Genomic DNA, 131168 nt, shown 5'->3' on the forward strand with positions numbered 1-131168 from the left:
GCATGACGCTGGTGCGGCACAGGAAGCTGCTCTTTCAGCGGTTGTTGCCGATTGGTGAGAGCTTCAGGGCACATGTAAATGTCGCCAGTGAATCCTTGGGAGTTCCTTACGCATTTCCCAATTGCACTGTAAAATAATTTAAACCCCAAAAAGTGAAAAAGGGTGTAAATGTGTCTATAACCCACACCCTTAGGGTGTTATCTTTATAACGGACACCCTAAGGGTGTGAGTTACACATTTACACCCTTTTTCACTTTTCAGGGTGTAAATTATTTTACAGTGTGGTGCAAGTACCGGCAATCATGCGCGTACTAGAAGGCAGGGTTAGAAGGCAGAGTAGTGTATCTTAAAGCGAAGCTTTCTTTTACACACTGAGACAGGGCCGAAATAATGTACTTTTCTAAGCAAATCCCTTTCTTTAACGCGGAAGGTCGCCTTATTAAGGAAATATTCGCTGCTTATACGCGGTACGGCTCAGTACCGTTTTACACGTTTTCAGTAAGCACAATGCATCAAAGCGCACGGCAGTGCTTCTTTAAATTGATACCGACAAAATGTTAAAGAAATACTTCATCTGGTAAAGTTCCGTCTCTGCAAACTATAAAATCGTTTCTTTAGCAACTAAAATTATTAATAAGGCATCATTGTGTTTACTTAAGTTGTGTGCTCTTGAAAAGCTGCGCATGAAGTTATTATCCCTTTAGGTCCATAAAGGATATCTATAGGCACGTACCCTTCCGCAATTGAGGGACCTTCAAAGAAAAAGAGATACCACTATGTCGTGTGCCAACCCACGTGAATGCCTTTCCGGTGGATTCCAAAGGCCTCGAGAGCGGCCGTGTTTCAGGGTGTCCCTTTCTAACCGCTGTCAACAGAGCGCACCGACGACAAAACGCCGCGCTCCCCCATCTCGTGAAAATTGTGCCACAAGATATATAGCCTTGTGTCGACCTGACATCCTGCGCTATTTCAGCATGCTCGACTCTCATGAACATCTCGTCAGCCCAGGTCGACTGTCGGGTATGTCTAATGATTGCGCGCTATATTTATTCTTTTACTCGCGCGATTTATGACGCATGAGCATAGTAGCAAGCAGTTTAGACGCGACGAAATTATCAACACGGTGCTGTAGCAAGTGCAGTTGCGTCTCGATGACAAGTTGAACAAGGCACGCTGAACTTGGAACCAATCAGAAAGAGGCATCAGACTTATATAAAGGAGACTGCAAGAGGCCCTTGCTGTGAATGGCGTCCCCTCAGAAGATCCAAACAGCTGCAGAACAAGAAATAAAGGAATGATGCCATGCCGAAGCAGCTCAGCTCGTCGTCAGGGATTGACGGCTACAACAGGTGCGTGTGACGTTGGCATATCGGCGCTGTTGTAACGCGGGTACTAGGCGACACGATAGCTACGTCGATAATAATTTGGTGGACACATCGATGTGTCCACCGAAAAGTCAGAATGAAAAGACGTACTATAACAAGAACCGCATACAGAAAAGATATTGTTAAGGGGCGACGGGGGCGAAATTTCTCTCCTGACGTTCATTGACTGGTGTTTCTATAAAGCTGACCCTTCCTTCCCGAGGGAAAGACAAAAAGCACAGCAAAACATTTAGGTGACAAAAAGGGCTGTAAGAATATCTTTGGATTTTGAGGGATTTCGTTCCCTGACAATAGACTCGGGAAGTTTGTTCCAGTCTTCAATAGTGTATGGTACACCACAGAAATTGTCAACATGGAAGCCGTTAAGTCTTAATTTACCATTCGCGCACAAATAAGTGCAATCGCGCAAGGATCCGAAAATATGGGCATGTCGCAATCTGCAATTAAGGAGACCTGCACGTAGTACATGCAATCTGTTTCGTTTCAACGAACCGTTGTTCAAAACTAAAGGAAGCTGCGCTTACATGGATAGACATCGGGGGCATGCTCGTGGCACTACGTCTTCCTCAACTGGGGCCGGCGATCCTTTCGCTCTATGCGCTTTTTGATCACCCAGCAGAAGGGAGGAAGTGAGCGATGCCGCCCCGGTCTGCTCTTGGGCATCTGGCGCGCCTAGGCACCGAGAGGAGCTCGCGCAATACACGCGGTCGACACCCTCGTTTGTCTTTGTGTGTGTTTGTTTGCTTCGCAACGCTGTCCTCGGGAGCTCGCGCGCTGTGCCGTATGTACGATGCGCTTCGTGCCGTGTGTAACCCCCCTCTCCCGCGCGGGGTTCTACCAAGTTGGAAAAGCTCTTTTCTGTAGCCAGGAGCAGGCAACGGCTGGTCCTTGTGAGTGTGCAGCCAAGCGAGCGCCGGATGAAAATTAGGAGCGGAATGAAGGCAAGAGCGTCTTTTCTGCAACGACCCAAAGGAGACGTACACATTGATAGACTCGGCGATACAAATTGTGGAAGCAACTGAGCCTCTATAGGCTTTCATGACTGCGTCACTTCCTTAATTATAACGTAATGTGGAGTTTTCATAGCGTACTTAAAGGGATGTCTATAGATTTCTCAGGAAATTAGATTTTGCAGCTATTCAGCTATATATTATTTGTATACAACTCCCCAAAAAAGTGCGTTCACCTTCTGATTCATTGGTACCAGCGGGCAGAATTGGTGGCGAAATTTGCATTTAGGTATAGGTCATGAGCCAGTTGGTAACGCGTAATATACAGGGTGTTTCAGCGAACTTTTTCAAAAATTTTTAGAGGTTGCCTGTGGCAGATAGCTCAATTCTAGTTTATGAGCTGGTCTACTCGAAGCGGCGCGGGCACTACTTGAAAAAAAAATTGAAATGCAAAATTGTCTAATTAACAATAATTCACTAATTAACATTTTAGCTAATTATCTTATGGCCCACATTGTAATTCACAAATTCTAACAGTGGACTTCACAAGGCGGATCCACTTGAAACGAATTCTCAGGACGACACCAGTTTCGAGATATAAGTTCCCGAACTTTGAGGAAAAATGTATTGGCGTTCCAGTTATGTGCTTCAGGGAATGAAACGACGTTTTGTTCACAAATTAACTGGAACACCAATGCAATTCTCCGCAAAGTTCGGAAATGTATATCCCGAAACTGGTGTCATATTAAAAATTCGTTCTAAGTGGATCCGCCTTTTGAACTCCACGGCTATAATGTGTAAATTGCAACATGGGTCACAATGTAATTAGTTAAATACTTAATTGGTGATTTTTTATTAAATAGTCGATTTTGCATCTCATTTCTTGTGCAAGTATTGTCCGTCGCCTCGAGTAGACCAGCTCATGAACTAGAATTGTGATATCTGTCACAGGCAACTTTTAAAGGTTTTTGAAAGGGTTTGCTGAAACGCCCTGTATATGCAGCATACAAGGACCAGGACGAAATGAGCAGACACGACACCAACGCTGGCGTCGTGTCTGCTTTTTTCGTCTAGTTTCTTGCGCACCTTGCATTTAACATTATATTTATGTGTGAGATTGTCCCGGTGAAATTTGTCGCAATTTCACCGGGAAAAATTTGTTCAGAAGCGAGCTAAACACCTGAAAGCGAGCCTTTTACAAGCCACCAGTCAAGGAAGCATAAAGTTACGCGTGAGAAAAATACTAAGCGCGTTGCAGTTATTCCCCTTGCACACGCACACACAGTCACTTTTCGCCACAGCACGGCCTTCGGTGGCGTCTACGGGTTGTGTGACCCATGCCCACGAATTCCCCGTTTCCCATATGCATTCTATCCAAACCATGGTATGTCGTATGGATGGCGCCAGTTTACAGACAATCGCGCACATCTTCACTTTCCGACGGACACGGTCATCCGGCCACATCGGCTGCCTCGTCCGCAACGACTGCCACTTCCCACGGCGACCCCATGTGACCTGCTCAATAGAGCGTTTCGACACCGCGTTTCCTATCAATACTCGCAACTGTATACCAGCCTGTCAGGAGTTTCGAAAGATACACGGCGACGTCGCAGCTACCGCGCGCCTGGCTGCACGCCTGGCCGCGCTGCATGTGGCCGCAAGTCACGCGTCCAATCTCGAGAAAATCGGGCGCGCCGCGTCGTTTTACAGCTCGACGACCAAACCAAAGGAAGGCTCGCAACGCACACGCTTTATAGCTCCCAGTTTGTGTCTTGCAACGTTGGCTTTACGACCTTGTATATCGCGGTGACCCGTCCTCGACACGGATGCCGCCCTCCTGAACTCTTCTTCCGCTTAGCCTCACGTTATACAACCCGAAATAAACCTCAGCGAAAGGCAAGACATGCAGGAGCGCGTACACCTGTACTTATGAAGAAATGTGCTCGCAACGTGTTTTGTTCATCATCTTGCATCAGCGTCGTGTGCATTGCGATACATATTTATCTGTGCAAACAGGCCCCAAAGAACTGTTCTCGTATCTTCCGCGTCGCTGCAAATGAACTGTATAGTGCACCTTGTCGCGATCATGTGCCGCTTATAGCAGCCTTTGCTGAAAGAGAACCGCCCGTTAGGATTATCATCGTCGTTAGGCCATCTCTATGGTCCGGCACTATCACCGCATCGCGTGCGCGGTTCCATTTTCAGGAGCAGTCACGAACAGATTGTTTTTGTTGAGTTTTATCGGGTCGATGCTGGTGGCGAATGGCTTGTGCTAGTGTTCCTGTTTCATATACAGGAACACTAGCTTGTGCCACTCAAGAACAATTACTAGCTAACTCGGAGCGTTGCGTTGGCACAAGACCTTGTAAAACAGGCCAGCGCGCTCTGAGTTGTGACGTCACGAAACACCCCAACCACTGCATCGTACCCCACCCCAGTCCCTCGTCCACTTCTTTTCTTGGTCATGAATTTCAATGGGATCGACGGCACTAGTTGATGACTTCACCGGAATAGCGGGCAGCGTTGTGCTATGCATAGGAAAGTTGGCCAGGTGCGCGTGCGAGCCCTTTCCGTTAATTGTTTCAACGTTGTGCGCTGTTTCGCTAACAAAAGAAAGCAAAAAAAAAACCTAAGCAGTATTAGGCGAGGAGGTCATCAATAGAAATTGAATAGGGTGTAGGTTCGGGAGAGTTTCTACTACGTAATCACTCGTAAAATAAACTGCCACTCGAATGTTTCTCACAAGCTTTTTATTCTGTAGCTTCTGGTGTTGTCGTTGCCCCATTAGCGGCGAGAAGTTGGAGTGACGCCCTCTCGCGAGTGACGTCACGGCCAGGGCGCCGCTCGCTCCGGCTCGCTCAGCCGCCAGGCGCGCTCGTTCCCTTCTTGCATGCGTGGGGTATTGGTGGCCGGAGCCGTGCTTATTGAATGATATTATCGGCTTCTCTCTGCCGTTATGCCTGAACCGCAGTTTCTTCTTCAAAACCGCGTCAGTCGAGAAAATTCGCGGCCTGGATATCGCACGCTATGTAGCATCGAAAAGGGTCTATACTGATTTTTTTCAATGCATATATGCGCCGTGTCTTTCCATAAATTTTGCTTAAAAAGAACGTCTGCAAATTCAACACGCGAAGTTGTGTATGGTGCTCCGTTAAACATTTAAAATTTCCTTAGTACTTAGCTATGAGAAACATTGCATTTTACAAGGAAGAAACATCTTGCTGTATGGTGTCAACGTTATAAATCCGTGTTAGGACACTGCCCAGCGAAGCTTTCATCATGATTCTTAATTATTCTGGTGAGTTGTTAAAGTCAAATATGGCCACTTTATTAATGCGTAAAAGGAAGAGTTAGGCGAGTTTTGTATGATAAAGTGTACGACTATACTTTCACTGTTCTCTGAAACAGGCACACAGAAAACCCACTGCTCATGGCTGTTAACACGATTGCGCGTCATGTATAGTATGTATATACTTAACGAGTGCGATAACAGCAATCACCTGAAAAAAAAAGTTTCGTAATTAAGATCGAGAACCAATCAATTGGCGCTACATATATCCTATCAATGTGACCTTCATAGTGGCCCTCACTAGCCTTTATCGACAATATGGCATACCCCCCTCTCCAAGGTCCCGTTCCACCCTGCTTCTGCAATCGCGAAATGTATTTCTCATTGAGTTTGTGGTCCACCCTCCACTGAGTAACGTGTTTCAACTTTCAGCTGCCTTGTTTCCTTGGTTTGAAGTTGCTTTTTCATGACGAACGTCCTTAAAGACTACAGCGTAATTGCATCAGGGCCAGTTGCTTTGTAGTTACGATAACTCTTGCCTGGTCTAACATCCAGGCAGGAAAGCGTTCATTGCTATCGGTGGCCAGTCAATGCCTTTTAAACATTCTGTGTGCCATTATTTGAAGTATGCACTTATTACGAGGCGGCTGATCGGGAAGTGCGCTTATACTATTTATGTTCTGCCATGGTTCACCGACCGCTCTTTCTGCGTTTTCTTTCCCCTGCACACTATATACCGAAATCGCAAACCTCTCCAGTTTCTACAGGCTTCGCGGGCTATCGGCTTTAGCCTTTCAAGCCACTATACTAAGACGATAAGCCGTTCCAGCTGCTGCAACAAGAATAGGTACTTCCAGGCAGTCAGAAACGGAAAATACCTGCAGTGAAGCGACATCCGAATAAGCTACTATCATGAAAAAAGTCAGAACAAACAGTGATTACAGCTTGAACAGTCGCCATCATACTTGTCAGGGCTGACAGTGTGCTCAGTGACAGTGTGCTCAAGCATCTGCTTCGAATCCCAACCTATAGCCTGTGCCGGCTAGGCATGGGCTATAGGTTGCCTATAGGTTATTAGAGTTGTACTCGGGGTTGTAGGGAGGACTTGGCTCTTCGTCAGGAACTATGAGTACAGGATTTATTTACAGTATTTACATTGAAACATGAGACACATTTCAACAGTCTAGCATCACTCCCAAATGGAGCACGAAGCTCACACCACGAAGCGCATAGTACACAGTACACGAGCACCAAGCTCCAAGCACGAAGCACACAGCTCTATAAACACTCTGTCCTCCCTAGATCCCTAGGGGAGGGAAAACTTCTGTCCAACCTTCGTCCAATCGGACCGTCCACAGTCGTTGGGGCGTAGTTGACCCGCTTTTGACGGGGACGGCTCACATACGCACTTTGGATTCCTAGAACCCACCGTGTTGAGCGGATCCTCGTAGCCAGGTTGTCAGGATTGACCCCAGCCGGCGTCTCTTAATTCCAGGGCTGACTTCTCCGGTAGTCGCCACGAGTGTCGGCAGACTGTGACGAATCCTGGGGCCCGAGAAACGCGCCGCAAAACACCCTTTACTAATGTGGAAAGTTGGGATAGTTGGTGATTGATCATCATACCTTGCTAGTGAAGCAGCGCACTGACACAGACACAGAGAAGACACACAAGACGACACTCGCTGCTACATATAAAAGGGCCCGTTGTAATGGAAATGATGCGAGTGTCGTCTTGTGTCTTCTCTGTGTCCGTGTCAGTGCGCTGCTTCACCAGCAAGGTACGATGAAAAACACCTTTTGTTAGAAAAGCTCTCTTGCTGCAAATGGACCATAAAGGCCAAGGCAAATCAACAACCAACAATACACGGTCCACCAAACATGGCCAGCCCTGCTGCCGTCGCCGACTCTCCGAAGGAGACGCATGGTGGATTAACGCTGCTGTGGTCTCCAGTTCTCCGAAGGAAGTGCATGGTCGGTTAGCGTTGTCGTCGTCGCCGGTTTTCTGAAGGATGTCACCCCCGCGGGTCGATCGAAACAACTGCAGCGGGCTGAGATAGGTTTGCAGAGCAGTACCACTGCAGGCCGATGGTAACAAGGTGCGCCGTTTTGGCACACTAATTGGTGTCGTCGGACAGGGACATCCAGAGTTGAACGGAGGTCAGTGAAATAAAATGAATAATGTAATGGAGTACCCAAGAACAAAAGAGGCCGAAATTCCAAATATAAAGATCATCATAATTTATTTTCCCTCAAAGACTCCGATGTGACTTTACATAAAGGGGGGGGGGGGTGGCAGCAGGAAACATTACAGTGCGTGATATGACATAAATGACAACAGTGACCAAGAAAAAAAAAAAGTCAGAATGAAAGGACTTACTATAACAAGAACCGCATACAGAAAATATATTGTTAAGAGCCGACGGGGGCGAGATTTCTCTCCTGACATTCATTGACTGGTGTTTCAATAAAGCTGTCCCTTCCTTCCCGAGGGAAAGACAAAAAGCACAGCAAAACATTTAGGTGATAAAAAGGGCTGTAAGAATGTCTTTGGATTTTGAGGGATTTCGTTCAGTGACAATAGACTCGGGAAGTTTGTTCCAGTCTTCAATAGTGCATGGTAGAAAAGAATGATTAAAGGATTTGGTAGATCCGTGGCGTTGTAACCCACAAGAATTAAAAAGGCGGCGGGAAGTACGATTAGTAGGCAGCAAGATAACACCATGAATATCCGGAAAATTAAAGTATATTTTGTGGAAAAGAGAGACTAGTGATCCTGTGGCGTACTGCTAAAGATGGAAGACTAAGGGATGATTTGATATTGGTAATATTAATATTCCTGTCATATTTAGAAGTGATAAACCGTGAGGCTCGACTCTGAATTACTTCTAACGCGTTCATTAACTAAGCTTGATGGGGGCTCCAGATAGAGGATACGCTCAAGTCTGGTGTGGATAAAAGTTTCGTAGGCTAGCTGTCGAATGAAAGGGACAGGAAGAGTGAAGGATCGTCTGATGAAGCCGAGGGACTTGGAGGTACCAGGAGCAAGCTTGAATATGTGCTCTGACCAGGATAAGTTGTTAGGTTCATCCAGGATCAGGATCATCTGTTAACCACTGCGCCTGTACGACTTTGTAGTCACGTCAGCCCAGGTCATGACGTCCCGGGTGAACGAGACTCTCGGAAGCGTTCACCACTGAGCTTTCGAGTGCAGGCCAGCGCAAGCTTCCGACGGTTCAGCGTGTGCTAGACGCCGCATCGGACGCGGAGCGCCTTCCAGAGGCGGTCAGTTTCGTCTCGAGCATCCAAATACACCTGACAAAGACTCGAGTCGGGAAATTAAAGCTCCCGATAAAAAAAGAAGTGGAAGAATCCCGCCAAATGCCGGATGATAAAGAAATCAAGATTTTTTTTTTATGTGAGAAAGGCAGAGGGGTAGGACGGAGAAGCTTGGTCATCAGCCGCCACGTTACCTTGAACACCAAGTAGCTGTCTGGCTACTCACAAGGGCGAGAGCAGTGGTAATGGTCACAATAAAAATGAGCACACGGCATAAGTATACACAGTCGATCAACTAAAAGTGATGCGCGGCAAAGGTGCCGGGAGATCTCTCGCAGCGTACACGTTGACGCCTGATCAGATCATGGAAGTTATGTAAGGGTCAGTGCTTGAGGCGGAGACCACATGTGAACGCCAAGTGCTCATATCTATTCTTTTGTCGTGGTCTAGAGTCCAGAGGAGGTACTCCCACTTTTAAAATCCTCCGCCCGCTCGCCATCTGAGAGGCTTTGTTGCTTGGCCCAGAGTTAGAGGACATATTTACTGCTAGAAAGGTGAAAACAGAAGCAAGAGACAGAAACGTCAGTGCTATTGATCAGATCATCTTGTGACGCAGATTGAACCGCGCCATATGACCGGTCTTCTGCGGTTTATATCGCATTTCCTGCTAGGCCGATCGTGCACTGACGGTGACTGCATGCGTACGGGACAACGTAATTAGTTTTGAATGTTTACCGTCATCGACCTCCAAGGCCTCTGTCGAGCATGTTGTGTTGTGTTCAGTACGATACGCACGATCGACACAAGCAGCGTGTAGCGTGTGGTGGCGGGTGACTACTACTCGCGTGTGCACACCCTGTTAATGCACAGCGCAGCGTGAAGGAAAAGAGTCGACGCGTGCGCAGTTGCTTGGTCGGGGGCAAGGTTACGATTTAGTTACGTGCCCTGCCTGGCCTGCTTTCGACGCGTGTGACCAAGGCCCCTCGTAGGTCGTGCGTTTTGATTGCATGGGCATGGCCTTACCATCCCGGATCTCGGTAGGTTCAGTGAGCCATGAAACTACACATCCATGACGCTGGCGAGACGACGCTAATGAATTTTCACATCAATACCTGTTATGGACTCTTGAATGGCTGAATGTAACGTACGACGTTGAGTGTGACCGATACCAGAAGCATGGCGAAAAAAGAACCACCACGCCCAAGGATTCGATCCTGGAATAGGGATATTCACAAGGACGTCAATACTGGCGGCTCTCCGTGAAACGCACACACGCTGCTTACATATTGGGGGCGAGCTTTAACACTGGAAAAGCTGGCGCCACCGTCGGTGTGACGTGGCATGAGTGATCACGTGGACACAGAGGCCGCGCCGGCTACTTAGGAAGAAGCGCCGAAGCGAGATGAAAACGAAAGTTTAAAGTTTCACCTGCGCCGCGGTTCTGATTAAGTGGTGAGGCTTTACCACCTTGGGTGTCTGCTTGACAACATTTGAAAGTACTATAATAGGTAGTGGCTGCCTTTGGAGGCGTGCAGCATGGTAGGCTAATGCTCGGTGCCGCAGCGCCGGACGCACGCAACGGAGCACGGTGTCAGCCTTATTCACACGTAACCGCAGGGCAAGGAGCTGCGTGAAGCTTGGCTGGCGAAACCGGCAGACAGCCATCGGCTACAACTCTGGTATGCAGCAAGCATAGACGTGAGGAAGATTTCTGCTACGGCGCCGGGACTGCGCGATGTTCGGTGAGTAGCAGGAAACGCGCACTGAGACGCTCGCCCACGCCCGCTGCCCCGTTAATGTCATGACGCTTTCTTAGGTCTATGAACTTGTTGCTACTAGATTCTGGCAAGTTCACTGGAATGGAAAGGGAGCGGTAAGAAGCGCATAAAAAAAAAAAGCATTGCATATGGTCATGTTAGTGTTATGAATCAATGCACTGTATCACGAAAAAGCAGAGGGAAATCGCGCGCGGAGGAGGCCGATAAACATACAGTGCGACGCAGCTTGAGAAATAGTACTGAAATGTCCACGAATTTAGAAGACAAAAAAAAAAAAGTGAGTCGTCGCGACGGCACATCACAGTCCGCGTCGAAATCTCCATAACGAAATTATTTTTGAACAGTTCTGATAGCGTGCACGCAACAATGGTTGCTAGTGTACTGTCAAATGATCATATGCTGCGGCCTAAAGCTCACGGCACGGTACGAAAACGTGCTCACAGCGAAAGCAAACCATTGTGCGCGGACATGCGTGCAGGCGCGCAGTCGGTCGCTGCGAACCCGTGCGATCGCTGCATTGAGGCTTCACTCTGTTATGCCCCATTTGGTTATACAGACACCCCACTATAACAACTTCCAGCGTTTGCCTACCTTTCACGTAAGAAACCGGTTAGGGAGACTCCATGGCGGCGACCGCGCGCAGTGGCGTTCACTGTACGTATTCGGCAAAGAGATAGCGTCTGTAAACGATTCTGTGCTTTCAGTTTGCCCAAGATTATTATATCGACAGTCAAAAACTTCCTTCGTGTTGAGATTACCTACATAAATGTCCAGGAGAGCTGCCGCTTGGTGTTTTTATTGAGCGCCGTAAGCGAAACCTGTGAGCAGCGCGCCGCGTGATCCCTCATACTACGCAAGGGAGGCGCTTCCGACAGATGGCGACTCCGTAACTCCTCGCCCCCAATAGGCGGTAGATTATCGAGACATCGACCAACTGTTTCGAGGTGTTTAGGCATGTGCGTCACCCATTCTGCTCGGCCAGAGAACTTGCAGAAGTAACGTGAACAAGTCGATCGGAGGGTCGCAGAGGTCGCTGAAGGATAAAGATCAAATTTAACTGTGCACAGCCAGCAGCCGTTCCTGTTAAGGCACATGGTTGATAGATAAGGATCAGTGTTTCCTGTGTTGGTAAATAAATTGTTGCTTGTGTTAGCGTGCCGAGACATAGATCATTGTAACGCATACAGCAGAGACTTCGGGTTCTTTTGGTAGTCCCTCCAGAGAACGCAAGAGAAAGACCTAGAGAACGCTGCCGAGAAGGCCACTGTGCGATATATATGTGAGATTTTTTTGTGCTTCACATGACGAACGTGCGGGCAGTGCCTTCATGTTCTCCAAATAATCAAATCTAGCAAATGCTACAGTAAGGCAGACGTGCACGATAAATAAATAAATAAATAAATAAATAAATAGTGAGCGTGGGAGTCATTTGTCTTCTCATCGAGCTATGTCGACAATCGCTTCTAAATCGCACCCACCAGGTGGGACATTTAGTTATAGCGTTATACTGCCGAGCATGAGGACGGGAGTTCGTTTCCAGACTGTCGGCGACCACATTCCGATGCACGCGTGCGCGTATCTTCAGTAAAACATCAGGTCGACATGTCCCTATGAACCGGAGAGATCGAGTGAAGAGCGCTTCTCCTCATGAGGTCTCCTATTGCAGAGAAGCCAGCTTTGGCGGGAACGTGTTAAAGGGCTGCGCACACACGCAGGCCCGACAAATCTACCACAAAGGCTACAGCCTTTACATAGATGTATATGCAGGCTCACCCCAGGCTGCTCAACATGCCTCAAAGGGCTACTAAAGAAAAATATTAAGTCCCGCCAGATTTTAAAGTAAGGCTTCTGTAGTAACGGATTCGCCATTCGGAGCAGGGCTTTCGCAAGCGCGAGAAGACGACGAAAATGGAAAATTGGCGTGGCGCCACTTATTTCGTGGAATGGTATCTCTCGTGTGATGTCTGCTCTGGCTGATTCACAGACAGCAGCATAGACGGAGGTCACGTGAAAATTACGGAAGTAAGTTTCGTCATTTTCACACACACACACACACACACACACACACACACACACACACACACACAAAATGGCATTATGATCTTATACACTTTGCACTATTTTCCCACATAGTCGCCGCCACCGATATTGAGACATTTGTCGTAGCGTGCAATCAGTTTGAAGAAACCACTCTGGTAAAATAAAACTCGGTGCCCTGATATGCAAGGAATTGTCGCTCAGCCTTCTACACATCAGCATAGTTTTAGAAGTGACGTCCCGATAGTGCGGCGTTCAATCCAGGGAACAGGTGCCCATTCATGGCGGGTAACAGCACGTACTTCCATTGGCGACCACGTTCTCGGCACACGTCTGCCTGCCATTGTGATTTGTACTCGGAATAACCTCGGGCACGCCGGCCTGCTGTTGCTCTCTCTTCTTCGGCGCTCTGCGCATGCGTCATTCCTCCTCCGCTGACGCTCCTTCCGTCGTTGAACCAGCAACGTGGCGTAGATTCTTATTTCGATTATTTGTTTCGCTTGTCGCGCGCAATATCTCTTGCATGGGGTTTATACATTATAATGCACTTTTGCGCGAAAGTCTAGTTACAACGAACTTCTGATGTAGCGAACATATTTTGTTCAACGAAGGTGTTTGTTGTAACCAGGGTGGACTGTGTAGCATACGTGGGAGCCGAGTTCCGTGGTAAACTATACATGCGCAAAGCTTAGCGTTGGATTTCTGCGCCGATATTCAGCAATAACACATAACAAAGAGCAATTGCCTTGTGAACTAAGAAAAAAAAAATTTACTGCGAGTGCGGAATGAGGCAACTAAGCGCTCCTTCGGCAGAATCCGCAGATCGAGACTTGGCGGCGAGTTTCGCCCCACATCGACGGTTGATGCGGTTTGGCTTCGTTCGAAACAAAACGAAGCAACAAAAGAAATCTGTGCACTCGTCAGTTCCTACAAACTCATACACAGCGAACAGATGGCCAAGAAGCGCCACAGCAATTTTATTAGAACAAAACTCGTAAGCTCACAACCATTAACCGTACTTTGATGCTGGAGTGACTAAGTAGCGACATGTTTGCACAGCGCAAAAGACGAGGACTGAAGGAAAAACACAACACAGACGCTGTGTTGCGTTATTCCTTCAGTCCTCGTCTTTTGCGCTGTGCAAACATGTCAATCTTGAATCACCAACTCGCCCAAGCTTCCACCTTTTCTCATTAAGTAGGTTGTGCGAGGTGTACTATCGCATTTATCGACTCTTTGTGATTATTTACATGTGTAGAGAGTCAAGTGCACCGTCTAAAAGGTCACATGTGGCAAGCAATACTGAAACATGCGATCTAACTTACTCTATGATGATGACAGGTTAATCACGCGTTCTCAGTGTGCAGTATACACTTGGCGTTTCTGCGAAGTCTATGCAGTTAGCACTATTCTGGTACTTGAGCTGGGTTACTCAGAGGCAGACATTATTTGCACGAGAAATCGAAATGCATAGTTGACTAGTTTCTAAAATTCATCAAGTTTTAACAAATTACCTTACGGCACACATAGGTCGAAAATTGTCGCCGGTGAGACTGACTGGCATGACTGTCTTCGACGTCCTGTTTTTGTGCGCGCTTAAGTCTCTAAAGAATCATGTACAAGCAACTCGCCCAAAACGTAACGCTTCTGAGCACTTGGAAATTATTCCGTGGATGACACCATTTCGTAGATATGCGCCATCAAACTTGCGGTAAGAATGTACTGTCGTTCCACTTTCTTTTTTTTTTTTTATCCGAGCGCCGGTTTATGCAGTGAAGCACAAAAGTAACGACTGCCAATGCATTTTTTCACCAAATTCGGGAATGAATATATCGAAACTGGTGTAATCTTCAGAATTCTTTCCAAGCAGATCACCCGGCGAACTCCCCGGCTAGAGTATCTAAATTGCTATATATGCCGTGCAGTAATTAGATAAACAAAGTTAGTGAATTTGAGTTATTAGTTACTTACGCATTTAGAGTTCTACGTGCAAATAATATCCGTCTCTGAGTAATCCAGCTGAAGAACACTAGAATTGTGCTATCTGCCAAAGGTGATCTTAAAAAAAAAAAAGAATGTTCGGTGGCCTTCACAGAAACACCGATCCCGGTGCGAATGTTCAACGATGCGTCCGTGCCTTGGTGACCCACTCCCGACACTGGCTACAATTAAGAGACGTATCAACCACAAAAACACCGACGTGGATGCAGACGATCGAGCGAGCGGCGTGCAACTACTACCCGCTGCGAGACACCGTGTGAACGTCCACAAGGCCAAACCAAAGGCCAGGCTTCTCTCCTCGCGGCTCATGTTGCGGCGGCCTCACACGACCGAAGATAGAGCACTATCGCGTTCGGGCGTCCTGCCCGTGGTGTGCGTTTCGTACAACGCAAAGAACGGTTCACGTGTGTGTCAGCATATTCGAAAATTGGCACGGCAGCCATTAGCTTGGCGAACAACTGTCTAACGTGAACGTTAAAGGTTGCAAAGTTTTCTGCCGGTACAAATTTTGTACTGGCTTCCATCCTGCACTTGTTCAGCCCGCAACACTATGACGTGACGCGAGCAAGCAGCAAGGCGAAAATGCAAATAAACTTCACATCTACGCGTTCTCGTCCATAAAGTTCACAATGCAACTTTCTTTCATTGGTATTGGTAGCATTGCGCAATGTTGAGTTCTCCAGTTTTACCAACTGCCACTTCAACAACAGATCGCCCGCGCCTCCTGTCAGTCGGTCGCTGGATGGCGGGGCTGTCCAAGAAGAACATTATAAAATTCGGTTTAGGGCCTCTCGTTGGTAGCGAAACAATTGTCCAACTTCACAACAAATGTCTTGGTAAAAGACTTAAAGGCAGATGGGGCTTAGGTGGTTTAATACTGCAACGCGTCGCGATTACGGCGGTCTCTGTTGACCTTGCGCGCAACAAAGCACAGACGTTTCGTGTGCGGCAGTACTTGTGACATTCAAAACGAAAACAGGTGGACAGTGGTAACAGAGCCTGTCTCGGCTATCGCCAGCACGCATCGTATACGTATTGGCATAAAGGCCAGCTCGCATATCCCCCCTCTCCCACACGCACACACACACAACACACAATGCTAGCTGTAAATTATTCACTAATTTTATTCAAGAATAATCGCTACTCAAGAGTACAAACAAGCTGTGATAGACATTCTCTGCCACCCTGAAAAAAAAAAAAGATTGGGCAGCAATTCGATGGACACTGGCTTCACCAGCAGTGTGGCTAGGATAAATGTCGTTGCCATATTGTTTCTCTCTCATCTGCAGTTACAAAACACAGAATCACCTCACACAAAGAGAAACAGTTCCATCCACCATCATAAAAGTCAAATGCCATGTCCCCATTTGGAAAGCACTTGAGCAAAGCCTCTCCGACTCTGTGCTGCCACATGCACCAAAAGGGGTGCTCAGGACAGCTGTCTGGACATCTTGGCTTGTGTCTGGGCCCTACACTGTTAAAAATTTTACACCCTTCCCGGCATGCTGTGCTACGATCGTCATCTTCAGCATCCACTCCTTGACAATACCACAGGCCTTCAGGTGCTAATTAAGGTTTCTGGAAAATATTTAGCACATTTCTTTGCACTTCAGTGCCATAAGCACACATTCATCAATACAAGAAGATGAAATTTTGAATTTCTCAATATTCATTGCCAAAAAGAGACACTCTGCCTCAATCCAGAGAAATATTTCTGACATAACAAATATAATATTTTGAATGCTATTTATTCGGAAGACTAGTAATTTAGTCAGCTTGCCTGACAACACATATTGAAGGCAATGGCACTTCAACAGGATCCTACTACTTGAGCCATAAGCTAGCAAGACATCCTCATGCACTCTCTTAACACTCTGTGCATATTAACAAAACTTTTAGAACAGCCATCTTCAAATTTGCCCAATATACCTTAAACCAGACGAATTTCTTTGGTGCTTTTGAATCTGAGGTGTAAGCTTGGCATGCAGAATTGAAGATGTGTTGCCAAAAGGTCACAGCATCCTCATGCATGTACAAGTCTTACCAATAGGTGGAAACCACAGAGGGAGCACTACATGCATGAGCAATGACAATGCTGCTTGGAATATGTAAAACTTCCAATAGTGTAGAGTATTAACTTTGCAATATCCCAAACGTGCTTACAAATGGAGGCAGGGCATAAAGCACTACTTGAGACTTGTCAAGGAGTCACAGCCTTGAATCTGCTCGCTAGGCTGACTCTGACAACACTGATACTATATCGCTGACCTACAGCTATGATAAACCTTCATGAAGTCCAATACAAAAATGGCGGTGGGCTATGATCTGCACTGGATGGTTATGGTTTCACAGGTTATTAATATCTCTGGATGACTCCCACAAGAAGAAAAAAGAAAGATGAAGATAACTGACAGTCAATTTGAGCAGCTTAAGAGATAAGGCATCTATTATGAAACTAGGAGCACTGATGCAACAACTATCACTGACAGCTAGCAGATCATGGAAGGTTTACAACAGGGGCGGTATTCTCGGCGATCATTTTCAGAGATAGTTTCACTTTGGTGAGACTCGAACTTTTTTTTTTAATTATGGGATTTTACTTGCCAAAACCACTTTCTGATTATGAGGCACGCCGCAGTGGAGGACTCCGGAAATTTCGACCACCTGGGGATCTTTAACGTGCACCTAAATCTAAGTACACAGGTGTTTTCGCATTTCGCCCCCATCGAAATGCGGCCGCCGTGGCCAGGATTCAATCCCGCGACCTGAGACTCTGAACTGGATGCATATATGGCTGACAGCGCTCTTGGGCACTGTGCGAAGATGGCGAGTTTGGCACAGTGCCAGAAACACTCAACCGTATACGAGGACATGCCTAGTGCTGGGCCTTGCCAAAGTGAAACTATCTTGCCTGAGAATACTGCTTCAGGATGCTTTGCTTCATGAAGCAACTGGCATGCATTCTACCACAGAAAGATGAACTGTGGTATGTGCTTCCTTTGCTCTATGTGAGTCTACACAATTGACAACATTTGCGATTCAGTTATTTCAGGTTTCACGATTCAGCAGCACACATTACATCACGCACAAGGAAACCATAGACAATCCACATGGTGAGCATTTAAGGGCTGCTGAATTGCTTGACACTTGTTCCACAGTTTGAAACAGTGATACCTGAAAGCAGATTTGCACTGCTAACATGGTTCCTCCAATGTAATACAGCCTTTGTAAAAAATTTAGAAGCCACAGCGCAGGTGGCCACATTAGAGCTGTTGTTTGGCTACGTGACTGGAATGTAAAGAGCTCCTTGGACTCTTGAAATTGTGGGGAACGAGGGCAGAATTTGTTTTCAGTCTATGCAAATTTGCTCTCCATTGTGGACCCTGTCATAATCCCGGTGTTCTGGTTTACAACTGCTGTGATTATTCATTTTCACAACTGATCCCATATCTCAAGATAAGTAAGAATAAACTATTTCTGTGGACAGTAATGGTACAAGTGAATCTCTGCAGCGACTGTTTCTCGCCACAAGAAATTCCTACAAAAATGGCTTGTTGACATGGAACACCATCCTGTGCAGATCAGGCATAATGCACAATGGCCAAAGGGAGTGACGAGCATGTGTCAGCCTACAGAAGCGCTACTTGCCAAACTAGTTCACCTGGCTGTGAGCATTGGGTCCTTAGGACAAATCTGTGAGCAATAAGAGTGGCGCATGCGTGTGCACAGTTCGAAAGCTTGTTATCCTATGGCTGACCTGGGGTTGAATTTTGATTCCAATCCCTGAGGACACAATTCCGAAGGAGTGCAGCATTGTGGGCTGAAGCAATGGAAGTGGATAAGCCCACTCATTTCAGACTAGAAGCGTGGATGCATGGGCTGTCAGAAAGTGACGGCAGCCACACATTCTAGGGCCTCCATGATTGTTAAACCAAGCAGTGCCTTGCAACCCCACTTAGGCAACTTCTGCCTAAACCTGGGCGTTGGAACAAGGCATCAGCGGGTTTGCAACATTTGCACAGCAGTTGCTGTGCAAGCCGGCTGTGTGCACACACTAGGTGGGGATGGCTGATGGTGAAGAGAATGACATGACAAGTGTCCAGCTTCAGTGGGAAAAAATTTTGCCGGGGCACGAGAGCACATGCCGTCGTCAAAAGTTGTGGGGTACAGGACCACAAATAGGACAATGCACTGTAGACAGTGCACTGACGCCACCACCAACACCGCACTATGGGCCCTGCACTATTCGTTTCCCTTCTGCCATGCATCAAGTCGATGCCTCTTCGAAGAAACTTTGGACTTATTTTTTCTCGCATACTTGTTCTGCGCAGCCAAGGTGCGACTGCTGTACGTTAGTCCTTGTCCTGCGTAGCGCAGCATTTGATGATAAAGGGCAAAACACTAATTATTTGTCCCTTGCCACTTTCATCACACACACAACGCAAACTGCCCACAATGAACAAAGAGAAAGGGTGCAAACACACAAACAAAAAGTACTGAATGCATGCATATAGAGTAAGAGTTCATTCTAGACGACCAGATTTCTATACATAGAAAATGATACTATAATAATAATCTGCTCAATACTTTTATAAAAGATATAGGCAAGTACAAAAGAAAACAAAGCAAATTAACAAGGTGTATCAGACATGCGCCAGCGCATCCTGTATAGGCTATAACAATTCTCCCAGACTATAGGGCTGAAGTGCCCGGGTGTGCCTTACAGAGACGGCGTAAAGCCTAATCAGTCACAGTGCACAGATCAAGCTCTTGGACAGGACCCTGAAATTAATTGCTATATAACATTTCCAAATCAATGATATACCTTTCATTTTCATCTCTCTTTTGACGCTCTCACTGGCTCCAAAAGTAAAAAAGCCACAGCAGAACATCTTGTAAAAGCTCGACGTAACTCCTTTCTCTCTTGTCAGCGACCATCTCTTTTCTATCTTGACTAATGTAGTGCAGTCATAAGCTAGAGTACCAAGCAACAAAAAGGCCCCTGACAAAGACTAAAGCCTCAAGCACGTGGAACAATCTTTGTGCCATCAAGCCATGTTGCATATACTAGTATTGTGTGGCCCAGAGTTGACACAATTTTTGATAATGCATAAACTGATTCTTTTTAACAGTGGCTGCGATATACTAAGTTAAATCCGGTTAACTGGCACTGACAAATGTTGGACAGCACGATGCTGACTTGATGCACAAAAATTCTACACATGCTTGCAGCTTTATACATAAAATGATCAATACGTGCACATAAATAAAGCACTTGAGAAAAAAAAAAAAACTCTGAGAAAGTGCCACAAGTGGACATAGCTATGCCATGGCTAAAAGCCATTCTTGGCTATAAAGAAGATTTCAGTGTCCTCATAAAACTACATGTTAAACACCTGAAGAGTGCGTGACATAGACAAGAAAGAATTCGAGAAATACACTGAGACCCCAAAAAATGCTATCTTTGTTTACTAGCACCGGTGTACGTAGTGTAGGAAAAGCTGCCCACATACCTACGGAGGAGACACTGAGAGCAGCCATTGCATATGGGCCCGGGCGCCTGACTAGACAGCGTTTACAAAACGAACTCTCACAGTGACCTTTCCTGCAGTGTGGCTATGAAAGATGGTCTGTCCCAAACATTCCTTTGGTGCACATAGGAAACATAACACGGGGCTGCCACTATCGAAGGTGCACAATCCCAACATGAAAGCAAACATGGTGACCAATTTTTTATGCCATGTCGTGTTGATGCACAGCCTATAGTTACAAAGGCACACCAAAGGCAAATATGAAGTTGTATAGCGAGAGCAACGGATCACACTTCTGAAGACTTCTCAGCGTTGGTCATGTGCCCAAGAGGTGACATAGTTGCTGAAAAAAGAATATCGCATTTGAAGGCAATATGTCTCTTTCTCAATTTAATTATGGTTTTTCAATGTCCTAAGGCAACATAGTGGCTAATACAGGAGGCACAATGGAGGGCTCTGAATTAATCTGAGCCAACTGGGAACATCTATTTGTAAAACCTTAGCACCAAGCTGGAATCAATGCACTACTTTCAGGAAACATTTCCGAATGCATTTTTTGAAAAGGACCTAATATGAAAGGAGATATGATAATGAGTGAAATGTTTACTTTCCCCACTCCCCGCTCAACTCATCAGTTTCAACTGAAATGGTGCTAATAGCAATGCCCTGCACGTTGCTCCTCCCCCCTCCCTTTTTTTTTTTCCGCTCCCACAATGTAATATATTAACTCTGCAATTTGGCATCTAACAAAGATGTCGCAGTAATAAAGGGGCGGCGACAGGATGGGTCAGACAGATGCACAGGTGTGCAGCGATGAGCAGTGGTTGAACAAGGGATGTCACTGAAGCCAGCATTTCAACAAAGGGACTTGTCTTTGTCAGGGCAGCAACAGTCGCTGTCCCAACAAACACAGTCCCTTAGTCGGTTGGCTCCAGCGACACACCTCGTTCAACTACTGCTCATCACTTCAAGCCTCCATCTTCCTGTAAGTTTAGTCTTGTTAGGAGAGAGCAGGTGACATTATCGGAGACTGTAGGTTCTCTGCGGCATGCAGTGGAAGAAATTTGGCTCGCATATCTGCGGTGGGACTGTCTACAGACTGGAAACTTTTTCTTATTGCGTTCTAAAAGCATTTCAGTGCCTCTTTCAGATGCACACAAACCTTGGTACACGAGTTTCTGCACTGCACCCTCACGGGAATATGAACATTGCCGAGAGGAGTTTGCAACCTCGCGGTGGATCTTCCTTCAATTTGGACTGCTCTAAAAAGCAGGGGGAAGCACTACACCATTAATTTGCCAATGTAGGGCACTGTCCTTGTGCTGCACTGGCAATTTTGGAGGTCATGCTCTGCTGGGTGTTGCCGTCCTTGGCGAATCAACCACAGGGTGCCACACTGATTAACAGGACCTACCAATTGGTCTCAAAAGGCTCCAATAGAGCTCTGCAGTAAAACTAAATTCGGCAAACTGATGTCCAAATACAATGAAATTTGCTTTTTTGCTAGCTCTTAACAAAGTGCATCCAGGATAGTTAGTGTTGCTTGAAACTTGGCTGCTTAAATGGACATAGCTGTCTTTAAAGTGGTGACATTTAGCCTCACCTGTATTTACATCACCTTCTGATTTACCGAAGCTCCATTAAAGGCAACAATAATGCGTTTGTCATTTTAGACCACCAATTACCCTTTTATCTTGACAAAACTTTTCCCTTTCATCATTATCAGCCTATTTTAATTCCACTACAGGCCGAACCTCTCTTCTAGTGATCTGCCATTACTCTTGTTCTACTTCAGCCGTCCTTGCCTAAACATTCTGGCTTTTCGTGTCCCTTGAAAGCAATGAATATAAGTACTGTACAGTGAACTGTTAAAAAACATAAGCGCACAGCTCACAGGTTTAAGGTGTGCTTGCTGTGGGTGCCAACGGAAGCAATGTCGATGCACAGAGTTCATGGGAAGAAAGCAATGTTGCTAACTGCACGCTGTCTGCTGTAAAAGCGGGAACTTCTAGACTTGACAAAGGAAAATTCAGACACATGCTTTGTGTTCGTGAGCTCACTGCACAATTGACTGCATTATATACTGTTGCTGCTTCCTTGATAACACCCTGAGGAACTGATAAGCGCTAGCTCTCCAGTTCACTATTTCTGCCTGAGTGAACAATGGTCAGTGCTGCAATTCACTGGGGCAAAATAGCGAAGTAGGCAAGCAAACCTGGCTGTTTGATTGCACTACCATATTTCCTCACATAATGAATTCCCGCTTACTATAAGTAATAAAAAAAACTCTTCCCTCCCTCACATAAAGATCACTATCCACGTGTTTGCCATTGCAAGCAATCATCTGTCCCAATAAGTAGTTGTGTGGTATTTCGTGATGTGTTAGCTGTAACAGGCCATATAAATTATACTGCACTGAGCACTGTGGTAACCTGACAAACAGGACCTAGGTGGTAGCACTATGACATCATTTGCAGGGTATAATTTTTTTTTTTTTGCTGCTTGTCTCAATGATGCACGTTTACAATATTGCCATCACGTTGGTAGCATAATGGCTTAGCATGCAAGTAATACCAATGCCTTTATTCTGAAAGAATGGTGACCATTACACATGGTGTTTGGTCACTGACGCTGTCTATGCGCCTGCTGTAGGATACCGACAACTACCACTCCTTCCCCTCCTCTCTCTCTCTTGTGTGTGTGTGTGTGTGTGCACATACATGCATGCATACATGCATACATACATACATATATGGAAGAATGCAAACATTATACTCATCCACAAAAAGGGCGATGTTAAAGAACTGAAAAATTAGGCCCATTAGCTTACTCCCAGTATTATATAAAATATTTACCGAAATAATCTCCAATAGAATAAGGGCAACATTGGACTTCAGTCAACTAAGGGAGTACGCTGGCTTCAGGAAAGGATACTCTACGATGGATCACATCCATGTCATTAATCCTGCTTAGAAGCCTTTGTGAAACTTATTGCATCCGTTGTTCACAGTAAAACGAAGGCCAGCAGCTCTGAGAGATTTCAAAGTGTTGTGCCTCCTGACATCCATTTATTCTGAAAACTGCAGAGACTTTTAGTTAGGATGGGCTCTCCTCGGCAAGCAACACTTGTTAAGACAGGGTAGATGAGCCACAGCAAGGTGTCTGGCCATGGCTGTCTGATGTTGGGCGATCGGAGGCAATGGAACGCTACTGCTATAGACACAGGAAACCAGATAAACTTAAGTTCTAGGTATGGCGACATGAGAGAGAGAGAGAGAAGTGGTTCGCTGTGAAAAGGAAAGATTGGCGCTTACTTCTGCAGCCCTTGAGGAAGCACGGCTCAGTGCCACACAAAAGCCACCTCCTCCCCCTTCGGACTTTCAAAAAAGCGCGGGAGCAGCAGCGATCAAATTGACCTTCGTGCTGTCTCATTTCAATGTGAACTAAATGTCGAAAGCACGGCACATACAGAGCTACCGGCACCGGGCGCACACTTTGTTCACATCGCAGATGGCTTAGAAGATACGGTGACCCCGTGGCCGCGCCGTTAACAGCAGCCACCGGAGTAGAACCCCCCCTCTTTCCCTCGCACCCCCCTGTGCCTCACATGCAAAAGATGGCGCCTTTCTCCCTACCTCGCGTGCGTGCAAGATATTGAGCTGCAATCGTTGACTCTCGCAGGTCAGTTGTCAGCCCGTGTCGACATGGTAAAAGTCTGTTTTATACGCCCGATTTTGACAAAAATAGCTGCTAATTTCGTCCGCTGTAGCCGATAGTTCATTGTAGTGCGGTCCATTAAAATCGAACTTCATTGCATTAACAAAATAGGCAGACCAAACTAAGGTTGAATTATTGTCAGTTATAGCCGAAAGTCTGTTATATGCGGGTCCATTGTAACAAGCACAGACTATTTTCAATTCTTGCGTACAGCTAATGTGTAATGTATATTCATTCATTCATAAAAATGTGAGTATAATTGGTTTGAGTTCTTCAACACCAATTATTTTGTAAACTGGTTCGAGAAACCCTGTTCACAGATCTCTGTTGTCGCATATTAGCGTGCTCATATGCTTGCGAAAAACATAGCCTTTTGTAATAAATGCACTTCCCAAATTCACATATTTGTGGTAAAAAAAAAGCATTATGAGAGTAAAAATACGGTGTGTGTGAACTAAAGGCATCAGGAGCTCTACAATGTAAAATATGAAGAGTAGGCTGTTGAGAACAAAGCGGAACAGGCAACAAAACGATGAAAGATTGGACGAGTTAGCACACTTGCATATTGAAGGGGAGTTTGAACAAGTGAAAGAGAAAAGCTTAAGACAAGCTAATCTTGTGTGGTTTTTCAGTATTTTTTGTTTCATCTGTTCACAGTCTCTTCTTCCGAGAGACAATGTGCACAACAGAAGACAATTTGGGAAAACATAGGAGAGTGTGACAAGAGCCCAGAACTACCTATACTGCAAAACCAAATAAAATTGGCTTCCATTTCAAAGAACAAAGCAGGCAGTCGGAGCCAATGGAAGTAACATTAGGCATCAACCCTAAGAACTCAAGTTAAAAAATTATAATAAATTATAATAAAAAAAAGAACATGGTGTTCGAGAGTGGTGCTGTCCAGCAACAAGGAACCTGTTATATTAAGAACAGTCCTCAAAACTTGCCATCAAAAACTTTAACTTCTTTTACTTATTTAAGGGACAGAAAAATGTACAGCATAGAGAATATGATCGGACAGTAGATAGGTGGGTGGAGGGCGATTGTGTCGCTGAGGTTTCAGCCTGGCTTGTGCGCTGATGTTTTTTTGATACGAGTGTTCTCCCAAATGAAGCAAACTGAATTGGTGTTACAAAGTACATGTTTGAAACTGTACAATTTCGGTGGGTTGATTTCGGCATGACGTAGCGAGATCAGAATCAGTAGTGTATTGATGACTAATATACAAATGCCTAACTTCACTCTATGTGACTGGAATTTCTATTGATATCATGACTAAAGCTATAAACGTGCATGGTTATCATTAAAATACGAAAATACATTGTTTTGTGCTTCGTGTAAGCAATAAAAAAGTTTCTTGCGTTAATAGGGAAAGAAGATATATTCATGTTCTAGATCCACAAGATTCTTAGGCGGTGAAGGGGGTTCTGAAAGTGTTCACCTAGAGTACTGTCCATTTCGCCTGCTGCTGAAGCACTCATTGGCTGGGCTAGGATACGAGCAACAAGGCAGGCGCCCCCTCCTTGCTTGTACTGCTCCGTTAATCAGCAGTGACCAAAACAAACAGTCCTATAGGTGGACAATTACAGCATACCCCATCTTGTCTAACAGTGTTACACTAGAAGCACTTTCTATCTATTGGACAAGCCAGTGGAGACTTGCTGTGCAAATCATCCACATTATACATAACCTCATCTTAAAACGTGAAGGCAAAAACTGTTTGTGCAATACCACAATAAAAGCTAGACCAGACAATTGAAAACAGTAGAAAAGCAACCCATAAAATCTGGGGCAACCTCTCCCTTTGCAACTGCTCATGACCACTTCCTTACAACCACACTGCAGGAAAACTATACGACACTGCTTGCATGACCCTCGGACAAACGCTAGCTTGAATCTTTGGCGACTGTGGTCAGGAGCCAATGGTCGCCCTACGACAATTGAAAAGCCACTTGATCACCCTGGCATTCTTCTCCACGATGGACGTCTCGGCCGGACCGTGGTCAATGAGGTCTCGGTTGCGCAGGCCCGCACAGCCTTCGACCCCACCGCAGCCACCGCCCACTGAAGACGAGTCACTGCCGGCCAGACTACAGGACCGGCCCAATGAGTCTGCAGAACTGATGCTGTCAAAGTAGCGCGATGAGCCTGACCCTGATGATGGTGAGAGGACGCTGTGCCACGTGCTTGCGTCCAAGCCCAGGGTGTCGAAGAAGCGATCGGGGAGTGACCGCTGCGTATCCCGGGCTCCCGTCCCCAAATCCGGTTGGCTGCGGTGTGCCACATCGGACTTGGAACGTAGCACAGGTCGCCTGGAAGAGGCAGCTGCCTCTGCTCTGAGACCGCAGTTTCGGCTCGGCAGGTCGAGGGGCCGGAATGAAAGGCTCCGGCCCACGACAGTTTCCGATGAAGGTCGGGGCTTGCGATAGTAGCGGTCTCTGCTGTAAACCGGAGACTGCTCACCGTACAGATCACCGGCTGTTCGAAGCTCTGTGCTAGCACGCCGTGTTCGGGATGGTGAGAGATCTGGCAGGCTCTTGTGAACCACAGCCAGGCCGGATGACTGAGTAAGGGATGGCGGAGTATCACCAGCAATGAGTCGCCTTAGCTGGTGCTGTACATCTTGGTCGGTCCTGAAACAAATATTTTTCCCTCAATGTTTGTCTCGTCACCATAGCGATCACACAAATAGTTCAAAGCTGGGCATACAATTCTTCCACTGCACTCTCCCATAATATTATCCTGTGCCGACCACACCAATGCTACACAGCTGTGGATCTAGCACTCGCACGATCAATTGTTGTCCCTGAACATGTTTACCTCCTTTTGTTATTGGTTCTGCTACTTTATTAGACATCCAGTGGTTTTATCCACTATAAATGCCACAAATCTCGCCCAGTTCCTAGTTAGTTTATCTAAAATATCCTCTCACTTATAGAGATGTCTCAAGCAAATGAGACATCTCTGCTGCTTGACCACTCGGACCAATAAGAACCCTCAGAAAGCGACTTGATATTTTAGTCGAATGAATGAGGAACTGGGGAAGACTAGCGATGTGCAGAGCATGTAACACCACCAGAGGTTTAATAAGGTAACAATGAATAACTAACTATATACACCATGTCACTTTAAGATGGCTGGCCAATTCGAGTGGTCCAGCCGGTACATCTGCTGGACTTACTTTACTTGACTATTCAGTGACTGTTCTCACCTTTCAAGTTGTCAGTTTGCTAGGCTGATGTGCATGAAGAAAACAATACTATTTTACATGTATTGAGGTAATCAATCTGCAAGGAGCCTGAGGAAGAAATACCCTAGTCTCGTTGATTGTAAGATACTGTGCAATGATCTACTGGTTCACACAAGGCTAAAAACCGGTCTGTTTCTACACAGCAACAATGACTCCTGAAGCATAGGTAATTCCCCAGACCAGTGGTTGTGAGAATGAGTATTTCTCATTTAAGTGGATAAACGATGAATATTTTAAGTTGCTCTGCAAAGCTCTTTTAGGCTCTAATACTCCTTCCTCATTGAAGGTGTGGAAGAGTGAGCTATATAAACGCTGTAGAGAAAGACGTGCTATAATAAAGAATGGGAGCTTGTAGAGAAAAGAGGAGGCCGAGGTTCAGCCTCATCGAGTCAGCCTCTCGCGTTTTTAATAAACGCGAGAGCAGTAGCAGTAGTTGCCCCTAAGAAGACAAGTCCACTTGTTGAAATGTTGGCTTTAGCAGCATCCCTTGCTGGTCAGTAGTGATCATTCCCATCTCGTATGCCTGGCCATCAAAAAGAGTATAGGGTTGCTGCATTGTGTCAGTACTAACTTATGGGGGCTGATACTTGGGAAGACAAAAAGGGAACATCAGAGGAAGCTCAGCACTATGCAATAAGTAATGGAATGCATATGATAGGAGTAATGTCGAGAGGTTGAGAAGATGACAGCGGCATGGATAAGGAGTGTGGATAAGCTGATATTCCATAGTAGGCCATATAACGCACAGGACAGGTAGCCTGACACAGGACAAGTATGCCAGAATGAGTTCTGGAGGAAAAATGCAGCTGGGGGCAGCAGTGGATTGGAAGGAGCAATGAGTTATGACAGGCATAAACAGATCCAGCTGATGAAGAAAGAGGGGGAACTGAATATGCATTAGGAGAGTTCTCTTTAATGCAACCAACCTAAATATGCTGATGACATTCGGCCATAAATGTACCAAAAACATCAAATTCTCAAAGTGAATATGAGTCAAATAACATGGGCCATTTGATTCACATTTGGAATTTCGGATATACGCAAACCATCACTACTCAAATTGCCACTGAACTCAGTAGCATCTTGATGTGCAATGCAGTGTAGCAGCAGTGCAGGGTGCTGCACCAGAGGCAGCAGCTGTCGACTTTGGCTGCTTAATATCTGTGTCACAGAAGAAAACAGTACTGGTGCCATATTGCCACCGCAGAACAGAATGCTCAGTCTCCATCAGATAATAGTGCCTTGCTCTGTACTAGCCAGTGCCGGCACTATCGTTCCCCTAGCTGAAAGGACGGAAGAGTTTCACTGAATCGGTTTACACTGCTAAAGCACTCTGAAAACAACTTGCATTTCCTTGTTGGGAGAAAAAAAATTCATTTGCAGAAAGAATGAAGGCCATAGTTGCCATTTTCAACTTCATGTCTATCACTTATGCATTTCATGGTACTATTTTTGGATATCTTGCCTGCTTGTCCCAAAAGCTCATAGAGAGCGCCTTTGTATACTTTTAGGTGCAATGCGATCATTCTTCATTCATAAACAATAATTTAGCCTCGAACACATGCTATTGAAATCCACGACATAACCACAGGGAGCAATCCCCAGCCCCTATGAATTGACAAGCTCTACACTGTGCATCCTCTTACAGAATGCCTACAGCGCTCTAAAAAGAGAAAAAAAAAAACGATAAACAACACTAACTTTCTTCTTTGCCATTTAAAGTGATTTAATAAATTACGCAGGACTTCCATCAATGCAATTCATGTGTATAGAGTTTATCGAATATGAGTTAACATTAACACTGTGTGCAAGGGTTCTCTCAAGTTGCAGGGGACAAGGCGAGCAGTATATTTCGTACGGCCCACTATAGGCTGAACTTAGCCTTGACTTTGTTTCCAACATATTTCGATGATGGCCAGCTTGGTAACCTGCCGACATGGAAAGAACCTAAGAGCAAAATTTAGCCAGGATAATTGGCAGATTAGGGTTATAAACTTAGAAAGGCACCACTGCTGCCAAGAAGCCAGCTTCTGTAAATGCGAACAGCACTAGAACACAAGAGTGGTCTCCTTTTCTTGTGTGGCCGTGGTGGCGCACGAGCGCCAGTGCGGCTGAGAGCATACATCACTTGCATGCCCCATTTTAGAGGTAACATGCCAGATGTGCAAAGAGTTGGCATGTCATCATGTGTGCTGTCTTCCCCCCTCATTTAGTACTGGAGGTTGTGTAAGCAGAGTTTTAGAGAGGCATTGAAGCCAGAGGCAGACTAAGCATTTGCTCCTCACTGCTTTTCACCAGAGCATCGTCCAAGTGTGGGCTACACTATCAGCCACAGGGGCGGAAGTGGACATGAAAGCGTGGCTGGCTTTTCTTTGTAGTGCTGATGCGAAGATATCGTTGACACAGAATGAAACCATATCTTTCGTCGCCGACTCTTAAATTCAACAAAATGAATGTTTTTCTCATTCAAGTTTACCTTTTCCAGCTGCCTGATAATTCGGAAAATTTTGCAGCCCCTTCTGTGTACTAACAAGAATGTATCACAACTGTGCTCGTTTGCATAAAAAGTCTAATTTCAATACAGCAAAATTTTGTTGTAACAAAGCAAATTCCGATTTTATCAACTTCATCATATTGAGGAAGGACTGGGAATTCAGCATACACACGGTTTAATTTACGGCTAGATTTCTCTTGCCACAAACCAAAAATAGGGCATCACATGTGAGAAGGATGATATACTGATTCATGCAATTTGATGTAACATTGGGTGCTATAATGTAAAACTATTCCAAACTTTTCTATTCCAATTCTGTAATAAGCCCTCCGTGATTGGTCAAACTTTTTTTGACCGCCTCCACTTCACCTGTTGGTCATGCGACATCACGAAAACCGCGATAGGTCCCCATCTGATGGGACGTGTGTACACAGATTCTGCATGATTGGACCGAACAAAAGAAAAATAGTTATTTCTGATTCGACACCTTTTCGCAATTAGCCCTTGGCTATTGGTCAAAAGTTTGCGGGATGCACCCACTTCACCTGCCTGTCACACGATGTCAGAAAACTGCAAAAACTCACCGCGTCAAAGTGACATGTGCGCGTTAAAGATGCATTAATATGACACACAAAACTGAATTTTCTTCTGAATAACCACAGGCTGCCCCCATTCCGAAAGGAATAAAAGATGGCTGCCGCCGATCGCTTAGGCACTGGCTAGTCGCACCTGCCGGAGAGGATGGGTTAATTTGCATATAAATTTTTTTGCATGGCTTTGTAACCTTTTCCAGCACTTTTGGCATGTTTACTATCTTGTTCTGCCAACTATTCTTTACTGAGGATCCTTTTTAGCGCCATTCTTAAGCTTCCATTGCATGCCGCGGCGATTTTTGACCAGCCACTGCAAGCTAAGTAAGGGAAAGTGGACCAATTGCAAATACCTCTGGTTCATCTGGTTATCGATTTTCAGTGAAGTGGCTCGGCCTCATCGAATCCCTCTCCACTTGAGTGTGCTCCTCACCTCTTGTCAACCAATTAGATAAGACAAGCCGCTCAGTGTAGGCAACATTAGTAATTTTTCAAGCAAACAAAAGTGATCTCCTATGAACGAGAAGAGTGTTTGATTGGTCTGTTCAGATAACCCTGTGGGTGACTGCCCGATGCTTGCGTTGTTGGTTACGCGAATTTGACATCAGGAAATTGGTATAAAAGCATATTGGAATAGTTTTACGTTATAAGGCCCATTGCCTCATACCTTTCAGTCATAAAACATGATGTAATTAGTACATGGAAGGCATTGCAGATCTGAATGTAATTACCACTCAAGGAGCAGAGTGGAATGTTTCGGCGAACACAGAAGCCACGGTGCACCACTGTCTCTTGTGATGAAAACATAATATGTTGTATGCTGAAGGCACAAATGTGCACAAAGAATTTGTCGTTTGAGGCAAACTTACATAGACAAGTTGTAGTTGTACTAATACATATATGAAATAGTTATATAGAAAGTATTGCATATCACAAACTGGACTGTGTAACGCATGGAGCGAGACTTCTATGGCTGCATTACTTCTATAGCTTCCGCAGCGCTGCCTGCTAAGTATGAAAAAAAGTATAGTTTCACAGAAGCTTCAAACTGCGTTAGTACAGCACGTTAGGAAAGTCTGTTTCCATTTGTGATGAATGTTCAAAGTGTGAAAAAAGATGTTCTTAATACTTTCAGTTCAGAATCAGTCCTCGTATCGTCTTCTATATCATGTTTTCGTCTTTTTTTCATGCTTTGAATATTTGCCATCACAGAGGTTTGTTTGCCAGGTCTTGACTCTCTCACCTAGTTGGACGAAGCAGCCGCCTCGCCTGCGTCTCGGACAAGGCACGCGCACGCATGGGCGGAGACGGGGCTCGCCGGAGCTTCAGGGAGGGTGCTCGTGCAAGCAGAGCCGCTGGCGGAGAGGCCCTGAGCCGCTCAACAAGTTCGTAGGCTGAGGGCGACCGCGCCAGCAAGGGTGGCTCGAATGTGGCGCCCTCGGAACGACGGCTGCGCAGCCCCTGACGACTGTCCAGCACTCGTTCCGACTTGACGTACTGTGCCTTAGTCTCCTCCAGGCGTTCCACTGCACTACGTCGCTGCTCGCCTGTGGCGACCATGGCAAACATCAAGCTCTTTGCATTGAGTGACATTAAGCTCAAGGCTAGCAGTGGCTGATCAGAGCAAGAACAGCAACCACAATGCAAGAACACAATGAAAAAAGAGAAAGCCATTTAGCCCCTCAGTATATTGAGAAATACTGTGCTGAATCTGTATGTAGTGCAGACACATGGCAGCAAGAATTTTAATATTTAAATTTTAAATTTAATATTTGAAAAGACATTTCTTTTTTCAGTGAAGTTGCTTTTATTTTTCTGTGGTGTGGTACTTTAACCCTCCTCCATGCCATGCTACTCTCCCAAGTTCTTATCAAGAATGGCCAGGTTATTTTGAGAGACTTCAGTTGCCAAGATATTTTACCTCCTCAGAAAGAAATTCGCATCTGCTTGCACTGTCCCATGGACTGTGTGCTGCCATCTGTCAAAAGCACGACTAAGCACCGAGACAAAACTAGACTCATCCAGTTGCAAGAAAATGCAAAGCACTGCTCACAAGCTGAGCTCATCCCTGGCCGTTTTTACAGAAACTGTTCACGCAAACAGCTCTCAAGGGTTTAAATAGCCAAGGCACAGAAGGACCTAAATAGCTCTGTATATAGCACAACAGCCATAGGCTGCATTCTTGAGCCAAGGAATGCAGAAGCAAATGCACCACTGTCTAGCTCAAAGAGAATTTGTGTAGATGTGCAGATCACTCATTTCTGCGACATCCCAGTGGAGGGGAAGGAGCCTCTCAGGCTATGTTCTGGGGCATGCAGGCACAGACAGTCGTGCACAGAGCTTGCACTAAACTGCTAGCTTTCCACTGAGTATAGAAATGATGGTGTGCATTTGGCCGCTTAGGTAGATATGTTTCTGAGCCTATGAATTGCTTTGAAATCGCGCATAACAGATGTATGCTCTATGAAACAAAATAATAAGCACTACATTTCTGATGCTTCTTACGCAAGGCAGTGTGCACAACGTCTCGCACTATCCTATGCCACATCTGCATTTGCTATTATAGTGTACTACTACAGTGGAAGCGGCGCTGGTGCTGGACAGTGCGGCGAATGCAAGACGAAATGAGGACTACATAATTGTAGCACACCAAGTTCGGTGGCATCTGGAGGCCCTATGCACGGAGCTTTCGTGAAAAGCAGAGTGAATGAAGGCTGCCTCGCCTACGGTCACGGTGGTCGAGGCTTTCACGCCTACCTCGCGTGCCGCGCCTCGTAACGCCGGAGCTCGGGTAGGGACGCTTCGCGGCGTCCTCCCGACGTTAAGATCTGTGTGCGTTCGCAGCCCCCGGCAGCACGAATGCTTTTCTGGTCCGTTCTGTGCGGCGCAAAAGCGCACAGGACGGCCTAAGGCACGCCTCGTTAGCTTCGTTCCTAAAGGACGCCGCGCGGCCTAGTTCGCAATGTACGACGGCAGACGATCGACATATATGTGCGCCTAGCCGGCGCGCTCGACGCACGCAAAAAGACGCGGTACTATCGCGCCGGAGCTCCATTAGACAGGTGTAAAAGGTTACGCGTTCCGTGCTCAGACGCTTTTTTTTTTCCCCCGGCCCATTCCGATACTACAAGGGCTTATTTGCCGTGACTGGTGAGTGTAGTACGCCTATATAATCGGCATTTCCCTCCCCCCTTCAAAAAAGGGAAAGAAAAGCAAGCCGTTACCGAACTCGTTGATCTCTATTGCACGATTGCTCGCAGGACAGAAAGCGAAGAACTTTTCTTTTGCAGCGCACAATGCACACACTCATCTTTCGCTGTTTTACGACTCCCCCCTTTTGTTTCTCTGTAGCTTCCCCTCTTTCCCCATTATTCTTTTCTCGCCTCAACATGTGCCGTTCTAGCAGATAGAAGGCGTACGAGATGAAGCGAGCGACGCAGCCGTCGCTTCGCTCCGGTCCAGCGCTCCCGCCAGCCCCGAAGAGAGAGAGGAAACAGTGCGTTGCCGGACGCTTGTCGGCACTCCGGGAAACGTCAAGCGAGGCAGAGATACGGGTTAAAAAAATAATAATAATAATAAAAAAAATAAAAACCATGGCACCGCCACTACGCCATTTGCACAATGAGGAGCGAGAGCCAGCGTGTCTACTGCCGGCGCGCCAATCGCGTGCCGTGAAGCGAGCAAACGCGAGCGCAGCGCAGAAGCGCCACAACGCGCGCGCCGGAGCCTCCTCACTCGCTTATAACAACAATGGAACAAAAAGAAGAGACAGACAGAGAGATAAAAAAAAAAAAAAAAAAAAAAAAAAAAACTCCCTACCGCGGCGCGCGGATCCAGCTGCCCGCGCCGAATTCGCGACTCTTTTGAGTCCAGCAACTCAAAAGAACGGAGGCCGTGACTAGCCGTGACGATTGTATTTTTTTGCAGAACTCGCAGGGACTCCCCTCTGCGGCGACAGCTGCGACCGGCTAATCGTATTCACGCTGGAACACTGCGGATGACACTGGCTATGCATCTCCGACGCCTGGATTCTACGCGTGAAAAACGGTGGGATTAAGTACAATTACATGCGATACTCATTTTTTTTTTTACCCTGAAACTACCTTCACGGATTGGTGCAAAGAAAAACTGCGTTCTGGTCGTGGTACCAATCGCTTATCACCAATTCGCCTGCTCAAGACTTATAAGTTAAGGCCAGAAAATTCTCTTCTAAGTGTAGACAAGAATAATGATGGTAGAGCTATGCTGTGTTATTTCGTTTAACATTACTAGGGAGTGCAAACGAAAAGAAAAAAAATTAATTCTGGAATTTCGCATGTCCAAACCACGTTCCGATTACCAGGCACGCTATAGTGGTGGACTCCAGATTGATTTTGACCACGTGGGTTTTTTTAATGTGCACTCAATGCATGGTACACGAGTGCTTGTGCGTTTTGCCCCGGTCAAAATGCAGCCGTGACTTGAGCCCGTGAACTTGTGTTTAACAGCGCAAGGCCATAGCCATTATGAAACCATGGCGAGTTACTAAGCAGTACAAATGCATTGGTGCATTTACGACTAAATACCTCACTGTCAAAAACAATGCACAAGGCTCATGCGTGCTTCTCAAAGAGAAATTTGCATTCTGACTGTCCACTTGCAATTGAGTAGCAACACCTTTGAAAATGCCATGGCTTGAGCACACTCAGCTCTAGTGACAACTGCGCCGCGATGTAAAATAATGTCATTGCAGTCAACTCGACAAATGTTTCATATACTCTGAAGATTGAAGTGCCGTTCCCTCACATTGCCAGTGTCCTCCTCACTTTTTCAATCACTCGACATTTCTTTCACAGACCAACTGGCAGTCAGTACTTCAATGCACTGACTGGCCCAATCTTGAGCTCTTAACCAACAAAGGTGAGCCTCTACACCCATAAAAAAGCATAGCGCGAACAGGGCAGGGACATAAGGCAGGATGACGACACATGGTTGTTGCCCTTTCTGTATGTCTCCATATCATTTGTACTTTTCTTTGCTGCGACAGCTCACAAGCTTGCCCTGTTGATGATTCTTTCTGAGGGACACTGGTCTCAATCGGATACTTTAAATAGCTTGCATGTTACATGCCGCAGTATGTTTCGTGTATGGTGTCTAAAGTGCTTTGTGTATACCAGTATACTTCTTATCATTCCCATTTGGAGTGGCAGACTAGGCATGCTGTCAGGCAAACATCTCCAAGCTTCATCACTTTCTCTGTTTTTTTTTGTTCTACATCCATCGATTTTGGAACCCACTTTGTGGTACCAGCTAACGACAGCTACAACAGATGGTGAGACTACTGAAGAAAGAGAGGGTGAATGTTGCTACTTCCAAAAAACAGAGCCTGCAATTAACATTCACTCTTCTTTCCATATTTTCCTAATGTGAACTGGCATCCCTACAAGTATCAGCAAACACTGACCGACAGCACATCACTATTCAACAGCTCCGCGGTATCAAGAATTTTCCTCTGCACGTACAAAGAACTGCACCGGATCACAGTCATCACAAGAAAGGTGGTCGAAATGATGAATGGAATTAGTATTCGCACTCAATTATGCTGCTCTGGGCTACTCCTTCAGATATCAAATTTCAGCAGCTACTTACAAAGCACTACAATGCAATCGCAACATTTTCTTGTTTACTTCCAAAGCTTACTACAGATCATTCAGCATGTTCATTCACATATGAGCGACGCTGAGGGGTTGAAGGGCCTAGATTAACTTTGACCATCTGAGGTCCTTTAATATGCACCTATATCTAATGCCACAAGTAGTTTTGCTTTCTGCCCTCACTGAATGTGGTCGTCGTGGTAGAAAATTAAGCCTGTAACACTTTGTTTGGCTGCAGGAAAAATATGCCACAGAGCCTTTGGTATCAATTTTACTTGCTTATTACTTCTCAAGCCCTAGTGCACAATACTAGTACGTTCCTATGATTAGTAGTATATTGATAAAGCATTCCTATGAAGATACCACTAGCAAATGTTCACCTGTAAAGCACAATTAGTTTACTGCCACAGCCCTTGCATGCCTATTTTTTTTAAAGCCCTAGTATGCAAGCAGTATTCTTAATGTTTACATCAAAGGAGTATTTTGCAGCTAGACATACAAATGAACTTCCTGAAAGGGAGTGCTAAGCTAGCCTAGGCAGCTGGATTATTCTTTTCAAACTTTCTCAGCATTGACTCGTTTGAGAAATTGAGTTACGAAGTGCCAAAAATAGCAACTGAAGGCCACACCGCACTCTTTTGACCTCTTTACTTCATTCACAAACTAATTGGTACATTGCTATTGAAAAATGAGCAACGTGGCATTAGTGGCACACGCTATCAGACACCACAAATTTCACTGTTAAGCCTTTTTTCTCAGTTAAGGCTAGAGGAGTTCGAAGGTCCAAACTTTATTTTCATTTAATCATTTTTTCTTGTGTTGATATTGCAGCCTGAGAATGAGCCATTACAAGCTTATTACTGCACAGTGTTTTGTCTGATAGTCAGTGATTAACTACCATGAGCCAAAAGTTGGCCCAATATGTAATTAACAAGCACATGCTTTGATCACATGAACGTGTCTCTGCCTAATCCCCTTTTCCTGTCATTAAAATTTCCTGTCTTCACACACAGTGTGAAATAGATGAGGACAGTGAAAAGAACACAACAGTAATTTACAAGATGAATGGAGGATCGGACGAGTTTGCAACTGTGTCTCTTCATGTGCACTGTGAAACAGACAAGCGGGAAGACCTCTCTCTTTGGAGTTTGGAGTTAAATAGAAGGTATGCGACATGCTTTGGCTCTTGAGATGGAGCCGATAAGTTACACTCGGGTAAATACAAGGTAAGAACATGTGCACTGGCATGCTCATGATTGGCTGATACCACAGCTTCAGCTGCAGAACCACATTACAGAGCTATGGCATATACATCCTGTCTCATAAGAGCAACATCGTTATCCATATACTAGATAATGAAACTATCTTGTCATAAAAAAAAAAAATTTCTCAATTTCCTTCATGCTCCGGCCATATATCTACTTGATCTCCCTTCTCCATCAATCCTTCAGCCTCCTCTTGCCTATCTACACCTTTTGTAGATTAATCTCCCCCTGGCAGCTCTGAAATCCCAATGCTCCTTGAGCCTTCACACTTGTTTTGTTCAGTTCAGGCTGAAAGGAATCCAACCTTATGAAAATATGTCTCGTATCTTGACCTTAAAGGGCCCCTCACCAAGTCTGGCCCCTTTGAGCTGACAAGCGCAGAGCATACAATGCGCGATAACGATCGTGTCTGCGAAGTATTACATCGCTACATGCTGTGGAAAGACCTGAAAGTTCAAACTGAACGCCGTTTTCTCTTGTCCTTGCAGCCGCCAGGCTCCAAGCTGGAGAATGACGTACACGTGCTAGTGCGCCTACGTAGATGTGTTCACGTTGCGACGTTGCTCGTGGTGACACGTGACTTCAAGAATTATTCGGGGCAACATCTGTTATTTGTGTAATATGTTACTAGAATAGACGAATTAAAGCTTAGAGAAATAATAAAACACACAAACCGAATGTCTGCATGTTTTTGTTTTACTTCTCACAGCAGCAAGAGAGATGTACTTCCGTATCGTCTGCTTGTTCCCACGTCGTGCAGTTGCGCGCGCAGACACTGAAACTGTCATTTTCTATTGCGTTCCAGCACGGGATCATGCTCTGTAATCGGCTTGTGTCTGCCTCAGTATTCATGTAGCACAGACTTGTACCACTAGTCAGGTGTCCTCATCCACCACGAGCAAAATCATGCGCTCTGTGAAATGAGATAATCGCAACTGCTCGTGTGCACTGCCGTCTACGGAAGGGCGCCGCGCCGCAAGAGAGAGGCGGGGCCCGTGAGGTATGCGTCATGCGATCCTCAATGTCCGGTATGGGAGAACGTAAAGGAGGGAATTTCGCTTGCGGAGGCTAGACAGGGAAAGTGGAGACAGTGTCTTGCTTGGCAGTGGAGCTCGCCTTCTGATATCATGGGTTCGCGGCACTGAAATATTTCTATCTCGGCTATTAATGAGCCGATTTGAAAAAATTTTGCGGCAGAACGCTCCCTATAGGACATGCAACAACTTCCAGTGTATAACCGAAGTTTGCTGTGTGGCCTGGTGAGGGCCCTTTAAGTGCCACCTAGTGTAGCAAGCCAGATTTTGACGGGGGAGCAGGCACATATAGGCTGGTCTGACTTTGCACCAATGCAGAGACTAACAGCTTCAAATAAGAGTTGGCTGTCTAAGTATGCAACATTACGAGGTTTTAGCATGTCTGTAAATGTCTTGCCCTTTGCAACATATTGGGTTACCAAAGATGTGGACAGAAGTAGCAACATTGGTAGAGACATCTTGCAACGCCTCATCCACCCACAACATGTCAAATGTTTTTGTCCGCATGAGTGTTCATGCCTAGAGAACAGTTAGAAAACAATGCATGTTAATGATTATGCCACTGCCAACACTTTACACCAGGAGCTTAGTAGGATATGGTTGTCACTACAAAAATAGCTCTGTGTCCCTGGTTAAACAATGCGCCACAATACGGTGCAACCAGTGTTGCTATTGCTGTTCGTGTCTCCGGTTACTAGGTATTCCGCAAGGTGCACTATCTTTATGGACAAGCTAAAGCTCAATAACTTGCTGCAGGCCCTGCAGCGCTCCCAAGAAAGCTTGTTGGGTGGAACCAATAGCATCACCATGATGTAGCAATATCGTGTACTTTGTGCGATGAACGTGACACCGATGTGTGGCACTACGATCATTGGTAAGAATGGTAATGTGTGATTTATGTTTGCACAATATTGCGAGTACTGCGAAAAAAAAAAAAAGAAACATGTTTTACGATCATAGTAATAATTGCCTAATTATTACACAATCACGAGCAAGATGTTGTAGCTATGGGAACACTGCATCAACATGCTGAGCACATGATGTGGCAACATCCACCTCGCCGAAGCTGGACTGTGCACCACCCTATCGTGGAGGGGGTAGCTATGCCATCAACAAGCTGAGCAACCATGGACCGCTGGCTTCTGCTGCGCAACATCAACACCCTGCTGCTATTGTACGCTGCAGTTTCACATCATGGGAGAGTGAAATGTGGCATCCGGAGCTACAAATATTCTAGTCAAGGTAACTAATTTTGCTTGTATTTTGAATTTCCTGTGACAAATAACTTGGGTTTGTGTGCCTTAGTTATCATACAGAAATTTCAGTTTTGGCTCCCAGAAGGTGCATGCGTATGTGAAAGGTGGTCGTTACGTGGGGGCAGAATATTGCACTGTTTTCACACTCTCTTCAGCTCGCATGCCATCGGGCTGTGCAAGCAGTGGCAGCATAGCAGACGACCAAGATAGTTGGAGCAAGTGCCAAAATGTCAATATTCTGCTGCCACCTTCCTCATCACAACACATACATCTTCTGGGAAATGAAACAAACTGGTTTGTAGAGAAAGTCTAGTAAATTGTTTAGGGCACCTGAGGATTACCGGTATTCTTGGAAAGGCTTTGAGTAGAGGATCTACACTTAACACAAATAATGAAAAATCTGAAATTTCATGTCAGTGCTCCATTAAAAGCACAAGTGTGTGGCCAGTCTCGATTGCTCACCAGGAGTCTGCTGCTCGGCTGCTACATGGCTGCGTGGCCTGGGAGGCCGTGGGTGTGCCCCAGTACCAAGTTCAGCTTGCGCAGAGAGTCGCCGCTCGCGTGGCTGCAGCGGTGTTGGGCAGCAGGCATGCACCGAAGCTGCCATCACTGACCACGACGCACACGTGCCCGCTGCCGCCCTGCTAGCCAAGGGAGGTTCCTGGGTCCTGTGTTGGTAGATGAACAGAAGGTACAGAAAGTGCTAAACGAGATTAAGTCTAGTTATTTGTAACCACTTTCAATAAAAAGCATGCTAAAATTGATGAAGCAGTTCCAAGTTTCAAGGTTGCTGCTCATTTCTTTTGCACGGCCTATTGCAGTCTAAAGAATGCCGAGGCTTCAAGGCACGACCTAGTAGCCATGTGCGACAGTGGTTCTAAAGGCCATCACAGTGCCCTTGATCCCATGTACACATTATATGAAGCATCAGTAAACACAGGCAATTTGATGCGGCTGATACCAGCCAGGTTTAACTACACAGGGTGTGTCACATTACCCCAGGCTACCTGGTAATGTGATTCAATGACATGTGAAACCAACATTTTCAGGTCTTCACACCATGCTGAACCCCATCAATTGAGTCCTGCGAAACTTGGTGTTGGTGAACAGCAAATAGGTGTTCACAGATGCCATGCCAGACAGTTCAACTGCTTTCCTTATATATAGTAGCAATGCCTGCCAATGATGCTACAACAACACACCTTGCTTTAAAAGGATGCAAACATGGTGAGATTGGAAAGTAATAATTCGCTTTGCTTAAATCAAGCCAACACATTTGTAGCAGTCTAATGTGATGAATTCGTACTGAATGATTGGAATTCATCCAGCAGACGTTATCTGCCTCATTTGTTGGCTCTGATACTGGTGCCTCCGAGAAACAACTGCACTCCTGCAGCATCATTTGAAATAGTCACCACTTGCACTGGTCTTCCTACCCCAAGGATCGAATAAGTTTAATTATTGAACCAAATAGCAGTAACTATTCAATTCATATTTGAAATATCAAATATTCACAGACACTCCTAAAGCTCTTGGGCAATGAAATGTTATGTCTTTGAATGCATAAGCAGTCTTCCATAGAACACAGTCACAAACTGCAGCCCACCTGACTTGGAGGCTATTTACACTTCATGCAAGAGCAGAAAAAGAAAATCTGTGGTTTTACATGCCAAAAATATGATCTGGTAATGAGACAATCTGACTAACCACCTGGGCTTCTTTTAATGCACACCCAATTCAATGTGAAAGCACAGCCCATGCCATGTGAATAACTAGAAGCTCTATGCATATTTGGCATTGCAACTACATGTACTTTAGCTTTTATCACATCATGCAATTTAATTGTTGAGTTTTCCTTTTAAATGACCATGTAAACAAAGAATGATGCCCATGAACAAGACACACTGCCTATGTCCCCTAAACGTTACTTTGGCTAAATTACACTCATCCAACTTAACTGCAATGAAATAATGAATCGGTGAATTTCGATCAACCAATCTAGTTGACAGTGCAGAGCCAACATGCAATTATCAATAAAATTACTTACAGCAATGCAAGAAATATTCATGTGTGATTATAGAGAAAATAACCTACAAAGGAAACACACACAAGGTTTGAGAAAATTAACTGTCTTGCAGATTTTATCATTAATTCCCAATTTTTGTAATTGTAAATATAAAAAAGGGGAACACAAATTACCTTGGCATGTCAAACATTATTAAACCAAATTTCCATCGCGTTTACTACCACTATATACCAGAGTTAATGGCTACACACTATAAGTCTGTAAGGGATATTTTTATCTTTCTTTCAGCCTTCTCTCTTCAATTTTGTCGTGGCATTTGAATTCGGGCTATTTAGTAGAGCATTTCTGCTGCTGAAAACCTATAAATGCTGGAAATACAAGACGCCACAATGCAACAAGTGTAGTGAAAGGGTCACCTCGATGCATCGTTTGACTGCAAATAGGTTGTACGCAAATACTCGTGCACGATGCGAGCAGTGGACAACTGGAAGCCGCAAGAATTTATAGCAGCAGCTCAGCAATTGTGAATGCAAAGTAACAATTGTTTCTAACGGCAGCGGGGGCTGCACACAATACCTGAAGAATCGACCTTTCACAGACTTGAAGGCAGACAGGAGCCTAAGAAGAGAAGCTACCACTACAAGCGATAGGACGCATGCACAGTAGCGCGCAGCGCACACATAATCCCTGGAAGTCGCTATCTTCGAGAATCTCCGCGCCACTATCTGCGACAGCTTACATTTGAGAAGAGGCGCAGTCGTGAACTCCGTTATCGCGCCTGTTTCCTTTGTAGAAAGTGAATGCCATGATTAGAGAGTCGGGGACTTCTGTTTACGTGCAGGGATTGGGGCAAAAGCCGACGTCGAAGCCAGCGTCGAGGCATCGTGCAACCGCTGTTTGGACAGATGCGGGCGTTGGGGAACCGATGGCGAGTACACATTCTGGCCGTACGCCAAGCTAGCATCGCGCAGTCATCAGCTGAGCCAACAATTCTCTAAAGGAAATACGAGGCGCGAATGCTACGGGAGGAGGCGGCAGCTGAGCATGGCGAAGGATGGACGGCGACACGACGAGCTACAGCTGTCCGAAATCGATTTAGCGGACGGCCACCACGGCTCGTTCCTGCACTGGCCGTACGTGGTCGATGAGACTGCAACGTCGGCAAAGCCAAACTACTGCTCCGCAACCAACCTGCACTCAGCGAGCGAGCGCGAGTATACACAGCTTGCCAGCGAACGGATGTAACGTGGAAGGGCGGCTGTTGCATCTTACCCTGACGTGACCGGTGATGTCCCGAGCACGGAGGCATCAAATCCATCACTCAAGGCGGCGACACCCGGCTTGTTCCACTGTAGAATTTCGCATCTGAAGAGTTCGCTGCTTCCACACAGGTGGAGAAATACACAGCTGAAGCCCTAGCGAGCAACAAGCTCTAGGTACTGCCAAGCTATAAAAGCTCACTGCTGTTGCAGTCTGCAACAACTCATCGCGACTGCCTCTGACAGATCGCTCACTCCTCGCCCTCCGCCCGCTCCGCCATGGGACGGAAGTGAGACGTGACCCAGCCGTTTCCGGCGCGAAGCAATTGACATCTAGCGGATGTTAAAACAACTTCTAGAGCTGCTGTATGGCTGTTGCGTGACCTCCGAGAAGAAACGGGCGGCCGCCGCAATCTTAGAGGCCACAATTGTTTTTCGATATCTGAGATGACCGATGGCACGACTACAATCTCGGAAGACTTAAAGTGTTCCATTGAGTGCACTCGTAGACCATTTTGCTGCACCGTTGCTACACTGTGTGCGACCTCATGTCGGATTCGAGTTTGCTTTCGATGTATCACCTTAATGACAATAAACTCACGACTTCCTATCCTCCAACCTTTCTAAGAGCGCAGCACGCTACTCGATTATTTATATTGTGACCTTTCAACGCCAGCTGTTGCGCGGACCAAAGAAAATTTGCCGGGCTCCGCCGCGCACTCGTCGCGCGTGGTGGTGCTGAGGTACGGGAGAGTTGGCGTATGGCCAAGATATTTGCCAGTCGACAAACAAGTCGACTACGGTGGGTGATCGTCAGTCGAGCTGTGAGGAATACAATGGCAATCAGAGCGGTGCTTCTGCTATTCTGCGTCGCATTGGTTCGGCTGGCCTCTACAGTGTACGTCACAAGCCCTCACGACGATATTGGTGCGTACATGTCTCCGAAAGACGTCTCGTTTGGTGTCCGTCATCAACCCGGACCGGTACCAACTAAACGATTGCTGCTTTTCATCGCCCAAAGTAGCAGTACGCAAAGCCTTGGAAGGTCAAAGGGTGATTTAGCAGCTTTAGCGCACTTGTAATAATCCCTTGTACCGTTCTAACTGAACGTTGACGAGTATCGCGTAATGTATGTAGCCTTCCCCTATGCCAGGTAGAAAGAAATCGGACAGGAGATGCGTAAACGGAAACTTAATACGTGCGCGCCATGCGCAGTGTCGTTCATCATTGCCACTAGTGTTTCAGGCGCTCACTCGCTCGCTTGGAAAAGTCCGAGGTCAAATAGCGTGCCTGTAATAAAATGTACCCAAGATCGCGCTTGGCATGAGTAATCGCGTGGTGATTGTAACTGCACGTATAAAAATTCCATGCTGTCTAAAGTAGCGTGCGACAGAGTTCTTAAAAAGCAGACACCTGAGCTTAGTGAGGCTACTTGCGAAACACGAGACCACGGATAGATACAAGTCTGTTTTTCCGCCTTTGTACTCGTTTAGTGCCCTTGTGGCGTTTAGTACGCCAAAAGAGGACGTCAAAGTCGTCGGTGCCAGTAGGCACTAATAATCGAGGGCTTGCAAAGGATAAAGCTCGGATGAATAAGAGAACACCTGCTGCACTTCTTTTTTCGCAGCTGAAGTAGAGCTGGTAGTAGAGCTCTGATTAAACTGCTAATGACTTCGAGCCAGTGACGTGCAGAGCTAGCCAGATTTTGTGTGAAGCTTTTGGCTCCTTCATTCTTACAGAGTGAAATAGCAACCTAAAATTGCGTGCAACCATTTGAATTTCATGTACTCGTCTAGGTGCCACACCCTTTCACAGAATGAATTTTATTTATTTATACAAAATACCTCTAAAGGCCCTCACGGCTGAGGGTATTACATGGGGTGGGGGGAGGTATAGGCAATTCATAAGAAATAGAATATACTGCAAATTCGTTGAAAAAAAGACTTCAGCATGCATCATGTGACATTAGAATACAAGTATCAAATACTGTTAATTCCGACAAGCACAAAGGAAAACAAAAGAAGCAATAACATGAACAGGGCAGTAGAAAAATACCTTCTTCCAGACAGCAGCATAAAATGAAATGAAACAAGATCTACATTATTAGAAATACAAACTAAATAGAAACAGTTCAAACATGACATCATAATATATATGCATCATGTTAAGCAGTACTTAAGGCTGACAACAGATTGCAAAACTTATTGGGATCAGTGGCAGTAGCAACACATGGAGGCAGAGCATACCAGTCAGTTATGGTGTGTAGTTAATGTACATGACAAGCACTGATCTTTAAAATGGATGGTTGCGTCAGTTAAAGATAGAAGAAAGCAAACGAAAAAAAGTCATTATGAAGTGTTGAGCGATGGTACAGCTTATGAAAAAGTGATAAATGTGCAGCTTTTCGGTGGTGACATAGTTCTTGCAGGCCTGTACGTTTCTTTAATGCTGTGATGCTGGTATGACATGAGTAATCAGAGTAAATAAAATGAACTGCATGGTTCTGCAATGATTCAATGTTATTTATTAAATATGCTTGATAAGGGTCCCAAATAGCTGAAGCATATTCAATGTTGTAGCAATGTTGTACGAATGCAGTGATTTGGTGACCAGTTGGTCTAGCATATATAAACATATTACATGTAGGGTACGTTGCGGTTGGAGTATCTGAACACTATACATGGCATCCTCCACCACGCAGTTGGTGATACGTTTATTTTTGCTTGTTTCAAGTGTATTTGTAGCAGCAAAAGAAAAACAAGCATAGATTTTCAGCAATACATTTGGAGGTTCCTGTGTAGAAATGTCTGGGGAACCTCCTGTTTCACAATGCATACAAGACACTTGAGGTGAGTGAGTGAAACAACTTTATTTGGTCCACAATAGACGCGAGCAAACTCGACGTCACCTGGCTAGGGCCCACTCGGGGACCATCAGGTGAAACCTGACGGCCCTCTCGCGAGCCCTCTGGACTGAGTAGGATATGTGTTTCCCCATTTAGACAAACAGGATGTTAAATGACTACTTATATAAGCATTGTATAACCAAGAAAGATGTGGCGCAAGGTATGCACATGTTCCGATGAGAATGTGAATACCAAATGACACTTTGTGCAGTATTGAATTGACATGACAGTGGTTTATTAAGTGTTTGTTAAGGGTAACACAAAGAAATTTCATTTTTCAGATATTGGTCGTCTATAATTATTCAGAGAAACTATTATGGTATTTTTTATTTGTTTTGGTGGATTATGGAACATTACAAACATTGTTTTAACAGGATTTATGCATAGTTTGTTTAGGGTACACCACATGCGGACGTTGTAGAGGTCAGTATATTTTTTTTCCAGTTCAGTTCGGTTTATGTCTATTTATGATTACAAATGTTGCTGTAAATCACCTGGGCCCTTAGCAATTGAGCGTAGCTTGCAGTGTGGTTAGTGTATTCTGAGGTGAGCATGATGTGGTATCGTCGGCATATAATAGGCATGATTAGAAAGATAAGTTGTTCACACGAGGGCCCTACTTATCAAGTGCCATTGCAAGCCATCCAAAAGACAAAGGCTTTTTCTATATTCTTGTCTTTCATTAGCCAGTGGTGGTGATAAGGGATTAGACAAGTTTTCTACTTTTCATAGTGCTGCCGCAAGCCATCTGTGGGATGTTTCTTTATATCCTGGTATTTCAGTATTTTCAGCTGGTGATAAAAGTCGGTTAGATTAGGTTAGGGTTCTGCATGCCACAGTGCCAAGGCAGGGACAGGGGTTTTCCTCAGCAATCTTGTGGGCAGTGGCATTCCCTGTGATGAGAATTTGCTGCTTATACTGGGCATTTGTTTTAGCAGTATTGTGGTGGGCCATACTTTCAACTATGATTGGAGTTTCTGTGCTATATATGAAGCTAAGAAAACTTGTGCACAAAAGATAAGATGGCTAAAGGTAGTTGCAAATCATGTTACACCTGTTAGCTGCAAAGAACATTAAGTATATGTTTATTTAATTATTTGAAGTGGTACTGTGGTCTTATTCAAATATCATCCAGGTGGGCAGCTATGCAACAGATAAGCAACACTCACAAGGAAATGTCTTGGTTATAGTAAAGCACAGCTAACCATGTTAGAAGAAAGAAAAAAACAACAAATGTTGAATGATTGGGAGAAGGCAATAACCACGTCTTACCTTCATATGAAATGCATTAGAAAATTTCAAATATTTGGGAAACAGAACTCGAGTTACATAGCAAAATTAGAAAAACCTGCGGTTAAGCAAATTGACATAGGTTGTAAATTTGGGCTGAGATTCACACACAGAATAATACTTTTTATTTATATCCTAAAACCTGAATACAGTTCATGACAGTACAAAAAATAAACAAAAAGGCAACAAAATGTGATAAGTCAGAGGCTGAATTACTCTAACTGAACTTTGTATCGTTACATCATAGCCAGGCATGTAGGCAGGGAAGGGGCGGAGCGCCCCGTGCATGAGCCCTGGATAGATGGATGGATGTTATAGGTGTTCCCTTTGGAACTGGACGGTGGGTTGCACCACCAACCTCTTGCTATTATGCTGCCTAATGTCCTACCTAGGCTGAAAAAAAAGAAAAAAAAAGAAAACACGATGAACTCCCTCAACCAAATTTTTTGACCCCCTATTGTGAACTTTGCTTTTGTGTGTGTCCATTTTTTTTCATTTCCCTACTTTTCTTCCACCAATCTTCCAATCGCCTCTTACTAATCTCTATTGCGGACATGTTTACTTTTCCCCTGCTTTTGCTGAACCCAAGGGCTTCAAAGAGGCCAGTGATGCCTAAATCGACCACTGGGCAGATGTCTTCACATTATAATAAAGCATGCTCCATTGTTTCCCTGGCTTTACTGCAGCAAGCACATGCTTCTTCTTCCTTCTTATATCTCGCTTTGTAGGTGCGTGTTCTAAGGCGTCCTGATCTTGCTTCGAAAAGTAATGAGCTTCCCTTTGAGTTATCATAAATTGTTTCTTTCCTGATTTCGTTCTTTCCTCTTAAAGGGACACTAAAGTGAAAAATGATTTCTTCTGCATCAGTAAATTACCTTTCTACAACACCAAAAACACCACTCTTACAATGATAAGACGTTTGGTAAGCCAGAAAAAGCGCAAGAACGAAATACGGGTGGCGGTGCCTACTTAAGTTCCCGCACCTGGTGGCTGTGATGTCATGGATATTTATGGCATCTTCTAGGGCCTACTAATTATATATAGCGGTACAGATTCGCTACATTGTTTCTAAAGGACCCAAATATTAAATATGGCAAGTTTCGGGAACCTTTACTCAGCCAACGCTGCCCAAATGCGAAAACATACTTTGGGATCCCTGACGTCACGCTGACGTACCGGCACTGGGGTTTCGGCGCGAAATTCAAATACTGATACTTGGACCTTCATTTTCTCATCTAATAATCAAACTATCTTTTTGAAATGACTGCTTGCAGGGTTCTGAAACAATGCTTCATTAGTCTAAACTGGTTTATTGTTTCGCTTTAGTGTCCCTTTGAGTAGTTACTCATGGGAGGTTTCTTTTCCATTGCCGCAACCCATAACATTATTTCAGCCTCTCTGACTTTCCGCTTGACGTACTTCGTTGCTGTGTTGCTCACCCTGCAGGCCGCATACTTGCTGGTAAGCTTCATAGTTCTTTTTCTCCACTTTGAGTCAATGTTTTTTCTGTACAGATACCTCAACATTCTCCCAGCCCATTTACTTTCTTCTATATTCCTCAGTCGTTCTTCACAATAAATTTTAGTGTGAGCTTCCCTCACTTCAAAACTAGTCCAGCCCATATCACCCTGCACCGGGTGATATGGTGCAGGGTGATGTAGGTGCCCTCTACAATCATGGCACTGCCACACTGTATGCTGTTTACTTTGGCTGTTCTGGACAATGGAGACATTGCCCCAGCTACTCTGGAGTAAATACAAAGTGAAACATTGCAGTGAAACATTCCATCGCAAGCTTTTTAAAGGGAAACTTTATTTGCGAACCTCCCGGTGTGGCCTCTTGCTGACCGTGGCTGCCACCTGCTGCTGCTGTCTCGCCGAATAGCTCACATTTGGCTGTGGAACGGTGGCACCATCTAGGAGCGATGACTCGCACTACTTTTCCTGCAGCAGTGGAAGGTAGAGAGGGGAAGCTGGCCTGTGCATGCGGTCATTGGCCGCTGGTGGAGATGGTGAGGAGGCCACAATGCAGAGAACCACAATGAGACGAGAGAGGACACGGGAGGAAATGGCCTCATGTTGCGCATGCATTGCGCTGCCTGGCTTGCCTCTTTCAACCCGTATAATGCCGGTTGTGTTCAAAGGTGAATTGCACTGCAGAGCTCCTCTCTAGGGGCATCCTTGAGCCAAACGTGAAGGTGCATGTGAACACTGCCTCATAAGCTTCGCTGTTTGTAGATTCCAGGGCCTGTTGGATCTGCCGCATTTTCTTCATATTCCTCTTGTGGGGTGGTCAATGATTGCCACTTCATGATCTCTCCTACAAGCAAACTGCACTAATGGAGAAGTTTTGACACCTTTATCTTATTGTAGGCTATTTCTGGCACGTAACCGACTTCCATGTGGATAAGGACTACTCCACACGAGGAAGTCGTGACCTGTCATGCCACCGCGATGTCAACCAGACTACCTTGGATGACATTGGGGCATATGGCGACTTCCTGTGCGATGCTCCAAAATTACTGGCTCAGTCAGCGGTTGAGGCTATGGAACGGATACATCCTACAACAGACTTTGTTCTGTGGACAGGGTAAGTATCCTAATGTGGCTTCTTCTTGACATTCCAACTCTCCATCCAGGATTATCACCTGTTGAAAGTAAGTCTAAGGAGAAGGACATTTTGCGTCATGTGCTGAGTGCAACTCATTTGTTAAAGAGATCAATCTTGTGCATCTTTTACTTCTGCACATCTCTTATTGTGATGAGCCATTTCGTCTTGCTAGCTCACCGACGCTTCACTTTCAGTGATTGTTGTGTTGGCCCATGAGATCTACATGATTGTTTATTTGCTTTGAATCTAAGCATCCTCTAACACTATGGCCATCATGTGCATGAAAAACAATAAAGAGGGTAGGGGAGAATGCATTTGTTCTAGTAAATGCATAGTCGTTTCTGCCCCTGATGTCACTTACATTATTCATTTTTACAGAGACAACCTGCCTCACGTGAGTGGCATCACTTGGGCTGACATGTTCAATGAGACACGCTGGATTGGAGACCTCCTTTGGCGCTGGGCACGGCGGCACCGTTCGTTTGTCGTGCCCACCTTGGGGAACCATGACTGGGTTCCAGCAAATGCTATGGAATCTAAGAATGCTACCCTCTATAGAGGCTTTCTCAACCATGCTGGTTTCAACCAGTTGCTCCCAGAGGATGCCTGGGCCACATTTGAACAGGGTAAGGCTTTTTGCTTCATTACTTATTTCCGCTTTACTTAAGTGGTGCGCTGTTTGTATTGACCAAAGCTGACTGATTTGTCTAGCTTGGTGGTTTGTTTTCATGATAGTACCACATGTATTTGTGTGTCATGATCCTTCTGCTTTTGGTGCATTGTTTTACTCGTCTTGCTGCCACTTCTGTGCAAGGTGGATTTTTTCGTTGTGAGGTTAGCTCTGTTTGTGGTTCATGGGTGGTGCAGGTCCCCAGAACATATGTACATATTTGTGCATTGGAGAACTCCTCTAGAAGAATGTACTTATGAGTTACTTTTCCAGGTGTTCTGGCTTCATTTTCTTGCTAGTCTTTATATCTTTAGCTATGCATGAACAAAAATTTGCTTCCTTTATACAATACCGTGTCTGGCCCTACATCTTTAGTAGTATAGCAGTTTTTATTTCTCATTTAGCAGTTGAACACTGAGTGAACCAATGCACAATGAAATTTTAGATTTACTTTATGATAGTACAGCAGAACCTCGTTCATACATTTTGGAAGAAAACCTCGAGAAAAACGTACTAACCGGGAAGACGTACGATCTGAAGTTACGAAAGAATTGACATACTAAACTATTGTTGACATCTAGGTAATGCGAAGCGTCGCGCGTATTGTTGCGGCACGAGACGAGACGCCGGCGCGCGTCGAGCTCTGTTGCTCCGGCGGCCCGAGACGCGTTTTGTTGTTAACCGAAACGAAATCGAGCTGGTGGGCGACGCCGAATGTCGCCGAAGCGAAACGTGATGCCCATATCGCACCGCCTGCATCAGGGAATGGCGGCGCGTTTGAATTAATTATTGTCTACTAAAAGCGTGCAGTACGCTACCAATGGCACTAGGCACCACCATGTGCTGCAAAACAGATAGGTTAAAATTCTTATGGCAATATGTTTGGTGGCGATAGCTGTGAATGCGGCGTGCGACGACCCGGGTGGAGATTTGCTTGTACTTACCAGAATAAGAAACTGTGCGCACCGTCGTTTTCGCATGAAAGGGACGGCTATATTGGCGGCTGGATGGATGGATGGATGTATGTTATGAGCGTCCCCTTTGGAACGGGGCGGTGGCTTGCGCCACCAAGCTCTTACTACTATGCTGCCTAATATCCTACCTATGTTCACCAATGAAAAAAAAAAAAAAAAAAAAAAAAAAAAAAAAAAAAACCACTATGAACTACCACGTCCAAATTTTCTGATACCCTATTGCGAACTGTGCTTTTGTACGTCTCCGTCTTTTGTCGTTTCCCTACTTTTCTTCCACCAATCCTCCAATCGCCTCTTACTGATGTCTATTGCGGACCTGTTTGCTTTACCACTGCTCCCGCTGAACCCAAGGGCTTCAAGGAGGCCAGTGGTGCCTAAATCGACCGCTGGGTAGACGTCCTCACATTCTAATAAAATATGTTCCGTCGTTTCCCTAGCTTTACCGCAGCAAGCACATGTTTCTTCTTCATTCTTATATCTCGCTTTATAGGTGCGTGTTCTAAGGCATCCCGATCTCGCTTCGAAAAGTAATGAGCTTCCCTTTGAGTTATCATAAATGGTTTCTTTCCTAATTTCGTTTTTTCCCCTTAAGTAGTTACTCATGGCAGGTTTCTTTTCCATTGCCGCCACCCATGAGATTAATTCAGCCTCTCTGACTTTCCGCTTGACCTTCTTTGTTGCTGTGTTGCCCACCCCACAGGCCGCATACTTGCTGGTAAGCTTCCTAGTTCTTTTCCTCCACTGTGAATCAATGTTTTGCCTGTACAGATACCTGAACACTCTCCCAGCCCATTTACTTTCCTCCATATTCCTCAGCCGTTCTTCGTACTCAATTTTACTGCGGGCTTCCCTCACTTCAAAACTAGTCCAGCCCATATCCCCTTGCACAGCTTCATTTGTAGTCTTCCCGTGAGCGCCCAATGCGAGGCGACCCACTGACCTTTGGTTCCCGTCGAGTCCTGATTGTACCCCTGATTTAAAGCAAACAACCGCATTTCCAAAAGTAAGTCCTGGAACCATTACCCCTTTCCACATACCTCGGAGGACCTCGTACCTATTGTATCCCCATAGCGCTCTGTGCTTCATTATGGCTGCATTTCTCTTCCCCTTGACTGTTATGGTTTTTTCCTGTGTTTCCATATATCCGTTGCCTTCGTTTATCCATATACCAAGGTATTTATATTCTGTTACCCGAGGTATTTCTTGGCCCTGTATCTCCACTGTCTGTTCACTGTTTTCATTGAATACAATAACACCTGATTTTCTAACACTAAATTTCAAACCTAACTTGTTGCCCTCCTGTCCACAGATATTAGCCAGACGTTGCAAATCACTTTGCTTGTTTGCGAGCAACACAATGTCGTCCGCATAAAATAAACCTGGGAGTTGCTGCTCTATTACTGTACCTGCCTGTTTGTATGAGAGATTAAACCCGATATTACTCCCTTCTAGCGCCCTCTCCATCCTTACCATGTACATCATAAACAGCAGCGGGGATAAAGGGCACCCCTGCCTCAGTCCCTTGTTGATATGAACTTTCTCCGCGCTCCTCATCCCTTCCCATTCAACGCAAACAGTATTTTCTAGGTAAATCTCTCTCAAGAGCTGTATACAATCGTTACCTAAGCCTTCCCCTTCCAGAATATCCCACAAAATGCTGCGGTCTACGTTGTCGTATGCTCCTGTAATGTCCAAAAAGGCTACATACAACGGTCTGCTTTCTGCTTTTGATATTTCAATACACTGAGTAAGAACAAACAAGTTATCATCCAAACGCCTACCTATTCTAAAGCCATTCTGAAGCTCTCCCAAAATGCCATTATTTTCTGCCCATGCTTGAAGCTTTAATTTCACTGCCTGCATTGCTAGCCTGTATATTACCGATGTAATGGTCAACGGTCTATACGAGTGAATTCTGTCTTTCTCCCCCTTACCTTTATAAATTAAATTCATTCTACTTTGTCGCCAACTGTCTGGTATTCGTCTATCTTTTAAAGTTTTTTCAACTGCTTTCACGAGAGCTTCCTTACTTTTTGGTCCCAGTTCATTTATCAGCCTAACGGGAACCTCGTCTAGCCCTGTGGCTGTGCGCTTAGGAATTTTCTCTTCCGCTTTCTTCCAGTTTAAATTTGTAAGCACTAGCTCCTTTCCCCCTTGGGTCTCTTTCATGCTCTTTTTTTCTTCAAATACAACCTTGTCCTTGCCTTGGAAAGATTCGGCTGTTACTTTTTGGATGTAATTTATTGCTGCTTCTCCTTCCAGTCTGTTTTCATCTTCGTCTAGGATATGTTGTTGTATTGTTGTTGCCTTCCTGCCTAATAATTTTATGTGATTCCAAAATATTCTAGGTGCAGCCTTCTTTTTCTCACGTATTTCTGACAACCAACGTTCACTTTCACCTTTTAATTTTGCTTGCACCAGTATTTGAACCATGGACTTTTTCTCCCGGTATATTTCCCATTTACTGGTTACTTCATCCTGTGGCAACTGCGCCTTCTTTGCCTGCCTGTGCTCTCGAGATGCTTTCTGTCGTTCGGCGATGGCTTCTCGTATCTCCTTGTTCCACCAGCTTTTCGGTTTCTTTTTTCCTTTCCAATGAACATGTTGTTTCTCTTTCCGTATTTCTGTCGTTACTACACTTAGAAGCTCACCATATTCCCACCCCTTACTTGGCAACTTGCCAATTTCTTCCTCCACTCTAGTGACTATATTTGCTATTTGTTCAGCGTTCAAATTTGGACTGGCCATTTTGCTTTCGTTGCTCTCTTTCCCTACGGCGAGGAGTTACGGAGTCGCCATCTATCGGAAGCGCCTTGCTTTCGTAGTATGAGGGATCACGCGGCGCGCTCCTCATAGGTTTTGCTGTCAGTGCTCACTGAAAACACCACGCGCGAGCTCTCCCGGACATTTCTGGAAGTACTTTCGAAACGAGAGAAGTTTTTTTACTGTCGAAGTAATAATCTTGGGCAAACTGAAAGCATAGAATCGTTTACGGACGCTATCTCTTTACCGAATACATACAGTGAACGCCACTGCGCGCGGTCGCCGCGATGGAGTCTCCCAAACCGGCTTCTTGCGTGAAAGCTAGGTAAACGCTGAGAGCAAACTATGTGAAATATGTTCTTATAGTGTTTGTATAACTAAATGGAGCATAATAGAATGAAGCCTCAATGCAGCGATCGAACAGATTCGCAGCGACCGACTGCGCGTCTCCATGCTTGTCCGCGCACTGGTTCACTTTCGCCGCGTGCGCGTTTTCGCACCGTGCCATGAGCTTTAGGCTACAGAATGAGCATTTGACAGTATACAAGCAACCATTGTTGCGTGGGCGCTATCAGAGCTGTTCAAAAATAATTTCATCGCAGAGACTTCGACGCCTATGGGGACTGTGATGTACCGTCGCGACGATTCAAACTTTTTTTTTCTTCTAAATTCTTGGACGTTTCAATATTATTTCTCGAGTTGCGTCGCACTGTATGTTTATCGGTATTCTCAGCGTGCGATTTCCCGCTGCTTCTTTTTTGTAATCCAGTGCATTAATTCATAACACAAACATGACCATATGCCATGCTTTTTTATAATGTGCTTCTTACCGCTCCCTTACCACTCCAGTGAACTTGCCAGTGTCTATAGCATCGACAAGTTCATAGACCAAACCGTCATGACATTAGTCGGCCAGCGGACTCGGGCGAGCGTCTCAGTGCGCGTTTTCCGAACATCGCAGACTTGGCGCCGTAGCAGAAATCGTCCTCGCGTCTGTGCTTGCTGCATACCCGAGTTGTAGCCGATGACTGTTTGCCGGTTTTATGTTTCGCAAGCCAAGCTTCACGCATCTTCTTGTCCTGCGGCTACGTGTGAATAAGGCTGACACGGGGCTCCGTTGCGTACATCCGGCATTGCGGCACCGAGCAGTAGCCTACCATGTTGCGCGTCTTCAAAGGCAGCCACTGCCTAGCTATTGTAGTGCTTTCAAGCGTTGTAAAGGAGACACTCGAAGCGGGAAAATTTCGCCACTAAATGAGGACCGCAGCGTACGAGGGAATTTAAACTCCTTTTCAGCTCGCTTCAGCGCTCCCGAAGCAGCCGACGCGGCCGCTATGTCCACGTGATCCCTAATAGCACGTCACGCCGACGGTGGCGCCAGCTTTTCCAGTGGTGGAGCTCGAGGCCAATACTGTTCACGATCGCGCGCGCCTCGCGCCTTTTCTTGTTTACATGGGATCTAGCGGCCGGAAAATGTATACGATCGCAGTCTTCAGCAAGGAACGGCGGCGTTATTTCGGTTATCGCATGGTACAAGCGTGCGCTGCGCTTTCCACGGCACTACGCGCTGTGAAAGTGATAGGCGAAGATGCTTATCGCAATAGGATTGGCGATAATAGCTGTGAATGCCGCGTGCGACGACCCCGGAGAAGCTTTGCTAGTACCGAAATGAGAAACTAAGTGCGAGTCGGCGTTTTCACGTGAGAAGGCCGGGCGAGTATTGTGGTGAAGCTGCCGCGGCGGGCAGCTATTCTCGATCGCGCGCGCCTCGCTCATTTTCCTGTTTACATGGGATCTAGCTGCTGGAAAACGTATAATAAGGTGGCAGTTTGGCGACGTGCTGAACGTTGGTGCCGAAAAATAGTTTTTTTCCGGGAACGTATGAACCGGTAAAAATGAGCGCAGCTCTATTGGGTCAATTTTTGTTTCTTCTCAATTGTGAACGTTGGCGCTGGGAAAACGTATGTGACGGGAATGTGTCAACGAGGTACTGCTTCATGTGATAGTTAAGTCAGTGTTCAGCATATTGACTTATAGCTGTATTTGCTTATCAAAGGTGTCTTTTTCTTTTTAACCAGCTGCTGTAACTTAGTGGCTGTGGTGTTGCACTGCTGAGCATTGCATTGTCATAGGCTCAATCCCGGCTGCAGTGAATTCGATGGGGCCAAAAGGCAAAAAAGTGAGGAGCCATTCCACTCTGTGAAAGTGGATGACCAGCGAAGCTGTAGCACATCACACAGGGTTAGACAAGGGTAAATGTATTTATTTTCATCATTTGGTAATGGCAGTGACAATAGCGTTGTGATTATTGTCATATACACCGATTGGTTTGATTACAACCTTAGACAGAATCTTGGTCAGAGTTAAATTTATACACAGCTGTTGTTCAGTAGTTGAGTGACTTGGATTGCTGTGGCACTCCAAACCAAACTTTTCCAGCACAAACTGAGTGAACCATTTCTTGTCTGGTTTTCAAATGTCCACATTGAAGTCTCAAACACAGGGGTAGTGTCATCATGGCTAACCCATGAAAAGTGCGTGGATATCACACTTGGGTGTGCCTGGATATATAGGCACAATGGATATCACAATTAAATATTTCATTTGTACGGCACAGATATCCATCCCCACAGCCGCTGAAATTGCCCTCTTGTGAGTCAAGAAGAAAAATGTGCATACATTTTGTAGCTATGAACCTCACAGGGCTATGAGCCATTGCGTTTTTTGCTTCTGGGGGTATGAGCCATTGCTTCCGGGAATATGAGCCATGGCTTCTGGGGGTAGGAGCCATTGATGAAGACAGTTTTCGACATGCTGTTCCCTGTGTTGTATGCGTGATTAGAAAGAATGTAAGCACTGTTTGCTTCACTTTGCTGAGTGCTTGTAGGCTCTGCCTTACATGAGCCATAGCATATTTTTCTTCCTTAAAGGGGTATGAGTGCTTATGGGAGTATTAGCCATTGATGATGATAGTTTTTGCTGATGCACACGAAAAATGCACTGATCCCTAGCCATATACAATTTCGCTGTAAAATGCTCGTTTATACTTAGATTTAGGTGCACATTAAAGAACTCCAGCTGGTCAAAGTTATAGTGTCTTAGTTGAGCGTCTTTACGGTACGCTCCGCCCCGAGCTACCCCGCTAAGCCACAGCGGAGCGGCGGGCGATTTTCACGTTTTAGTTATACGTTTAGCACAGCGGAGCGGGCCTTTTGTAGTTGCAGCACCCCCTGGCCAAATTCAGGGTAACGAAAGAAAATAGAAACACCTATTGATCACTCTTATGCACTAAAATGTATATATGTGTATATATAACTTATTTCTCCATGAAGTATCTAGACGTGCATTTGTAATGCATTACCAGTCCATTTTATTCAATGGAAAATAAAGCGCCGTCTTGGGGAACGCCACGTGATAGCCAGCACGCTTGCTTTCAGCATCCAATCCAATCCTTTCTGGCGCCAACGCTAGCCAAACCGCTGCGCAGCACGCTCCGCTCAGGCAGCTTTTAAGTGGACAGTGTTCCTCGCTCTGCTAGCCCGCTTACAGCTAAGCGAACGGCGCATGCGCATTCACACTTCCGCTCCCCTTAGCTGCTTAGTGGAGCGTAAACACGCTCAACTAAAACGCTCTATTAATCCGGTGTCTCCCACTATGGTATGCCTCATACTCACATGATGGTTTTGGCATGTAAAACCTCAGAATCTGATTTTAATTAACTTTTTATCAGACATACTAGGAACCTCACTCATTCAAAATATTCAGAATTACATGAAAGCTTTTCAAATTATTATTATCGTAAGTTAAGGCTGTACAAAAGCAAACACGATATTGCTTGCTTCATGGGAACATAATTCCGCATGTGGTAACTGTCACAAAAGTGTGCATGTCCTGTGTACAGGTGGCTACTATAGTCGGCAGCTGTCCAAGGGCATTCGGCTGGTGTGCCTAAACTCTGTTCTGTGGTACTCTTCGAACAAGGGCGAGCAACCGGGACTCAGTGACCCTCAAATGGCCTGGCTGCGAGACCAGCTGCATGATGCCCAACACCAGGGACAGAAGGTGTTGTTAAGGGCTTTCACAAATGAGGGGGCTGGTTTCACTGCTCTTGTCACATATGCATGCATTTTTACCTAGTCTCACATTTCCCATAGATCTCATCACATTATTGCTATGCTTACTGGATAGGAGAAACGTATCTGTGAGAATTATTTTTTTATGGACAGATGAATGAGAGCACAAAAGGCACTATTGCCTGTGAAGGACCACATCATTTTCCAAGACTTGTTTTCAAGGCCTCTTCATATTAGTGTAAAGTACAGTCGACTCTCGTTACAACTGATCTTGATAATCCGACAAAGAACATCCGTTTTATCCAAAGCCGTAATATCCGAAACGCCTCACTTACGGAACTTTCGTTGCAATGTCTAACAGCTTTATTGCAAAGTGAGTGACCAACATCCAAAGTAAAAAACAAACAAAAAAGTAGCAGTTTCACCTGAAAGGCGAAGCATCGATTGTGATAGCAAATAAAGCAAGATAAGCGTCGCAGCTGCAGCGAGCGAATTGACCTTCATTTTGCCTCTCGCTTCAACTCACAGTAAACGTCTAAAGCATGGCGTATACGAAGCTACAGGCACTGGGCTCACTTTGTTCACATTACAGATTGCTTTCAAGATACAGCGGCCATGCCGTAAGCAGCAGCCGCCGGAATAGAACACCCTCTTTCTTGCCTTCACCCTGTCCTCGCGCATGAAAGACAGCGCGTTTACGCCCCGCCTTCCTCTCTCATGCCCACTATATTGTGCTGCGATCATCGGCTGGCCCTCACAAGTCAGTTGTCAGCCCGTGTTGACACAGCAATAGTACTTTTTATACGCTCGATTTTGAAAAATGTCGCCGCTAATTTCATCCACTGTAGCCGATAGTCCGTTGTAGGGCGATTCATTAAAAGCGAACTTCGTTGCATTAATAAAATAGGTAGAACAAGCCAAGGCTGAAATATGGTCCGTCATATCCGAAAGTCTGTTGTACATGGGTCCGTCGTAACGAGCGTAGACTGTTTGGCATACGGTGCATCCTCTTTGAAGAGAGCACGAAGTGACCTTGGAAATCCATTCATCTTAGTAGAAGTGCACAGGTATTGTGAACAACTAAAGAATTGTCCTTCAGCTTAACAGAGGATTTTTTTCAGCAGAGTATGCAACAGTACATCTTTACTCACGAAATATTTAGAACCTTGAGTACCAGTTCTTGATTTCAGGACTCGGTGCAGTACTGTCAAACCTCCTGATTTGCACCTCATGGCATCTACTGAGAATGTTCTAGTTATATCAGTGATGAATTTCTAAAAGTTCAATGAAAATGATCGCACTTAGGAAAAATATATTAGAGTGGCTCATTTTTGTAAAAAATTTGTGGCTAAAACAGTTCATTTTCCCTGCTTTTTGAAAAGAAAGTTGAACGTGCAGACTCTTGGGAGTATTTAGTTGATGGTTCTTCTTCAGCAGAGCAGGCAGCCAGGTGTTAATATTTATATTACTTACAAGACAAAAAGCACAAACAATAGCAGAGTATTATAGAAAAGAAGCACTGACTTGGGTCAATTTACAAAAGTTTTGTGCTGTTTTCAGTATGAAGCTCTTTCAGGTAGTGGAAATTCCTTTGACTCAGCAGCAAGCAGATAATGCCTTAGTATTTGAGGAGTAATTGACACAATTTCCTGCTGCCTCTGTCTTGACAGGTGTTCATATCGGGTCACATTGGTCCGGGCTACTTTAGCCGCTCCCTTGTTGGTCAGCCTGCATCCATAGTTTTCTTCGAAGACATCAATGACCGGTACCAGGACCTGATTGCACAGTACAAGGACGTTGTGGCAGGACAGTTCTTTGGCCACCAGCACATGAATGCATTTGTTCTCCTTTCAGACAAAAATGGCAAGTGCTTTTGTTACTAACATATTACCCTTTCTTGATTGGGGTATCCTTTAGTGACCCAATTTTTACCTGAAGACAGACTCAATTGAACCTAGAAATGTTTTCTTGTTCAGTGGGAATGTCCAAAATAACCTCGGACCATTTGAAGCACTATGGTGAAATTAGACTGCTTGTTCATATTGTCACAGTCTGTAATGTGGGAAGAAGAGGGCACTGATGATGGCCTTAGAGACGACTAAGAAGAGCTTAGTTTTTTATGCGAAGCATATTACTAGAGCTCAACCCAGCTCCTCAGGCGCGGCGATGTTGCCTTCAATACCATGTGACACCGTGACGTCACGACAGAGGAGAAACGGGGCTCCAACTCGCGCCGTCGCTCGCGGCGTCGCGGCGGTATATAAGCAGCTGCGCTTTTTCTAGGTGGCTTTGGCTCAACTCTTGCAAGATGGGCTGGGTGGGAATCGAACCAGGGTCTCCGGAGTGTGAGACGGAGACGCTACCACTGAGCCACGAGTACGATGCTTCGAAGCGGTACAAAAGCGCCTCAAGTGAATGCGGTGTTGCCTTAGAAACGAGCTGTTTCTAAGGCTCAGGCGTGCGTCGCTTGCTCAGGCGCACATTTCGTTGCCGCGCCGAACGCTGCGTTGCTCGACGCTCACCGCGTCCAATGCGGGGCGCGTAGTCGCTGCGCCGTAGCCCATTGTCTTACACCCCTTGGCGGGTCGACGGGAACGCTGTCGCGTTCCACTCTTGAAGGCGAAGCAGAGTAACGCATGAGTTGTTTCTTCTACTAGCCGAACCAAATATAGCCAAGCAACAGCAGTTCACCAGGCTAAACAGTGGTTCAACAACTAAAATAAAGGCTAGTATGCTTCGCATCCTGGGCTTAACCTTAGCTAAGCCACAGCCATTTTTTGGCTGCTCAATCAATCAATCAATCAATCAATCAATCAATCAATCAATCAATCAATCAATCAATCAATCAATCAATCAATCAAAACGGGAGCTTTATTTAAACAATTCAAGGAATGCGTACAAAAATAGTTGGACCAATAGCCTATGTGGCTAGTAGCTGGTCCAATACACAAAAATACATATACAGTCGCCGACCGTTTATTCGGACCTTACGGGGACTGCGGAAATGTCAGAATAAACAGGTGTCTGAAAAAGCAGATTAAGAAAAAAAAAGAAATCCTTTATTTCCACGCACTTACTCGGGCTCGGCAGTAGGCATGAAGAAATCATGAATGTGCCGTTGCACACTGTTTCGTTTACGCGCAATCAGATAAGCCTGAATCTCTGAGAGGGTCGTACGGTCACTATAGGCGGCTGAAAAGTACAGTCACTGCTTGAACACACTCATCTTCCGACTCGGCGCCATCGTCCGGCAGTGCAGCAGAAACCTGACGAATGATCTCGCCGTCGTCGAGTTCTGCGCATGTCAGTACAGCAGTGTTAGCACCTGTGAAACTGTCGAATGAGACAGTGTCCGGAATCGCCACGCAACCACTGCGCAGGTCTCGGCAGAACATTTTCGGCATCAGTAGGGAGCACATCGGAAGGTGATAAATCCTAGGCCTCCTGGCACCCGCTTGCTGGCATTCCCCAGCGCAGTCTGCGCAGGCACTGTCGGCGCCATTAGACACTTGATGCAATGTTTCCGTATGCCGCGTTGGATCACCCCAACCTCGACGCAACACACAATGCAAACAGCACCATGCCGCCAGCAGTAGCACAAACAAAAACGTGGCCTACTCACAGCGTCGTGCATGTAGAAACAACTCAGCTGCTGGATTGTCGTGACATGGCTTACTAAGCTGAGACTGGAACTGCTGTAGCCACTCTTATCGAACCAGGCAGAAACTATGATGCTGAGCGGGGATTTGCAGTAGCGCAACTTCGTGGGGCAGCAAGGAGGCTCCGTTCAAATCAAAAATGGCGTTTAGCAAGTCGATCCATGCACTGGTCAGAGTCAGTGCGTCGTGCTCTCGATCGAGTTGGCTCAAGGATTGTAAAAAAAATCAGACGAGGGGTTGCAAGGTGTCCGAACTTTCGGCAGTTGTTATACATTATGGTCTATGGAGAGAATGGCGGTGCCGCGAAGCAGGCCGAATAATCGAGCATGTCCGAATTTTCGGAGTCTGGAAAATTAGTCGGCAACTGTACAGGTCAACCAAGTCTACTTTATATTTGCTCAATGAGTAAGAACATTATTTACATGAACAAGTACTTTTTTTTTTTCAAGGTAGAGTTAACGTTTGGCTAGACAAGAAGAAGACAAGAAGATGCATGTTGGCTCCGTTATTAAAAGCCATCTGTGAATAGACGTACGCCTCTTACCTTGCTTCTCGTAACAACGTCGTGTGTAACCTTGTAGAGTACTTTGTGTTGACACAAGCAGGAATTCATGACTACTGCCTAAGTACAGGTTCTGTAAGGTAGAGAGTGTCATGTTGTCAAAAATGTGTGGCCTCATCTTTAATTGGTGCAACTACTGGGTGGCTAGTAAAAAGGCCTTGTGCCTTTTATATTCATTGTCAAAACAACAAGAATCGAGATATAGACGTGAAACTTAACCAACAATTTCTTTAAACACTGAGGACTACAAAAAATGGTCAAAGTTCAAAGAGCTGAACTTTGCTCTTTTGACTTGGTGCAGACCTTCAGATGCTTCAAGAATGCATCCACTGTGGAAGGGAGGTATCGGTCGTTGATTTCATCCCACACTTTTGGAAGGACATGCTGCAGGCTATTTGAATTTTTATGGGGAGTAGCACTGGCCCTGCTCTCAAGCACAGGCAACATAGAAGAGTTGAGTGGATTTAAGTCAGGTGAACAACAAGGCCACCCTTGTGGGCTAATAAAGTTTGGAAACTGTGGGCTGCACTGTTGCTGAAATGCCTTAATGCTGTGGGCAGGCACGGAATCTTCATGGAACATCCACAGATAACCTTCGAAGTGAGACAGACTCCCGGGCAATACTACCTTATCTTGAATGTACGTCAGATAGTTTTGATCGTTCACTTTCACTCCTGGTAGATGAAAACCAATGGTATTGTGCCAATCAACAAGACTCCAATGCAGGCCACAACCAATGCTAGGTCTGTCTTCTGATCAGTTTAGACAGATTAAGTATACTTTCAAAACTCTTTTTTCCTTAATAGAAAATAAAGGCCGAACATTACTTTTAAAAATTTTGCTCCGAAACTACAGTGCTGATGTGTCAGTGTGACGTCATGGATTTTTAAAGTGCATTTTTTCATATTTTGGGCCTCGTTGGATCAGTAGAAACTCGCTAAACTTGCTAAGCTTTAAACCCCTTTATGCGTTGGTCCACATTTGTGGGTGCTTCTTGTTTTTGCCGGTTCTGTTGTGTAGTGGCCAAGAAAAAGCAGCAGACATTGAGTTTCAGGTGAATTGAGCCCCTGCATGCTCGATGGGACAAGATTTTATCTACCATGTGCTCCGTACTGCTACAAACGACCAATCTACTGAGGGTATTAACATGTTTGATGGGATGTTCAACGTGGCACGTTCTAGCAGCAACGTAGAAAGAATAATGTTTCTTTGTTCCTAATGCATGCAGTTAATAATAAAATCGCAAATATGCTTCAAACCTGTGATTAATCTTTCTTTTATTCCAAAAACGGAACACAGCGGACTGAGAAATAAATAGATAATTAATTGCTCTCTAGTTATGGTTACTCATGAGAAAATGCACTAAGTATTATCCTACCACTTTGTCTTTCTTGCAGCAGAGTGTGGAGTGCCTTGATATAAATTTGTGCATATTTTACACCTTTGTAGAAAGTCCATTATAATTCATGCCTGAGGGGGTCAAATTTTACATGTTGGCAGGTGCGCTTTCATTTTGGCATATTTTGTGCCTCCCCAGCTACTCTCACTGTCAGATTAGTTTTTTTTTTGGCATTACAGAAGTGTGATGTACTTAGTAGTGCAGCTCAGCCTACTTTTTTTTTAGTGCCCTTTTGAGAGCACATCGAAAAGCATAGGGACAGCCTTAAATCTGTAAGACTTCTTAGAAATTATTTGTCTATCGTCAAACCAAAATCTCATAAATAGCAGCTTTGTGCATTTACTAAATGCCTTTAGTCAGTCTGGTCACACTCGCAGCAATGTGAAGGATGTGCAATGGCATCTGCCTCTTTTCACTTTATGTAGCAATGCAGCTCAAGCCAACAAAAAGTCTGTCATGCTGGCATGTCTTTTGCTGCTTGAAGCGCACCAGCAATGTTTGTTCCGCATAGCCCAGCTCTTAGGCACATGCAGGAAGTAAGGTCACAAGAACAGTTTAGCACCTCTTGAAGGCAACTGGCATTTTTTGAGGTCGCAGGGTCTGGAAACCTTTCTTGCAAACAGTGAAAGGTTCTGCAAGAGGCAACCTGAGACAGCGGCACACTTGCAGGTTCACCGGTCAGCTCAATGCATTTGGCTGGGTCAGTTACACCCTGGGGCAGCAAGGATCCAGTGTACCGTAGCCTCTCTGTGCCCACAAATCCCTGCGTACGACTCTACACGTATCGCCGCTCAACTGGAGAACTCCTCGACTACAGCGTCTACTACCTGAACCTTGACAAGGCCAATGCTGCTGCTGCTTCTCAGGTGACTTGCCTGCTACATTGTCAGAGTTGATGCATTATTAATGTTTTGGTAGGTGGGCCTTGGGTAGTTGCTGTTTGATGGAATTCTTCCTTCTTATTTGGTGATTTATTCCCAAGTCTTTTGGCTGGGAAATCACCTTTACAGTTGTGGCACCTTTTCGTACGTCATACGTAGGCTGATTAGCAATATCTGCCCAGATTGCTGGCTAACACTGCCTGTTATAATCGTCTTAACCAACCAACTAATCAGCAGTATCAAAATATATCTTCCACTTGCTGAGCGGACTACAGTACGTATGCAATGTGTGCGATGATTTGAATTGCAGGTTAGCATCTTCAAAAAATTTTAAGTGCGAGAAAGACAGAGAAAAGTGAAGCACACATCAACAGTGGTGTCTGTGTGTGCTTTTCTGCTGTATCTGTCTGCATTGTGCTGAAAAAAAAATTTTGAAAATGAATGTGACCAACTAGTCCAATTTTTTGTTCTTTTATCCAAATGTTATGCGCCTGTGTGCACTTTGCCGCCTCGGAGCTATTCTGAAATGTGCTCCAAGTTTATGTGGTAGCTCTCTTGAGCTGCACAATCTACCATATAAACTCTAGTAATGGCCACACGTCTTTTATTTATTTATTTATTTATTTATTTATTTAATTATTTATTTATTTATTTATTCATTTCCTCAAAGGTCTCTGTTGAGACATTACATGAGGGAGTGGGGAGTTAGTGACAAAGATAGGTACTACAAATTACAAAGGGATATTTTCGATGAGTCGCTTGAATGCAAGTGGGTCGATGATAGTGGCAACTTCGGCAGGCAGGCCATTCCAGTCTCGTGTTGTGCGCAGAAAAAATGATTGCTGAAAAGTAACGGTATGGGCTTGTGGGGGATATACTGTATTAGAGTGACTGGTGCGGGCAATGCGATGTGCTCTTTTTATGTACGGGTTGTCAAAAGGCAAGGAATGAAAGAATTTATGAAAAAGCTTAAGACGGGCTATTCTACGGCGTGAGGCTAGAGAGGGTAGGTTTATTTGGGCTTTTAGTGCCGAGATACTTGAATTGTATGAATAAGTTGACAGGATAAATCGTGTCGCGCGGTTCTGAACCGACTCGAGGGCTTTAATAAGGTTATTGTGGTGGGGGTCAAAAATAGCTTCGGCATACTCAAGCTTGGGCCGCACAAAGGTTAGAAAAGCAAGTTGTTTAATAGAGGGAGGAGCGAGGAAAAGGTTACGGCGTAGATAACCTAGAGTACGATTAGCAGAGTTTATTATGTGGTTAACATGACAGGTCCAAGTTAAGTCACGCGAGATGTACACACCAAGATATTTGAATGAATCCGTTGTTGCAATCTTGCAACGTCTGCTAGAGCTACACCCATAACATAGCAGAAATTTTCAAAAACAAGAAAGATACAATGAAAAAAAAGAAAGCAACACCGTTGCTTGTCTCCTCTTTTATTCTGAGCATGTGGAGGTGGTGCCTTCGGACATTGTTGTGAAAAACGTAAAAAATCACGAGCATATCTAATGCCATGGGTGGCACAGGTCACAACTGTATCCATGAGTGTGCTGCCAAACTGAGCTTGAGCAGCTGTGGCAGGGGTGAAGATTAGACAGGCACCTGGTGCGCAATGCATGTGCGCGAACAAGTAAATGTACTGTAAGAACAATATTGTTTGCTATTTTGATTCAAAGCAGTCATGCAGGTTACAACCAGCCGAAAACATTGGACAGAAATGGTGCACCTCTGTTTAAAGTCCCCACCCGATCAGTATTGTGAAAAACAGTTTAGCCCTTAGTAGTGTTTAAGTAGTAGTAGTAGTTCAAGTAGTGTGAACACTACTTAAAACTTGGAAAAGTGCTGGCAGTCCTTCACGCTCAATGTAGGAGCTCTTAGCCTTCTTCTAGGACATCAACCTCAACCAGGCACTGTGTGTGTGTACTAGTATGTATGAATGGGTCATTTCATGTTTCACCCTTGTCATCTAGAGCAGCATGCGAGGCAAAAAAAGTATGTGTGTGATCAAGGCTTTTGAAACTTTGAAGCTACAGTTCTTTCACCAGCATCACAGCCTCCATGAAGCTAAGCTATGTTTATGCAGTCCAAACTGTGACTAAGGGCTACATTTTGTAACAGTTCATTTTATTTTTTGATGCAAAAGCATCAAGTGGCCCATTGTACGGAAAAGCCGGCATCTTTCGACTGGAGCAATGTAACAGCACCTGAATTCACATTGGCTGTGATGCCACGTCATGAGCGTGCCTCGACAGAGCGGAGCTGGCAAAAGGGAATGCCTGCTGCCACGGTAGCACACCAAGTGTTGCGTGAGGGGAGAGGGAATCGCTGCAACGTCACATCACCTTCACTCTCGCTCTTGGAAGCCAGCACGCAGTCCGTATCGTTCTATCTCACCCCCACTGGACATTACTTAAGTGGACATTAATGCTTTCGCATTCACAACTCTTAAGAAGTGCTCAGGTGTCCTTGGATTCTTATTCTTCCTCCCTTGTCATCTATTGCACCAATTGGCAAATCTAGAGCATAACGGCTGCATGGTGGTGCCTGATTCGTTGACAGTGAGTAAAAAAAGAAAGAAGAAAAAAAGGACATTTCTTCTCTGATCCAACAGTCTTTTGAAGTGTACTTCCCAACCACATTGTTTACTGCACTGACCATGAGAAATTCTAAGTGTACTTAACTGCTAATTTTGAATAAGTTCCCTATTTTCCTTGTATAAGTTTACAAATAGTACCCAATAGTCAACGTATATCAACCCTTCCAACTGATGTAATTTTTGTTTATGTATGTCGCATTCTCTGTACCTAAGCAAAGTTTTGTCGGCCTGCTTCACATTTGTACCAAATCAGCATTGTATTTTTTATGTGGTTACATATCTTTCTTTTTACGTGCAATTATTTATATTTGGAACTGTTCTTGTGCATACAGTCGTATGCCTTTACAACGAAATGACAGTATTTCCTCATTGTAACAAAATAGCTTTACTCAAAATATCACTTTATTTCAAATTTCGTCCAGTCCTGACTCAAATGCATGCATTTTAAGCCGCATTACTCGATACGCACGAAGAGCTTGACTCGCTTAGGGCAAATTGGTGAGTGGAGGAATTGCCACAACCGAGCAGTGGCCCTCTTGCACATGCAGTGTCAAATTAATACCGTTGATGAATTAGTCTCATGCAGGCACAGAACAGGCCACAAAAGCACCAAACCCACGACCGATGACCGCCTAGTAATGGGCACCAAGCGAGTGCTGAGTGCTCCGAGCTGTTTATTGCGGAGTGAACAGAAGCTGTCAATTCCATGGTGCAGCGTGCCTGAACCGTTAATCTCCGTCACAGTTGCATCGCTGGTGTGCCCCGTGATAACATCCACACGAAAATAAAGTTTTCCTGATGCTTTACGATGCCAGAAAACCACGGTCCCTTTGATGCCGAAAAGTGGCCAAAAGACCACAGGTAGGCTTATGCTGTAGCATTCCACGGGGTGCGTGATAAGCAAAGTTTTACTCCTCAAAAAGCACTTCTGGCGCTGAAATGTGCTGAAACGCACAAAAGAAATGTCCCTCTGATTATAACTGCCATGTTCGACACAAGGAGCTATGTTAACAAATCGGGAAAACGACTTTGGGGAAGCCAATCTGGAAATTTGCTCACCGCTCACAATAATCACTTGCATCGCAATAAAACGCCACCCCTAGTTTCGTTTCACTTTTGACGGTGCAAATCGACCAATAACTTGCCAAAAGCACGAGAAATCCGAGTGTCGCCGGCAGTGAGTCAGGCCGTCAACATGGCGGCGGGTCAGCTCAAGCTGATGTTTCCCCGGCGATTTTCTAGAGCCGGTCATGCTCTGTTCGTGCCATCCAACTTTAGACAAACTGTCTAATTGCATGGTTGAATGTTGTTCTTAGACATTCGTCAATGACGCGGACGCGACAGTGCGCGAACACCGACACTCGAACTGTAGAATTAGCACAGTGCCATCGACAACATCTCACCGAAAAACTCTAGTTTTGCAAACTTCACAGCTGTAGTACACCTCAGGAAAAAATTGCCCAGTGATCATGTAAAGCCCCTACGGCAAAACCATTCAGTTTTCACAATCGCGCTGCGTGCCCATAATAAGCGGCTAATCATTTTTCGAACACAACAAACACAACCTCAGACACGAGCCACGGCATTTGCAGTGTTTTCCAGTGCTTTCCAGCGCAATATTCTCGTAGTCTTCCATGGCCTCCGCACCCCCCCTTTAAGAGCGGCCACTGCCTTCCCCTCGTCATTTGCTCTCCAGTCTGCAAACCGTTTGGACGCCAATCACTTCTCTCATTCGCCTTCATGTCAACTCCTCGCCTCCTCACTGCCAGTTTCGACGTTGCTGCTCCTCTAAAGCTGCCCTCTTCCGGCCTGCCCTCCCGAGCACAATCTTCCACCAACGGGTGCCCTTCCGTGGTTCCTGCTTCTTGGTCTCCACAACTCCAATCGCCTTTCTTCCACTACACGTGAAGCCAATGCCACGCCTGCCATTGCAACCGTTGCCATCACCAGCACGCACTGACGAGGAAAGCAAGATGCTCTGACGACATTTTGAAGCTTCTGTCGTCTGCGTCGCCCACCGCGTTCAGTCACTTTGGCGCTGACGGTGCATGCATTTGGATCCATGCTGCAGGCCATATATGATTGTGTTATTCGGAGTGCTTCGTTAGGCATGCCTTGCATGTGCTTTTGTGGTCTACAGTGATAAATGGCTCCGTCAGTCTCCGGGTGAAAGTGTTTGACTTTGGAGCAGAAAGTTCTGGTGATAAAAGAAGTGGAAAGGGGGGGGGAGGGCAGAAAGCTGACCTGGCGAGGGAATTCGGCATACCGCCATCTACTTTATCAACTGTATTGAAAAACAAGGAAGCTGTGCTGGATGGCATTGAAAAGAGCTTCTCGGTAAATGGAAAGAGGAATCGTGATTCGAAATACCCCGAAGTGGAAGATGCACTTCTACAGTGGCTGAAGGAGTGCAAATCTCTCGTACATGGATCTGTACTTACTGCAAAAGCCAAAGCTCTCGCCCTCCAAATCAAATGGGCCATAAAGATTTCAAGTGCAGCTATGGCTGGCTTAAGCAGTTCAAGAAACGACACGGTGTGACCTTTTTATGGAAAGAACTCGCACCTTCGAAGGTCACCAACTGCTTTGTGCATGCCAGCCTTTCCCGCACCATTGTCAACGACGCTGATGATGACCAGCCTGATGATGACCGGACTTGCAGTGATCTGTACAAGGCTGTTCATAAAATTACTGGCCAAGAGGTAGAAGGCAACTTTGAGACATTCGCATTCGCTGACGCTGCTGCTCCCGTGTTGCCCCAGTGACGGATGCGGAGATAATTGACACTGTCGGTGGCCCCGACGAGGATGAAGAGCCACGTAAAATGCCAACTATGGTGCCACACGCGGGTGTGTCTACGCCTGCTGTGAAATAAGGTTGAATGCATGGGCTGCGACCATGACCTCGTGCAATGCTTGGTCAAATTGGAGCGCAGGGGTTACTCGCGCCTAATAAGAACTTGAAACAGCCAAAGCTCACTGCCTTTTTTCGCACCTGAATAATGTTTTACTTCACTGAATACATTGTGTTTTCACTTCCTCGCAGTTGTGGCACAATTAAAGCTCGACTGCTTTAGGTTTTCTCGAGTGGTCGCTTATATCGAATTTCCGCTTATAACAAATTTTTTCACTGTCCCGCTGACTTTGTTATAACGAGGAATTACTGTACCTGCATAAAGAAAGATTCTGTATGTCCCTGCCGAATTCCCACGTTCCATATGTATTGTGAACACCTCTACAGCAAAGACAATTACAATAAATTTGCGTGTACATGGAAAGAATTTAGACGTCATTGACTGCCGATCTATAGTTTTATAATGAATGCTTGTAGGGATTGGTGTCATCATGTACTCTGTATTCCATCCCTGACGCAAAAAGAAAAGCCCCGTGGACCGAATGGATGAACACTTTGATAAGGGGCACCAGTGTGTGTAAGGATGTAATAGAAACAATGAAATGGCAATACTGTTAGCCAGCACAAAAAAAAAAAGCAACACTGTAGTAGCAACAGCGGTGCTAAATAAACTGAGCTGTAGGAGCTCGCGATGGAAACCCAATACCGGTGAACTCCGTGAACTACAAGTGGAAGCAAACTGACGGAACCTCTGCGGAGGAGGATTGTCTGGAACTATTCGATTGGGAGTTAATAAAATGATGTAAACTTCATTGAGCACCTGCCAGCATTTCCTTCTGGGTCAGCTGCAGTCGCACATACTGTCAACAGAAGTGTGCAATAGATTATTAGCTACTTGTTTCACTAATCGTCTCTTGAATCTCTAGTAAGTAAGGATTTGCTTTTACTGGATGTGCTGTGTCAGTGTTCTTACAAGCAGTATGATGCGCAATCTTTATAAAGAAGTGATTTGTATAACGGATAATTTTGGAGGTCTCAAGCACTTCGTTATAGAGGTGTTTGGCCGTATATATATGTATTGTCTCTTCCCTCATGCTTTTGGGTAATGCCTTAATAAAGTACATGGATTAATACATGTCAAGGCCCTAGGCAATAGAACTGACAGCCTAGCTAGTAGGTAATGATTCATTACAGAGCGATAGCCCCCTGTACTGTTTTCATCGTTGTCCTCACCTTGTCTTGCACTGCTCATTGCCATTATTCCTCCAAGTTGCGAGTGCTTTTCTGGCATGCACACTATACTATATCGCCTGAAGTGAAAAGAAAAAAAGTTGGAGGACTCTTGAGCTTTGCCTTTAAGAGTGGAACGCAATAGCATTCAAAGATCCCTGACTGCTTCTCGCGCTACCCTGCAACTGCAGCTTATGCAACCGTAATGTTTTCCTGGAAACGCTATGCACGAATGCTATGCATGAAGGCAAGCTTTCTGGTTATGTTTTTTGCCCCCCGCCCCCACTGCGGGCGCCGCGGATGTGTGGAGGCGAGCGCTGTCTGGATGGTGTTGCAAGGAACCGGAGGTGGCATACTGCTCCTACAAAGACAGACCTCAAATGGCAGCTAGGAAATGGGATTGTGTTTGAGTTTCCACATAACAGAATTATGTTTTCTTGGGTATTCAAATTACAATCTGATGCTATCATGTCTGTAGGATGTCTGCAAAACATACTTTATGAATTTTCTGGCGTATTTTACTTTGAGAAATTCAATTACTTTAGTAACACCTGTGCGCCACGTAGAGGGCTTGCGTAGATCAGGATATGTGGTTCAGGGTGATTTTGTCTCGTACGAACATTGCTGCCGACACTGACACCAAATTTTCTGTGACATGGGGCCTGTTAAAGAGCACTCATTCTGTTTGTTTCTTTGCCATTGTCTCATTTTGTGCTATCGTTCTCATTATGGTCCTAGGATTAGATTGTTCCAGTGAGAGTAGAACCCATTGAGGCACAACTTAGGAGAACATCAAGTAAACCACATTCACATTCTCTTTTCTATCATTGATGCAGCAACAGCCCGAGTGGGAGTTCCTCTATTCGGCAAGCAAGGACTTTGGGCGGCGGGACCTGAGCACCGACTCTATGGTGGAGCTGGCGCACCAACTCACTGTCTCGCCGGAGCTGTTGTCTCGGTACATCAACCTCAGCTCGGCACTCAAGGACACGGGCCCATGCGATGCTACCTGCCGCAAGACGATGCTTTGCGCCATCCTTGGATCTCGCCGTGATTCACATGCTGCCTGCATTGCCCAGGAAGGCAAAGTGCATGCCCTTACTGTGCAGATGGATGGCCATGGTGAGGCCACCACAACCGTCCGGGATGTACTTGTCGGCTTGTCGGTGTCTCTTGTGATCGTGGTGGGCATCGTGCTGGTGGTGCGGGCCAAGAGGGCGCGCATGATGCAAGGACCACGCTACGGACGCTTCAGGTGATTTGTGAGCAACACTAGAGTGTTCAGCCTTGTGTTTTGTTGCTACCAAACTTGTTGGAAGCCGTCAAAGTTACACTTGAGACTGCTGCTGGCACAATGGCACCTGATCAAGTTTGCTTGTGTGCTGAAGCCGCAATTTGACCATTTGAAACATTCACGACAGACCCAGTGCCATTCTTGTGCTGGGCCTTGCTGTGTGCTGCACTTTTATTGGTTAGCGTCTCATCCTTGGCCCATTTGTAGTAAACTCCTTTTTCTGATGAAATAATATAGTGCATTACAATGTTATAGTGCATTATAGCGTTACAAATACTACATGTATGTACTGACTAGAGGGAAGTGAACCTTCTAATACTGTGATCAAGCAGAGAGTGATATGAGTTTGATTAATCTTGGCCAACTTGCTTGCCAATTTTGTAGTGTGAAGGAGCGCACATATTCAGTTGTTTGAAGACAATTTTTATTGTAATGCAGTTTTGTCTTCATGGGGACTTGCTTTTAAAAGAGATTAGTGGCATGTAGTAGCAGTGCAGCCCTGCTACATAGAAATAATTTTTTTTTTTTTTAGATTGACGAGCTTACTTTTTCACTGCAAAAGACTCTTTTCCTCATTATAGTGTAATAACCAGAAAATGAAGTGTAAAGGTATAAAGATTTCGGAGCCAAGGAAGGAACAAGCACCATAATTATGTGCCTCATGCCATGGTCTTTCTTTTTTGCTCCATTCTGTAACTGCTGTATATTCTAATTTGAAGGCTACTCTGTTTTTCTTCAACACAGTTGGAAATTTCTAGGATGTAGCCTGTACATGTATCATATTTGCGTGTACAAATAGACTTGGGTACAGCTGCATGCAACAACTTACTTAGCCCTTATTTAGCTTTAATCGCTACCTCAGTCATCATAGCCAGCATTGCCCACTGTCTTGGTACACCTGATAGGCACATTACTTGACGCATGCTTAAACAAAAAAAGTAGTTGACCTCCTTGAAGTTTACATGTGAACTACAGGCCCACGTTGGCATGACAGTGACAAGAAACAGCCTAGTCAGCGGTATAATCATAGGATGAAAAATTAATGGGCTTTTCATGCGAAAAATTCCAGCAGAATGCTCAAGGCAATACAAGCCATGTAGGTCTTAAAGGGGCCCTGAACCACCTTATGAGAATAGTGAAGCAAACAGTCCGCGGGTAGCATACCCTGCTGTGAACATCTCAGCCAAATTTTGCAGTCGTGCACGGTGCATGGATCTCGCAAGCGGAGCACAAAGTCACCTTTCTCTAAAACGCTCTCTTTTCAACTAAAACCTGCTCCTCACTCTTTTCTGCACGCTTTATTTAGTAATATAGCAGATTCCCATGCATGGCTACTATTGGCCAATAGCTGATATTAATCAAGAAGGGTGTTTGTATCAGTGCGCTTCTTGCTACTGTTACTGCGTATATTTATTGACGCAGTTTAATAAACAAGCTGAAGTAAGTGAAAATATGCTTTCGAATTTCGACATTAATTACTTACTTTCGTTGGAAGCCGATTATTGTCTGCTCACGCATGGCCGCCATCATAGGAATTAAACTTTGGCCACCCTGCTTATTGGTGTCATAGCTGTCGGGTCTCACAAATTTCGTCTAGTTTTGAACGCTCAACTAGCCTCGAACCACATAAAACTTAGTCACACCAGATGCACGCTTGCCAGTGTGCGCTCACTCCTGGCCGCTCCTGGCCGCCTTGACAGACTTCACTTCGTAATGAGCTTCAATGTGCGCAAGTTGGAGGTGACTACTATGTGTCGGTCAAGCTGATGCAGGACAAAGCTGGTCCGCACCACATAGCACAATCAGACAGGAGCGTGTGAGGGTGCACTTTAGCCCTGTCGTGCACGAAGCAAACGCTGCAGTTGCATGTAGCTGTGGTCTGCTACGTAGCGTAGGTACCGCGGCTGCCACGGGGTGCTGCAATGAGTACACTGGCTGAGTGCACTGCGGCTCACCAAGGTCAGCCATGTTTGCCGCGTCGTAGGCGCAAAATCGGAAATAGTGGCATCTACGTCAGCATCCAGAATCAAATTTGATCTGCACACCACGGTGACGTTCAGTAGACGGAGCGTTGTGGGCACACCTCGTTTCGCCATAGCCTTTGCAGTGCAGATCATTCAAGAAGGAGCGGAAGCACTGCGAATGGTATGTTTGATGGCCCATAACTCCACTTCTGCTGAACGCATTGAAGAACTTCTTTGCGGCAAAGTATTTCTGAAATGGTCTAAATTAACTTCAAGTGCATTTCTTGACTTTGATATAAAAGCGGTTCAGGACCCCTTTAGACACTGTAGGCCATACACTTGAATTGTAGGTAATTAAAGCTGCAGGTGGCCTGACTGAAGAGTGTTAGCACCTGCACTGGCAACAAAGCATCATGAATTCAGGGCTCACTAAACAGAGAAAGTCGTACACTTTCTGGCACTCTGTATTGTAAAAGAGGCAGGATGGCTTCTTGCATGCTAGCATGTTGTTCGAATGCAAGGCGCATGGGGAGAGTGCAGTGAGACGAAACATAGGGAGATGGGACGCATTACGTGGGAACATCAGTGCTCTTGAATCAATGAACTTCACTCTCTAGAGATTCAGTGTAAGAAAGACGGACACGACATGAAACACAAAGGGTTTTTGTCCTGTTAGTCTAGTCTTGTGTGTCCATGTTTCTTGTGCCGAATCTTTCAAGATGAACATGTTCAAACTAGGCCAGCGAAAAGTCTTACAGAATGACATCTCTAACAGGCCATCATCTGTAAAGGTAGCAAAGAAACGGAATTTACATTTCTAACATGTTTAGATTGCTTGTAGCACAGCCCTGCATAGCATTGCAGGCTACTGCACAATCACACCAGCACAGCCACAGCTGCAGCTGATGTGGTACACTTTTTGAAGGAGACTTGTTGACCTGGTATGTAAATTATTTTGAAATTACTTCTTAAAACGAAGCTTTCTTTTCATACCTTCCTGAACGTTTCTGGCCATGGCTGCTGCTGCTGTATTGCTGAATAGACGCATGCCTCATATTGCATAGAGCATGCACGTGAGACCGTGTTCCACAAGACAGCATGGGCGCATGCTGGTTTCCATCAGGCCATACACGTAGGAATGAAATTGAAAAAATAATAGTCAACATTGCCTTTGTCTTTTGCCTTGTGCTTCTCTTGGCACACATCTGTCTCCATCATTCTTTCCTCGACAAATGTCACCTTCGTCCCTGTGACATTACTGCATCGACGCCTCACAGTCTCAGTGGCTATGGTGTTGGGCTGCTGAGCACGAGGTCGCGGGATCGAATCCCGGCCACGGCGGCCGCATTTCGGTGGGGGCGAAATGCGAAAACACCCGTGTACTTAGATTTAGGTGCACGTTAAAGAACCCCAGGTGGTCGAAATTTCCGGAGTCCTCCACTACGGCGTGCCTCATAATCAGAAAGTGGTTTTGGCACGTAAAACCCCATAATATAATTTTTAATTTTACGCCTCACAATGTGCATTTGTAAGAACTGCTGTTTACGTCTCTATTCAGATTGTAAACAGTGTAGTGCATAAACGTGAACTTTGTAGCATATTATAGTTGTGGCCAATATGGTGCATAAGTACAAGCATTGCACGAGATATTGCATAGATGACAATAAAGACTATTGCATGCATCACATTTAGTTTCATAGCATTTCAGCTACTGCTTCATGAAAGCTTCTATAGAAGCACTTGAAATTCCAACATGCACTGGAACTGCATGATTGTTTATTAAGCAAATCTAGACCATACCAATATTCCCTTTGTCCTTATAACTTCAGCCAGATAACACAAATGTGCGGGAGAATATAAAGACTGTGCAGCACATAGAGCTGGCGTGCCGACATACTGCATCAATGTTATCAGCAGCCAGTCTAGTGTTAGGTTGTGTGCTACCGCATGCCACCTGATCTTGGAGGCCATGCATTCACTACTTTCGCAAGTCTGCATTCTCCCATCTGTGCTCATGACTGCTACGTCCACAATCGATGGCTCACCACAGTAATAAGAACCAATGTACTGCAGCTGCAGTAAGAAACTACACGTATTGCGTAAAAGGTAGCGAAAAAAGCTTTGCATTTTGATTTGCAGTGCACGCGATAGGCTTTTGCTTGCTGTAGTCTGCTACAGCTAGCATGTGAATCGCCTCCACAGCACGCTGCTAGGGCTGGACCACCTTCTCATTGCACGCTCCCTATAGTGCATGCATTCAGCTTGTGCAAGCCAATTTTATTGGGTAGGGCGAGTGCTGAAAGCCATTTCTTGTACACACATTAATGGCAAGCAGTGCGTTACTTTTTTATTTGCAGATTACGTTGCTGGGGTTGTCTGTGAGCATTACAACAAAGTGATGTAAGGTCTTGAGTGGTACGATTATGTTTGTTCTGATTGCATGGTTAAATGATCAATAGCAATGACTGTGAGAGTTGAAGGTTATACACAGTTATGCTGTTAGGATGTTCAGTCATGTGCTCAAAGCTTCAACCCTGTTGTCATCCCAGTGCCTTCTAAACAAGTGTGCTAGTACTGCAATATGTCTGTTGTTAGTGTGACAAGACTTGCATACATACTTGTAGACTCTGGGAGTAGTTAGCACCTGAACATTGTTGGTTAGCTGTTCAACACTGATTTAAGGTGTCCTGTAGCTGGACTTCCAGCTAGATCTACTGTCCAAGCAGTGAGTGATTTATGCTGCCCCTGTGACTCGGGAATATCTTATGCCATTTGTATAGTGCAATTTTTGCATTTAATGTCATTAGTTGGCTGCACAAGAGTAAGAAATTTAGCTAGTTGGTTTGTAAGTAGTACAGTGAAAAGTGAAGACAGGACAAAAAGAAAAAAGCCGGAATTCAGTGCATATGTGAACACAGCACATAAACACTGTGCATGTGTCCTGTCTTGTTTTGTCATGTGCGCTGTTCACCATGCTCACCATGTTTGGCTCCTACATGAGGTAATTTGTGCCATTTGATGAAAACAATGAAAACAGTGTTAGCCTCCATATGAATTTGAGAAACTAATTTCCTCCACTAGTGATCCGGAATACTTCAGAGTTGTATTTTCAAACTACAAATGGAGAAGATGAAATTGTTTTCTTTGTTGGAGTTTGTGCTTAAAGAGTTGTTCTAACTTGTTTACATTGACATTGATTGTGTTACTGATTTGGAATGCATGAGAATTGAGGCGTTTTGTAGGCTGTAAATGAAAAAAAAAACTGATTTGTTTTCTCTGTGAGAGTTTGTAACAAAATAGTTGTTCTCATTTCTGTACATACACAAATGAGTTGCTGTGACGGCCCTCTAAAGTGAAGATTTGTCCTGCCAGTTGTCGAAGCTAGTCGCGGGTGGTTTCTGCATATGCTGCAAACTTAGCGCAAAAGATTTTGTTATTTTAGTTTTTAGATGAGTTATCAAGACTATGAGCATTCAGAAAAAATGGTAACTGCTTTTATGGTTGTAAATTTATGATGATGGTTTGTGGAAACAATAAAGTGTACTAGTGTTTATATATCATATGTAAATATATGTCCTGTGAATGCACTTTGTCATCCTGGTGTTAGATGTTGAATTGTATTTTCTCATTTTCTTTCAGCTTTTGCACAGTTTAGTCTTGCATAAGCAGAAAATCGATAACCTGGAGATTACAGGTCCGATCATGTTGCTTGACAATGGTCTTTATTTTCTTCCATTTGAACAATTTGCTATGAGGCTTGTTACTAGAACATAAACAGCCCTTCAAAGTCTTGTGGTGATAACTGTACAGAAAAGCTTACAACTGCTTGACTAGGTTGAGCTATTCTTACAGCTGCAACAGGAGAACAAAGCAGTAAAAAAAGCACTTCATCAAGAACACGCATATGAATAACAAAAACATAATTTCAAACCATTTTATACAGTACTTGATAATATTTCACAAGGAAAAAAATAAAGCACCTCGATGCTTGTAATGACCAGTCACATCTAAACTTCACTGAATAAGAGTTCCTTCGTGGTCCTTTGGAATGGTTGCTTTGACATGCCAGAAATTGGCATATTTAGAAGGTTATGTTGTACTACTCTATTTTCACAATTGAATTGTGCTGCTTCGTAGAAACAGTACATCCAATTTTTTCACAAAGCACTTCACTGTTCTTCTTTGCAGAAAACATGTGAGCCCTGAAAACATTATTTTGTGACAGCATCTGCATTGAGGCAGACACAGCTGCCCAAGGTCTTGGTGCACTTGTGGGATGCTTGCACTGAAGTGAGCATTGTCAACAATGAAGCATGCTGTCATATAGCTAGAAAATGGAAAGAAGTGCGAATGGACGCATGGAACATTGCTTTATAAATACATTAACTAAGTGCTTGAAACTGCCATTTTGTGGGATGCAAAAAACAGACAATAAGGAATGACATGGTACTCACACTCAGTTTGATTTTAATGCAGGAGCTAAGTCATAATATATCAAACTTGGTCCAGATTGATTTGCAATAAGGTACCTATAAGAAAAGAAGCTAGAAGTTGCATCCCCAAGTTGTCCATACACACTCAGCACCTTTTACATGTTGAAGGGGGGGGGGGGGGGTAACAGAAGGTTTGCGCAATTTTTGTGGCTCCAAACTCGTTTACTGCAGCAGCAGCATTCTCCCACAGTTAAGACCGCTGCCTTGTTTTTGATTGCCTGCTCGTTTGTCATATACCATATCTACTCGTGTAAGGCTTGCACTTCCTTTATGAATGTTCTTTTTGGTTGCAGACCTTATACACAGCAAGCTTATAGCTCCAGCAGAACTTTTTGTTGGGCTAGTTGGTGCATGTTACTGAAGTACTAAAGTGCCAAACAGACGACACAAGAAGAGACACGGACGGGCGCTTACTAACAACTGATGCTTTTTTGTCAGAAATACACAATATATACACAAATCTGGCAGCGCAACTCGCACGTCGAAAATCGCATGGTAACCAGGCGAAAGGCGATAAAACAATTGCAAAAGGTGACATTCGCGACAATGACACGTGGTGTATAGGGCCAAAGGACCATAAATGATCATGGTTAAGCGATACACAAAACACTGCTGTAAGGGAGTACCCCATTAAAAACTAAAAGATTAAGATTTTTCACCAAGCGCAGGCAGCGCAGCAACGTGCTCAGTTTCAAACTAAGGGCTTCTAAAAAGGACTTTCACTTTTACACAGAATTTTCAATGGTTCGCTGACACATTCCAGGCCCTTCCTTTTAATGTGGAAGGCTTCCTTCAGCTCACGGGCAACACTGTCTCGACTTCTGTCCAGAACAATGGTATCTCTTAGGCGACGCTTGCACCCGCACTCTTTGCAGTGGATGGCCATATTGGAACCAATTTCTTTTTCCTGTGAGCATTCATGTTCTTTTAGCCTTTCATTTAAACATCTCCCCGTTTGTCCAATGTAAACCTTTTTGCATGAGAGCAGAATTTGATAAACCACCCCTTCCTTGCAACTGACAAGCGGATCGGTATGCTGGGTTCCGTAGGTCGCACATTCTGTTTATTGGTTGTTAACGAGAGCACACAATGTAGCAAGTTTTGAAGGGGCTGAGGAAACCACCGGGACTTTGAATTTACTCGCGACCTTTTTCAGATTTTGAGCTACACGGTGAGAATATGGTATGACTGCGGGTCTTTCAATGAAGCTTCGAACTGCGCTCAGACTGCTATGCAAAACAACGCAACCACTTGTGCCCAACTATACATGTATATGAACACATTTACAGTCGCCGACTGATTTTTCGGACATGAATAGTGCCATGAAAATGTCTCAATAGCCTGGGCAGTCTGAAAAAAAAGATGAGACTTAACAGATTACATGTAATTAATCAGTTATAATCAGTAATATTTAACAAATTTTTAAAATTTAGCGATTACTTTGTTTACTCAGTAACATTCACTGTAATTAAATTAATTTTTCAGCAATCAATTGCATGTAACCAGTTACATTTTTCAGCTTTGAAAACTTAAACTTAGTGGGAACTATGCAGTGTTCAAAAGGATGAGAAACCCGCCGTGGTTGCTCAGTGGATATGGTGTTGGGCTGCTGAGCACGAGGTCGCTGGATCTAATCGCGGCCGTGGCGGCCGCATTTCGATGGGGACGAAATGCGAAAACACCCGTGTACTTAGATTTAGGTGCACGTTGAAGAACCCCAGGTGGTCCAAATTTCCGGAGTCCTCCACTGCGGCGTGCCTCATAATCAGAAAGTGGTTTTGGCAAGTTAAACCCCATAATTAAATTAAAAGGATGAGAACAGGTACGTGGCTTACCTCCTTCCTGCTATCAGTGTCCTGCAGTTATGTCTTGGATCACTGGAGCATCTCAGGCTTTTAGATTTGTGCACCTCTCTTGGAAGTCTGACCCGTGATTTTCTCCTACAGTAAATTCCTCTCTTCCTCTGTTTCAAAAAGTGCTTCAATGAGAGAGAGTGAGGGAGGGGGACCTATCTCTTCCCTCTCTCACTATCTTTCAGTCATTCCTGGAAGCACTTATAAGGAGCTTTCATAGAAGGACAAAGCTGCTGCTCCAGTCTATTTGGCTTGGTGCATCCTACGATTTCTTTGACACAAGTTTTCGGCCATCAAACGCTTATGTTTCTGTTTTATATATATGTGACTCATATACACCTATCTTTGCAATTGTAACACGTGAAGTCTTTCTTGGGTTGACTAATACGCAGCTTTATATTAAATTACATTACAGATTTGGCCACCTTTTCCAGGAATTTCAATGTTTGCTGGTGTCCTTTGCAGTTAGCTATCTTAGTCTGAATGCCTAACGACTGAAGAGTGCCAGGACGTCACCAGATCTGGTCGACAAATTGAAGTAGTGCTTAAATGGCTATCGGGAGCACCTTCGCCTAGCCTCGGCAACAATGAAGCACTACACTTCCCAGAGGAACCAGAACGTGAGAATCGCAGCATTGAGTGGCCACAACCTTGTCAAGGATGGTGGTAGTCATGGGCTGTCGAAAATAGAAAGTCTGACTATTTAGGTCGGCAGTCGCTCCGCCTAATTGTCTCTTGCAACATTGCAGTGGTGTGTCGCATGTCCGTCAAACCAGTCTTTTTGGAATGCAACAAGACTTGAATATTTTTGCAGGCTATAACTCACTCTTCTGGGAATTCAATCTGTTGCAGGCACGCATGCAGGTCTTCTTTTTATTTTACTGTTTATTGAGCAGAATGACCTTTCACCTTGTTATTTTGGGCAAGGCCACAGAAAGTGTTTAAGAGGAAGCTTTAGCTTGGCCCCTACTTCGACATGGCCTATTCAAATACATGTAAAACGCAAGAACGCTTTTCTGAGATAACCCTTGGACCAAGTTTAATGAAGTTTGATGCATTTGAGAGAGAAAGTTAGTTTTAGAGCCTGAATTTTGTTACAAGAATTTTATAGTTTTCACAAGTTAAAAAAAAATAAATAGACGTACCAAGTTTATAAATTAATAGCTCCACATCAAGAACAGATATTGCGGTTCTGTAAATGGCATCCATTAGATCATTCAAAGCGGACAAATTCGATATGTCAATTTATATCTTACGTGGATTTGTTACGTTGCGTACAAGGATTCTGCAAAAGCAGTATTTCCATATTACTGAATTTTTTCAGATTCATGTGTAACGTATTAATTTGGTCCACTTTATATGTACTATCAGATGCGATTCACACAATTGTGATATCATTTTTGCTTGCCGAGTTAAGGAGTTGTAAACATTATAGTTTCATTTTCTGAAAATTTTCGCTTTTGCCACTTCTTAATAAAAAAATTACGCTCTAATTAAAAAATTCGGAACCAACAGTCACTAGATTTCAGCTTTTCATTTAAATGCAACAAACCTCGCCAAATTTGGTGCAGTGGTTGTCGAGAAAAACGAATTCTCCTTTTACATGTATTTAGATAGGAGCACCCGAGCTAAAGCTTCCTCTTAATGTCTCCTCTCTGTTCATGCAGTATAGTTGTGAGAACTGGCTCACCCCGTCTTATATAACAATGCTGGTTAATATATATGTTAGCAGATCCTATCGTGAGCAAGGTGTTCGTGCGTTAAAACACAGCCCTTCTCTCCAGTACACATCAAGCAAGTTTCCAGTGTATATATATACATATAGCTGCAGATGCCTTTGCAAGAAGACAAGGGAAGATTACCAAAGAAAATTTTGAAAAGCAATTCTTATTAGTGAAAATAAACATTTGAATGGCTGCAGAGTGCACATTGAAAGAGCCAGTTCAGCTCATTATATTTAGCGTACTTATGCAATGTCAACAAAAGTAGGTAGAAGGCAACATTAAAGTAATAGCTTACATTTTTTTTGTAATTGCTTAGTTACATTTCTGGTGCTGTAATTAGTAACCATAATCAATTGCATTTCTGAAAGAAACAAATAATTGTAATTGGTTACTTGTATTGTGTAATGTGTACAAGTCTGAAGAAGATCAATTTCGACGGTAAAATTGATTTTGTAGTTTCTGTTACTGTCAACACAACAGAAAATTCGTTTACAGACTATTTCTCTGTGTTGTGTGTCATTAACATAAAGTTTACTTGAAATTTCTCGATGGCAGAGTCCCGCATGGTGTATATTTCGAGTTGACTCATTGCGCAACCCGATGTGCGCTGCGGGTCATCGTGAAGGGCAGATAAGACGCGGGAGGCCTTTAGTCTGCGACACTGTCATGCAGTTGAGGCTGTGGCTGCACAATATCAGTTTGGAGCTTTATTTGCTTTTTGCGACCACACAAGGCGGTCTTACGCCCTTCCATCTAGTAAACGCACACACAAACTTGGCGGGGGCTTGCCGGCAGTTGCCGTCTGATCACCCGCATACCCAAACTCTGCTTCATAGAGCGTAGGTTAGGGCGTGTTGGTATTCCATAACAGGTTTTTTAGCGCCCGAAAAGGAACGTGGCCGTCAATCTAGATTGACGTCATGCATGTGGCCGTCAATGTAGCCCGTGAAAGCCCGATTGCCGATGTAGTCTACTGGTACAAACATTTTAAGGTCAAACTTTCTGCAAAGACGTGCCACTGCACCCTCCGGATAGCCCTAACTATTGCACCGTTCCACTTTGTTGGAGTCGGCGACAACATTCTGGTTTGATACGTTTGATGCCGAAAAGACGTGTGCAATTAAGTTGCTAAAGAAACTGATTAAGTTACTGTGTATCTGGCAATAAGGTGACTCAGCACTAATTGCTTCATTTTACTAGTGTAGAAGACTTACTGAAAAAAATAACTATGTAGTTACGCTCAAGTTGATTGACAAGTCACATATATAGAAAACAATCATTAAGCACATAATTAGCAAAGTGGCACACTTGCCTTCAAAAAAGTGTTGTTAATTGAAGTTCGAATAGAATAACTTACTCCTATTTTTCGCAGGCGACCTGTATGCTGTCAATGAAAGACTGGCCAAAAAAGAAAAAAAGAAAGCTATGCGTGCGGCTGGTGGGGCGCAGATAATTCTGGGCGCAGATAATCAAGGGTTAAGTTATTATTGCGATAGCGATTGTAGGGATACTCCAGGCGAATTTTTGCCGACGCCGTGATGTTCCGTATAAAGTTCGAGGGCGATGAGGCCCTACCGCGCATCGCGCCGTTGCCGTATGCTGTAGGTGCGAAAGAAAGCACGAGTGGGTGAGCGTAGTAGGGGGGGTGGCTTGTTGAGCACAGGGCTTGATGCTTACCGTCTTTCCGCTCGCCCAGTATCCTACGCGCAAGACGGCGGGAGAACGTGGGGCGGCAGGGTTAGCGCGCCATAGGGGAAAGGGGGTAGGCAGGGGAGGGCGAGCACGACCGTCGCTGCTCGTGGCGCGGCTGGGTACGAAGATTACGCGAGCCTATATTGCTTGTGGCTTTGTGTGCGCTGTGTTATCGCGCGTCTAGCCTTGGAGGTCGGTTGATCTCAAGTTTCGATGACGCGCTGAAGCTATACTCGCGGACAACTTGGCAATGGTTCTAGAACGCTAGAGCCATGCCTAGAACCATAGCAATGAAGCGAAGGCTACAGAACCAAACTGCGCGAGTGCTACCGCTAAAGAATACAGTCCCACAGGTGCGTTCGTGTTTTCTGCATGAGAAAAAAAAAATACGTTGCTTCATTTTCTACATGAAGCTATTGGAAGGAGAACGCAGCACACACCAGATATATACTTTTTTTTTACTTTATACTTTGTCATATCGCGTTTTTCGACGCCTGAGAACGACGCAGCTTTTACGTGCACCTTAAAGGCAAAATGGCGTCTCCGCCTTCAGGTGAGCGCTCGTCACGTTCTTACTCTTCCGTCTACTCGCCACAGAAGCTTGTGACGAACTTCACGAACAAATGGTTGTCTAAGCAGACGAAGCAAATGGTATGCAGCGTTTGTGCTGCAACCCCGCGTGCCCATCCGGAGCTCACCACCGTCGCCGGGCGTAAAATAGTGAGCCAGCTGACCGGCGTGAGTGTGCGTTCCGTGAGTAGGATAAGAGCAGAGGCCCTTCGAGGTCCGCTGCTATCTCCAAAGCTGAGAAGACCTGACTTCAAGCTGGGAAGAATCACTGAGAAAACTGGAAGGACAGGAATGCAGCTTTATGACAGCTTCACGCTTGGTGCCTTGAGACGCAAGGTGCATCAATATTTCATGCGTAACGAGCTGCCTACGTCGGCGAAAATCGCCAAGCATGTGTCAACTGACCCCGACATGCAGATGCCCGGTGTGAGTGAAAGGACTGCGCCAGACTGCTAAACCACATTGGCTTCGCTTTCCGGAAGTGGAAACAACTCTGCGCTCTTGGAAATGAGGACATATGCCGTGTGACGCACGAAGTACCTGTGGACCATGACCTGGGGACATGAAGAAAGCAAAAAAAAAGTAGAAGGTATGTTCACCAAGCGCACGTTCATTACATGTCACTTTGTGGAATATGGCGGGCCTGAAGTAGCGTCTTAGAACGCAACGCTAAAAAGCTTATTATTAACATAATTCAGTTTTATACTGACCAGCTAAAGGCAGAGCTGCTGGAGCTTGTGGATGAGTATGAGCACAAGTATATTGGGTACAAAATTGACACCCTCGTTAAGCAGCTGGTCACGATTTAAGGTTGCCGCCGTATCACTCCAAATTCAATACAATAGAGCTAGTTCGGAGCCAAGTGAAAGTACGTGGCTGCAAATGACGCAACATTGATACTCGATTACGACAGTGCTGCACGACCACGGCATGCGTCTATAAATCCGGCCATATTTTCTCTTTTCTTGTGTGCACAGGTTCTGCCTCCGATGTACAGTGGTCTTCAATAATAATAAATCCTTAATGTTTTAACTCGTTACGGATAAGATGCGCCGCGAAACATGTCTGAGCTCATTAGAAAAGTCTCCAGTGATGTATTTACCCTAATGGCTGCGTCTTCATCTTTTTGGCTCACGCTGGTTTGAATAATGTGCGAGGCACTCAAGAAGTAATTATATCTTAATCCTTGCATTCGCCAGACAATATTGCGGTAGTGTCGAAAGTGAAAAGGTGCACCGATTTACAAGTAATGCAAGAGAAAACAGTTTCGTGCCTCTAACGCAGGCCATTATGCCATCGTAAGACACCATCGCATTTTAAACGAAAAATGACAGCGACATTTTTCACGTGTCGCCGTGATGTACTTGCCCTGGGTTCATAGGTGAAGTTTGGTATCGACGCTTGCAAAAAAAAAAAAAAAGCAGAAATAAATACATAAAATAAGATAAATAAGACGTACGTTTGCGGTAGAATTATCGTTCGGGTGTTTCATTGATGATGCAGTGTTACGCTGGCTTCCTTTTATGTCCGCGGTGGAATTCCAAGCCGCATATTCATGCAACACTAGTTGACTTCAGTGATCACTTAATCGGGCAGGTCTTATATATGCAATCCTGCGCGCAGGCGTATATGCTTTGTTGAACACGTACAAGATTTGGGGAATAGATGCTGCACACTTGTGGCACTTAAGTATACTATCCGAACTTTATTATAAGGCAACTCGCATGTTCCTTCCTTTTTTTTTTTTCAGTGCTCGTGCGCAAGAAACGCTGCTAGAAAAATGAAGCGTGAAGCCGCTGAGGCACTTAATTTATTTTAAAAATGTGCCTCGGCTTGATACTATTAGGTCGTAATCCACAATCGAAACGTGTTTTCGTGCTTTGCAGAGGCACTTTGTTCACAAATTATGTATACTTTGCCTAAGGCTTGGCTAACGAATACATTTGGTATGCTTCACAGAAGCCGTGTTCACAAGCGAGGCGCATTTCTTAGTCAAATACATTGGCGCCATCTTGAGCTAAAATTCCGGCCAAACATTATTCAACCGTCCAAATAATCGTGCCGAGAAACATTGCGTCATCGCATTGCACATAGAAGGCTTTGAACGTATTTGTTCGTTTTCGCCGCGCAACAGAAACGACCTCACTTAAATTTTTTTTAAATTGTTTCTAAATGTATGTGAGGATGCGTTTTTAAAGTGCTGGCACTTCCTCTGCTCTGATGTGTAATATAAAGAAGATAAATATTCAGCAAGGAATAAAGCCATAGCGACCGACACACACACGCGCGCACACACACGCACTGTATAGACAAGACAGCTATACTCGGCAACTCGGCTTACGAATGACCGGCCGCCTTCGCTAATGATATGTCTAGCGTCACGATTGGTCGGAATCTGCTCTTATGAATAATTTTAACGCGAGAAATTTTGGCATATACGGGCCCTGAAATAGTGTGCGGTATACATTAAGCTTCACGACGTGGAAAAACATTTTCATGCAGGAATTGGTAAGCGAGGTAAAGGAGGTGGAACTGCGCTCATGTGAAAAGAATCGAGATCGAATAATGGGACAGGGTTGGCGAAAGTGACGACAATATTCAAAGCCTGGTAATAGAGCTTGGCTTAGTCACGAGCACAAGCTCCGAAGGTAGTGAAGGTGAGACAAGTGCCCGGGAAGAAATACCCTGAGTGTTTTGCTTCTCTTGGTGTTCTATTTGGCGAAGGGCGCTTACAAAATATTCAAAGCCTGGTAATAGAGCTTGGCTCAGTCACGAGCACAAGCTCCGAAGGTAGTGAAGGTGAGACAAGTGCCAGGGAAGAAATACCCTGAGTGTTTCGCTTCTCTTTGTGTTCTATTTGGCGAAGGGCGCTTACAAACTATAAGCTTTTTTTCTGATTTTCAGCTCTTTTCGCCCTCTCACTTTTGTCGGTATTTGTTATCTCGTCGAACTTTGTGTTATAGTTAATATTCGTGTCCTCATTTATGTCTCGTAAAATATTGTCTACTGCTGACTGCAGGCGTCAAAAAAAAAAAAAAAAGAAAATGTACATTGAAGCTTCTCAAACATTACTCCACTGATAAACTCTTCATTTTGTCATCAGCTCATTTTACCTTTAGGTCACTATTGCAAATAGCGTGAGTATGTAAGCTGAATCTCTGATAAAACTGACATAGTATTACTGAAACAAAGCGAAGTATAAAGCTGTGACACGTGCCACATCATGAACATCACTATGACATGACTACTCGTATTTCTTGCCCTGAAATTTTCCTCACTAGTTAAATTATTTACCTGAGGTCGACACAACTGAAAAGCCTAACATTGTCGATTCGCTGTTAGAAAACCTTGCTAAATTATCTTTTGTCTGCCTTCAAACATGCACAGGAGCTGTGGAAGGTTGACAAACCAACACTAAAATCGAAACGTGCTCCAAACCGGACTACTTCGCTTAGGACTACACGCGCAGGAGCTCTGCCCCCGTAGTTTTCCCTTCATTGCCAATAAAAGTTATGCGTTCGGCGAAGCAACATTGTCGTTAAGCGAAGCGGGGAAGGAGAAAGGAGGCGAAGCGTCGCGGAGGAGGAGGCCAGCGGAGGCGCGCTGGGTTGACCACCTCTGGCAGTTGCTACGCGTTCTCTATGCGCAATAGACCTACCGCGTTCGTCTCGTGATCGAGAGGCCGAGCGAAAAGGACGGAGCAGCGATGCAAGCGGCGGGCAGGCCGAGTGCGAGTCGATGGACCCCGAAGTCGTCGCCAAGCGCCGGGCACGAGCTGAACAAGTCCGGCAAAAGGCGCGGGCTAGGCGTGTCCAGGAGACTCTCGAGGAACGTGCTAAGCGACTTGCCACAATGCAAACGTTCTACGCGCAATTCACAAAAAGGGAATAGTACCCATACGCTGGCGCGTAACACACGTTCACGAAGTGAAACGTCACTGTAACTTTTTTTCTTCTCCACGTCAATGATGTCGTTCGGCGAGAGTGGAGAAGTATTTCAATAGACACATTTCACCGCCACTACCACTAAGATGGCGTGCGTTCTTCGGCCGTCTCGTTTTCTACGTGCTTTCGCTTCGCCACTCTCGGCCATTCTGAACGCGCAGCGCGGCGTCTTTGTGCCTCTGGGAACAAGAGCTTGAATGCGCAACTAAAACTGCCTTGCACCGTCCGCCAGGCAAACAACAGAACATTTTCAACGACAGGATCTTTAAACGATCTCGCCACTTCGTGGCTATGGCGCTGTGCTACTGAGCTCCAGGTCGAGCCTTCGATCCCGCACGCGGCTGCCGCGCTTCGATGGGAGCCAAGTGCAAAAAAAAGAAAAAAGATGCTCGCCTATTTAGATTTAGGTGCATAATAATAGGTGCACATTATGGGGTATTGACCAAATTGGGGATGGAATTAGGCGGCTATTAGTAATTCTGAGAAAACTTAAATAATTGGGAAATAAGCAAAAGAATAGAAAAAAAAAATTCTACGAGGAATCTCCTCTGGGAGTTATCTGTATGATGCGTAAGCTTTTCGTAGTAATGATGTGGTGCTTCGGCATCGTATGCTGGTGTGTTTCGTAAATTGCGAGAACGACCGCGAAAGAATCGTGAAACGGATAAGCGCGGTTGCAACACGGAACTGTTGATACCTGCGTGAGATGACGTAGAAGAGGCGAGTATAGAAGCAATGTTCACTCGTGTTGCTGTAGTTTCCCGCTCTGCGTAGACATCGTTGAATTATTTCTGGCGTAATGTTTATTGACACCGATACTCTGCATTTCTGCGTTTCTGTTCTTCTTCAGTAAGCGGCTGCGGTCGTCTTGGTGCTATTACGGTAAATGCTACAGCGCTGCGACGACACGAACTGCTGCGGAATTCGGGGCAGCGTGAATTGGTGAGGCAATGCAAACTACCGCAGGTGGCGGCGCCAGGTGCGCTAATGACGTTCCGATCATTATAAGCCATTATCGCTCTATAGCCTCTTATCCATCTGCGTCGAACAATTATCAACCGTGACCAACCGCACTGCGGCGGCGGCTGCGCATGGCCTGGCCGCGCGGTGCCCTATATATTGAGAGCGATCTGTGATTAGGATACAGTGCGGCGAGTGCTGATAGCCTCGTGTGCGCTGTGTGTGGATGTGTTCTCGCCGCTTAGTTCGCGTTGAAGCGAGCGGCAGTACAGAGGTCAATTAGCTCGCTGCTGCGGGCCCTGTATTGAAAGCGATCGTCTTACGTGGCAGACAGACGAAGGAACGGACGGATATTTTTTCACACGTTGGTTAGGCATAGAAGTGCTTACGCATTTAAATAACAAATAAGGTTAAACTGAACTAAAATTATTTTTGAAACAACTATAAGCTGTTCAATGGCTGCGGAGGAGGCTCCGGGAGAAAGAATTTCAGGAGTTCCAAATTCACTTGAATTTTTCTAAATGTATATAAAATGCTTTTACTTGCATGTGTAAATCGTCTACGCAATAACAAAGAAATGGTCAATTGTCTCATCTTCACCACATAAAGGACAGTGCGGAGAGGGAGCCAGATGCGGATGGAATTAGAAGGCGGTTGGTAATTCCAAGAAAATTGGCAATTGCCGACGAAGGACGTAGTTCTTGATGAAATTCCATTCGCGGTGTACCGTTAGACTGGCATTGTGTTGTACTCTTCGGTTTTACGTGCCAAAGCCACGATTTGATTATGAGGCGCGCCGTAGGGGGGGGGATTCAGGATTAATTCTGACTACCAGGGGATCTTTAACGTGCCCCCAATGCACGGGACACGGGTGTTTTTGCATTTCGCTTTCTTCCAAATGCAGTCGCCGCGAGCGGTATTTGATGGATGGATGGATGGAAGTTATGAGCGTCCCCTCTGGAAGGGGGGGTGGGTAGCGCCACCAAGCTTTTGCCATATGCTTTTGCTATTTTACTGACTAATGTCCTACCTAGGTTAAAACAAAGAAAACAACCACGATGAATTCCCATAACCAAATTTTGTGACCCCTATTGTGAACTTTGTTTTTTGTACGTCTCCGTTTTTTGCCGTTTCCCTGCTTCTCTTCCACCAATCTTCCAATCGCCCCTTACTAATCTATATTGCGGACATGTTTACTTTTCCCATGCTCTCGCTGAATCCAAGGGCTTCAAGGAGGCCAGTGGTGTCTAAATCGACCGCTGGGCAGATATCTTCACATTCTAATAAAACATGCTCCATCGTTTCCCTAGTTTTAACGCAGCAAGCACATGCTTCTTCTTCCTTCTTATATCTCTCTTTATAATTGCATGTTATAAAGCATCCTGATCTCGCTTCGAAAAGTAAGGAGCTTCCCTTTGAGTTATCATAAATTGTTTCTTTTCTGATTTCGTTTTTTCCTCTTAAGTAGTTACTCATGGCTGGTTTCTTTTCCATTGCCGCCACCCATGAGATTATTTCAGCCTCTCTGACTTTCCGCTTGACGTTCTTTGTTGCTGTGTTGCTCACCCTACAGGCCGCATACTTGCTGGTAAACTTCCTAGTTCTTTTCCTCAACACAACACTTCTACTCATTTGCACATACTGAAATCCAGGAACGACTATTGCAGGAGTAGGTACAAGTCTAAAGTACAAAAAGAGTAAACATGGTTATAGCAACGCAATGATTAATATTTGCAAAAAAAAAAAAAAATAGAGGAAGTGTTATTAGCCTGCATTATCAGCTAGTGCGGCGAGAAGTTTATATTATGGGAGGGAACGAATATTGCCAGCTAGAGAATTCCATAAGTACGTGGACCAAAGTATGGGGCCAATGCAAACAAAGTTGAAACCTATCTTCTTGTTTTTCGATTGATTCATTATTAATTTTAATCCGATCCGAGGACAAAGCAGGCGCACAAGAGAACACGAGAACACAGAGCGACAACAAAATTTACAAGCATTTAAAAAAAAGATGGAAAACAAATTCAAAATGTGAAGCAAAACAGATCAAATTTGATGCGGAACCGACCAACACACGTTCTTGTTCCACGATATGACAGTTGCTTTATTGTGTTGCGACCAAAAAAAGGTAGTCGAAGCTATCTACGCGTTGCGGATTTTGTCCGCGCCAGCACTAGCTACAAAGCCTCCTGCCGCGCCTCCCACAGCCGCAGGAACGGCTGCAGAACCGGCTGCACGACCAGCTTGAACACCGGCGCGGACTGCATGGACAATTGCACGGACTCCTATGACGATGAGGTGAAGGAAGTAGCCCTCTTCAGTTTCTTCGCCGTTAGCCGAGCTCTTGAGGGCCTTGAGGGCTTCGACGAGGTCTCCTCGCTCATTCGCGGCGATAGAGTGGGTAAGCTCTTCTTCCAGTAGCTTCTCGAATGCGTGCGCATTCTTTTCCGGTTTGCTCAATGTAGCGGCTTGAATTTCTGCAGTGTACAGAGGAAAGAGCGCTGAAAGTTGACACACACGCAGTCACGGTAGATTACTGTCCAAGGACATTCACTGGCTAAATAAAGCTTGAAGGGATTTTCAGCTTCAAGATTACATCTAAAGAAACCCGTAAAATGCACAAATGCGCTCATGTCATTGAACTTATTGCCTAATGCCGAATTTAAAAGATAAATTGCCGGAATTTTAGAAGTAGATTTCTTATGTGCTGTTCTGTGCACCGGGTATCCCAACTAAATTTTGCCATGATTAAAAATTTGATTTTATTAGCCTCGCAATTCCTACTACTCTCATTTAAAAGTAATTACGCTTAATTAATTATAACGAGGAGCATTACGGGAACGGCGCTCACTTTATGTTGATGTGCGTTGTTCATGCCATAATAAAGTTTTTTTTATCGTTGTGCACCAATAGATTTCTGAATAAGTTTGATAACATTTAATTAACATAGCTATGATCTATAAGGTGTCAGTGCAAAATATGGGGGTGCTGGGATGTCGCTATATGATCGAGAGCGGTGTTTCGAGCAACCTAGGTATCTTGTGGTCCTTTTTTTTTCGACAAGAAATTAAAGCGAGGGAAATTTTAAGAATATCGCGTGGTGACGCACACACGCGTTAGGGATTGCATTGCTCCGCTGCTTCATTGTCGCATTAACAGTGAGATTATTTCAGTTTTTTTTTAGCCGGTGTGATATAACTGTTTCGTGTCGCCGGCACCCAGTCGTAAAGGATGAATAAGTGCTCCAAGCGTCTAGCTGTTTATTTCTATCCCATTCAATTATCTATTATCTAGTCTCTTTCATCTTTCCCTTCCTACAACCTGCAGATGACTGTTTCTACCCGCCTTCTAGCACCGCGTGTCAGTCATTGCTTCGTCTGGTGACGACTCGAACGAAGAAGCGCCTAACAAACATACAGCACGCGTCATGTCTTGTCACTTACGGCATAGATGTCCGCAGATGACCAAGGCCAAGACCACGTAGGCTTTCATGGTGGTTAGGAAGAACCTAGAACAGTTTTCAGCAATGTTCATTAATATACGCCATGTGCGAGGTTCAAGATAGTATAACGTGAGCGATACTCTTGTGTTGCGTATATTGGTTGCTACGCTGCTGAATATTTCAGCGGTGTCTAATTGTTTGGTTAAGAATAGTGCTGCATGTAGTTCAGTGATCTCTTTCTTCCATTAACGTTCCTGAATTCTATTGATCGGGTTGCTTGTGCATTGATGATGTACATTTTCGCAATCCAGGTACTCTCACGGACATACACTTGTGGAACACGGGCAGAGCGAGAAAGCTTAATTTGCTAGTGGGAAGCATTCGCATTAGTGTGGTGGAGGGACTATAATCGTTGCATTGCTGCGCGCTATTGCCGGAGGAGTGCCTCAACCTGGCACAATTTCATTTTTTTGTTTGCGGCAGTCGTGGTCTAGAAATTTCTCTCCCTGACTGTGAATTCGCAAGCAATATTGCAAGGAACATAGAATTCGTCTTCAAGCAGCGATTACTTAGGTAAGATGCTTTCGATTTGTAATGAGGCGGCGCTGTATGTCGACTTGCCGTGAACGGATGAAACGTATATCTTTCCTCGCCCTCCGCCAAACAGATCTACTTTATTGTCCTTCTCCATTATTTCACTCCTATTGCCTTGTATATTCTTTTAGCCGCTCTCCATGGATGCCATGAAGTCAATAGAATATTTTGGACCTCCGCGCTTCGGATTGGCGGCATTAAATGGTATTAAATGGCATTGATGGCATTAAATTTCATTCAGTTGTGTCAATGGCTTGCTGAAGCAGCCAGCCGTGGATAGAATCTCAGATGTCAAAATTCAGCTCGTCGCACTCAGTCCTCGAGCATCTAGCCTTAGCCTCGAAAGGTAAAGCGCTTCCCTTGCAGTAGTCAGAAAAGATTTCCTTCTGGCTAGTTGGTTCTGCATGATTAAAAATGTAACACTTCTTAATTTCTCCTTATCCGTATCTGTAGGACGGGCGCCGTGCGGGAGTCAGCCGAATCTGCTAATCTCATAACTCCGTCTATTCTGCCCTCGACTGAGTTCTTATCACCTTCAGCACCGAGAGTCGCAAGCGGGGGCGGGGCCCCCGTCTCCCTGAAGTCAAGAGATCCAGTGCCACCCGCCACCTCCCAAGAACGGACGATCGATGTTAACTGAGCGGAAGGTAGCCACGGAAGTTTAAAATGAAATAATAAGTCGGTCATGTTTAAGCGGTATTTAAAATATTAGAGAACGGGAGCGCGACCTAAAGTTTGTTGGGATCCTGGGTCTCAAATGACGAGCGACGAAAAATATAACCCATCTGCAGATTTTCGAGAATTGCTATATATGATGAAATATTCAAGAAAATTTTCATTAGGCACTCAGAACGGTGAGATTGCCCGTCATAATAGTCTGTACATTATTATGACGGGCCCCCTCACAGTTGAGCTGGTAAAGTGAGGAGGGTCCCTTTTTATTACATCGCATGTACAAGGTTTCGCTGGTCAGTGGTTGGCCCATCTCAGTGCAGTGGGGCGCACAGTAACAACGTACCATTATTCATTGGTCTGCGGCCGCTGAAGCGGTATCTACTTAAGTCCCCCCTCCCCCCCTTCCCTCCGCAATCCCTCTAGGCTACGCGACGGGTCGCTTCGCTCCCCTTCGCAGGATCCTCAGTGTCAGGTGGGGCGGTGAAGCATAGAGAAAATAACAAGCACTGCAGAAGTCATACGAGGAAGTTAATAATGCAGCAATGTTTAAAAGAAATTGCCCAAGACACGTTTCAAACCCAGGGCCCCACAATCATGAGGCCAACGCTTTTGCGCAGCGCCATTAAACCAGACTGATACTACAAGGGTTCTGGACCGGCTGCTGCTACACCGTCGCTATATACTGTTATGGCTGTCGTGAGGGGCCCCTATACTATATATAAAAACAGTTCTTTTTCACTAATATATCTTGGTGGTGGTTCACTAAAGTTTCGGCTGTTGACCACTAGGAATGTACACTGGAGTAGTCACATAGCCGTGCAGGTTATATAAAATTTCCGAATCCATGCTAAAGTACTGTACACCTTTAATTGACAACTGCAATTGATATAGGTATATTTTAGTACATGCTCGACGTAGCGAAAATCAAAACGCAATATCTTTTTGCAAAGATTCTCCTTACCTGGCAATATGCAGCAGTCCAATTATGAAAAAAAGACAGAGGACTAGCTAGTGCTTCTTACACCTGTCGCAGGAATCGATGACGTACGAGAAAGATCTAAAGCGAGCTGCCATTTTACACAGAGGGCAAAAGCAGTAGGGGCTTCAACTTTTGTTTACGAAGGAGGTTATCGAAAATGATAACGCAAGCCACGAAGTCGGCTTGAATGCGCTATCATCTGTAGATTGCCCGCAGGGGCGTTTTCTTTACACCTAGCTTTACTGACGCCTCTACTGACAGCGCTTGTGTTGAGCGCTTCATGTGCAATCGTTGTCTATTTGCGACGGTCGCCTCTTCGTTCCCTTTTCAGGTTGTATCTGTTCCGCGTTGTTCCATATCATTGCTTAAGCAAGTTTCCAACTGCCGTCATTCTAGGGCGGCTCTGACAACCTGGTCCTAAATTTTGGCACACCTCCCGTCTGAAAAAAAGTTGGTAGCTTTTGGTTCAAGTATATTGTTTTTATCTACCCAGTGTGAACAGCATTAATAAAATGCACTCCGCAGGCCTTGTTTTGTCATGTTTGGACAATAGTCTTCACTTAAGTTTTCTAATACAGTTCCAGTAGCTTTTTTTTGTTTATTGTGCGTTAAATAAGATTGCCAGTCAAAAAAGTTTCGAGTCATAAATACGCTAAATTTACACCCCAGAAGATAGCCACAATGAACAGATTCGGTTAATTTACTGCTGCTGTTGCTGCTATAGTAAGTTATTTAAGGCGCTATGAGGCTTGCCAATATATTTTTCTAGAGTACCGAGGCCGAGGACTTTCATTTAAAACAAAAAATGAAAAATCAGAACTATCATGGCGGTCTCTTATCGATACGCTGGCCCCAAAGAACTACTCAAATAAATTGGCACAAGAGCTATACAGAAGACAATGTGCAACTTTAAAGCCACTTTAAGAAACTACACTGTAAAATATATTTCCTTAAAGCAACACAAATTTTCTGGCAGCTGCCTTGCCAGATAATTTCTGTAAAGCTCCGTTTTCTATTTTTTTTCTGTAATTTCACAAGTTCTTCCTGTTTCACATTCACAGCAATTTTGTGTTTAAAGACAGTTATCTGTTTTGTATCAGAGAAAAAGTTCTGTTTTCTGTTTGCATTTTTCTGTTACTTCACATTTTTTTCTGTTCCACTGTGCAGAAGTGTGACGTGTAAAGGCAATTTTTTGTCGTGATTAATAATGGACAAACCCGGACTCGAAACCAACGCTTTGAAATGGCATTTCTCTTCGTGGGGACAGTTGCCGCTCTCACCAAGAGAAATGTTTTTGTCGAAACGTTGACTCCAGTCGATATTCCTTCTACGACCACTGTTTAGCACTCCTAGCCTCCATTTTCATGTGAACTTCTGTCATGTTTGAGTTTTCTATCGCGAGTCACATAATCGTTATAAAATAAAAAAATATAATCTACATGCAGCTGGTCTCAAAACGAAAATTAGGCTTTGGGTTCAAAGCTGGAAATATTCGACTGCAGCACAAAAAACAAACGTCACACGTAGCGCTCGTGTGTGCCTCCGTTTTTACTTTACTCAGTTTTCTTGCGCTGCTGTTAAATATCGTCCACACTTTTTCTCTCAGTGACTGTAATGTAATTTAGGACATTGTAGAAGAAAACAAATTTTTGTTTAATTTTACATCAAGAGATCACTGGACAGATAAATATGAAAACAGTAATATTAATAGAACTGCTTATGCGCACTATAGGTTCAGAAAACAAGCAGCATCGGTTTTCGTCCAGGCGTTATAACCGCTTAAAAGTAAGTTTCCCAGGCTATAGATAAGCTTCCGCTTGCCATGGATCGGACGCGTAGGTAAAAGAGGAAGAACAGCAAGAAGTACATGCCCTTTCAATGTAAGGCAAGCGAAGTAAATCAATACGCACGTCTTTGTGTATAAGATGGACAATGTACAGAAGTCCCCTACCCTGTCACTAAATTTGTTTCGAATTAGTCACGGAATGTGTTCATGCGCAAATCTGCGACACACAATAGCATCAAGATGGGTGCGCATTGTGTATGAGGCATCATGGCAGGTGTGCATTTTGTCACAGTGTCCAGATATTGTGAAGCGCCCATAGGAGAAATTTGCGTATTTTCAAAATGCAGATACAATCGAATGCTTTTTTGAGGTAAAAAGGAATTGTTGTGTAATGTCGAATATTGGTTTAACCATCGTAGCTGACTGGCAATATAGCAAAACTCTTCTCACTTGAAAGCTCTCCCCTGAAATCTAATTTCACTCTAAGGCATTTTTTTTCAGTGAATGAATTCTGGTCTGCTACATGCCAAAGCTACGATCTTATTATGAGGCACGCCGTAGGGGGGGACTCCGGATTAATTTTGATTACCAGGGGATCAATGAACATGCCCCTAATGCATGGGACAGAGACGTTTTTGCATTTCTCCCCCATCGAAATGCGGTCGCCGCAGCCGGGATTCGATACCGCGACCTCATGCTTAGCAGAGCAACACCATAGCCACTTAGCCACCACGGCGGGTGTGTGTGTGTTTCTTTTCCTTTTTTCTATAAGCCAAGAAACCAGATATTTGATGGAGTCATGTGTGGCAAAGAGCAGGTGGCAGGGCTAGCACTATGATAAATGATGCTACAAAGAGCCATGCTACAGTTTGTTTCGTACAAAAAGAGAAAAGTGTTTTATGTTAAAGCAAGAAAAACTGATGGCTAAGGAAGCCACATGAAAACAAAACAGAAATAGCGAACTTCTTACTACAGTGCAAGAGAACCAGCTTATATGTCAAACCATAATGGTACTGAAAAAAGAAAAAAATCTCAAAGTCGCCTCGGCATTACGTTGTTGAAGACTTTTGCTTTAAAACTCTCTCGTGAAGACACCGGATTATAGAGACAACTTTTGGTGCGAGGCCGTGCTGCTTGCTTGGGCGCTGGGCCTTGGTTCCTCTCTCAGGGCATCATGGTGCGATTGACCCGAAAAACAACAGTAGTGCTTTAATATATATATGGCAGTAGCATAATTTTACAGAGCTCAGTGAAGCGTTTTAGCACAATACTTTTTTGGGGAAGAGTGCATGGTCAACAAGGCCCTGCAATGTGTGCGTATGTGAATATCACGTGAGAGGCCACTTCCAAATAATGTTAATACCAGCCAGACGATTTCGTTTCAGGTAACTGCAGACTATTAGTCCATGGCCAGTCAGTGGCACTTATACACTTTGAAACAAACAGCACTCACCTTGGGACAACATGTACACGCCCCCCTCCCCCCCGCCCACACACACACACACAAAACAAACGCACACACACAACAGACAGACACAACCCTCACACGCACACAATACGTACGCAATTCAAACATGCACACGTACACAATGCACACACACACAATACACAGACACAACATACACACACAAACACACAACACAGACAGCTCCATGTTGGTGGTCGCTATTTGTTTAAAAAATCGAGAAAATTATACAGAATATTGCACTGAGAAGCTTCATTTTATTATTGCCAATATGCAGTAAGGTAGAGGATGTGTGAACCTTGGGTTAATTGGGGCCTCTGTGGTTTTCGTTTTAAGTGCAGTAAGCCCTTACAACATTTTTATAGAAAGTCTATAGACAGTCAATTGACGTCTATATACTGTCTATAGACCTTCTATAAAAAATTTTGTAAGGCAGACAGACAAAATAAGACACATTCAGAATGTCTATTGCTTCATTTACCAGGAAAAACAGTTACTGAAGAGAAACAACCAAAAAGATCCCATGTTGGGCTCCCCCGGTTCAGCTACAGGTGTCCCTCCCACTATCTTGGTTGTTTCGTTGGTATTATTCTATGTGTATGCGTGTCACCTCTTCATGACAATATTAACATACCGTATGTGCAACTATAGTTGAAACATCTTTTAGCCGTGCAGCCATTTAGAATGTGGTATTAAAAACGAATATGCACATTCTCTCATGACTTCCTATTTCATAACTCTTCTGAACTATCTTACTATGCACTTGAGGGCACATGTTGAATTTGCAGAATTGAAGCTGATCAGTGGAGAAGTGATGCAATGACTTGATTACTTATTGACCTCAATCCCGGAATCTGTACATAAGATTCAAATAGAATACTTATGAAGTTATTCAGTGAATCGTTTTAATTAGCAACCTGAACATTGCAATCTGTCGCTCAAGTAAAGCCCACTGCTTCATATATTCCATATCATTAGGCGGAATTGTGCTATATGGTCCATGCGCTTTTTTATGTTTCGAACTAAAAAAAAAGCAAGAAGGAAGAGTCGCAGTTTCGCCCGAAAGCTGAAGCATCAATTGCGATAGGAAATTAGTAGACGTACATACGAAGTAAGGGTAATAGTTTCATTGGCAGTGTAAACTTGGAAACGTTCGCTTACTAACTGAATGAACAAGCATGGTGCCAGCGCGCACAAGCACACACGAACACATCGCACGCGATGAGCGCGGACAGTGGCTGTCAGAATTCTGTTGTCAGCAAGCGCAGCAGCAGCAGCGAGCTAAGTCCTGATAATTTAAAGCCGTGGACACATTACGTTAACTGTATAGTATCGCAGTTGAAACTCGATTTACCGAAGTAATCTCGCTCGCATTAAGCAAGAAAATCAAATTTCATTACATCGGGAAGTTCGTAAAACTAAGAAAGGGATTTTTCGGTTCTTCAAAATCTAAAATTGTAACGCAGCGACGCACAATTAAAGCTACCGCGGCATTGTATTTGCCGCTAACCGTCGCACTTCTTGCGTCCACTTGTGACAACGCTTCCGCCTTGTGTCCGCCTTCGAGGATGAGTTCTTTTCTCCTTGGGAGGCTCCATGTGCGGGCGATGCAGGCCGGGTAGACGGTCACATGAAGTTGTGACAGACTGCCGATATGCAACAACGCGGAGTACGAATTCAGTGATCTTGCGAGCAGGCCGAGCGAGGAGGAGGAGGACACAGCTTTATTAAGGCAGAAAGTTGCGAGGAGGTGATCACTGCACTCTGTCCCATAAACCATGGAATAACGAAAGCAACCGCCGATGCCCCTAGCGCAATTTGGTACGTAACAACTGCCGAGTCCGTTGTTCCGTGCATGGGCACGGCGTGCGGCTTCGCAAAAAAAAAAAAGAAAGACAAAGAAAAGAAAAAAGAAGAAGAAAGCTATAGGGCCGTGATTGGCGCGCCGAGACGTTTTAATGTGATTGTGTTAGAGCGCACGCTCGATGAAAAACCCGTATGTGTCAAAATTCGAAAGAAATCACGGCCTTTTCTACTCATTTATTCCAATTAAAACTTCGTTAAATTGGGTTTTCGTTAATCGAGTTTCGTTGATTCGGGGTGATGACAGCATCGACCTCTACGGTTACCTGCGGGGGAATGGAAATTTCTTCGTTAGATTGGGAACTTCGTAAAATCGGGTTTCGTTATGCCGAGTTTCAACTGTTGTTTCGTGAAACAATGACACATGCTGACTTGTTACTTTTCCTACTAAATATTTTGTTGGAGTTCAATTTATCCATATTTTGGCCATTGTTTCTTATTTTTGCCATCCACCATTCATACATTTAGTTATTCTTTGTCATAGCCAGGAAGTGAGGCTATAGCGGGCTAGATGCGAGCAATTCTTTGTCGCCACGAGCATGACGACAACATATCTTCGATGCTCATATACTAGAACCTTCTGCGCTGTGCTTTTAAAAGGCGCAGGTGGTACACCAAACCACGTAGTCCAGTATTCCCTTTAACTATTTTCAAGATGAAACGACTTAGTCAGCCGCAAGGCAAAACCATTTCCCAACGGTAATGCACTAAAGCACTCGAACCGCGGTTAACGAAGCAACAGAATCAATACTGAATGCCATGTGCACTCTTATGCAGCGGGTTCATATGCCAGCGTCAAAACAAATAAAATAGTACCCAAAAGAAAAAAAAATAGGTCTCACTTTCCGGTCACTTCAATAAACTAAACACTTGATCGTATAGCTAAGAGCGAGCTAACATCGCTGAGTGAGTCTTGTTGAAAATTCACGCATGCTTTATTTTCTTTGTCGCAGCCACAGTAAAAATAAGTATATTCCGAAAAGGCAAGAATGGACAATAATACATTTGTCAAGCCTACTAGCTAGCTCTTAGGTGTGCTATAGCAAAACACTAAAGCTAAATTTAATGCCCAAATTTCACGTTGCCTCACAAAGCGCAACACGCTGTAATGTCGGAACACGTAGTTTATAAATTTTGTCACGGTCCGCCTGCATTTTTTTTTTCGGGCTACATTGTAGTCGTGTTCCGTGTGATGAATACACGGAAAATATAGGGTAAAAGAATACGTTGTGCACTGTTTGTAATGTACTTGAAGAGGAAACTACTCACCTCTTACCGTTTTCGAAAGTAGAAACGGAGCAGTGTTGACATGCGTCGACTCTAAGAGCATCCATCTTCATTATGGCATGGGGCATGAAAGCATGGATGGATGGATGGATGTTACGAGCGTCCCCTTTGGAACGGGGTGGTGGGTTGCGCCACCAAGCTCTTGCTATTATACTGCCTAATGTCCTACCTAGGTCAAACAACGAAAAAAATGACTATGAACTACCACGCCCAAATTTTCTGATTCCCTATTGGGAACTGTGCTTTTGTACGTCTCCGTCTTTTGTCGATTCCCTACTTTTCTTTCACCAATCCTCCAAGCACCTCTTACTAATGCCTATTGCGGACATGTTTGCTTTACCGCTGCTCCCGCTGAACCCAAGGGCTTCAAGGAGGCCAATGGTGCCTAAATCGACCGCTGGGTAGACGTCTTCACATTATAATAAAACGTGCTTCATCGTTTCCCTAGTTTTACGGCAGTAAGCACATGAGTCTTCTTCCTTCTTATATCTCGCTTTATAGGTGTGTGTTCTAAGGCATCCCGATCTCACTTCGAAAAGTAATGAGCTTTCCTTTGAGTTATCATAAATTGTTTCTTTCCTGATTTCGTTTTTTCCTCTTAAGTAGTTACTCATGTCAGGTTTCTTTTCCATTGCCGCCACCCATAAGATTATTTCAGCCTCTCTGACTTTCCGCTTGACCTTCTTTGTTGTTGTGTGGCCCATCCTATAGGCCGCATACTTGCTGGTAAGCTTGCTAGTTCGCAGTACCGCAAACAGCGCGCCGTGCGTGGCAAATGCAAAATACGGCGCGCATGAAAAAAAAAAAGAGAATACATTAAAATTGTATTCTATAGTTTTTTTTATGCAATTACAATAATTTAGAATGGTTATATTTTAGTTTTGACTCAATTTATAGGCTGGAGATCAAGAACAACAGAATTTTTTTTTTCTTTAACAGGTTTCTGTCATAAACATTCACAGAAAATTTATTTCGCGGTACAAAAAATTTCTGTAAATTTTCTTTAAGTTAACAGTTTTATTTTGACAGTGTACCTTTAGAAAACTGCTTTAGAACCTGATTAAGCAAGCTACCTTTATTGCGATACTAAGAAAACGACTTTGAAAGTGACAAACTTTCCGAAGCTCCGAAGGAAAGAAAAAAAAATGTGGTTCTTGAAAGCCCAACTAAGTTCTCCCATAGTTCAAAGGCATACAACAGGCGCTGCGCGATCACCAGATTCGCGTATATCGCGCGTATAACCGCATCGTGCTGTTCCTTTTGACGAGCAAGATGAAAGCGACACCGGTGAGCGTCACCGACAGCAGGACGGCCACGTCCAAACATGTCGGGATGGCGTCTACTCCGCGGTCGCGGTTCGTCCTCCAAAGTCGAGCACGGCGGTGCCTGTCGTTTTGCGCGAGACAGGCGGCGTGGGAATCCCGTCTCGACGCGAGGGCAGCGCACAGCATCGTTCGCCTGCAGGCCTTGTCGCACGGCCCAGCGTCCTTGAGGGACGAACTGAAACCGATGTACCGCGACAGCAGCTCGGGCGAACGGGCGATTCCTTTGGCGAGGTCGACCATCGAGGCCGTGCTCAGGTCGGGTACGCCGAGGTCGTTTCTCGCCGAGTACAGGAGCTCCCACTGAGGCTCCTCCTGGATGCACGGCAGAGAGAGTGACTTGTATTTGCGTGACTAAGTTACTGTCTACAGCATTAACTCCCAGGGAGTGCGCAGATAATAAGCAATAACTGTATGCGCTCTCAGCGTTACACGAGGATCTGCGCATTCGGCGTTGCTGCTGGCTATTTTTCAGGGCTCGGCAAATATACTTTTCAAATGTATCACGATACAGATGCAAGATATTGAGGCGTTAAGTATTTGAGATGCAAATACAAGCGAAGCAATTGCATCCGCTAACATATTCGGCATATGTACGTCAAGACACTTACGATACCTAACTTAATTCTTCATTATAGCTCCATTGTAAAGGCCTTTGGAAGTTTACAGGTATTGTGAATTATCTCCAGCTGGCAGACATCCTTCCTTTCGAATTTTATCTATTAAAGGGGCCCTTAACCACTTTCTATCGAAGTCGAGAAATGCATTCGAAGTTAAATTATACTATTTCAGAAATACTTTGCCACAAAAAGGGCTTCAGTGCGTTCAGCAGAAGTGGAGTTATTGGCAATCAAACACCCTTTTCGCAGTACTTCCGCTTCTTCTTCAATGACTTGCACTGCAATGACTTACCTACAATGCTTCGCATACTGGGCGCCACCGTGGTACGGACTTTATCTTCACGCTGACACCACTATTTCCGATTTTAGCTCTTACGACGCGCCAGCGCACTGACCCAAATACCCTTCTTCATTGATGTCAGCTCTTGGCCAATAGCAACCGCGTTTGGAAATCTGCTATATTATGAAATAAAGCGTCGAGAAAAGAGTGAGGAGCAGGCTTCTGTTGAAAAGACAGCGTTTCAGAAAGAACTCAGTACCCTTCTACTCTATGAAGAAGGATGACCACCGAAGCTCTGTATGTGGGCCCCCTATTGGCGAACTGCACCTCCGCCGCGGGTCGGCCCGCCATTGCACTATCTTCGGGATCGGTCCACGTGTGGGGAGTGCTTAACGCCGGCTTCACCTTCGCCGCAGGTCGGCCTAGCAATGCACTTCTTCGGGATCGGCCCACGTATATGGGGAGTTTTGTGTCTACACACGGATACGATCATGGGGGAACTAGCCCTTAACAGCTTAGCTGTAAAATTGGTTACGTATTACAATGAAATAATTAATTAATTAGTTAATTAGTTAATGATGAACGCAGGAGCAGTGGCACGAGCGCGTTCGCGCCGTAGCGCCGAGGGGCGCCAACGAGCCAGCTGTGCAAGACGATGACGCTTGAGCCGATCCTAATGATGATAGTTTTGTGTCTACAAACGGACGTGTCATGTGGGGAACTAGCCCTTAACAGCTTCACTGTAAAATTGGTTACGACGGTGTGTTGTTTAATTAACGATGTCTAACGCGAGAGAAGTGGCACGAGCGCGTTTGCGCCGTAGCGCCGAGGGGCGCCAACGAGCCAGTTGTGCAAGACGACGCTGGAGCGAATTCTAATGATAATAGTTTTGTGTCTACACACGGACGTGATCATGGGGGAACTAGCCCATAACAGCTTAGCTGTAAAATTGGTTACGTATTACAATGAAATAATTAATTAGTTAGTTAATTAGTTAATGATGAACGCAGGAGCAGTGGCACGAGCGCGTTCGCGCCGTAGCACCGAGGGGCGCCAACGAGCCAGCTGTGCAAGAAGACGATGACGCTGGAGCCAATCCTAATGATGATAGTTTTGTGTCTACAGATGGACACGATCCTGGGCGAACTATAGCCCGTAACAGGCGCGCTGTAAAAAATGACTTCGCGCTCCGCTTTCGAGCTTCACGCGCTGCGCACAGCTACAAAATTTGACTGATGGGTTCACAGCAGCGTATGCTATCCGCGGACTGTGTTTATTCGCCAAGGGTGGTTCAGGACCCCTTTAACATGTGCAGAGGTTGTTCGGTGTTCATAACAAATTACTATATCGCAATTTCACAAGAGTCGATGGGGCCGGCTGGACGTGCACCAGATCAGCACAAATTATTTGCGGATACAGTTTTTTTCATGCCGCTTTTATCATCGGTGCGATGCACTGCTTTGCGGTCCATTCATAAAGTGGGCGACACTCGCGGACAACTAGCTGTGGCTGTGAAGCGAAAGCTACGGAGGCACAGTGCGCACAAGTGAGAGCGCTTCTTAAAGGAGTCCCGCGTTTTCATCCACGTTAATTTTAGCTGGGGAAGAGAAAACGTAGATACCTTATTAGCAACAGTTAAATAAGACAAAACACACCACTGAATGTAAAAGCTTACTGATTTCGCTGCTTTTCCCTTCCGCGTCGAGGCAAACGCGAAACTGTCGCACGTAGAAGCTTTTTTAGCGTCTGTACCGAGCAACCAAAAGCACTGTCAAACACTGGCGGACTACTTGGCGCGGTACCATGTGCAGAACTTCCGCACCCGTAGCTTTGCCTTCATAACCACAGAAAGTTGTCCGCAAGTTTAGTGTCATATTTCTGTGCGTTCATTTGCATAGTTTCGTAATTCTCCAACATTATGTAGGCTTCAGTGCGTAGTTTGTATATTGCGTACGTAATAGGTTGCAGCTGTTCTATGGACGTGATATTTTCATAAACAATACATCGCTCTATGTTCCATTTTTGTTTCTAGGCGTGAGTAAGCGGCAGTAAATGTAGATTTGGCTATAAATTTATAATGACTTCGACAAACCAGGAAATGAAACGAACTAGCTTGGTGACACACGTCACCACCCAGTTTTAAAGGAGATGCGCCCATGGTCATCACCAGCATCATGATAACGACATAGCGGCTTTGTAGCAATCTTCACAGTGCGTGTAACTTTACGTGAAGGTTAAAGTTCAAAATGAAGCAGCTAGTACACGCCGCTGATGATTGTCTTGCAAAATGCGCATCTTAATTTCGCTTTGTACCTTTCAGGAAAACAAACGGTAGATGTTTCATATAGGATAGCATACGGACTATCATTAGCAGCGCTCAACTTTTCGGTAGAAGCTTAAAAAAAATATGCATCTCGACCATCGCCACAATTCTCGACAAGCTCATCTTTCAGATTCTCATGGAAGGGCGTCAAAATATGCAAAAGCTGTTCGCAATTTTCGAAAAGCATTGACTCACCCTGTAGAAAATGTGCAAATGTGCAACGAAACTAGGAAGTAAATATTGCGTTAGCGTACACGTTGACATTGTCAGAGGAAATGGTGTTAAACTTAACATTTTACACCCGCCGTGGTTGCTCAGTGGCTATGGTGTTACGCTGCTGAGCACGAGGTCGCGGGATCGAATCCCGGCCACGGCGGCCGCATTTCGATGGGGGCGAAATGCGAAAACACCCGTGTACTTAGATTTAGGTGCACGTTAAAGAACCCCAGGTGGTCAAAATTTCTGGAGTCCTCCACTACGGCGTGCCTCATAATCAGAAAGTGGTTTTGGCACGTAAAACCCCATAATTTAATTTTTTTTTAACATTTTAGACGAAGGAGCAGTATATTGAATACCACGATGGAGAGGAAGTCAGCTATATATATTGAACACCAAAGAATGAAACCAGAAGCGATTTATGGTATTTCAAAGCCCTGAAAACTATTGTTCGAACTCATAAATCAATTGTAAAACCGTTAAACAGGGGACCTTGAGGTGCTAGAAATAAATAACTATAATGGTCTACGTCGCTCTGAACGTGCTTCTAGAGAAGACAATTTACCGTTGACGACTACTGTAGCGTTGACGGTCTGTAGCGTCTTGAAATAGCGCAGAAACAAACGAGCATGTTCTGTTATGTCACGAGCATATCAGTGTAACGAGCATGTCAGTGTAACCATATATATGCAAATAAAGATGTAGTTACTCTTTCGAATATATTGTGTTTAAAACATGATAGGAGAAAAGTAAGTGAACCTGTGGTGGAAAATCGTAAAAGACGGTTAGAATGGTAGAGTTGCCACACGGCCATTGGAGCGAAAGCAAGCTCCGCCTTCCACTGAACACCCTCTCACGGTACTCTCTCATTGTGACAGCAGCCATATTGTTCTGACCCATGTCATCAAGATGATTCCTAATGGTGAACTCCTGACCAAATTTTGCGCACCTGCCGTGATTTAATCTGCCAAATAGTCTCTTTTAGGTCACGTGACTTCAAACAGCATGCCGGCGGGGAGAGAAATGGAGACCGGGCGACCGCGGCGAACAGAATAGGCCGATAAGACACGGCTCTCTTTCTTAGCGTCTGCTCATTGCGCCTTAAATTTCTATTACGAAGCTTCTGTGCAGGTATTTAGCGGCCACTAGACCAGCGCTCGTAAAGGTGCCATAAAACTACTCAAAATTTGCAGTGATGTGCATTGATCCAGATACATTTCTGCACTGTGTAAAAGGCTTTTTTTTGTCAATTTGCTAGCTGGAACAGCAATCCATGCAGCCGTTCCGCGACACGTGTTCAGATGCATTTCTCAAACTGGTTTTAAGCACAAGATTTCTAGCAAAATGGCATGCTCTGAGCACCGGCTTGACTTCCATTATAGAGTTGAGGATTCCACCTAATGACTATAAATAAAAATATAATTAGTAGGATTTTGTTCATTATTAATGCTAGTTCCAGACAACATTCAATTTTCTTAGTCATGATTGGTTATTATAAATATGAGTTAGTGCAAATTGTCTTAGAATAAGCATGAATGAGAGCCGTCAGTGGCTCTGGGCCTCTTTGTGATTTTTGCCGTGAGTGTATCTTGTATCTTAAGATAGACGACACTTCGTATGATGTATCGAAAATACAGATACTGATGAACGTCTTGCCGAATGAATTATGCCACAGATACAAGATACTCAAAGAGTATCTTAAGACAGTATCTGAGATACATGTGTCTTACATAATGCACAGCCCTCCTTTTTTGTGGGCTGCGGGCGGGACCTGTGACGTGGTAAGGGAGAGCTGTGACGTCGCCTTTGCTGGCGAGGAGACAGGATGCTTGAATAATAAGGGCATACGGGCTTTCGTTTGAAGATTCAGCTGTAATATACTTTGCAGGCACAGTCTTCACCGCTTGACCTACGTGCCGGGTCTGCCTGCCTGGAATGACCAAAGTTGGCGAGAGGCCCTTCACGGTCTTCGCTAGATTATATATGGCATTGCGTAAAACAACAAGGGGTTACCTGGTAAAAGGCATCCAAGTTGGCTTTTTCCAAGTCCAGGTAATAGACAGTGTAATCAAGGAGCGCCCCCGTGGCGCGGTGGTAGGTGTAGAGACGTACGCAGGGATTAGTAGGCACCGACTCGGCATGGTAGACCGGATGGCCGCTGCCCCATGGTGTCACAGACCCGGCCAGTTGCACTGAGCTCACCGGAGTGCCTGCGTACGGCTACGACATGGAGCGACACTGTGCATTGACAGAAGCGTAGCTTCGTACAAAGACAAAAAAGAAATGAAACAAGAATACAGAAGAAAACATTATTACACATGGTTTACATTTTCGCTCATGCACATTAAAAATGTAAAAGAAAAATATGGGGGAGTCATATGTTTGAAAGTACTTTTCAAACTTGCAGCAGTTACCGAAACTCGCCGCGTTTAATTGCGGAACTTAAAATGCACGAAGCCAATGTTCTGCATCGATGCATTATGGATACATCGTTCAGAACTTCACCAGCGCAAGCTGAATTCGCGCAACACTCCAAGCAAACGGAACAATAATTCCATACAAACTGTAAATATAATACTTAGTGCTTGTCCACTAAGATGCTTTGTCACGTGCGGCTGATGCAGTTTACAGAAGTGTGATAAGTTTTCAGTGTGGAGCGGGACAACTAAAATGTGGTGATTACATTTTTTCAAGATTTGCTGGTTTTCGACAAGTTTTGCAAAGAACTTAAAATTTTATATGTGTGCTACCAACAGTAAGTAGGAGTGAACTTTTTTTAAAATAGACGGCATATTTTATTTAGATTACTGGAGCAATTGCCCAATGAGCGCGCTTCTGCATTTTAATGGAAATATTCGAGTTGGCCATGAAGGAAGGAAAGCGTAGGAGAGTACCCGGCTAACTCGGATCAGTTGAAGAGTGTGTGGCAGAAGTCACAGGGTCCTTTTCGCAAAGGAGCACTGGGACTAGTATGCTAAAAATTAAAGTTGCCATACCAACCGCGCTCCTGAAGCTCTCGCTACTGCTATCGGCCTCTGACAAGTGAGGTACGATTTTTCGGCCCGTGTCTTTCTCGCAGCATGTTCTGTTCGCGAGACAAGCCAACCTTGGAGTGTGGGGCGTAAGCTTGGAAGTTGTGTTTTGAGCATGTGAGTGTGTCGGCCAGGAACAGACCCACTAAAAGCAATCACGGCGCGAGTCTTCGTCGTCTTCTTCAACGTGCCACGGAAAAACACAGGATCGCGTCTGCTTCACAAAAAAATGTTGCAGCAGTTTCGTAGGCTTTGTTCTGACGCGCGTCAGCAGCACACACTTCCGGTGGCTCGTAGCAATGCAAGTTCAAAGCTCGACTCTGTATCTGCTCCTGCGAGCTGATTGGAGGCGCAAAGGGAGATGGCACAACAACATGGCTGCACTTCCGGCTTGAAAAATGTGACGTCAGGGCCGCTCCTATTTCGCTTCTTTGCTCCATGGAGTTGGCCCTATCTTAAATTTTTCTCCCAAATATATTGTCACGTATGCATTGCTTTGCTTCTTGTAGTATGTCAGTTTTTATTGGAGTGTATCACTGTTATTCAGTTGTGTTTCTGTGCAAAGCGCGCCTACTATATACAAAATTTCTGAAATGTCTTCAGTTCTAAAGCTCTCATCATATCGCGACGCGAACTGTGTTGAACTTTCTCGAAAGTAGGCGAGTACCAGCGATTACTCTGGACTGTTTGGTGATACACGTATAAATATTGGACATACTTGGTACGTCAGTTAGATTCGACGACCGACAACGGTGCTCGCCGCTATCATTGCGATTTGAGTGTTGCTCGTTTATCTAGGCACACGTTCGTTTAGTAGATTATTAACACGTACTGTTAGCAGTGTTTGGTTCTTCACACTCACTACAACGTGAGAATATCAGTATACGGGCACGTTGGCGTAAGCGGTGCGAACACGCACTGAGTGCCCCACGGCGCTCACCATTCCTGTCCGACAAGAGGACGAAGGCGTTGCTGTGCTGGTGGCCGAAAAACTGTCCGGCCACGACGTCCTTGTACTCTGCGATCAGATCCTGGTACTTGTCGTTAATATCATCGAATAACACCATGCGTGCGGTTTCGCCCGCAATAGAGCGGGCAAGGAAGCCAGGTCCAATGTGTCCTGATATGAACACCTGCAAGAGTAATGCAGAGCACCATAGTGAGGATAAGCATTATTGGAGTTAGATCAGTTCACGCAAAGGGCGCAAGACTTCATCATGATGTCGGCGTGCTTCTGTAACAACTCACAGCCCTCGAGTTGGCACTACGTTCTGTCTGCGAGAGTGGGTCAGCCAGGAATGAACAAATGTCATTGAAAAACCCGGCAGAACCCATCTCACGATGAATGTTGCCGCTAATGTAGCTAACATTGAAGCAGCGTGCAGCGACATGCAGCATTGCCACCGCCGAAACACGTCATTTATGAGGCGTGTATGGAGCCCGACTCTTCTCTCGAGCTTGGATGGATAGGTGGATAAGGCTGAACCCTTTAAATCGGGCGGCTGAACACGCCACCTAGCCGTGACTAATATATATTAATCAGTATATTAGTTTCCCTCTGGCCACGCTGCGTCATATAGCTGCGCCGCCGCGAAGTCCGTGCGTGGCGCGTGTTTGAACATATATTCAGACAAGATTGTCAAAGTATATATGACGTGCGTTCGATCCCGCCCAGCATTACTTCTACGCATTTTTGAAGCGGTGCATACCCAGTTTCACATAAACAGTGACTCAAGTTGGCGTGAAAGAGGTTAGAGATAGATGCACCGCAGACGGGATGAAGTTTTCAAAGCATGCTGATCGCATTAGTAAGGGAAGTGGTGTTCTCAGATAAATCATAAATCCACAGGTTGATTCTCCGACACCTGTACAACGTTACCGCTTTGTCACTGAACTACATCGAACTACAATGTAGCATCGCTAAACTAAACAAAATCGCCATTGGCTTGTAACACCACCTTCTGTTCTAGACGCCTTGCGTCGTGCAATTGGTCTCGAAGCCAGGTCATCTGGGGGTCAGTGGGACCAGGACGCGGGCCCTTGTTGACGCTGTACCAGAGAGCCGAGTTGAGGCACACCACTCGAATGTTCTTTGAAAGCGACCGGCTATAGTAGCCACCTGCGCGAAAAATGCGCACGTTAAGGGGAGGAGAGAATCCTGCGTCACAGAACACCTTGCCGAATTGGACGAACAAAAAATCGCAGTTCCGCCGGAAAGGCGAAGCACCGATTTCGATAGAAAATTAGTAGATAGCTGTACGAAGTAAGGATAGTAGTTTTATCGACCGTATAAACGTGTAAACATTCGCTTACTAACTAAATTAACAATGATAGAATGTGTAAGCGTGACTCAATGAGAACATAGAAAGAAACAGACACATGGAGACAGCGCTGTCTTTGTGTGTCTGCTTCGTTCTACGTCCTTGTTCAGTCGCGCTTACACATTCTATCATAGATTCAAACCAACCAGCCCGTCAACGTGTTTTAACTAAGTTAACCAGCACAGTGTCACGTGCGCACAGGTAAACACGAACGCATCTAGATCAATGACAGCGGAACTTGTCTCTGAAAACGCTGGAGTTAGGAATTACGGCAGGAGGCGCGAGCCAATTGACCTCCGTGCATCTGTCGCTTGAACCCGAACGAAACGTCGAAAGCACAACGCATACGAAGCCACGGCGGGATCGAAACTGCGCCACGTCGTAAATCGGGGCTGCGACTTGGTTTTGCAGTGGGTCCCCGCGCACATTGGCCTGCCCGGAAACGAAGCAGCCGACGCCCTTGCGAAGCAAGCTCTCGCGGCTCGCTTCCCCCTCGCCATCTCCGTCACTCGCTTCGACGTGGCCAAGACGGCCATACTGCGCACCCTCCGCGCGCATCATCCTGACTCACGTGTTGCTGCGGGGACGCCCCCTCGCCTCCTCCCCCGCGCCGGCCTCTCCCGCTGGGATCGCTCCTTTCTCCTGCGGCTGCGCGTCGGCTGCTACAGCACGGCCGCCCGATTGCACAGACTGCACGGAACAGGCAGCCCCGCGTGTACGGAATGCGGCGAGGATGAGACACTGGAACACCTTCTCCTGCGTTGCCCATCCTTCGACGTTGAGCGCACCGCGCTCTGTGCTTCATATCGCCGAGTCGGACTACCGTGCAGCACGGAGGGTGATCTTCTATTTCCCGCAGCCCCCGCCTCCATCGCCAAGAGAGCGCTTGCTGCCCTCCTTGGCTTTTGTGACGAGACTCAGCTGAGAGCGCGGCTGTAAGCCCCGCTTTGCTTCTTCTTTAACCTTCTTGTTTTTTTTTCCGCTCTCTTTCATTCTCTCTCTAATCTTTTTCTCCCCACTCCCCTTACCCCGTGCAGTGCTGTTGAGGTGCCCTCCCTTGAGAGACAGTTACGGCACTGCACTTTTCTCTTCCTTTCATCTTAAAATCACTACTACTACTACGAAGCCACCGGCACTACGCGCACTCTGCAAACATCGCAGATCGCTTTAAAGATGAGGCCCGCGGGGCGCGCACTTTAGCCACGTCGCCGATTGCTTTCAAGACACGAGAGCCGGCAACGCGTCCCTACGGCGTCCGCCAAAGGCGTCTACTACGGCGTACGTGATTCGCGTGGCCAACGCCATAGTAGACGCCGCGGTTGTCTCCACTCTATAGAGCGGCGGACGAGGAGGACATCGAGGCATCGTAGCAGCCGCCCGAAAAGAACGCCTCTCCTCCCTCGTCTCACACCCCTGCCTGGCGCGCCACAAGAGGGGGCACGCATCCGGGCCGCGTTTCTCGCTCGCGCACGCGAAAATTAGCCTCGTTCGCCGGCTCACCCTCACATGCTTTCACTCATACGGAACCTCACGGCGACGCCGACGGCGACAGCAGAAATGAGCCTGGAGTGTCCATATAATTGCTATAGCAATAAAAAGAGAAAGCTTTTGCCCATGTATACGAATTTCTTGGTAGGCGTCCATAAACAACAGTGTCAGCTGAGGGTAAACCTCTGAACGCTCTCAAGCATTTCCAACTGCAACATTTGGTTCACGCTTGAATCTTCACGGAGGTCACATCCACCTTCAGGAATTTACAATAAAGGAATACTGACATGGAAATTCCAGCTTTTTATTAATAAAGCGCTTGCATTCCTTGGGTACATCACGCACTTTTTGTGTCCGTCCGTCCGTCCGTCTGTCTGTCTGTCTGTCTGTCGCTAACCGTTTCCTTGCCTACCGGGGTCCCTGCTTAGATTGCGGCCGAATGGTTAGCGTATCGAGCTGCTAGCTGAGGTAACAGGTTTCTAAACAAACCATCGGGTCAACTTGGGTCACTGGGTGTGTATGTGCCAGTGTGTACATACGTGCCTCTCTTCACCGAAGCTCTTTCGAGCTGACATGGGTCGCCTCTATAATGCCGTAATGGTCCTGGGGGTATGCTAAATAAATAAATAAATAAATAAATAAATAAATAAATAAATAATGTAGATGCGGGACTGGATAGGCACCGCTGTTCTAAAGAAAACATTTGACGCTGGCTTGGAGCACTGGTTATGTGCCCTTCAGTTTGTCCTGGTCTTCAATGAACCTCCTTGATACCAACTTGGGTCAGTGGCTGTGTGCAAGTAGGTGTGTGCCAATCTTCAGCGAAATTATTGGACGCCAACTTGGGCAAGTCTGTATGCGCGATTGGGAATGTGCCGCTCGACAACGTCGAAAAAGATCCCCTAAATTGATCCGATGCTGAAGAGAATTGAACCAAAGTCACAAAGGTGTACCAAGGACAGCAACCTGACGCATTAGCAGGTTGTGCCACAAATGCATTGGGTAAGTGACCGCTTTTCAATGAACGCCTTTCACGCCAAGCTTGAGCAAGTTGCGCCAGGAATGCACTACGTATGTGCCAATCTTGAATTAACGTCACGTCAACTTGGGTCACTGGGTATGTGCCACTGAGTGTGGGGAAAGCGAGGGAACGATTCGGGGTGTTCGCAGGCACTGGCGCGCCATGCTTCTCGTCTCGGAGGCCACGCGCGGACTTCTCGGCAGCGTCACTAGGTGGCGCAGCGTGTCCAGAAAGAAGCACGCGAGATGAGCCTGGAAGCCACCTGACACGTTCCTCAGCTTCGCGCGCATCAGTGCTCCATTAACTTCGGATGCCACCCCAAGCTTCGCAGCGGCGGAGCTAGGTGAGTTCGAGAGTTCTTAGCTCTTTCCGTGCCGCGCCCCTTGGGCATCGTTAGCCCACTAACGATGGTCTGAAACGCCGGTTTCGAGACTTCCCGCGCCGCTGACGGACACCCTGCGCTATCGGATGTGAAGGAGGAGAACTATTCATTTGTTTTCCAAGCAGTTAAATTTTTAACCCCTGGCGGTGATTTTTGAACGCGCTCCGCAGTTTGGCGATCGTCAAAATAGAAAGCAAAAATGGCCGCCTCTGGGGAGCGGCGCGTGCGCTTCGAAAGATCGCAGGTCTGGCGATTCCACTGTGTATGTGGCTTATTTTATCAATGGATCGAGCAGCAGCGAGTCTGATGATGCTGCCTTCTCGTCGGACTTTGATTCTGAGAGCGACGACGACGCAAGCCAGCCCGGAACATAGGCAGCCGCAGCCCAGCACGCGGAGCTGTAGTGCTTGCACCTAAATTTTTGTAGTGGAATACCTGTCCAATGAATAAGTTAGATTTTTTTCGGAGATAGTGCCCATTATAGACGGCAATACATTTTGTATATATAAAAATTTTTGTAACATTTTTTCCTTTAGTATATACAAGCGTGTTTTCAAAACTTTGTTCAATTTTATCCCACAATCTTGATTCTGGCAATATATATCTTTTTTATTACATAAATCTCGTTAATAAAATGTTTATGCGTGAAAAGTGCATTAATTCTTCTTTTTGCTTCTTTTTCGTATTACATAAAATGTTGAGTGCAGTAGTTCATTCGGAAAAGGAATCTTGCGTAACCTACAAAAAACACCTATTTTCCTTGTGGTAGGGAAAGAGGCAAGCATGAAAGGGGAGTACAGCTGCAGTACATGCGTCATGCAGTACATGCACATGCGCTGTCCTGCACCTGTGCATGTCCTTTCTATGTGTACGTGTACGTGTCAGATGTAAGTCCGCTGCTTCAATACCAACGTGTGCATGGGCAACGTAGGATTTCAGCCGAATAAGAGAAAGAAAGGCGAATAATCAGCGGTTTCATGTTTCGACGTGTTATACGCAAATGTCACAAAAGGCAATGCAGTGTCCTAATCCTGGTGGTCGGTGAACACCTGCATTGCCAGCATGTCGGTAATTGTTCGGTTTAGTTCCGTCAAGCCATTTGTCTGTGAATGGTACGCCGTGGTCAGTTTGTGTTGCGTCGAGCAAGACAGTAGAATGTCGTCGATCACCTTCGAAAGAAACTGTCTGCCCCGGTCGGTTAAGAGTTGCCGAGGTGCCCCATGCTGAAGAATGATGTTTGGGAGTAAGAAGTCCGCAACGTCGGTCACGCAGCTGGTGCAAAGAGCGCAGGCGATCGCGAATCGCATGGTCTGTAGCGACGGCGACCGATCTGTTTCCTGGGACAGTCAGAGGGAACGGGCTAATTAAGTTGAGGCCGACGCGATGAAACGGCTCATATGGATCGTCGAGAGGCTGAAGATGTCCAACAAGCGGGAGTAATGGCTTTTTCCGGCGCTGACAAAGCTCACAAGAGGCCACGTAACGACGCACCGAGTGGGACATCTCTGGCCCGTAGAACCGACGGCGTGCGCGATCGTATGTGCGCGAAACTCCGAGGTGCCCCGCTGTTGGCGCATCATTAAGTAGGGTCAGAACAGTTCAGCGGAGGTGTGTCGGGATCACAAGTAAGATGTCAGGGCCATCAGAAAGCAAACTGCGACCATGTAATGTCATCGTGCAGCACAAAGAGGTGGAGAGAGGCATCAGGAGTCTTGGAGTTGACATGGTCGATAATCTTGCGTAGTGCAGCAGCAATATTGAAGATTTCAGAAATGACAAGCACGCAAGGACTATAGTTGTTCGGTGCAGGTTGCGGTTGGTCGACAGGGTACCAGGAAAGGCAGTCGGCATCCCTTTGCAAACGGCTGGGCTTGTAGATGAATGCGTACGAGTATTCTTGAAGCCGTAATGCGCCCTAGGCGATCCGCGGGATCTTTGAGTGAAGATAGCCAGCAGAGAGCGTGAGGGTCAATGACGACGGTAAAAGTTCTTCCGTACAGATATGGGCGAAATTTTGCCACGGCCCATATGCAAAAGCGAGACACCCTCTGCAATGGGATAATTTCGCTCAGCGGCGGAAAGGAGGCGGCTGGTATGCGCAATAACAGAATCCTGACCACGTTGATACTGAGCCAGAACAGCGCCGATGCCGTGGCCACTTGTCAGTACGGACTTCCGTGGGAGCAGAATCGTCAAAGGGAGCCAACACAGGTGACACAAGAAGTAGCGCGATGAGCTGCGAAAAGATGGACGTTTGGGCAGGACCCCAGGTGAAAGGAACGTTTTTCTTGAGCAGGCATGTGAAAGGCCGTCCTAATTCTGCAATGTCTCTCACAAAGCGACGAAAGTAAGAGCAGAGGCCAGAAAACGAGCGGACGTCTTGCGAAGAACGGGGTGTTGGAAAGTTGGTAACAGCGCGTGCTTTGGGAGGGCCAGGTCGGATACCGGCTGCATCAACAAGATGGCCAAGTACAATGACCTCCCGGCGGCCGAAACGCGATTAGAAGTTTAGTTGAAGCCGGGTGTCGCGAAGTAGCTGCAATATAGCCGACAGTCGTTGGAGATGACTGGGAAATGTAGGCGGAAAAACGACGATGTCGTCAAGGTAACCTAAGCAAGTAGGCCGCTTGAACCCGCCAAGGAGGGAGTCCATCATTCTTTCAAATGTTGCTGGGGCATTACACAACCCAAAGGACATGACTTTAAACTGGTAGAGCCCATCCGGTGTAATGAAAGAGGTCTTTTTCCGATCCTGCTCGTCAACGGCAATTTGCAAATAGCCGGACCGAAGATCTATGGAAGAAAAGTGCCTCGCGCCGAGGCGAGAATCAAACGCATCGTCTATTCGTGGCAAAAAGTAGACGTCCTTTTTTTGTAATCTTCTTGAGGTGCCGATAGCCTATGCAGAACCACCAGGTGTTGTCTTTTTTTCTGACAAGCACCACAGGGGACGCCCAAGGACTCGCAGATGTTTCAATGATGTCCTTAGTCAGCATTTTCTCAACTTCTGTTTGAATTACACGGCGTTCGGAAGCAGACAGTCGGCAAGCACGCCTATGAATTCCCAGTATTGATGCGATGAGTTACGAGTGATGTCTGCCCAAAATGCGGTGAACAAAAATTAAAAACATCGCGGTAAGAAGCTAATAGGCGGCGGTAATCTTCTGACTGAGAAGAGGAAAGGTCAGGGGTAATCATACTGTCAAGAGGGTCGTGAAGCGTAGTACTTGTGTCCAGGCTTCCAGGTGACGACTTTGGAGCATCCTTAATCGGGGCCAGAGGGTCGTGTACGTATAAAGGTGACATGCTGCCCAGCGTGATGCCTTCGGGAAGAAATTATGGTGTGCGTTCAAAATTAAGAATAGGTATACACGCCCGTTACTCCGCAACAGTCACAACAGAGAGAAGGAGCGCAACACACCGCATCAAAAGAGTGTCTAGAGAAGGCGAAATCACATAGTCACTGTCAAAAACAGGGGGCTCTGAGGTCAACATGATGTACGTCGCGGTGGCTGGTCGCAGACGAACGAACCTGACGCCACATAAACGGGGTGGCGACTCGTGGTTCAGGTCGGATGCAGAAGAGAGTTCTAACTGTGGAAGGCCAGATGAGCAGTCATCGAGGGCAGAATGGGTGCTTGGGAAGTCATGGCCAAGGATGACGTCATGGGGACACTGGTGTAGAACAGCGAATAGAACTGAGGTCTGGTGGCCATCGAAGGACACGCGCAGGAAGGGCATGCGCAATATGAAGGTTTCAGACCTAGAAACATTGAAAAAACAAACAAGCAATGGGGATCCTCAGAGTGCTTTAAATAATTTACTGTAGTAGCTCTTGTATGAACCAGTTTCAGATCAGTTTCCCAGGAGATACATTAACTAGAGCACTGTACGGGCCCGGGACGACCCGTAAGTCCGGGTCCGGCCCGGCCCGGGCTCACGCATGAGGTCGCGCGCCCGGGCCGTACTCGGACCCGCTCATTAAGGGGCTGAAGCCGTGCATTCGAGCACACGTGAACGTTATGCATTCCATGGTCCAAGGCATTCTGTGCCAAGCAGAACTGACACGTGCAAAGAGCATACCTTAGCAAAGAAAGCATAAAAACAGATGTTCTATTTTTTTCTACAAAAAAGAAACATTGTTCGCACGTAAAAAAATAAATAAATTGCACAAAAAGCCGCTCTTCAAACCATTTCCCTTTTACCGCTTTTGCGATGGTACTATTAGAACTATTGATGCTACTATATTATTTTAGTGCTAACGCAAGGGCTGTCTCTTCCTACTTGTGCGTTTATATTATGCTGCATGCTCGTGAATTCGACTGTTTGTATGCAGGGTGTCCCAACTTACTTTAACCAGAGTTTAAAAATATGCCAATGCCACGTAGCTGGACAGAACAAAGGTAATGTTGTTTGCCGTTGCTTGGATATACTCAATGTATTATTTTTCAATTCCGTCTAATTATATAATTAGTCTGAATTAATTAACTTCTCAAATATTAGAATTCGGTGATAAGTGTCAATGAGAAAATTGTAGGGCGGTATGAAAAACTCCCGATACATCTTTCTGTTCCTCCATACGTGCTAGACAAAAGTGTTTTTCCGAGTGTGAAAGAAGCTCGCGAATACACGCAAAATGCCTCGAGTGGAATTTGTCTTGTACTGCTACATTGGGTCGAGCAATGAGCAACAGCGTAAGCAGACTAATGAGATGTTCATTTATATTGCAAATAAATAAAGGGGCTCTGGGGCTTGCAGCTATTACTTCTAGAGCTTCAAAGTCCAAGACCTTCATTTAATGCAAGCAATGAGATGTCGAAAATGTCACACCACTACTGCTTTCAGGCCCTTTACAAGCATTGGGAAGGTTCTCTACCGGCTGGTGCGGTGTCCATTCGCTACACCAAGGTTCATTAAAGATCTTGTAATTAACGTGCAAGGGACATTCTTTAAAAGAAGCTGGTTATGTTCGACTGAGAGAGAGAGATCGAGACAAAGTAAAGGCAACGATTTTAACCAGAAAGAGTCTGCTTTGCTACCCCGCACGTGGAAAGAAATCCGAGGATACCTAAGTACTACTTCTCCGTTGTGAATACAAAATCATCATCATCATCAACAACAACATCATCAACAACATCATCATCCTAGTTACGCCCACTGCAGGGCAAAGGCCTCTCCCACACTTCTCCAACTACCCCGGTCATGTCCTAATTGTGGCCATGTTGTCCCTGCAAACTTCTTAATCTCATCCGTCCACCTTGCTTTCTGCCGTCCCCTGCTACGCTTCCCTTCCCTTGGAATCCAGTCTGTAACCCTTAATGACCGTCGGTTATCTTCTCTCCTCATTACATGTCCTGCCCATGCCCATTTCGTTTTCTTGATTTCAACTAAGATGTCATTAACTCGCGTTTGTTCCCTCACCCAATCAGCTCTCTTCTTATCCCTTAACGTTACATCTATCATTCTTCTTTCCATAGCTCGTTGCGTCGTCCTCAATTTAAGTAGAACCCTTTTCGTAAGCCTCCAGGTTTCTGCCCCGTACGTGAGTACTGGTAAGACACAGCTGTTATACACTTTTCTCTTGAGGTATAATGGCAACCTGCTGTTCATGATCTGAGAATGCCTGCCAAACGCACCCCAGCCCATTCTTATTCTTCTGATTATTTCAGTCTCATGGTCCGGATCCGCGGTCCCTACTTGTTCTAAGTAGATGTATTCCCTTACCACTTCCAGTGCCTCGCTACCTATCGTAAACTGCTGTTCTCTTCCGAGACTGTTAAACATTACTTTAGTTTTCTGCAGAATAATTTTCAGACCCACCCTTCTGCTTTGCCTCTCCAGGTCAGTGAGCATGCATTGCAATCGGTGCCCTGAGTTACTAAGCAAGGCAATATCATCAGCGAATCGCAAGTTGCTAAGGTATTCTCCATTAACTCTTATACCCAATTCTTCCCAATCCAGGTCGCTGAATACCTCCTGTAAACACGCTGTGAATAGCATTGGAGAGATCGTATCTCCCTGCCTGACGCCTTTCTTTATTGTGATTTTGTTGCTTTCTCTATGGAGGACTACGGTGGCTGTAGAGCCGCTATAGATATCTTTCAGTATACTTACATACGGCTCGTCTGCACCCTGATTCCGTAATGCCTCCATGACTGCTGAGGTTTCGACTGAATCAAACGCTTTCTCGTAATCAATGAAAGCTATATATAAGGGTTAGTTATATTCCGCACATTTCTCTATCACGTGAGTGATAGTGTGAATATAGTCTATTGTTGGGTAGCCTTTACGAAAACCTGCCTGGTTCCTTGGTTGACAGAAGTCTAAGGTATTCCTGATTTTATTTGCGATTACCTTAGTAAATACTTTGTAGGCAACGGACAGTAAGCTGATCGGTGTATAATTTTTCAAGTCTTTGGCGTCCCCTTTCTTGTGGATTAGAATTATGTTAGCGTTCTTCCAAGATTCCGGTACGCTCGAAGTCATGAGGCATAGTGTATATAGGGCGGCCAATCTTTCTAGGACAGTGTTCCCACCATCCTTCAACAAATCTGCTGTTACCTGATCCTCCCCAGCTGCCTTCCCCCTTTGCATAGCTCCCAAGGCGTTCTTTACCTCTTCCGGCGTTACTTGTGGGATTTCAAGTTCCTCTAGACTATTCTCTCTCACCTTATCGTCGTGGGTGTTACTGGTACTGTATAAATCTCTATAGAACTCCTCAGCCACTGAACTATCTGATCCATATTAGTGATGATATTGCCGGCTTTGTCTCTTAGCGCGTACATGTGATTCTTGCCTATTCCCAGTTTCTTCCTCACTGATTTTAGGCTTCCTCCGTTCCTGAGAGCATGTACAATTCTATCCATATTATACATCCTTATGTCAGATGTCTTACGCTTGTTGATTAATTTGGAAAGTTCTGCCCGTTCTAATCTAGCTGTAGGGTTAGAGGCTTTCATACATTCGCGCTTCTTGATCAGATCTTTCGTCTCCTGCGATAGCTTACTGGCATCCTGTCTAACGGAGTTACCACCGACTTCTATTGCACACTCCTTAATAATGCCCATAAGATTGTTGTTCATATCTTCAACGCTAAGGTCCTCTTCATGAGTTAAAGCAGAATACCTGTTCTGTAGTTTGATCCGGAATTCCTCTATTTTCCCTCTTACCGCTAACTCATTGATCGGCTTCTTATGTGCCAGTTTCTTCCGTTCCCTCCTCAAGTCTAGGCTAATTTGAGTTCTTACCATCCTATGGTCACTGCAGCGCACTTTGCCGAGCACGTCCACATCTTGTATGATGCAAGGGTTAGCGCAGATTATAAGGTCTATTTCATTTCTAGTCTCGCCAATCGGGCTCCTCCACGTCTACTTTCGGCTATCCCGCTTACAGGAGAAGGTATTCATTATCCGCATATTATTCTGTTCCGCAAACTCTACTAATATCTCTCCCCTGCTATACCTAGAGCCTATGCCATATTCCCCCACTGACTTGTCTCCAGCCTGCTTCTTGCCTACCCTGGCATTGAAGTGGCCCATCAGTATAGTGTATTTAGTTTTGACTACACCCATCGCCGATTCCACGTCTTCATAGAAGCTTTCGACTTCCTGGTCATCATGACTAGATGTAGGGGCGTAGACCTGTACGACCTTCAATATGTACCTCTTATTAAGTTTCCCAACAAGACCTGCCACCCTCTCGTTAATGCTATAGAATTACTGTATGTTACCAGCTATATCCTTATTAATCAGGAATCCGACTCCTAATTCTCGTCTTTCCGCTAAGTCCCGGTAGCACAGGACATGCCCGCTTTTTAGCACTTCATATGCTTCTTTTGTCCTGCTAACTTCACCGAGCCCTATTATATCCCATTTGCTGCCCTCTAATTCCTCCAATGGCACTGCTAGACTCGCCTCACAAGATAACGTTCTAGCAGTAAACGTTGCCAGGTTCAGATTCCAATGGCGGCCTGTCCGGAACCATGGATTCTTAGCACCCTCTGCTGCGTCGCAGGTCTGACCGCCACCGTGGTCAGTTGCTTCGCAGCTGCTGGGGACTGAGGGCTGGGGCGTTTGATTGTTGTATTCATATAGGAGGTTGTGGCCAAGTACTGCACCAGGGTGGCCAATCCTGCTCTGGTGAGGGAGCGCGTTACCGGCTGTGGTCACCGGGATCAGGCCGCACTCCAGGCCTGTTTATGCAATTTTATCAACACGCGGATTTTTTTTTAATCCGGTGGAAAATTGCGCGACACCGGGATTCGAACCATGGTCCTCTTGCACGCGAGGCGGATGCTCTACCTCTACGCCACCGCTGCACCGAGGCGAAAGCAATAATGTACAATTGAACGGCGCTGAGCGGTACTTCGAGTTTTGCGTTGCGAGTAATGTGCCGTCGCGGTACGTGCTGCCCGAGCCAGCAAGCAGCAGCAGCCGGCGGTGCCAGCGCCGCGTGCCACCGACGTGGCGATGCCCTCTCCCCTCACGAAACGCATGGCGCGCTATCGGCCCAGCAGGTGTTTTCTTTCGTCCGCTCTGCCAGCGTGCCTTCTGGATAGCAGAAGGCATGTTCACTTCGATCCATGACGTCAGGCTTCCTTGCCTGACTGCCATAAAATCTAATGGGGATGCTTCCGAGTAAGTTGCGGTGATTTTGACGTCACCGCTTTCGTCACGCCCAACTTGACAGTGGAAATTTCGGTCCAAGTAGCATGACGTCACAAAGCAGCGTGCATGACGGTACCCACTGGGTCCGTCGTGGACGATCGAAACACAAAAGCAGTTAGGACACGTATACAGTTTTCAACTACGGACCAACTTGCCCAATTCTAGGTGCAATCAGCTAAAGGTTCCTACAAATAACCGTTGCCGTCACCCAGCTAGGTCACGTACTCGTGACCTAGCTGGGTGTCCACATCCGCCGCGTAGGTTTGTGATTGGTGGCGCTGGCTAACACTCCTAGGGTTAGTTCTAGTAGCAAAACATAAATACCCCAGAAGGTGGTTGGGAAAACGGCGCCGCGGTAGTTCAATCGGTAAGAGCATCGCAGGCGTAATTCGAAGACTTGGGTTCGTAACCCACCTCCGACCAGTTGTTTTTTTTCATCCACTTTCATTTCCGTTGATTTATCATTTCTTTAATTCATTTAGTAAGTACAGGTACTTCCGCGTATGTTATCCTTGGTGTCATCTTTTGTTGGCTTCTTTGATATGATTAATAAAAATCGAGAACCTCGCTTCCCTTTCTTCTCGTTCATTATACGTAACCAAGTCACTTACACATGTAACGGTGTACAGATGGACAGTGTATGGAAGGTGAGGAAGACAAAGAACAATGCCAGTGTTCGGGCGATCATATTTGACATATACATGCTCTGAAAAATAATTAATAGAGTAGCATAATACCAACAATGGTTTTGTAAGTTTAGGAATATGATGGCGTTATGCGCGACATCTACATACTATGTTACCGCTGGTGATGCGGTTATATTTATTTATTTATTTATTTATTTATTTATTTATTTATTTGTATTACCGCCATGGCCTGAAGGCGTTAAAGAAGAGCGTGCGTTTGTGCAATCATACGAAGCACACGGTATGGTTGCGTGGAGTAAAGAGATGTTTTCGACAGCAGAATTGAAACGCGTCAGTTATATCAGCAGCGGACTGTTAACTAACATAAAATATTGTACGTAGGCTCCTCCGGTGGCACTGGCGTAACATTGTTCAAGGACATTTGCTACGTCTGTTAAACAGGTGTAAAAATGTAACCGGAGGGCGCGAAGGTAGGAAAAACATTATGGGGGTTTTACGTGCCAAAAGCACTTTCTGATTATGAGGCACGCCGTAGTGGAGGACTCTGGAAATTTTGACCACCTGGGGTTCTTTAACGTGCACCTAAATCTAAGTACACGGGTGTTTTCGCATTACGCCCCCATCGAAATGTGGCCGCCGTGGCCGGGATTCGAGCCCACGACCTCGTATTCAGCGGCCCAAGAAGGTAGAAATGAGTGCCGCGACTATGCTCGGTGCCCGAGACGTGTAGTTTACTAAAAGCTTGCTCAGGTACGGTGAAATTTTTTTTTAATACCGCGTCGTAAAATCAGCACCACCGAAGTGGCAAGGAAAATTGTGTAAAAGGGTTTTCGTAAACGTATTCTAGTTCTTGGCTTTTACTTGACAGCTTCGGCCCCTCTAACTCTACTACACCATAGGGATAATCAGTCTTCTGCTGGTTACTACAGTAAGTACCCCGGGCGGTCTACTTGCCTCACCTCGCTCGAAAGTGCTCCACCCGTCTTCAAGGAGTAGCTGGTTGAAGCCGGCTTCGCTGAGAAATGCTCGGTAGTGCGCGGCGTCCTCGGATTCCAAGGCGTTTGCCGGAACCCAGTCGTGGTTTCCCAAAGTGGGCAGCAGAAGGGCCCGGTGTCGCTGCGCGTGGCGCGACAGCGCAGCTCTGATCCAGTCCGTCTGGCTGTACAGAGCCGGCCACGTGATCCCCTTCGTGTGGGGCATGTTGTCCCTGTAACGCGCCCAGTGGCACGGGCCAGTGTATCGCCGGGCGGCTCACTGCTGTCTTCAACTTGTCAAGCGGCACGAACGGCAGGACACAGGCGCCGTCTATCAACTGATAGTTCTATTAGTCCAGGTGAAAGAATATTCACCTTTGAAACGCCAGGAAAAAATATATAGTAATCAAAGCTACATCAAAATATGATAATTAAGGGTGAAAAAGGAAGCTTGGCGCTATTTTTCGACTATATGCGGACTGTTTCTCGGTTGCTTAGTGAAGGATGTAGCCTGGGATTAAATGAATAAATGAATGAATGAATGAATGAATGAATGAATGAATGAACGAGTAAATAAATAAATAAATAAATAAATAAATAAATAAATAATTAAATCAAGTTCTTTAGCTCACCTAGTGGGTCTTAGCGGTGAGGATAACAACCGGCGCCTTCGTCAAGTGTTCGAGGTGGTCACTCGATAATGCTTACCCTGTCCATAGTATGAAATCTACGTCGGGCTTGATCCGTTCCATGGCAGCAAAGGTGGACACTGCCAGTAGTTTGGGAGTGTTACAAAGGTAGTCTCCGTACGGCCCAACAGCCCGCAAGCCACTCGGTCCCTTATCAATACGATGGCATGAGAGTTTACGAGAGCCCCGGATTGAGTAGTCTCTGTCTACGTGGAGGTCAGTCACGTGCCAGAAGTAGCCTGTCGTAAAAGAAAGCAGTCAAATCAAATTGTGTACGAGCCGTCTAGTTCCGTATACGCGCTCGTCGCCGCCCATGCGAGCGAAGAAAAGTTAGACCTGAAGTTAGGGTTCAGTTACTGAAACCTGAACACAAACGATACTTCTTTTAGTCGAATGTTTGCCTTGGCGCGCACGTATTATATTTATTTGATATCACATTCCCGTTTCCTATTTATTTAGAAAGCGTCTTCAAGTTAGCCTTGCCGATCATGCCTCGGGTCACTGCCTGACGGGGCGTGCACCGCGTCGGCGGTTAGCCTCTGAGCGTGTATCGACGGGATATCGACCGCGGCATATTTTTGACGCAGCGAGCGTTCTAAGATCGAAAGGAACAATGGAAGCTACGCTTAATTAAGGAGTAATTGCTTGCCTCCCAGCTGCACTGGAAACAAATTCTAGGTCACCTGTACAGAAAAAAGAACAGGAAAAATAAACCTTTGAAGCTTGTCTTGTCCCTCAAGAGCAACTGTCATCAATCTTGCGTACATTGCTTTCCTTAAGACCTTGCGCTTTCTACATTCTTGTCAGGGATGCTACTTCACGATGATACGTGGATGCTGCGTTAGAGAAAAGATGTGCACGGAATATAAAGAACCATTACTGTTCGGGGACAAGGTAAACTTTAAAGGTGCAAGTTTTCTTTTAGATTGCAGGCCTGAGGTGGCACATATCCACGATTAAAAGGCATGTCATCGTAACGCAATACACGCTCCAAGAACGAAGACAACGCTGACTACTAAGTTTTGAGGAGTAATTGTATGTCTCGCATTGAATTCTCTTTTCGACACCTCTCGTACTGCGCGAAAAGTACCTTGACTCTACACGGGCGCAAGCAGAGTACACATATTCCATAGGAAGAGCGCAACGTATTTCGTAAGAGTGTAACGACAATCTTGAAAGTGCAGCTAATTATGGGACAATCAGTTCCTTCCGCAGAAGAAGTTGTCCACGCTCTCTCCGTTCTTAGAGAGGGCGCGTACGGAGAGAGACCTACCTGTCGCGTTGCCGTCAGGAGCTTCTTCGCTTACCGACACAAGCCTGTCACGTGTTGGCGGCCTCATTCCTTGCTTCCAAGGACGTGTCGGTAGTATTGTGAATTCTGCGAAAACAGAGTAAGGCGTGAGCCAAAAGAAACGAAATCGATCCACACACATGATCTTACACGCGGCGATGTTGTGGCCGCCGTGCTGCAACCGTATTCCTGTCTGAAGCACTGGAGGAGACGTATAGGCGAGATCTCGGTGCCTACCCTGTACAACAGCCTTAAGGGATGATTCACGATTAAATTGTGCAGCGCGACTAGACGAAGTCAGAGAAAGAAGACAATGCGCACATATCACAGTGTCTGTGTCGTCTTCTTTCTCTGTCGTGACGAATACAGCGCCATTATTGTCGCGCTGCAGGTTTTAATCACGAATCCCAACCAACTAACCCGCCAACATTCCTCACTGGTCCAAGCGTTCTGAGGGCACGACATAATACTGCTAGAGCTCAGCAGCACTCACGCACCTGGTTGTCGCATTTCTTTTGTGAAGAACTGTATGGGTGAGCAACGAAACCGGGATAGTCGTGTTGAACTGAACTGCGCGCAGAACTCGCCACAGAGCTGCGCAGATGAGACAACGTGGCCAGAACAAAAAGACCACACGTCACGACGCGTGTTAATAGCGCGTTATTAGAGCGCTTTAACAAATCGTTACTCCAGTTCTTCCAGTTCTCTGGGACCCTTGAATTTGTTAAACAGTTCGTATAAAGGGCTGCCAGTCTTTCAAGCAATATGCCTCCTTCATCTTTGATTAAATCGACTGTTATTCCATCATATCCTACCGATTGTCTCTGTTTCATGTGTTGCAAGGCCCTTCTAACTTCATCGCTAATTATAGAAGGAGCCTTTGTAAACCGCTCATTACTACTTCAAATGGAGATATCGCAGCTGCTCTGGGTACTGTACAGGTCAGCATGGAATTATTTTGCTGCTCTTAATATATCTTCGAGATTGCTGATGATATTACACTGGTTATCTTGCAGTGCATACACTTTGGTTTTGTCCTATGCCAAACTTCTTTCTCACTGATTTCATGCTGCGTCCATATTTTAGTGATTCCTCAGTCTTTCTCGCGTTATAATTTCGAACATCCCGTATGTTCTCTTAGTTGATCAGTTTTGAGAGTTCCGCGAATTCTATGTAATCTCTTGAGTTGGAGTTGGACACTTTCAGTCTTTGTCGTTTCTTTATTCGGTCCTTTGTTACTTGGGAAAGCTTGGCTACTGGTTGCCCTGGTGCCTTGCCTCCCACTTCAATTTCTACTTCTGAAGCCAGCCTAGTTACGGTTTCATTCATTACATCTATGTCATCTCATCTCTCTGTTCTAAAGCTGCATATTCGTTTTCAAGTACCAGCCTGAAGTTCTTTTACCCTTACTGCCTATAGGTTGACCTTTTTCTTGTTGACCAATTTTAATCTTTCTCTCTTCAAATTAAGGTAAATCCTAGCCCTCCCTAGCCTAGTATCACTGCACTTTATCCTACCTTTAACTTGTACATCCTGCACTATGCTGAGATCGGCGGAAAGTATGAAATAAATTTCATTTCTTGTTTCTCTATTAAGGCATTTCCAGGTCCACTTTTTCTTCCTACGCTTCCTGAAGAAGGTGTTCATTATTCGCAGCTTATTCCTTTCCGCGAATACTACCAACATCTCTCCTCGAGTGTTTCTAGAATTGATGCCATAGTCGTCATCATCATCATTATGACTGGAGTTTAGAGCGTAAGAGCTTCTACTACTTTTAATCTATACCTCGTATTACGTTATATTACGACTACTACCATCCTCTTATTAATGCTCTTGAGTTCGTAAATGTTGCCCGCTATATCCTTATGGATTAGGAATCCTACTCCGTACTGATTCTTATCTGGAAGTCCTATATAGCAGAGGATGTGGCCATTTGTCAGCACATGTGTAAGCCTCACCAGTGCTTCTAACATCTCTAACGCCAATGATATCCCAAATAATGCCTGATAGTTCCTCAAAGAGTCATGCTAGGCTAGCTTCACCCGAGATAGTTCGGGTGTTACACGTTTGAAGGGTCAGTGTCCATTGGTGGCCTGACCGGGTCCAGAGATTCTTAGCACCCTCTGCTGCGTTATAGGTCTGACCGCCATCAAGTGCTCCGCATCTGGAGGGGACTGAGGGCAATTGGTTGATCAAATGAGTCATTTGGGAGAGAGTGGCCGAATACTGCACCAGGGAGGCCAATTCATGTTCTGATTACGAGTTTATAGGTTTATTTGCTGAACTTTGCCTCCAAGCATTTTAACATTGCAAGAAGCAAATTATCCATGTCGTGCTTTACGTCCACGCTCACTAAATCATGTGTGTACAAGATGAGCATCATTCAGTAGGCGGGTTACATGTTTCTTAAAAGCAAGTTTCTATCACATTACCGTAGCCACTGTTTCAGAACGCTTGAAAGGTACCTCAGCTCTTCCAGTTCGGAAATGGTTGCAAAAAGCATTGATAGTGAGAAAAGATTTGTGGGCCTTGAGCTATGGGACCTGCTTGTGTATATTCAACCCAATATGTACCACCTTTGTAAACAATAAATGTAGTCTTTTTGTTCTTGATTTGAATGAATACGGGGTCAACGTTGTGTTCACAGCTGACAATAAGATAGGAAAGATATTCGCCACCGTATAGAGGAAAAAACACCAAGTGACCTGCAAAAAACTTCCGACATGCATGTGTTATATGTAAATAACGCCAACAAGTTTGCAGACTACCACAAGGGCTTAGTTTATAAAGTTAGTGTTAGCTGTGGTCGCTTTTATGTCGGGCTGACAGGGAGTTGCATTAGTCATAGGTTAACCGAGCATAAACCTTTGTTGGCAGTCCAACCCTTCGTTACACTGTCGCGATTGCAGATTACTCCTAAATTTAAGGACAGTATGGTTTTGTACAGACATAACAATGAAGCACGACCTATATTCTAGGCTTGCAAATTGTTAATAGTCGGTAGCACGTGCGCAAATCAGCTCTCGATTGTCGTGCACGCAGAGGAATTGTCATGCCGAAACAGTTATCTGTCGCGGGTGCCCGTGTGTGCCCGTGATTGACGAATCAGCGCTGCTTTCCCTCGAACATGCTCTGTGCGATCATGCGCAGTGAGACCTTTCAGTTGATTGTCATCGTTTGTGTTGTCTGTTGTCCTCTTCGTTCCTTGCGTGTCCGCATCTGCATGACTGCCTTTCAGCAACATGATTTCAGGTTCTATGTGTGTAGGAACTGCCGATGTAAATCTCCTCTTACAACGCCCGATGCCACCGATAGTAACGCAGTGGTAGCTTAACGTGTCTATAAATCTACTAAGTCGTAATGAGTGCTCAGATTCTTTTTTTGTATCGTGATGAGGGTTTGTTCAGTCACCACTGTGTGAAAGAAGAATACGATGGTAAAATAATATTGTGATGACTAACTACTTTCGATGAAAACATATAACTGCCACTGAAAGAGAAGTACGTGGGCTATCGGATGTCTCTTGTAAGGAACACCACGCTCACCCACTTGAAGAGGAGGAATAACAAGGAGAGAAAAAGAACGCACAACACAACATGTCACATCACACAAATACGAGAGTGGGGTCCTGTAGCTACAGAGAAACCAAGAACAGATTTGTGAACTTGGTCTTTCATTAACTTCGCATACTGACGTCTTGTTCCCAAAATACTAATCTTCAATACGATAGAAGGAAATGAGAGCTACAAGTATCAACTTTTCATAGCTCGGCCTCGACAATACGTTAGTTGTGCATGATTCTGCGTAAATCTAAATATACAGAAGGGGTTCTTCTCGTGATATGCGAGCATGACAAAGAGCCGTAGACGGCTCAGTTTGTTAAACAATTATTTACTTGGCTCTGTCAGCTTATCGTCGGACCATTTATCGGGTACTCATGCTTCTGCAACATCTCGGACGAACGATCGTCGAAAGGCACATGACATCGTTCGAGCCCAACATTGCCGATGTGTATTATCATGCTGCTTGGTGGCATAGAGCACTAAAAGGGGCTGATACGCAGGATACA

General features: G+C 45.2%; 3 protein-coding genes and 2 long non-coding RNA genes across 8 annotated transcripts; 2 read left to right on the top strand and 3 right to left on the bottom strand.

Moving 5' to 3' along the window:
- Window positions 1-1111: 1111 nt before the first annotated feature.
- On the top strand, window positions 1112-39172 carry LOC129383759 (uncharacterized). 3 transcript variants are annotated; one of them, XR_008611628.2, is made up of 4 exons: window positions 1112-1349; window positions 10518-10642; window positions 34226-35197; window positions 36945-39172. It is a non-coding gene; the product is annotated as an uncharacterized lncRNA (long non-coding RNA). The 3 variants fall into 3 exon arrangements; XR_008611627.2 differs by lacking the exons at window positions 1112-1349; window positions 10518-10642 and having other exon boundaries at window positions 32926-34345; window positions 35134-35197; XR_011890256.1 differs by lacking the exons at window positions 1112-1349; window positions 10518-10642 and having other exon boundaries at window positions 32926-35197.
- Window positions 15817-43186, bottom strand: LOC126527016 (uncharacterized). 2 transcript variants are annotated; one of them, XM_055068521.2, is made up of 5 exons: window positions 42785-43186; window positions 39949-40154; window positions 31542-31845; window positions 25925-26597; window positions 15817-20590 (listed from the first exon to the last, which is right to left on the bottom strand). In XM_055068521.2, the coding sequence occupies exons 2-5, from the start codon at window positions 40091-40093 to the stop codon at window positions 20564-20566; spliced, it is 1149 nt and encodes a 382-aa protein (XP_054924496.1). In that variant the 5' UTR covers window positions 40094-40154; window positions 42785-43186; the 3' UTR covers window positions 15817-20563. The 2 variants fall into 2 exon arrangements, with proteins under 2 accessions (XP_054924496.1, XP_050030688.1); XM_050174731.3 differs by having other exon boundaries at window positions 15817-26597; window positions 42785-43182.
- Window positions 43187-43458: 272 nt separating this feature from the next.
- LOC126527015 (acid sphingomyelinase-like phosphodiesterase 3b) lies at window positions 43459-78062 on the top strand. The gene is made up of 7 exons (XM_050174730.3): window positions 43459-43698; window positions 49339-49555; window positions 49955-50202; window positions 57885-58045; window positions 59727-59919; window positions 64346-64542; window positions 72079-78062. Exons 1-7 carry the CDS (start codon window positions 43533-43535, stop codon window positions 72499-72501), a joined length of 1605 nt encoding a protein of 534 aa, XP_050030687.1. The 5' UTR covers window positions 43459-43532; the 3' UTR covers window positions 72502-78062.
- A 13751-nt stretch (window positions 78063-91813) lies between these two features.
- On the bottom strand, window positions 91814-95653 carry LOC126527021 (uncharacterized). The gene is made up of 3 exons (XR_011890116.1): window positions 95409-95653; window positions 93180-93244; window positions 91814-92213 (listed from the first exon to the last, which is right to left on the bottom strand). It is a non-coding gene; the product is annotated as an uncharacterized lncRNA (long non-coding RNA).
- Window positions 95654-103038: 7385 nt separating this feature from the next.
- On the bottom strand, window positions 103039-126298 carry LOC126527019 (acid sphingomyelinase-like phosphodiesterase 3b). Its single transcript, XM_055068746.1, has 9 exons — window positions 126292-126298; window positions 125828-126047; window positions 125070-125352; window positions 118297-118426; window positions 111579-111739; window positions 110561-110753; window positions 109695-109765; window positions 108602-108808; window positions 103039-103464 (listed from the first exon to the last, which is right to left on the bottom strand). Exons 1-9 carry the CDS (start codon window positions 126296-126298, stop codon window positions 103039-103041), a joined length of 1698 nt encoding a protein of 565 aa, XP_054924721.1.
- Between the last annotated feature and the right edge of the window lie 4870 nt (window positions 126299-131168).

The sequence above is a fragment of the Dermacentor andersoni genome, chromosome 9, assembly GCF_023375885.2.
Source record: "Dermacentor andersoni chromosome 9, qqDerAnde1_hic_scaffold, whole genome shotgun sequence".
NCBI lineage: Eukaryota > Metazoa > Arthropoda > Arachnida > Ixodida > Ixodidae > Dermacentor > Dermacentor andersoni.

What these genes read in the sequence shown, in the direction of transcription:
- LOC126527016 (XM_050174731.3), bottom strand. Translation starts at nt 40,093, where the DNA reads ATGGCAGCTTCGGTGCATGCCTGCTGCCCAACACCGCTGCAGCCACGC. An exon ending in AGCCGAGCAGCAGACTCCTG is followed by an intron (nt 31,846 to 39,948) that starts GTGAGCAATCGA and finishes TGGTCGCCACAG; the next exon opens with GCGAGCAGCGACGTAGTGCA. An exon ending in CGGCTGCTTCGTCCAACTAG is followed by an intron (nt 26,598 to 31,541) that starts GTGAGAGAGTCA and finishes TATTTGTTTCAG; the next exon opens with GACCGACCAAGATGTACAGC.
- LOC126527019 (XM_055068746.1), bottom strand. An exon ending in CGCCCGGGGTACTTACTGTA is followed by an intron (nt 118,427 to 125,069) that starts GTAACCAGCAGA and finishes GGCCTTCCACAG; the next exon opens with TTAGAACTCTCTTCTGCATC. An exon ending in CTTACGCCCCACACTCCAAG is followed by an intron (nt 108,809 to 109,694) that starts GTTGGCTTGTCT and finishes TCCATGTCGTAG; the next exon opens with CCGTACGCAGGCACTCCGGT.
- LOC126527015 (XM_050174730.3), top strand. Translation starts at nt 43,533, where the DNA reads ATGGCCAAGATATTTGCCAGTCGACAAACAAGTCGACTACGGTGGGTG. An exon ending in CTGGGCCACATTTGAACAGG is followed by an intron (nt 50,203 to 57,884) that starts GTAAGGCTTTTT and finishes TCCTGTGTACAG; the next exon opens with GTGGCTACTATAGTCGGCAG. An exon ending in CCCAACACCAGGGACAGAAG is followed by an intron (nt 58,046 to 59,726) that starts GTGTTGTTAAGG and finishes CTGTCTTGACAG; the next exon opens with GTGTTCATATCGGGTCACAT.